Raw genomic sequence first — 134482 nt, forward strand, 5'->3', positions numbered from 1 at the left:
TCACCATGTGGTGCCAGGATAACAACCTCTCCCTCAACGTGATCAAGTCAAAGGAGATGATTGTGGACTACAGGAAAAATAAGAGGACCGAGCACGCCCCCATTCTCAACGACGGGGCTGTATTGGAGCAGGTTGAGAGCTCCCCCTAAGGAGACAGAAAAGATTTGGCATGGGTCCACAGATCCACGAAAGGTTCTACAGCTGCACCATCGAGAGCATCCTGACTGGTTGCATTACTGTCTGCTCGGCCTCCGACCGCAAGGCACTACAGAGGGTAGTGCGTACGGCCCAGTACATTACTGGGGCCAAGCTTACTGCCATCCAGGACCAAAGACTCAAGCCACCCTAGTCATAGACTGTTCTCTCTGCTACAGCATGGCAAGCAGTACCGGAGCACCAAGTCTAGGTCCAAGAGGCTTCTAAACAGCTGTTACCCATAAGCCATAAGACTCCTGAACAGCTAATCAAATGGCTACCCAGACCATTTGCATTGCCCCCCCCCCCCCCCCCCCCCTTCTTTTACGCTGCTGCTACTCTCTGTTTATTATCTATGCATAGTCACTTTAATAACTCTACCTACATGTAAATATTACCTCAATTACCTCGACTAACCAGTGCCCCCGCACATTGACTCGGTACTGGTACCCCCTTTATATAGCCTCGCTATTGTTATTTTACTGCTGCTCTTTAATTATTTGTTACTTTAATTTCTTATTTTTTTTTTAGGTATTCTTTCTTAAAATTGCATTGTTGATTAAGGGCTAGTAAGTAAGCATTTCACTGTAAATTCTACAACTGTTGTATTCGGCGCATGTGACAAATAAAATTTGATTTGATTTGAAAAACCATCAAACGCTATGATGAAACTGGCTCTCATGTGGACCGCCACAGAAAAGGAAGACCCAGAGTTACCTCTGCTGCAGAGAATAAGTTCATTAGAGTTACCAGCCTCAGAAATCGCAGCCCAAATAAATGCTTCACAGAGTTCACGTAACAGACACATCTCAACATCAACTGTTCAGAGGAGACTGCGTGAATCAGGCCTTCATGGTCGAATTGCTGCAATGAAACCGCTACTAAAGGACACCAATAAGAAGAAGAGACTTGCTTGGGCCAAGAAACACGAGCAATGGACATTAGACCAGTGGAAATCTGTCCTTTGGTCTGATGAGTCCAAATGTGTAATTTTTGGTCAAACCACCGTGTCTTTGTGAGAAGCAAAGTATGTGAACGGATGATCTCCGCATGTGTGGTTCCCACCATGAAGCATGGAGGAGGAGGTGTGATGGTGTGGGGGTGCTTTGCTGGTGACACTGTCTGTGATTTATTTAGAAATTCAAGGCACACTTAACCAGCATGGCTACCACAGCATTCTGCATCTAGTTTAGTGGGACTATCATTTGTTTTTCAACAGGACAATGACGCAAAACACACATCCAGGCTGTGTAAGGGCTGTTTGACCAAGAAGGATAGTAATGGAGTGCTGCATCAAATAACCTGGCCTCCACAATCCCCCGACCTCAACCAAATTGAGATGGTTTGGGATGAGTTGGACCTCAGAGTGAAGGAAAAGCAGCCAACAAGTGCTCAGCATATGTGGGAACTCCTTCAAGACTGTTGGAAAAGCATTCCAGTTGAAGCTGGTTGAGAGAATGCCAAGAGTGTGCAAAGCTGCCATCAAGGCAAAGGGTGGCTGCTTTAAAGAATTTGTTTAAATGTTTTTGGCTACTAAATTATTCAATATGTGTAATTTCATAGTTTTGATGTCTTCACTATTATTCTACAATATAGAAAATAGTACAAAAATAAAGAAAAACCCTTGAATGAGTAGGTGTGTCCAAACTTTTGACTGGTACTGTATATCTGAGGTCCTGAGCGCTCTGGAACAGGTTTTCATCAAGGTTCTGTACTCTGTACTTTGCTCCGTTCAGCTTTCCATCGAGCCTGACTAGTCTCCCTGTCCCTGCCGCTGAAAAACAGCATGATGCTGCCACCACCATGCTTCACCGTATGGATGGTGCCAGGTTTCCTCCAGACGTGACACTTGGCATTCAAGCCAAAATGTTCAATCTTGGTTTCATCAGACCAGAGAATCTTGTTTCTCATGGTCTGAGAGTACTTTAGGTGCCTTTTGGCAAACTCCAAGCGGGCTGTCATGTACCTTTTACTGAGGAGTGGCTTCCGTCTGGCCAATCTACCATAAAGGCCTGATTTGTGGAGTGCTGCAGAGATGGTTGTCCTTCTGGAAGGTTCTCCCATCTCCACAGAAGAACTCTGGAGCTCTGTCAGAGTGACCATTGGGTTCTTGGTCACCTCCCTGACCAAGGCCCTTCTCCCCCGATTGCTCAGTTTTGCCGGGCGGCCAGCTCTAGGCAGAGTCTTGGTTGTTCCAAACTTCTTCCATTTAAGAATGATGGAGGCCACTGTGTTCTTGGGGATCTTCAAAGCTACAGACATTGTTTGGTATCCTACCCAAGATCTGCACTCTACGGACAATTCCTTTGACGGCTTGGTTTTTGCTCTGGCATGCACTGTCAACTGTGGGACCTTATATAGACAGGTGTGTGCCTTTCCAAATCATGTCCAATCAATTGAATTTACCACAGGTGGCTTCCAATCAAGTTGTAGAAACATCTCAAGTATAATCAATGGAAACAGGATGCACCTGAGCTCAATTTCGAGTCTCATAGCACAGGGTCTGAATACTTATGTAAATAAGGTATTTCTGTTTGGGGGGGGCGTGGGAATCGAACCCACAACCCTGGCGTTGCAAACGCCATGCTCTACCAACTGAGCTACCTCCTTGTCAACAAGTCAACAACATTATTAAGTCAACAACATTATTTGGGTATGCGTTAACAGAATATTAACTTTTAAAAGTTAGATGTTCACTGACATTTATTTTAATCATTCTGTCCTGTAGAGGCAAACAGCAGACGGCATACTTTTGGGTGTCCTGGGTTGCTTAACTTAACTTAGCTTAACTTTCTGTGGTGCTATGGAACAGAACAGTAGTCTTGAAATTATGATTCTTTATCCGTATTCATAGAATATGTGAAGTATAATCTTATGTATGATAAAACAATTTAAGTTGAATGATTTACATGATCGTTCCATAATGTTCATTCTGTTCTCTATTCAAAAAGGTCCATTGAACTTACATTTTGCTCTTTATTCTTGGACTTGGAATGCAGCTCAGATAATTTTGCGTTGATACCTGAGCCGATGTTAACTGGAAGGGTGTTTCGGCCACTTCTGGAAAGTAGCCCCTATGATATAAAAGGGGAAAAGGAAATTAAGTAAACACTTACAATAAAGGATGAAAGTAAGTAAATGTACCAAGGCCTGTGTTCCTGTGTTTTTTCAAGCATAGCGTAAATGGCATCCAGCTTTGTTTTCTCTAACGCTTACAGTGTGGTCCACTGATAGAATAATTATGAATGACTAATTATTACACCCTGAAACTGTGTGAAATGTGTTAGAATGTGTGTGTAGGACCAGTAAAGTCTATGACATTGAGCTACTATTTAGCAATGTGAGTAAGAGTTAGACCAGACAACAAAGGACAAGGAGAACTGTCTACAGGCAACTGAGAAACCAAAATAACTGAGGAATATAGTGAGGAGAGAAACTGTTAGGCTTGGAAGAGTGTGTGTGTGTGTGTGTGTGTGTGTGTGTGTGTGTGTGTGTGTGTGTGTGTGTATGTGTGTGTGTGTGTGTACTGATAGTCAGGAGAGCAGTTTTAAAGTGGAAAACTACAATCCGCCTACAGAGAGGAGGGATTTTTGTATGACGTGTGAGTATAAAAAATGGACTCTGAAATTGATTTTGGGAGACGCACAGAGACACTGAAATAGTTTGTTAAATAATTCACATAACAGCTTGGTCCCTCGAGACGGATTCCAATACCTGCCTCTGTCATTCCAGGTAACTCTGAAAACCGTCGACGGGCGAATGATACATTCGTAAATAGAAAGTCCTGCCCTTTGACATTAAGGGTTAAGACAGGCCAGAGGACACCTGATTAATGACAGAGACGGTGACGGAATCCAAACCTACATTGAATCTCGGCTGCAAGGATAAGGTCAGTAGTCTTTATTCATTACTTGGTAAAATTGATTTGAGAACTTGCTAAAATATTGACTGAGGGTAACGTCATAATTTAAAGTAGCAAATTGATCAATGCGTAGCCATTTGAAGGTAGCCAATTTAAGGTTGTAGCCGGTAGCCGATTTAAGGTTGTAGCCAATTTAAGGTTGGTGGGTCCGTAACGATTCACGGTAATAGGCCAATTACCAAAAGAAACTACCCGGAGTTGAAATAGAAGGAACTATTAAAAGTACACCTATGTGATGTAACCTGTAAGAGATTATAGAACAGTCAACAAATCTGGGTTAAACAAATATAAAAAATACACCAGAAGGAATTAAAATATCATGTGTGAGAAATAAAATATTAGTAAAGTCAAAAGTCACAAACAACTGTAGATTTTGCCATAACTCTATCCGTTTCATGAAACTGGAGCCTTACAAACTCCGGGTTACCGATAGTGTTAACCAATAATCATGTAAGGTTGTATACGTGTGAGATCTATTTGCTCAAAAGTCACATCAATGAATAATTCCAGGTGGTTGTATAGAAAAGAGGGAGAACCCATTCCTGTTGTATGAGACTGTCAGAAATTATCAAGATTACATTGTGGGGATAAATTCCTCCGTAGAGTAGGAGATAATTCTGGGGGACTAGTCAACCTGTTGTACCTATACAGGAAGGGGTGATTCCAGGTGTGGTGTGAAACTGTTTTGAATAACTTGTTATATAGAAGAGGTGGCTAAGGGATTTTTAAAAGTACCAACCATGGGAGGCAAATCCTCACAAGAGGTCCCAGAATTTACTGGGGACGAGAAATACATGGAAATTAGAGACAAACGAAATGTGTATTATGGACCTAATTGAAAAAAGAAATGGCTTTACTGGGTGACTTGATGTAATTAAACTGGAATCCATGATAAAACAAATGCATGTACATTTTGGTAATGATCTAAAGAAACAGAAAAGAGAGGAACAGGAGGATTCAGAGCTAAGCTCAGGAGGGAGTCAGTATGAGTCAGGAGATGAGAGAGAAGGAGGGGGCCAGTACCCACTGATAGCCTTACCTAATCTATTGGCAGGGGATGAAGGGGCACCAGCAACCTTAGATGTTAGAGGGCAGTGGGTTTCAGGGGATGCCCAGAGGGCACTTTTGCCATGGGCCGATCACGAAGAGTATGTTGGGAAAATAACTGAATTGTGTAATAGCCTCAGAGAACATTACCATCGTCATGCAGACTTCTCTAAAGTACATGAGTGTAAACAAGAGGATAGTGAGACTGTCAGCCAGTACTTAGAGAGGCTTAAAGATGTGTTTAATGCAAACAGGGGCATACCCGAGCCAGACCAGAGACAGGGGAATTATATGCCCTACCATCAGCAATTAAAAACATTACATAACATTTACGTCATTTAGCAGACGCTCTTATCCAGAGCGACTTACATGAGCAATTAGGGTTAAGTGCCTTGCTCAAGGGCACATCGGCAGATTTTTCACCTAGTCGGCTCGGGGATTAGAACCAGCGACCTTTCGATTACTGGCACAACGCTCTTAGCCACTAAGCTACCTGCCGCCCCACAGTGTTCCTCAGTGGAATGAGACCAGAGATAAGCAGGACCATTAAAAATACTTTGATAGGGTGGAGAACGGCACAGCAACACTGATTGAGGTTAAAAATGTATGCAGTTTACCAAGAGCAGATTGGGAGAGAAAAAGAGGAGTAAGAGAGACCTTAAGGGAGTGCCAACTCTCGGGGAGATAGTGAGGCCAGAAACAAAGGGGCAGTGTCCTGGAAATCACAGTCTGTTTTTTTTTTTTCAGTTCTGCTGGGAGTATATTTGATGATGGGGATTTGTGTTGAATGAGAGGCTAGAGACTTCATAAAATAATAATTGGAATAATAATAATATATTAACTTGCTCACCCAAATGTAGACATACGTCATGGGTGAGACATAATTAATATAATATTGTACAAAGCCAATTTAGGGTTTCCATTAAGGAACGTCAATCACTACATTGGATATTAATACTATGGAGATAAATTCAATATATGCTGGTCAACTGCGGCATGTGTTTGGTGTTATTTGTAGCCTACTTAGAAAGGACAGTTACCTATATCTGCTGTATTCTAAACAATGACATATTGGGGGTTTCATAAGAGGTGACTATAATTTTAGTTGATAACAGAGGTAATTAGATTTGAGAAATGTTGAAAAGTAATGTTAGATGGAAAGTCAGCAATAGAGGATAGAGATTGTACAGGGTTTCCTGTGTGAAAAAAGTAATAGAAATTGGGTGATGAGAAATGTTGAATTGCATTGTTTAAGCAAGAATGGCATTAAATTCATGCTTTCTAATTATGTGTATGCAAATATGTTATTCGTTTTTGGTGGTGTGTGGATAGAATTTACTAATGCCAGGATTTAGTAAATGAAGCATAGAGATGTAGTGAGAGCAGTGGAAGGGATACCCCACCCTAAGACGCGGGTACACCAGTTCAGAAGAGATATGGAAGGGCTGACCGCCAGCTTTAAACTGAATACAGGGGAACTAGAGAGGGTAGTCAGACAGATAGTGTTAAAGGACTGGGCGGCAGTGAGAGGAAACTGGGTTCCCGGAGATGGGAATGTGCCGGTTCTAGAGTGGGCAGAAGGAGGGGCTTATGGAGATAAATTGGCACAACTCTGTGATAATCTGAGAGAATATTGTCACAGACATGCCGACTTCTCCAAAGTCCACGAGTGTAAGCAGGGAGACAGTGAGACCATTAGTCAATACCTAGAGAGACTAAGAGATGTGTTCAATGCAAACAGTGGATTTATTAAACAATAGGTTTATATTTTAAAAACATCAATGCAACAGGTTGCGATGATTAAATTAATAGAAAGGGGTTATAGGTTTATATTAGAAGGTGTAGTGAACTTAATGAAACGTGGTATTATATAGTGTCTTCCAGGATTGATGGAAGTCTCCTATAGCATTATGTTAAGGGGATGCCTGGGATAAAATATAATGTCTTACTTACACGGAGTATGTGATTGTATTGGCTAATGAATCAAATATGACATTTACAGGGGCGACAGGAACAATAGAAGGGGAGACAGATTTTCCTATGGTGTTGATCAAATAATTGATAATGGATCATTTGAGATGAGATCACATGGAGCAGATTTAGGGGTTCAATAATCATTGTGAGATTTAAAGAGGATATGATCTGAAGGGTAATCAATTAAACATAATCATTGTATCCTCGAGGAATTTTGAGTGGTTTTATGGATTAGTTATGAGGAATTAGATTGATACAAACGATTATTGATGAGTTAGGACTGGGGATATCTGTATCATGTTTTGTGTGTACTTACCATCTTTAGATTACTGATGGCAATTGAAGGTTAACAAAATGTATAATTTCTCTTCCAGGAGAAAGAGATTCGCTTATCTCATTGGAATGTTGCCCAGGGCTAGGATGAGCTGTTTAGTGGAGTTAGGCAGTATTTAGGTCATAAAAGGGAGCTACCAAATTAAGTGGGGCCTGGCTATTTTTGGTTGTTGTTTTTCAATTAGGTTTTTCAAATAAAAAACAACACACCTAGTATGATGTTTATAAAGGGTTGTTATTTTGATTGGAGGGGGTTTTTAACTGGTCAGAGGTGATAAGTCTTAAAGGAGCACACACAGTGAATTTTATGGAGTTTTTCGGTTTTGACTGAGTTTAGGGTATATATGATTTCTTATGAGAATAAATGTCATGAGGACTTAATGAACACTTGGGATAAGTAACATTTATGAAATATTAAGGATGATGGTAATGTTTAGTATACTATGGGATGGAACAGTTCGTTGAATGATTTCAATGGCCTCTGAACTCTGTTTTGACTTTCTGGTGTGAATGGATCATCCACACTGGTAAATTCTAAAGGCATGAGAGGAGGACTTTAAAATAGTTTATTTTACCAAGTTGAGGGTAATTTATAGTACTGTGAAAAGTGTGAAGAACTTTATAATTTGGTGATAATATATATGATTCGAACCATAAAATAACAGAAGAGAGAGAGAGCTTTCCCTGAATGAGGGATACCTGTTGCTAGTAAATTGTACTAATCTTGGATTACTTTTACGGGATAGAAGTAAGTTGAGGTATTATCAAATGTTGTCAGCAGGGTTAAAACACTTCTCTGGTCCCAGTCAGCTGTCAAAAGAGGAAGTTTCTATATATAAAGATCTACTTATAGAGAGCTACAGTAGGGCCCCAATTAAGGAAGTTCACAGATGGGGGAAGCAAGGCACAGTAAATAAGGAAGGAATATGGGTCAAAGACAGCTTACCAATTCTCCCGAAATTACTGTTTAGATATGCTGCAATATTGACACACGGGCAGGGCCATGTGTCAATGGGAGGGATGGATGGTAGAGCAGATTAGACAACACTTTGTTGCATATGGGATTACTAATTATATATATTTTTTAAATAATAATTTTGTTCAAGATGTGTTATCTGTGCTCAAAATAATCACCAGGGCAGACAAAGGGCACCTCAGGGTGAGTATCCTCCGGCTAAGTACCCCTTCCAGCAATTGGAAATTGATTTTATAGCGTTATCACGGAGTGAAGGGAAGAAATGTAGAGTAACCCCAGATAAAGATGGGTTATCCCCCTTTGAGAAAGTGTTTGGAAGACCTTACAGAATGCCACAGTTGGCAGGACCAGAACAGGCAGACATAGAACTAGAGAATACACTAGCAGAACACATGAGAAAATTGTTTGTTAACCATACCCGTATGTCTAAGAATTTGTATCCTACAGGAGAATTAAAGGAGAAGGTGATTCATAGTATATAACCTGGAGACTGGGTGTGGATCCAATCGTTGAGGAAAAAGGATTGAAAGCAGTCATGCTGGGAGGGACCATACCAAGTCCTATTGGTAACTGCCTTCGCTTTAAGAATAGCTGAGAGAGCCACTTGGGTCCATGTTACCCACTGCAAAAAGGTAGGCCCACATACCAACACTGTTGAACACACAGAGTTAAAGAGAAGAACTGAATCCACTAAGGTTCGGGGGTAAACTCTGTTTACGAAGAAACCCTACCCCGACCTTTCATCACTGTGGGGTGTTTGTAGAGGTGTGGGTATGGGGAAGTACCAGGCAGGTGGGTCAGGGACAGGATTGGGATGTCGGTTTTGGGGATTTTGGGGGACTCTGAGCTGCATCATCATGTTAACCATATTATGGATTAATCCAGGTCAACCTAAACAGGGAAATGATGCACTGATTCGATCTCATAGAAATACTGAAACCAAGAAAGACTATTGGTGGAATGATTATTTTAATAGTTAAAGTCAGTTTAGGACAAGATGGGGGATTCAAGATACCATTCGACTTCTCCCATGAAGAGATAGGAGGTTTTGGGGGCTTTGGTAAGAAGGGGGCATGTCAAGAAAGTTAGGTCCTAGAAGGTATGGTAAATACATTTGCACTGGGGAACGCTCATGTCCTTGGGCAAGGGTGTTTAAACATACCTGGGGAACATACTATGAGAATGGAGTGGACGCAGTACACCGATGGGGAATTAAACAAACCCATGATAAATGTAAAACGGAACTGGTGATAACGGTAAAGTCAATTATGCAAGATGACATAGCAAGGAACTATTGGGTGCCTGTGTTGATGAGTTCGGGGCAGATATATGTTTGAGGTTCATTTTTCAGGAAATAAATGAATCTTCCACCCCCGAGACAGAACAGCAGGTAGATCTAATGTTATCACCAGAGGTACCAAAAAACGAGTCTAATACCCCTTGGAAGGCCCTCAGAAGGAATCCTAAATAGCACTAAACCACCAAGGGTAGAATATTTCCTCTTGCAGGAAATGAAACAAGGAGAAGTAGAAGGAATTTCAAATGAGAACTTCTGGGTAAGGTGGATGAACTACACAGCTAGACGCGTTGGGTCAAACTAATTGTTATGCCTGTTCAACAGGTAGGCCAACCCTTTTAACTGCACCTATGCCTCAGACCATGTTCTCTTGTGTGATAGATTTGGGATCAAACCAAACCCCACCTAATTGTTCTGATATTAAAATAACCACTCTTAAAAAGGATAATAATAAGGCACCCCAATTCACCATGAACCCCGGAGATTATCAATGTTATAGACACCAAAGTAATGCGAATCACAGATCAAATTGGAGAAGGGTTTACAACAACGTTTTTCTGGTGGGTTACAATTGATAAAAATGTTGACTGGATTAATTACATCTACAAAGGTTTGTTAATTAGACAAGGGATGCAGTGAAGAGAATCTCAGGCCAACTATCCGCCACCTCACTCATGACCTGCAGAATAGTTTGGTTCTCGAAATGATTTTAGCAGAGAAGGGCGGATTTGCAAGATGGTGGGAGGTCATTGTTGTATGTTTATCCCCAACAATACAGCCCCAGATGGTACAGTAACTAGAGCACTGGCAGGTCTCACTGCATTAAGTAAAGAATGGGCTGAAAACTGGGGGGTGAATACATCAATGACTGGTTGGTTTGATAACATGTTTGGTAAATGGAAAACTATTGTTGTAACTATTCTGGGTGCAGCTATAGCTTCTATGGGTATACTTGTTCTTTGTGGATGTTGTCTTATTCCCTGTGTCCGAGGGTTGGTGAGCAAGGCGTTGGAGCATGCAGTATCATAGCAGATGGTGAGATACGGCCCAATCCCGGACTCCGACCAACCGAATGAAGAATATGACCCACCAGGCTTGGTGGAGGACGACGACGATTCAGATAGTTTGAGACTGGATGTTTTCCTAGAACTATAAATCTCTAGTTTAAAAGTTATTGTAATGATCTTTTGTGTATTAAAGTATTGTTTTAAGTATGATGTACTAGTTAACCGATGTTGCAGGATGTGATGAAGCAAATGTTCTTCACTATAGGCTTAGACTGTTGTTTCCAGATAGTGGGTAAACAGGTTAGGTACCATTGCTAAAGTGTAACGTTACGCTTTTAATCATGGGGTAACCCTGATGAACCTGTATTGAATGAGACCATTTTTTATGTTTTTATATGCAAATCAACTTATATGCTTCAATGTGTGTGATTCATTTCTATAACAACATATATTTTGTGAGTATGTATGTAATATTTAGTCAATGATAGAATAATTATTAATGACTAATTATTACACCCTGAAACTGTGTGAAATGTGTTAGAATGTGTGAGTGTAGGACCAGTAAAGACTATGACATTGAGCTACTATTTAGCAATGTGAGTAAGGGTTAGACCAGACAACAAAGGACAAGGAGAACTGTCTACAGGCAACTGAGAAACCAAGATAACTGAGGAATTTAGGGAGGAGAGAAACTGTTAGGCTTGGAAGAGAGAGTGTGTGTGTGTGTACTGATAGTCAGGAGAGCAGTTTTAAAGTGGAAAACTACAGCCCGCCTACAGAGAGGAGGGATTTTTGTATGACGTGTGAGTATAAAAGATGGACTCTGAAATTGTGATGGCAGAATTCTCAATGAATAAACATCTTTGACTATGCAGACCGGGACTCTGACCGTTTCTTGATTTTAGGAGATGCACAGTGTGGACACTGAAATAGTTTGTTAAATAATTCACATAACATCCACTACCCTTTGACATCCCCCAGAGGTTGCTCACCAGCAAGACCTCCACGGGATAGACTGCCGTGATCAATGTTCATACAAAGGATGAGGCAAAGTTGGCATTTACAGCAGGATGCAGGACTGGAGAGGGCGGAGGTGGGTTGTTCAGGGCCAGATGCAGCACTGGAGAGGGCGGAGCTGGGTTGTTCAGGGCCAGACACAGCACTGGAGAGGGCGGAGCTGGGTTGTTCAGGGCCAGACACAGGACTGGAGAGGGCGGAGCTGGGTTGTGCTAGTGAAGATGCAGGGCTGGAGAGGGCGGAGCTAGGTAGTGCAGGAGAAGCCATTTTCACCAGTTTCCTCACATCTATGAGGAGCCCAGGCACATCTATTAAACATTGATTAGATTGAAAATAAGTGTAGTAGTGAAATAACATATTTCAGAGGTGTGCTACAGCAGATGTGAAAACCTTATAGTTTCTGTGAATATAAGATGTAACAGCCAACTTGGGTCAGCTCATTTACCGACACAGGCAAACATGCCTCATTTAACACCAGGGACAATTTTGTATCAGTAATAAAACCTAAATGAGTAAATCAACCTTACCTTTGGCTGCAAGGGGGCCAGGTTATCTATACTGAACAAAGTTACCTCACATGTAATGCTTGCTATTTCCTCATAGAAGATGATGTCATCCTTCTGAGGAGGATGAGCTGGCCAATCAGCGGTCTACTTGCGTGAATATTTTTTATTCACCATTCTGTTGTTGGGATACACCGCAACCTTTCAACACAGAAAAGCTGCTTTTTAACTTATTTAATTACAATTTTGGGGGGGAACTAAAACTATTTAACTCATAATATCATTAATTATAGGTCATATTTCATATCAATCTGGAAACACTGGACGGTTACTGAAAACATGGAATCCATACATGCAACAATTTCAAAGATTTTACTGAGTTACAGTTCATATAAGGATATCAGTCAATTGAAATAAATTCCTTAGGCCCGAATCTATTTATTTCACTTGACTGGGCAGGGGCGCAGCCATGGTTGGGCCTGGGAGGGCATAGGCCCACCCACTGTGGAGCCAGGCCCAGCCAGTCAGAATGAGTTTTTCCCCACAAAAAGGCTTTATTACATGCAGAAATACACTCCTCAGATGATCCCGCAGGTGAAGAAGCCAGATGTGGAGGTCCTGGGCTGGCGTGATTACATGTGGTCTGCGGTTGTGAGGCTGGTTGGACGTACTGTCAAATTCTCTAAAATGACATTGGAGGTGGCTTATGGTAGAGAAATGAAAATGTAATTATTTGGCAACAGCTCTGGGGGACATTCCTGCAGTCAGCATGCCAATTGCACGCTCCCTCAAAATGTTGTGGCATTGTGTTGTGTGACAACACTGCACATTTTAGAGTGGCCTTTTATTGTCCCCAGCACAAGGGGCACCTGTGTAATGATCATGCTGTTTAATCAGTTTGTTGATATGCCAAAAATATCAGGTGGATGGATTATCTTGGCAAAAGAGAAATGGTCAGTAACAGGGATGTAAACACATTTGTGGAAAACATTTGAGAGAAATAAGCTTTTTGTGTGTTGTACAATTTCTGGGATCTTTTATTTCAGCTCAAGAAACATGGGGCCAACACTTTACATGTTGCATTTATATTTTTGTTCAGTGTTTGTCAGTTGAGTCGTCTGACTCTTCTCCACATTTTTGGGGTGGAACAGATGCCCACTTGCTCTGCTAGGGAGCCTGGGGTAGGACATCGTTGTCACTGGCGAGTTATTTAATCTTGCCTGTTGTGTGGAATCGGTTGTCTGAAACAAATACAAGGTAAAATAAGACATTTACCAGAGTTAGGGTCATTGGTTAGGCTTAAGAGAACCTCTTTCCCAGTCTAGCCTGGCATAACTTTACTGGTCCAATGCTCCAACCCGCTAGGACAACAGTTGCAAAAAATCTACAGACCAACACCCATGCAATGGAACTTCTATTTTTGTGCCTGACCAAATACAATGTGGGTATGGGTGTTGGTTCACATCATGCTATTACCTAACCTGTTACCATTTTAATGTTCTATACTTATTAACTTGAAAAAGTGAAATCTTCAACCTGACATTTTGCAGAGTGAACTTTTTTATCCTGATGTTCCTGTGTGGACTTTTTTCTCCTGTCTCATTACTTTAGCCAACTATATTCTCATAAAAGCGACGATAAGTGAAGTCAGTGTGCACCAAGCTTTCTGGGTCAACGGAAATTTCCCTTGGGTGCTGACGTAGGGATCTTTTTTTACTTCCTCCACTAATGGTTAGAGTTAGGATTTGGGGAGGGGAGGCTGATCTCAACGGCATTTACCGTCGTGCTCTCATTGAAAACAATTACATCCGATTTGCCATCTACCGTCTACCTCGGACCATCTAAATGCATCATTAGCTATAGGGCTGGGGGAAAAGTGTAACACCAATCAGGCCCTGGAGCACTGGAGTTGCCCATCCCTGGTTTAGGGGAAGCTTTGCCCTGGAAACGGGTGTCACTGTTGTTCCACTCTGTGAACGACATAAAGACTACAAGAACAGTGTCATACATTATAACTTATAATGGCATGTCGGGTTTAAATAAAAATAATGCTTATCTGAAGCAGAAGATTTCTACTTACTGCTGACAAAAATGACGTTGCCAATATAATGGGGCCACCCTCCCACTTCTTAGAAAAATTAGCTGGCTAGCTAGCTAACATTAAATTGTGCAACATTGCTGGACCAGTCTTCATATCTTATCTTTCCACTTCATGTGAATTTCATGTGAAATCGTGGGAATACATTTTTATTGTTAACTTACTGTCACGCCCTGGCTCTGGGGACTCTTTAATGTTGAGCCAGGGTGTGTAGTGTCTATGTTGTATTTTCTATGTTGTTGATCTAGTTTGTGTATTTCTATGTTGGCCAGGGTGGTTCCCAATCAGAGGTAGCTGTAGCTTGTTGTCTCTGATTGGGGACCATACTTAGGCAGCCTCTTTAGCACTGTTTATGGTGGGATCTTGTTCCGGTAGGTTTGTGTTCAACCCAGGACTTCACGTATCGTTTGTTTTGTTGTTTTTGTTCGTGTGTGTACTAGAAATAAAGAATGTACGCATATTACGCTGCGCCTTGGTCCGCTGTTTACAACGATCGTGACACTTACCTATCTTCATCTCCTTGTACTTTCAACTTAATAATATAATAATAGCCATTTAGCAGACGCTTTTTTCCAAAGCGACTTATAGTCATGTGTGCATACATTTTTACGTATGGGTGGTCCCGGGGATCGAACCCACTACCCTGGCGTTACAAGCGCCATGCTCTACCAATTCAGCTACAGAGGACCTTTTCGTCATGGTGACTCTTTGACTGACTTTAGAAATTACAATTATTTGACCTAGCTAGCTATGTCTCTCTCCTACTTTTTGCTTTTCTTTGTGGTGACTCGTTGACTGCAGAATTTCAAATTTTTCTAGCTACATCAATACGGCACCCTTACATTTCTACATAAAGGAACCCGCGCAAAATATAGGCAAATATAGGCGAAGTTGGTTACAATCTAAAGCTAAGGGAGTGATTGTCGTTACGAATTAGACTATGCCGAAAAGAAAGTATTCCACTACCACAGAAGAACAACTGAGAGATGGAGTTCACAAAAATACTTGGACAAGATTGAAATTACGGTGACTGTTAAAGTTTGCTAACAACCTAATTTAGCTAGCTCATAACGTTTCCACGGCGCTAGCGCCAAAGTTCATATAGCTAGCTAGCTACCGTTAAGAAGTTATTCATTATCTTGTCATTTGGAGGTAATGTTAGTTTAAGTCAAGTTAATTCACTAGCGAGCTGGCTTGAGGATTTAGCTAGCTAGTAGATCATCTTAGCTAGCTACTGTCACCCAGTTAGCCCAGAACACTGAAAAGATCACAGATTGTGGCGTTCTCTGGGACGGACATGCTCACAATCCTAATCTGCCAAATGTATTTTTTTCATAGACAAACTTCCAGAACCTTGACAGACCTCGGATGTTGTAGAGAAAGAAACACAGACTTCACTGTGCCACAAAATGTGAGTACTCATCTTTTGATAGGACTGACACAGTTGTTAGTGCTTTGCAAAGTTGATATGATGTTCATAAATATATTTATATCGTTTTTATTATGTGTATTTTACACGTTGTCATTTACAGGACTTGCAAGAGATGCAAAATGAATCAGAGGAGCAGAGACAAGCAGCTGTCTTCCCAGTGGCTGAGGTGAGTGGGACCTACAGTATACAGAGCATTCGGATAGTATTCAGACCCCTTGACTTTTTCCACATTTCGTTACGTTACAGCCTTATTCTAAAATTGATTAAATAGTTTTTTCCCCCTCATCAATCTACACACAATACCCCTAATGACAAAGCAAAAACAGGTTTGTAGAAACGGAAATATCACATTTACATAAGTATTCAGACCCTTTACTCAGTACTTTGTTGAAGCACCTTTGGCAGCGATTACAGCCTTGAGTCTTCTTGGGTATGACGCTACAAGCTTGGCACACCTGTATTTGTGGAGTTTGTCCCATTCTTCTCCGCAGATCCTCTCAAGCTCTATCAGGTTGAATGGGGAGCGTCGCTGCACAGCTATTTTCAGGTCTCTCCAGAGATGTTCGATCGGGTTCAAGTCCAGGCTCTGGCTGGGCCACTCAAGGACATTCAGAGACTTGTTCCGAAGCCACTCCTGCATTGTCTTGGCTGTGTGCTTAGGGTAGTTATCCTGTTGGAAGGTATACGTTCGCCCCAGTCTGAAGTCCTGAGTGCTCTGGAGCAGGTTTTCAACAAGAATTGCTCTGTACTTTGCTTCGTTCATCTTTGCCTCGATCCTGACTAGTCTCCCAGTCCCTGCCGCTGAAAAACATCCCCACAGCATGATGAACGTTCAGCATTACAGGCAATGGCTTGTTGAACTACAAATCTGTGTTTATTTATTGAGGGTAACAGACAGCCCTTTTCACATTTAGATTAGGTAATAATTAATTTGAACAACAAATTCCATATGCAAGCTTCATAAGTAAATTATAAATTTCAAGACATTTTGACATACCAAAAGACCAGTAGGCCCATGCCAGTAATTGTTGCTTGATGTCCCATTGCTGGTGATCTTTCAAAGTAAACTGTCATGTATGTACATGTACATATCTGGAGTTTCTGAGTGTGGTGCTATTATTAATTACTACATGTGATCATGTACTTGTACTTGCACTTGACCCATGACATCTGATAAACGTTGTTCTTCTACCCACATCCCTGCCTCAGTGTGCTAATATATTACATGGTGTCAGAAGTTAAACATTTATACAAAGGAAAGCTCAACATTACAAAACATGGAACAAATGAGACCACCAACTACTCTGAACTTAGAGGGAAATCTAGCCGAAAATTGGAGAGTTTGGATACAGAAATTCAACCTTTATATAATCGCCAGTGGCATCTCAGAGAAATCCGAAAAAGTGAAATGTGCAACATTCCTGCACGTAGCCGGAGAGTATGCAATCAAGGTATTCAATACTTTGGATCTTGACGATGATGTTGATGATGAATGTATTAAAATAGCTTTTCCGAACATACTGTGAGCCAACAAAAATCTGACGTACCTGAGGCATATCTTTTTTACGAGAGTGCAAGGACAAACCAAGTCAATTGATGCTTATGTGACTGATCTAAAAAAATTAAGCAAAAGACTGTGAGTTTCAACAACTTACCGAGTCACTGATACGGGATAGAATTGTGTGTGGAATCAAGTGAATCATGACCTAGTGCGAGGCAGATTACTCAGAGAACCAGATCTCCTGCTAGCTAGAGCAATAGACATTTGCCGTGCTAGTGAAGTGAGCCAGAGCCAGCTGAAAATGCTTCATGATGAACTTGAGGTTCACAAGGTGCGTAAGCAAAATAAAACATAGAAATGGCAAAAAGACACAGACAGCGCCCAGCTAGTAAAAGACAGATCTCAGGGAGAATGCTCACGTTGTGGGTACAAACATGAACCAAAAAAGTGTCCAGCATACAGTCAGATATGTAAAGTGTGTCACAGAAAAAAACGTTACGCCAAAATGTGCTCCTCACGTACACGGACAGAAAACCGGAGGATTCACGGCATTGACAGGGAGATGACAGCAGGAAATGAGGACATGTTCATTGGGACAATTGAAGTGAAACAGAGTGAAGTACAGTGTGTAGCTCAGCTAGTGAATGTCAATGAGAAAAATACTGAGAGCGAGCAGTGGACAGAAACACTTAAAATAAACAACCAGAAACGTACTGTTAAGCTGGATACTGTCGTGCAATCACACTTGCCTGTACGTGAGTAAAATAACTACTAAAGGTATATCTTTATGAAGGCACATTTATTGCTAACTTGATTTTTCTTCACATTACAAGTCACATGAGAGAGAGATGCTTTCGTCATGAACCCCGACATTCCCACACACCCTCAATAGCATATGGCCAATCAGGATGCAATATATCAAATAACACCACATCTCCCCTTTTCAGAGAACAAAGGGTAGACTGCCTTTGTCTCAACAGACCTCATAAGGGATTATTCTGCCCTTATGTCGGTAGGTCTGTCCCTGCCTAGTTCTTCTGGAACATTTCAACATAGTCATGAATTGTCACGCCCTGACTCAGAGGACGCTTATATGTTGAGTCAGGGTGTGTATATTCCTTGTTGTGATTTTCTATGTTGTATTTTCTATGTTTAGATCTAGTATGTCTAGATCTATGTTGGCCGGTGTGGTTCCCAATCAGAGGCAGCTGTCGCTCGTTGTCTCTGATTGGAGACCATACTTAGGCAGCCTATTGGCACTAGTGGGTTGTGGGAGCTTGTTCCGTGTTAGGTATGTTGTTTGTGTACCTTGGACGTCATGTTTTGTCGTTGTGTTTATAAGTCAAATAAACATGTATGCATATCATGCTGCGCCTTGGTCTGACCCATTCATGAACGAACGTGACATGAATGTAAAATATTTTCTGTAAACTTTAACCCAAAATGCATCTCTAATTTATTTTAACACAAATCTACCCCACAGGTAAGTTAGAACTGTAACAACTTGACAGCTTTTGTTTTGTCTTTTTTTGTTTTTTTGTTCTTGTTGCTCTGACTTATAAGTCCAGACTTTGAGGTTTAACTATTGCTCGCCCAGACCTTGTTCTGGGTGTAGCAGGTACATCAATGATGACCCTTGGTGTTGGTGGCTCTGGCAATGCGGTGTGTAGGAGTGGTGAAGACACTAGAATCTTCTCCTGCGTAGCGTTGTTGTTCTCAGGTCCATCCATAGGGATGAGGTGATGTCTGTTCCTGCTGACAGACCCGTGGGGAACTTCCACCATGTAGGATTGTGGTGCTGCTAGGGCTGTGGCGGTCACAACATTTCATCAAGCAAATAACTGTCGTTCTCACGGTAATTGACCGTTAATTAACATAAACACATTTAGCATCTCCTGGCCTCCACTCATAGCCTACAAGGTACTTATGCAGACCTTTGGAACATCTACATTTTATAAAGTCTAATAAATCCATGTGTTACGGATACAGGTATCCTGTGTCTTTTTGTGTTTTTCCTCTCCTTCTGCCCTAATCACAGGTGTCATGTATGTTCCTGATTGGTGGTCGTTGGGGTGTCTGCTGATTGCTAAGGTGGACCAATCAGTGAACATTCCTCTGCATTGCACCACCTGTTTCTGGTTTTTCAATCACACATCCCATTGTTTAAAAGCCGGTCAGTTGTGTTTGTTAGTAGAGACTATTTCCGTATGTGAGTATGGATACTGTGGTGTCCTGTGTTTTGTGTACTCATTCATTTGCTGGTTACTCTGTTTTGTAACTTTGTGTGTTTCTGGGAAAAGGGGAGTTTAAGCAAGTTGCCCTTGGGCGTACATTACCCGTAGGAAGAAAACTGTCTAAAAACACTAGTTAGACCTGAGCGGACCACCCACTGTAATTTTTGTATGCTTAGCGGTTCTTGAGGCAGGCAAGATCAGTTTAGGGGTGTTTTACACTATTGTTTCATTTCTTGGGTCCTGCTCAGCCCTTTTTCCCAAACCTTTACCGTGTGTTCAAAAATAAACCTTTTATGTTTGACGGTAGTTTATGGTTGTCGTGTAGTTTTTGTACTCACTGTTCCATGTCACGCTTATAATAATTTGCATGAATTATGTTACGGGTCTCATGTCCATCCACCCTAGACGTTTAAAGCCACGGGGTTCGTAACACCATGTAATATAGCCTACACCTTCACAATAAATCCATTATTTATTTTAGACAGGTCTAAAAGAAAATGTAGTTTATTTCAGAAGAACAGAATAGCATACTCTGAGTTGTCCTGATCTGGCTATGCCAAATGGCTGTGGGCTACACTAGTTCATTTAGCAGACAAGATTTGCTTAGAATTCCGTGGCATTATTTTAGAGTATGAAGAATACAATTGAACAAAGCTGAATAGAATAGAAAGGATATTTTCTCCAAACGATTTGAGGGAGTGTGCACATGCGGCTATTCTGTGTTGAGCGGTTCTCAAAGAAATAGGTACTCCTATATGCTTAATTTAGAGTTATTAATGTAACTTTAGTTGTTCTACAAACAATGGGCTATACAGTCTGTTTAGATTTTTAATACATTGTAAGGCTGCATGATGCAACTCTAATGAGTATTTGAAAAAAGTCGCTTGAAAGGCATGAGCTCTGCTTTGTTTTTTTGCGCAGGCTGTACACACTTCATCAGTCTGTCATTCACAATTTCACAAGCAGTTTGTTTGGCCGTAATGCACCCAAAATAAATCCATGCCTTTTGCGGCCAGTGGCCATTGTGCCCTTGGCCCGGAGTGCTGCGTTGTGCCCTTTTCCCTGAGTGCTGCATGCTCCGAAGCACCTCTCACTCACATGGCTCTCCATCACGTGATCGGGTCTTTCTCATAGGCTACAAGTGAAGGCAGACATCGGGGACGCAACTGTGCGCGTCCTTATCCAATTCCGAGATGCATATTGAAGATATTGGAAGAACTGTCCACATTTACTTTTCATCAGCCAACAAGATGAGTAGGCCTAACGAACAGCAAATGCACTAGCCTACACTACCAGTCAAAAGTTTGGGTTTTTCTTTATTAGTGCTATTTTTTACATTGTAAAATACAACAAAATTATGAAATAACACATATGGAATCATGTAGTAACCAAAACAGTGCCTTGATATAATAAATAAATAATAATGACAGCTTTGCACACTCTTGGCATTCTCTCAACCAACTTCATGAGGTAGTCACCTGGAATGCATTTCAATTAACAGGTGTGCCTTCTTAAAAGTTAATTTGTGGAATTTCTTAATGTGTTTGAGTCAATCAGTTGTGTTGTGACAAGGTAGTGGGGGTTTACAGAAGATAGCCTTATTCGGTAAAAGACCAAGTCCATATTGTGGCAAGAACAGCTCAAATAAGCAAAGAGAAACGACAGTCCATTACTTTAAGATATGAAGGTCAGTCAATACGGAACATTTCAAGAACTTTGAACGTTTCTTAAAGTGCAGTCGCAAAAACCATCAAGCGCTATGATGAAACTGGCTCTCATGAGGACCACCACAGGAATGGAAGACGCAGAGTTACCTATGCTGCAGAGGATAAGTTCATTAGAGTTACCAGCCTCAGAAATTGCAGCCCAAATAAATGCTTCATGGAGTTCAAGTCACAGACGCATCTCAACATCAACTGTTCACAGGGGACTGTGTGAATCAGGCCTTCATGGTCGAATTGCTGCAAACAAACCACCCATAAAGGACACCAATAAGAAGAAGAGAACTGCTTTGGCCAAGAAACACGAGCAATGGACATTAGACCATTGGAAATGTGTCCTTTGGTCTGGAGTCCAAATTGAAGATGTTTGGTTCAAACCGCTGTGTCTTTGTGAGATGATCTCCGCATGTGTGGTTCCCACCGTAAAGCATGGAGGTGGGGCTGCTTTGCTAGTGACACTGTCTGTGATTTATTTAGAATTCAAGGCACACTTAACCAGCATGGCTACCACAGCATTCTGGGACAGTTGTGGGATGCGAAAGATCCCAAAATAATACGACCACTAGCATCAAAAACCTTTTTTACGCAATGTGGCTGAAGCAACAGAGCAGAACATTTAGCTGAAAATGTTGATAAACTATTAGGCTATTTCTTCACATTATATGCGCAGCAATGCGCACACGGCAGTAAGCTATAAGCGTGAATGTTCCATTAGCAGGAAAATACCATTATCAGAAGTGACCGCAAATGCGATTATGCATATAAGTTGAAGTCAGAAGTTTACATACACTTAGGTTGGAGTCATTAAAACTCGTTTTTCAACCACTCCACAAATCTCTTGTTAACAAACTATAGTTTTGGCAAGTCGGTTAGGACATCTACTTTGTGCATGACACAAGTAATTTTTCCAACAATTGTTTACAGACAGATTATTTCACTTATAATTCATTGTATCACAATTCCAGCGGGTCAGAAGTTTACGTACACTAAGTTGGCATACACTAAGTTGACTGTGCCTTTAAACAGCTTTGAACATTCCAGAAAATGATGTCATGGCTTTAGAAGCTTCTGATAGACTAATTGACATCATTTGAGTCAATTGGAGGTGTACCTGTGGATTAATTTCAAGGCCTACCTTCAAACTCAGTGCCTCTTTGCTTGACATCATGGGAAAATCAAAAGACCTCCACAAGTCTGGTTCATCCTTGAGAGCAATTTCCAAACGCCTGAAGGTACCACGTTCATCTGTACAAACAATAGTATGCAAGTATAAAACCATGGGACCACGCAGCCGTCATACCGCTCAGGAAGGAGACGCGTTCTGTCTCCTAGAGATGAACGTACTTTGGTGCGAAAAGTGCAAATCAATCCCAGAACAACAGCAAAGGACCTTTTAAAGAGGCTGGAGGAAACAGGTACAAAAGTATCTATATCCACAATAAAACGAGTCCTGTATCGACAACCTGAAAGGCCGCTCAGCAAGGAAGAAGCTACTGCTCCAAAATCTCCATAAAAATCCAGATTACGGTTTACAACTGCACATGGGGACAAAGATCGTACTTTTTGGAGAAATGTCCTCTGGTCTGATGAAACAAAAACAGAACTGTTTGGCCATAATGACCATCGTTATGTTTGGAGGAAAAAGGGGGTCGCTTGCAAGCCGAAAACACCATCCCAACCGTGAAGCATGGGGGTGGCAGCATCATGCTGTGGGGGTGCTTTGCTGCAGGAGGGACTGTTGCACTTCACAAAATAGATGGCATCATGAGGAAGGAAAATTATGTGGATATATTGAAGCAACATCTCAAGACATCAGTCAGGAAGTTAAAGCTTAGTCGCAAATGGGTCTTAGAAATGGACAATGACCCCAAGCATACTTCCAAAGTTGTGGTAAAATGGCTTAAGGACAACAAAGTCAAGGTATTGGAGTGGCCATCAGAAAGCCCTGACCTCAATCCTATAGAAAATGTGTGGGCAGAACTGAAAAGGCGTGTGCAAGCAAGGAGGCCTACAAACCTGACTCAGTTACACCAGCACTGTCAGGAGGAATGGCCAAAATTCACCCAACTTATTGTGGGAAGCTTGTGGAAGGCTACTCAAAATGTTTGACCCAAGTTAAACAATTTAAAGGCAATGCTACCAAATACTAATTGAGTGTATGTAAACTTCTGACCCACTGGGAATGTAATGAAAGAAATAAAAGCTGAAAGAAATAATTCTCTCTACTATTATTCTGACATTTCACATTCTTAAATAAAAAATGGTGATCCTAACTGACCTAAGACAGGGAATTTTTACTAGGATTACATGTCAGGAATTGTGAAAAACTGAGTTTAAATGTATTTGGCTAAGGTGTATGTAAACTTCCGACTTCAACTGTAATGCTTTTATTTTTATGTTGAAAATGATCTTCCCCAAACTTGAAACTCACGCGCTGCTTATGTATGCCAGTTAAGCTCTACACCCCTTGTAAAGCGGATTAATGGGATTTATATGCCCACTTTAGTTGTGATACAAACCTTATCAAAGCATATAGGCCTATGGGCTAGGCCACATGAGGTGTGCAACTGTGATTCGAAAAGTCGCAAAAGAAAGGCAATGTTTCTTGCCTTACGCTGGGCATCATTACAAGTGATAATATATAATTCACAAGTGATAGGCTAATATTGTCACCTATCAGACTATTCTTTATTTAATCTTATCTTTACATATACTAAATCATTTATGTGTGAAATTAGTTTTGATTTAGAATGGACCATTATCATGCACCTGTCTCGAAACAGGGGCAGGGGGAAAAAATACATGTAATCTATTAACTTAAATAGCAAATTGAGGACGCCTTTCCCCTGGTTCATTTTCATGCCAGCCAGGCAGGCTATCCTCCTGTTGTAAAGATAAGTAATTTGCTTAATATTTGGAAAGTTGGACTTCCAGCAATGGCGAAGCTCTAACAAGACGCGTCTGCGTAGTGTCCTCGAACATTTGAAAATGTTTAAGACATTTTGACACGGTTTACCTGTTCGTTAATAGTGAGTTGGAAGCTAAAACATATTTTCTATCGCCGAAACAAAAGATGCCCAATCTTGCAAAGCGTCAGATGAGGCATGGAAAAGTGCCCCCCACTGACAGCCCTTCTTCGGCCTCAGTGGATGCTACCTCGGAAGAAGTACAAGCATGGTTCAGAATGGAGATGGACAAGGGTATAACAATAATCCAAGAGACACTTTCTGAACACCTCATCAAAATTGATGTGCTGGTCGATAAACTCCATGAAGACCAGAAAGTCACAAAGGGACAAGTGACAAAGTTACAAAAAGACCATGTTGACCACCAGCCTGCCATCCTGGACATCCGCGAGGATGTGGATCAAAAGTACAAGAAGTTGGAAGACGCCATCTCTAAACTCAAGGAGAAATTTGATTCTTACAAAAATGTCCAAAAGCGCTCGAATTTGAGATTTCAAGGTTTCCTTGAGGCCGTGGAGGGAAGAGACGCCATCTCCTTTCTACAGGAATGGATTCCCAAAATTCTTGATCTACCCCCTTCCGCGCACCCACTGGATATCGAGAGGGCCCATCGCACACTACGGAGGCTGCTGCCTGGCCAGGTTGCACCCAAGGCATTTGTCATTACATTTCTACGGTACCAGGACACTGTTCGCATCCTCTCTGCTGTCCAAGTAAGGGAGAGCTCAAGTACTCTGTGAAAACGGCTGAAACAAACATGAGGAAAGAACTCCCTGACTTGTTCACGCCTACTACATCATGAGGAACTGTCTTTTGAACTTGGATCCAGTGGATAGTGAACTGTTAGAACATGAGGATACAACGAAATGACTCATAGGATCGACTGGCTGGCACGGCTGGCTGGCTAGCGCGGTAATGACAGGCGCGGTAACGTTGCATCATAGCTACGTTTACAAGGGTGTGACTATAGCTACAGCCACACTATACCAGGTAGTTAAATTTTTTCTGTATACTTTTATTTTACGCATAGAGGTCCAGTCAGGTTTGGTTAAATAGTTATGTGGCTTTAGACTGGGTTTCAAGCCTAATTATGTTGTTTATATTACTTCAGGGAATTTGAGGTACTATTTAGTTTGATGGCTTGTTTATGTTTTCATTCATTCATCATAGCTTGATGTCTTTTTTCCTGTGCTGCTTGGGTGCGTTTGTGGTCATTGCTTTTGTTGCCGCGCGGCACAGGTTTCAGGGCGCCTTGGGGAATGCCGATTGGTTGACATTTGGGTGTGCGGGTAGACGCTGTTGGTGACCATGAACATTTTTTTTTTTTTACATGCTCAAGTGGGGCTAAATAGTCCGGTCATCATTGTTGCCAATGTTTGTCGCTTTGATTGAAAAAAAAATTCAAATGAGAATGGCCAAGAGGGATGGCCATTCTCATTAATAAGCATTGCCCCTTTCAGCTACAATCTCAGATTAAAGACAAAGGGGGTAGGTTTGTGATCATTCAAGGTTTCATTAACACTGAGCCATTACCATTGTGAATGTGTATGGGCCTAACCATGATGATCATACATTTTACCAAGACATCCTTTTGAAGTTAACGTGCCCCTCATCAGAGATAATAATGGCAGGGGATTTTAACTTGGTACTGGACCCTTCCAGTGATACATCTTCCTCTAACAGTATCAACCTCACACAGGCAGCTAAAATGTTAAAAGTAGAAATGAAAGATTTTGGACTTGTAGACATATGGACATTTCGCAACCAAAAGGTTAAAGAATACTAATTTTACTCCCCTGTCCATAACAGTTACTCTAGAATCTACGTATTTCTTATTCCTGCAGGCAAGGGAAGTTTAACTACTAGGTGTAAGTATTTACCAAGATGTATATCAGATCATTCTGCCCTGCTGGCTTCATTTCCAGTCAGTAAAACACAACCACCCTTAAGAGGTAGAGGTTTGGCACATACTTAGTAAATAATCCCACATTTGTAACTTTTCTGAACACTCATATCGACATATTTTTTAGCACCAATAACAACTCTGCCTCCCCCCCTAATTTTATGGGAAGCTCTCCTTGCATATCTGAGGGGGCAAATCATTTTGTTTAGTTCAGGTGCTCGTGAGATGTACAAGGCTCAAATAGATTTGTTGGAGAAAGACATTTGAGATCTGGAAAATGAACATAGTATAACATTTGACGACTCAACTCTACAAAAATTAGACTAAACGCGATTGGATTATAACACCCTGACAACCCACAAGGCAGAAAAAGCACTTTGGAGAACAAAACATAACTACTATGAACATGGGGATAAAGCAGGAAAGTTGCTTGCTTGGCAGATAAGGAGAGAGGAAGCTAGTAGAGTTATTAGCTCTATTAAACTGCTCAGTAACACAGTTGTTCAGGGTCCTGAGGAAATTCATCTAGTCTTTAGGGAGGAGTATGAAACATTGTACAAGTCTGAAGGGGATGCCCCTGACACAATGCATGAGTTTTTGAACGAACTCAATTTACAAGCTTTAACTGATGAGGATAGAGAGTAGTTGGAGAAAGAGATTACATCTGAGGAAATTAGGGAATCCATTTTCAACATTGCTGGGGGAAAATCACCAGGGTTAGACGGATTCCCTATTGAATTCTATAGATCCTTTTTACCCAAACTAATTGAGCCTCTTTGCAATATGTTTAATTATGCCATAGAGACAGAAAAGCTCCCAGTGTCATGAATGTCTGTGGAATGCGGTAGGCCAGAGTCAAGCGCAGGACACAGAATGAAATGAAAATCTACTTTACTGAATAGTAAAGAAACAAGCAAAGCCTCCAACCCAGGGAGGAGCAACCCGCTCACAAACGACACTCGTAACAAGTAACAAACACGCACAACACACAGTGGGAGCGAACAGGTTAAATAGGGAAGGACATAATACCATAATGGGAAACAGGTGTGCAACACTAGACAACAAACAGATGAACATAGAAACATAAAACATAGATCGGCAGCAGCTAGTACCCCGGTGACGACAAACGCCGAAGCCTGTACCCCCCCCCCCCCCCCCCCCCAGCCTCGGGGACGGCCAGGGGGACGCGGTGCGGGGCGAGTCAGATGATTACGATGAAATTCTCTCAACAAGGAGGGATCGAGGATATCCCTCCTAGGAACCCAGCACCGCTCCTCCGGACCGTAACCCTCCCACTCCACGAGATACTGCAGGCCCCCACATCCGACGCCTCAAATCCAGGATGGAACGGACCGAGTACGCCGGTGCCCCCTCGATGTCTAGTGGGGGCGGAGGAACCTCCCGTATCTCAGATTCCTGGAGTGGACCAGCTACTACCCACTAAGACAGTTCACTGTTCGACCGATACCAGGATGACGTGTGAGCCCAATAGATCAAACGATCGCGGACCTCCAGCGGTACGTACATACGACCCTCTGCACACTGGGGAGGAGTGGGTTTGTTTCTTCGAAAAGAAAGCACAGGGGCGGAGCTTGGGTGGCGTGCCCGAGCACTGAGAAAGTACAGCGCCTATCCCAGCCTTGGACGCATCCACCTCAACCGTGAAGGCCAAGGAGGGATCTGGATGAGCCAGCACTGGAGCCGAGGTAAACAGGTCCTTCAGGTGACCAAAAGCCCTGTCCGCCTCAGCTGACCACCGCAGACGCACCGGTCCCCCCTTCAACAACGAGGTAATGGGAGCCGCTACCTGAACAAAGCCCCGGATAAACCTCCGGTAGTAGTTGGCAAACCCCAATAATCGCTGCACCTCCTTCACCGTGGTTGGAGTCGACCAATTACGCACGACCGAAATGCGGTCACTCTCCATCCTCACCCCAGACGCGGACATGTGGTACCCTAGGAAGGAGATGGACTCCTGAAAGAACAGGCATTTCTCTGCCTTAGCATACAGGTCATGCTCCAACAGTCTTCCAAGCACTTTACGCACCAGGGACACATGCTCTACCCTTGTAGTGGAGTATATAATGATGTCATCAATATACACCACTACCCCTTGTCCGTGCAGGTCCCTGAAAATCTCATCCACAAATGATTGGAAAACTGATGGAGCATTCATTAACCCGTATGGCATGACAAGATACTCATGATGCCCAGAGGTGGTACTAAAGGCCGTCTTCCACTCATCTCCCTCCCGGATACGCACTAGGTTGTACGCGCTCCTGAGATCCAATTTTGTGATGAAGTGTGCCCCGTGCAATGATTCCGACATACTAGCTATCAGGGGTAATGGATAGCTGTACTAGATGGTAATCTGATTTAAGCCACGGTAATCAATGCACAGGCGAAACCCACCATCTTTCTTCTTCACAAAAAATTAACTAGAGGAGACAGGTGAAGTGGATGGCCGAATGTATCCCTGTCTCAGAGATTCGGTGACATATGTCTCCATAGCCGCCCTCTCCTCCTGAGACAAAGCATACACGTGAATCCGGGGAAGTGCTGCTCCTACCTGGAGATTTATCGCGCAATCCCCCGGACGATGGGGTGGTAATCTAGTCGCCCTCTTTTTACTGAAGGCGATAGCCAAATCGGCATACTCGGCAGGAATGTGCATAGTGGAAACTTGGTTTGGACTTTCTACCGTAGTTGCCCCCAAGGAAACCCCTACACACCTCCCTGAACACTGACCGGACCATCCCTTGAGAGCCCTCTGTTGCCATGAAATCGTGGGGTCATGAATGGTTAACCAGGGAAGTCCCAACACCACAGGATACGCAGGAGAATCAATCAGATAGAGGCTAATCCTCTCCTCATGACCCCCCTGTGTCCTCATCAGAAGTGGGGTGGTGACCTTCCTGATTATACCTGACCCTAACGGGCGACTATCTGATGCATGCACAGGGAAAGGTTTATCAACAGACACAGTAGGGATCTCTAAACTACGAGCATACTGGCGATCAATAAAATTCCCAGCCGTGCCTGAATCTACTAGAGCCTTATGCTGGGAAAACTCTGGAAAAACAATATCAATACACAGATTAGCAACAGAGGACTCTGGGGGAGTCAGGTGCCTACTCACCTGAGACGGTCAACCAGTGCCCTGCCTGCTGCCTCGACCTCCTGAGGACCCCCCCCCCCCCCCCCCCCCCCCCCCCCCCCCCCCCCGAGCACCGACCAGCAGTGTGTCCTCTGCGGCCACAGTTGGTGCAGGGGACGGTCCCTCTCCCCGTCTCCCTAACCACAGCACTTCCGAGCTCCATGGGGGTAGGCTCGGAGGTGCTGGGGGATGGAATGGACGGCCCCCGATCAGAACGTCCGCTGGCTGCCAACAGGTTATCCAACCTGATGGACATGTCCACCAGTTGGTCCAGGTTGAGATCGGTGTCCCTGCAGGCCAGCTCCCGACGGACGTCCTCCCTTAAGCTGCAACGATAATGGTAGATCAGGGCCCTCTCATTCCATCCCGTGCTGGCTGCTAAAGTTCTAAACTCCAGCGCAAACTCCTGCGCGCTCCTCATCTCCTGTCGTAGGTGGAACCGACGTTCACCCGCTGCTCTCCCCTCTGGTGGATGATCGAAATACCGCCCGGAAGTGGCGTGTGAAATCCTCGTAGCGGACAGTTCTCGAGTCTATTCCTCCCCACTCAACGTTGGCCCATTCATGCACCTTCCCCGATGGACAGGAGATGAAGGCGGACACACTCTCGTATCCCGAGGGCACCGGGTGAATGGTGGCCAGGTAGAGCTCTACCTTGAGGAAAAATCCCTGGCACCTGGCAGGTGTACCGTCATATGACCCCGGGAGCGAGAGCCGAATCCCACTGGACCCAGGTGGCGGAGTGGTGACCAGTGTTATAGGTGGTTGATTGGTTGGAGATGGTGATGGGATACCACCTCTCTCCCATCGTTCCATCGTCTGGAACACTCGTTCCATGGTGACGCCGAGAGTCTGAATCATCATCTCTTGCCGTTGGACTCGTTCATCCATCGTCTCGGTAAATCCGGCTGTTCCTGCTGACTCCATAGTGGTGCGTGTTTCTGTCATGAATGTCTGTGGAATGTGGTAGGCCAGAGTCAAGCGCAGGACACAGAATGAAATGAAAATCTACTTTACTGAATAGTAAAGAAACAAGCAAAGCCTCCAACACAGGGAGGAGCAACCCGCTCACAAACGACACTCGTAACAAGTAACAAACACGCACAACACACAGTGGGAGCGAACAGGTTAAATAGGGAAGGACATAATACCATAATGGGAAACAGGTGAGCAACACCAGACAACAACCAGATGAACATAGAAACATAAAACATAGATCGGCAGCAGCTAGTACTCCGGTGACGACAAACGCTGAAGCCTGCCCGAGCCAGAAGTAAGGGCAGTCTCGGCAGAATCCGTGACAGTACCCCCCCCCCCCCTGATCACAGTTTTGTTCAAACCTGGGAAAGATCCTCTGCTTTGTGGGTCGTATAGACAAATATCTTTATTGAACACTTCATATAAGATTCTTGCAAAACTCATAGCTCTTAGACTAGATAAGGTTCTTCCTGACTTAGTTTACAGTGATGGAAAAAAGTATTTGATCCCCTGCTGATTTTGTACGTTTGCCCACTGACAAAGACATGATCAGTCTATAATTTTAATGGTAGGTTTATTTGAACAGTGAGAGACAGAATAACAACAACAAAATCCAGAAAAACACATGTCAAAATTGTTATAAATTGATTTGCATTTTAATGAGGGAAATAAGTATTTGACCCCTCTGCAAAACATGACTTAGTACTTGGTGGAAAAACCCTTGTTGGCAATCACAGAGGTCAGACGTTTCTTGTAGTTGGCCACCAGGTTTGCACACATCTCAGGAGGTATTTTGTCCCACTCCTCTTTGCAGATCTTCTCCAAGTCATTAAGGTTTCGAGGCTGACGTTTGGCAACTCGAACCATCAGCTCCCTCCACAGATTTTCTATGGGATTAAGGTCTGGAGACTGGCTAGGCCACTCCAGGACCTTAATGTGCTCTTCTTGAGCCACTCCTTTGTTGACTTGGCCGTGTGTTTTGGATCATTGTCATGCTGGAATACCCATCCACGACCCATTTTCAATGCCCTGGCTGAGGGAAGGAGGTTCTCACCCAAGATTTGACGGTACATGGCCCCGTCCATCGTCCCTTTGATGCGGTGAAGTTGTCCTGTCCCCTTAGCAGAAAAACACCCCCAAAGCACAATGTTTCCACCTCCATGTTTGATGGTGGGGATGGTGTTCTTGGTGTCATAGGCAGCATTCCTCCTCCAAACACGGCGAGTTGATTTGATACCAAAGAGCTCAATTTTGGTCTCATCTGACCACAACACTTTCACCCAGTTTTGTGGGCGCTGCAGGATTTCAGTCCTTCACGGCGTAGTGTGTTAGCAATTGTTTTCTTGGTGACTATGGTCACAGCTGCCTTGAGATCATTGACAAGATCCTCCCGTGTAGTTCTGGGCTGATTCCTCACCGTTCTCATGATCATTGCAACTCCACGAGGTGAGATCTTGCATGGAGCCCCAGGCAGAGGGAGACTGACAGTTCTTTTGTGTTTCTTCCATTTGCGAATAATCGCACCAACTGTTGTCACCTTCTCACCAAGCTGCTTGGCTATGGTCTTGTAGCCCATTCCAGCCTTGTGTAGGTCTACAATCTTGTCCCTGACATCCTTGGAGAGCTCTTTGGTCTTGGCCATGGTGGAGAGTTTGGAATCTGATTGATTGATTGCTTCTGTGGACAGGTGTCTTTTATACAAGTAACAAGATGAGATTAGGAGCACTCCCTTTAAGAGTGTGCTCCTAATCTCAGCTCATTACCTGTATAAAAGACACCTGGGAGCCAGAAATCTTTCTGATTGAGAGGGGGTCAAATAGTTATTTCCCTCATTAAAATGCAAATCAATTTATAAAAAATTTTACATTCGTTTTTATTTTATTTTTTGTTGTTGTTATTCTGTCTCTTACTGTTCAAATAAACCTACCATTAAAATTATAGACTGATCATTTCTTTGTCAGTGGGCAAACGTAAAAAATCAGAAGGGGATCAAATACTTTTTTGTTGCATTACAACATGTAATTTAAATGGATTTTTATTTGGATTTCATGTAATGGACATAAATAAAATAGTCAAAATTGGTGAAGTGAAATAAAAAAAATTACTTGTTTCAAAAAATTATCAAAAATAAATAACGGAAAAGTGGTGCGTGCATATGTATTCACCGCCTTTGCTATGAAGCCCCTAAATAGATCTGGTGCAACTAATTACCTTCAGAAGTCACATAGTTAGTTAAATAAAGTCCACCTGTGTGCAATCTAAGTGTCACATGATCTGTCACATGATTTCAGTATACAGTGGGGAGAACAAGTATTTGATACACTGCCGATTTTGCAGGTTTTCCTACTTACAAAGCATGTAGAGGTCTGTAATTTTTATCATAGGTACACTTCAACTGTGAGAGACGGAATCTAAAACAAAAATCCAGAAAATCACATTGCATGATTTTTAAGTAATTAATTTGCATTTTATTGCATGACATAAGTATTTGATACATCAGAAAAGCAGAACTTAATATTTGGTACAGAAACCTTTGTTTGCAATTACAGAGATCATACGTTTCCTGACCAGATTTGCACACACTGCAGCAGGGATTTTGGCCCACTCCTCCATACAGACCTTCTCCAGATCCTTCAGGTTTCGGGGCTGTCGCTGGGCAATACGGACTTTCAGCTCCCTCCAAAGATTTTCTATTGGGTTCAGGTCTGGAGACTGGCTAGGCCACTCCAGGACCTTGAGATGCTTCTTACGGAGCCACTCCTTAATTGCCCTGGCTGTGTGTTTCGGGTCGTTGTCATGCTGGAAGACCCAGCCACGACCCATCTTCAATGCTCTTACTGAGGGAAGGAGGTTGTTGGCCAATATCTCGCGATACATGGCCCCATCCATCCTCCCCTCAATACGGTGCAGTTGTCCTGTCCCCTTTGCAGAAAAGCATCCCCAAAGAATGATGTTTCCACCTCCATGTTTCACGGTTGGGATGGTGTTCTTGGGGTTGTACTCATCCTTCTTCTTCCTCCAAACACGGCGAGTGGAATTTAGACCAAAAAGCTCTATTTTAGTCTCATCAGACCACATGACCTTCTCCCATTCCTCCTCTGGATCATCCAGATGGTCATTGGCAAACTTCAGACGGGCCTGGACATGCGCTGGCTTGAGCAGGGGGACCTTGCGTGCGCTGCAGGATTTTAATCCATGACAGCGTAGTGTGTTACTAATGGTTTTCTTTGAGACTGTGGTCCCAGCTCTCTTCAGGTCATTGACCAGGTCCTGCCGTGTAGTTCTGGGCTGATCCCTCACCTTCCTCATGATCATTGATGCCCCACGAGGTGAGATCTTGCATGGAGCCCCAGACCTAGGGTGATTGACCGTCATCTTGAACTTCTTCCATTTTCTAATAATTGCGCCAACAGTGGTTGCCTTCTCACCAAGCTGCTTGCCTATTGTCCTGTAGCCCATCCCAGCCTTGTGCAGGTCTTCAATTTTATCCCTGATGTCCTTACACAGCTCTCTGGTCTTGGCCATTGTGGAGAGGTTGGAGTCTGTTTGATTGAGTGTGTGGACAGGTGTCTTTTATACAGGTAACGAGTTCAAACAGGTGCAGATAATAAAGGCAATGAGTGGAGAACAGGAGGGCTTCTTAAAGAAAAACGAACAGGTCCGTGAGAGCCGGAATTCTTACTGGTTGGTAGGTGATCAAATACTTATGTCATGCAATAAAATGCAAATAAATTACTTAAAAATCATACAATGTGATTTTCTGGATTTTTGTTTAAGATTCCGTCTCTCACAGTTGAAGTATACCTATGATAAAAATTACAGACCTCTACATGCTTTGTAAGTAGGAAAACCTGCAAAATCGGCAGTGTATCAAATACTTGTTCTCCCCACTGTATATACACATGTTTTGAAAGGCCCCAGAGTCTGCAACACCACTAAGCAAGGGGCACCACCAAGAAAGCGGCACCATGAAGACCAAGGAGCTCTCCAAACAGGTCAGGGACAAAGTTGTGGAGAAGTAAAGATCAGGGTTGGGTTATAAAAAAATATCAGAAACTTGAACATCCCACAGAGCACCATTAAATCCATTATTAAGAAATTGAAAGAATGTGGCACCACAACAAACCTGCCAAGAGAGGGCCGCCCACCAAAACTCACGGACCAGGCAAGGAGGGCATTAATCAGAGAGGCAACAAAGAGACCAAAGATAACCCTGAAGGAGCTGCAAAGCTCTACAGCGAAGATTGGAGTATCTGTCCATAGGACCACTTAAGATGTACAATCCATAGAGCTGGGATTAACAGAAGAGTGGCCAGAAAATAAGCCATTGCTTAAAGTTGCACACGTTTGGTGTTCACCAAAAGCCATGTGGGAGACTCCCCAAACATATGGAAGAAAGTACTCTGGTCAGATGAGACAAAAATTGAGCTTTTTGGCCATCAAGGAAAACGCTATATCTGGTGCAAAAACACCTCTCATCTCCCCGAGAACACCACCATGGCAGCATCATGCTGTGGGGATGTTTTTCATCTGCAGGGACTGGGAAACTGGTCAGAATTGAAGGAATGATGGATGGCGGTAAATACAGGGAAATTCTTGAGGGAAACCTGTTTCAGTCTTCCAGAGATTTGAGACTGGGACGGAGGTTCACCTTCCAGCAAGACAATGACCCTAAACATACTGCTAAAGCAACACTTGAGTGGTTTAAGGGGAAACACTTAAATGTCTTGGAATTGCCTAGTCAAAGCCCAGACCTCAATCCAATTGAGAATCTGTGGTATGACTTAAAGATTGCTGTACACCAGCGGAACCCATACAACTTGAAGGAGCTGGAGCAGTTTTGCCTTGAAGAATGTGCAAAAATACCAGTGGCTAGATGTGCCAAGCTTATAGATAGAGTGGGGAAAAAAGTATTTAGTCAGCCACCAATTGTGCAAGTTCTCCCACTTAAAAAGATGAGAGATGCCTGTAATTTCCATCATAGGTACACGTCAACTATGACAGACAAATTGAGAAAAATAATCCAGAAAATCACATTGTAGGATTTTTAATTTATTTATTTGCAAATTATGGTGGAAAATAAGTATTTGGTCACCTACAAACAAGCAAGATTTCTGGCTCTCACAGACCTGTAACTTCTTCTTTAAGAGGCTCCTCTGTCCTCCACTCGTTACCTGTATTAATGGCACCTGTTTGAACTTGTTATCAGTATAAAAGACACCTGTCCACAACCTCAAACAGTCACACTCCAAACTCCACTATGGCCAAGACCAAAGAGCTGTCAAAGGACACCAGAAACAAAATTGTAGACCTGCACCAGGCTGGGAAGACTGAATCTGCAATAGGTAAGCAGCTTGGTTTGAATAAATCAACTGTGGGAGCAATTATTAGGAAATGGAAGACATACAAGACCACTGATAATCTCCCTCGATCCGGGGCTCCACGCAAGATCTCACCCCGTGGGGTCAAAATGATCTCAAGAACGGTGAGCAAAAATCCCAGAACCACACGGGGGGACCTAGTGAATGACCTGCAGAGAGCTGGGACCAAAGTAACAAAGCCTACCATCAGTAACACACTACGCCGCCAGGGACTCAAATCCCTGTCGTGTTTGGAGGACAACGAATGCTGAGTTGCATCCAAAGAACACCATACCTACTGTGAAGCATGGGGGTGGAAACATCATGCTTTGGGGCTGTTTTTCTGCAAAGGGACCAGGACGACTGATCCGTGTAAAGGAAAGAATGAATGGGGCCATGTATCGTGAGATTTTGAGTGAAAACCTCCTTCCATCAGCAAGGTCATTGAAGATGAAACGTGGCTGGGTCTTTCAGCATGACAATGATCCCAAACACACCGCCCGGGCAACGAAGGAGTGGCTTCGTAAGAAGCATTTCAAGGTCCTGGAGTGGCCTAGCCAGTCTCCAGATCTCAACCCCATAGAAAATCTTTGGAGGGAGTTGAAAGTCTGTGTTGCCCAGCGACAGCCCCAAAACATTACTGCTCTGGAGGAGATCTGCATGGAGGAATGGGCCAAAATACCAGCAACAGTGTGTGAAAACCTTGTGAAGACTTACAGAAAACGTTTGACCTGTGTCATTGCCAACAAAGGGTATATTACAAAGTATTGAGAAACTTTTGTTATTGACCAAATACTTATTTTCCACCATAATTTGCAAATAAATTCATTAAAAATCCTACAATGTGATTTTCTGGAATTTCTTTTCTCATTTTGTCTGTCATAGTTGACGTGTACCTATGATGAAAATTACAGGCCTCTCTCATCTTTTTAAGTGGGAGAACTTGCACAATTGGTGGCTGACTAAATACTTTTTCCCCCCACTGTATGTGGGCAACCGCGGCATTGAAACGAGGCTGCAATGAAAACTAATGGGACTGTATCAACTGTGTTGGCATCAAAATCCGGGGTGTGAACTAAGTTTCGATTCAGCGTTGATTGACATGGTAAATGACCAATAGTATTGGAGAAAAGTTGAAAAAACTGACCCCGCTGACGCTGTACGTTAAAGTGGCACGCATTATTCAGTCATTCTGTGCCGTATAGCCTCTTTCCACCAGGTGTAGCGCTTCTCTCGAAGATTAAAAACAAGAAATGATCAATGGTGAGTGTAATGGGGAGTGTAAAGTTCATTACTTGTGAGTTCATCAATAGTTAATTCAATCAATTGTTAATTTTTCGAGCCATCATGACTCTCAAAAACTGTGACACCCACAGATAAATTTAGCACTGCCCTAGAAACCCTACACAAATTCGACACAAACCTTCAAATAGGTATGTAATGATACATTACATAAACTCTTTATAGTGTTATTTACATTTTAGAGGTGATAAGTTGGACAAATCGGGTGAAAAAAGCCGGTTCACCACCCTAAATATCTCCCCCTTTCACTATGACGCAGTAACTTTCCCTTCCCCACCCGCCATTTTTAAAAATACCCTGCGGAGCTCCATTGATTTCTTCAATCATGCAGACAGTCAGCATGAAAGTCTCATCATTGATTTTGCCGGAAAGGGGAGAAATTGTGCTTTACCATGGTATTAATATTACAGTTGACCTGGAAGTATATCTCACTGGTCATCCCCAAAGCCAACACCTCCTTTGGCCGCCATTCCTTCCAGTTCTCTGCTGCCAATGACTGGAACGAACTGCAAAAATCTCTGAAGCTGGAGACTCTTATCTCCCTCACTAACTTTAAGCGTCAGTTGTCAGAGCAGCTTACCGATCACTGCACCTGTACACAGCCATTCTGAAATTAGCCCACCCAACTACCTCATCCCCATATTGTTATTTATTTTGCTAATTTGCACCCCAGTATCTCTATTTGCACATAATCTTTTGCACATCTATCATTCCAGTGTTAATACGAAATTGTAACTATTTTGCACTATGGCCTTGTTAGGCTAGGTGGGGACTCAGGCGCAGAGACGGACACACGGACAAAGAGGGTGAATTAAGATGTTGTTTATTCAGCGTGTTTTGGCAGAGAGAAGTAGTTCAGGGTGGAGCAGCTTCAGACCGGGGTAGGAGCTGAGTGGGGTGGAGAGCCAGTAGCACTGAGAGCTGGATGACGAGGATATCAGACAACAGATGAGCAGGTTGCGGCGTGGGAGTGGCAGGCAGGCAGGCAGCAGGAACAGACGGGATCTGGTCGAAGGAGAGACAGGTTACAAACGTGGCAGAGACAACTATAATGCTGAGAGGGTAACAACTAAACTGAGATTGCTGTACGGAGCCAAGTTACCACAGGTGGTGTAGGAACGAACTGGCGCTGGAGAGGTGGCCAGCCCGGGTAGATAACTGCTGGTTGATTGGTGACAATGAGCTGCAGCTGGATGTACTGAGCAGGAGAGAGAATGGCCACGCCCCCTGACCTAGATCCTCTGACTGGGCTGCACAGCGGGAGGAGACAGACACAGACAACACACACAGGGAAAAAGGGAAAAGGAAAACAAGCGGGAACAGGAACAACAGTGCCGGACCGTAACAGTACCCCCCCCTCAACGGGCGCCACCCGGCGACCCACCCAGGTTGTCAGGGTGGTCCCTATGGAAGTCAGCCACCAGCTGCGGGTCCAGTATAAACCGCCGGGGAATCCAGGACATCTCCTCGGGACCGTATCCCTCCCAGTCCACCAGGTACTGAAGCCCTCTACCACGCCTCCGGACGTCCAGCAGTCTCCGCACCGTGTAGGCTGGATGGTCGTCAATAATACGCGGTGGCGGAGGGGGATCCACAGGCGGACACAAAGGGCTGGAGGAGACCAGCTTCAGCTGGGACACGTGAAATGTAGGATGGACTCTCATGGCCTGGGGAAGCTTCAACCGAACAGCCGAAGGGTTGATGATGGAGTCGATCTCGAAAGGACCCAAATACCGGGGCGACAGCTTACGGGAGTCAGTGCGCAGAGGGATGTTGCTGGAGGAGAGCCAGACTCGCTGACCAGGCTGGAACTGGGGAGCGACTACCCTGTGCCTGTCCGCCACTCTCTTGTTACGCTCTGCTGTCCGTAGAAGGGCCTCACGGGTGTCCACCCACACCTTGCGGCAGCGACGAAGGTTATCCTGAACTGACGGGACGGCTAACTCCTTTTCCTGAGACGGGAGCAATGGCGGTTGGTACCCCAAAACCGCCTCAAATGGTGAGAGGCCGGTGGCAGATGAGGTGAGGGAATTGTGGGCATATTCGACCCACGGGAGGTGTTTGGCCCAGGTGGACGGGTTCTGGGATGTCACACAGCGTAGAGCAGCCTCCAGGTCCTGATCGGTCCTCTCAGTCTGGCCATTGGACTGGGGATGGAAACCTGATGAGAGACTGACAGAGGCACCCAGAGCAGAACAAAACTCCTTCCATACCCGAGAAATGAACTGTGGGCCTCTATCGGACACTATGTCCACAGGTATTCCATGGGGACGGAATACATGTAGGACAAAGAGGTCGGCTGTCTCACTGGCAGACGGTAATTTTGGTAATGCAACAAAATGGGCAGATTTAGAGAATCTGTCCACGATGGTGAGTATGGTGTCATTACCTTCAGACATAGGAAGTCCAGTGACGAAGTCCAAGGCCACGTGAGACCAAGGACGACTCGGGACTGGGAGAGGCCGCAGCAGGCCCGAAGGAGCCCGGTGGGAAGCCTTATTTTGGGCACAGATGGAACAGGCCGCCACGTATTCCCGGACGTCAGCCTCGACGGATGGCCACCAAAAGTGCCTCTTCAGTAGCGACAGTGTACGGTTCATACCAGGGTGGCAGGAGAAGCGCGAGGTGTGGATCCAGTTGAGCACTTGCGGCCGCACGGCTGCGGGAACATAGAGAAGGTCGGGGGGGCCATCGGCCGGTCCAGGTTCCGACTCTTGTGCCGATCGGACGAGGGACTCGATTTCCCAGTGAACAGCCGCCACCAAACAGGAAGCGGGCAGAACAGGTTCAGGATTGCTGGAGTCTTCATTGTCTGTAAACTGGCGAGAGAGAGCATCAGGCTTGACATTACGTGTGCCAGGACGATATGTTAAAATAAACTTGAACTTGCTGAAGAACAGAGCCCATCTGGCCTGACGGGAGTTTAGCCTCTTGGATGACTGGATGTAAGCCAGGTTCTTGTGGTCTGTCCAGACTATGAAGGGTTGCTCTGCTCCGTCTAGCCAGTGCCTCCACTCCTCCAACGCCAACTTGACAGCAAGCAACTCCCGGTTACCCACGTCGTAGTTCTTCTCAGCAGGGGTCAATCTCCTGGAGAAAAAGGCCACAGGATGGAGCTTCTGGTCCGTGGGGGAACGTTGTGACAGGACAGCCCCCACCCCCGAATCAGAGGCGTCCACTTCCACAATAAACTGCAAACTAGTGTCTGGATGAATAAGAACAGGTGAGGTGGAGAACAGTTCCTTCAGTGTACTCACGGCTGACTCGGCCTCAGGCGTCCACAGGAATGGCACCTTTGGGGAGGTGAGCTTGGTCAGGGGGGCAACCACTCGGCTGAAACCCCTGATGAAGCGGCGGTAGAAGTTGGCGAAGCCCAGGAAGCGTTGTAGCTGCTTCCGAGACGTGGGTGTGGGCCACTCCGCAACCGCTCTGATTTTGTCAGGGTCTGGTGACACTTGTCACCGCTCGATAATAAAACCCAAAAAGGGGACGGACTGCCGGTGGAACTCACATTTTTCTGCTTTCACATACAGTTTATTTTCCATGAGGCGTTGGAGAACCAGACGGACGTGGGAGACGTGTTCATCCTGTGACTTAGAGAATATTAGAATGTCATCCAAATAGACAAACACAAAACGGTGTAGAAAATCCCTCAACACATCGTTAACCATGGCCTGAAACACTGCTGGGGCGTTAGTGAGACCGAATGGCATGACTAGGTATTCAAAGTGTCCGAGAGGGGTATTGAACGCAGTTTTCCATTCGTCTCCCTGCCTGATCCTAACGAGGTGGTAAGCGTTACGCAGGTCGAGTTTGGTAAACACGGTGGCACCATGAAGGGGTTCAAATGCTGAGTTGATGAGAGGCAGGGGGTACGTATTTCTGACTGTGATGTTATTTAGTCCTCTGTAGTCAATGCAGGGGCGTAATGTTGTGTCCTTCTTCTCTACAAAAAAGAACCCAGCACCAACAGCGGAAGATGAGGGACGAATGATGCCAGAGGCTAGGGAGTCGCCTATGTAGGTTTCCATAGCTTCTCTCTCAGTACGGGACAGATTGAAAAGCCGACTGGACGGCAAAGGGGCTCCAGGCAGTAACTCAATAGCGCAATCGTATGGCCTATGAGGTGGTAGTGAAAGTGCTTTGGACTTACTGAATACCTCGGCCAGGTCCAGGTACTCTTCAGGGACTGAAGAGAGGTCTGGGGGTTTGACAGGGGAAGCAGGGGAACCTACAGAGGGCGGAATAGCCGACCCAAGGCAAGCAGAATGGCAGTGAGTGCTCCAACTGTGTATTTTGTGGTTTTGCCAGTCAATATGGGGGTTGTGAAGGCTAAGCCAAGGGAAACCGAGGATAAGAGGGGAGGCCGAGGAGGAGACTACTTTAAACTGGATGGTTTCTTTGTGATTGCCGGACAGCATGAGAGACACGGGGACAGTTTGGTGGGTGATGTTGGCAAACTGATGGCCGTCTATAGCGGTTACTGTTATAGGCTTAGGCAGGGGCTTAACAGGGATCTCAGCCTGAGTGACCAGGTTAACGTCAAGGAAACTATCCTCAGCACCAGAGTCAATGAGAGCAGCTAATGGGAGAGACAGATTCCTGAACTGGACTGTAGCTGGGATAACTAGACGGGGTGCTGTGGGCATTGAGTCAGGTGTAGCACTCGCAAGTACGCCCACTTTTACCTGCGAGCTTTGTCTTTTGGGCGAACCGGACAGTTAACCAGGAAATGAGTGCGGTCCCCACAGTACACGCACTCACCAGCCCGCATGCGCCGTTCCTTTTCGGCAGGGGACAGACGAGCACGGCCCAGCTGCATGGGCTCGTCTAGTTCCGTGGAGGGATCCGCTGAGGTGTGTGGGCGGTGTCCGAGTGGTGGTGTTGCTCGGGTTGCAGAAAGCGAGGGGGCCCCGCCTGCGGTGCGGACCCGACCGCCCCTCTCCTGTCTCCTCTCCCGTAGCCTGTTGTCTATTCGTGTAGCAAGGGAAACGAGAAAATGAAGGTTAGCAGGCTCATCACGAACAGCTAGTTCATCCTTAATCGTGTCACTCAAACCGTTAACAAACGCTCCCTGAAGAGCTTCGTCATTCCACTTGGAATCGGCTGCCAAGGTCCAAAAATCAATGGCGTATTCAGCCACGCTACCCGTGCCCTGTCGTAGCTTCAACAGTCTCTTTGTGGCGGTCCCGGCATGGTCCGGGTGATCAAACACAATTTCCAATTGAGAGGAAAAATCGTCAAACGACAGGCTGGCAATCTGCTGAGTAGAACAAACCGCTTCTGCCCAAATCAAAGCTTTGCCCCTCAGTAACCCCAGAGCGTAATGTACCTTTGAGGATTCCGTGGAGAAAGACAGGGGCTTCTGTTGGAACACCAAGCGGCACTGAAGCAGGAAACCACGGCATTTGTTCAGGTCCCCGGTGAAAGGTTCGGGTGAGGTTGTAGGGGGTTCCCGAAGGGCAGGAGCGAAAGCCGAGCCTGGAGCAACTGTAGGAGGAACAGGCGGAGGAGAAGCAGAGGGAGGAAGAGTAGTGAGTGTTACCAGGTTAGCTACCTGAGAGGTGAGCTGAGATACTTGATCCAACAACCGCTGGTTGTTATCCAATAGAGACCGGATGAGTTGGTCGTGTTGTCCCAATAACATTCCCTGTGAATGGAGGGCGCGTTGTACGCCATCACCCGTTGTTTCATGTGGCATCTCTGCTGAGTCCATGTTTGGCCAGTTCGTTCTGTTAGGCTAGGTGGGGACTCAGGCGCAGAGACGGACACACGGACAAAGAGGGTGAATTAAGATGTTGTTTATTCAGCGTGTTTTGGCAGAGAGAAGTAGTTCAGGGTGGAGCAGCTTCAGACCGGGGTAGGAGCTGAGTGGGGTGGAGAGCCAGTAGCACTGAGAGCTGGATGACGAGGATATCAGACAACAGATGAGCAGGTTGCGGCGTGGGAGTGGCAGGCAGGCAGGCAGCAGGAACAGACGGGATCTGGTCGAAGGAGAGACAGGTTACAAACGTGGCAGAGACAACTATAATGCTGAGAGGGTAACAACTAAACTGAGATTGCTGTACGGAGCCAAGTTACCACAGGTGGTGTAGGAACGAACTGGCGCTGGAGAGGTGGCCAGCCCGGGTAGATAACTGCTGGTTGATTGGTGACAATGAGCTGCAGCTGGATGTACTGAGCAGGAGAGAGAATGGCCACGCCCCCTGACCTAGATCCTCTGACTGGGCTGCACAGCGGGAGGAGACAGACACAGACAACACACACAGGGAAAAAGGGATAAGGAAAACAAGCGGGAACAGGAACAACAGTGCCGGACCGTAACAGGCCTATTTATTGCCTTACCTCCATAACTTACTACATTCGCACACAATGTACATATTGTTGTTTTTATCGCACTGCTTTACTTTATCTTGGCCAGGTCGCTGTTGTAAATGAGAACTTGTTCTCAACTGGCTTACCTGGTTAACTAAAGGTGAAATAAAATAAAATAAATACAAATTACGTTTTGGGGGCGCTAAAATAAGGTCAAATGTACGGAACAGCGCAATGTACAAAAGTGCGTTAGCTATCATTAGCCCCAAGTCGTTTAATTTTTTTATTCTGCTTTATGCTATTTGCCCCATGACTCCTGCGTGCTTTGTTGACTATGAACTTACTCGTTTACCCGACCGTGGGACAGACAATGTTTGTTCCCACACTCGCGACCCTGACTCTCTATTAGTTACACAGACTGGCCTCCCATCCTATTCTAACCACCTCTCACTGGCTTTTTGTATTCATGTTACCTGATGAAATTGCTGTACAATATGATCTTGTTACCATCTGATGCATATTCAAATGTCATAAAAATCTACACTGCAGAGCTCTCCCTGTCCTCTGCCGTGCCCTGATCGTATTACTGCTGATGATATCTGGAAATGTGCATGTACATCCTGGCCCATCCACTGTTGCTATCCCCAATTCTGACTTGTGCTCTGATTTCTGCTTCACTGATTTCTGCTCTTGTAAAAGCCTGGGTTTTCTGCATGTTAACACTAGCAGCTTATTAACTAATTGATCAATTGAAAGTGTGGGTTCACAGCTCCAATCCAGATGTTGGTCATTACTGAGACGTGTAATGACCACGTCTCAGTGGTTATAACCTTTCTGGTTATAACCTTTTTCGGCAAGACAGATCTTCCAAAGGTGGTGGAGTGGCAATTTTTACCAAGGAACTTCAGTGCTCGGTTGTCTCTACCAAGTCTGTCCCGAAACAATTTGATTTGCTGGTTTTAAGCATTAAGCTTTCAAATTTGTTGACTGTTGCTGGGTGTTGTCGTCCACCATCAGCACCGGCCTGAACCCTACCTGCCCTGAGCTCTCTCCTGGCCCCTTACACTAAGTCTGAATTTGTCCTGCTAGGTGACCTAAACTGGGACATGCTTAAACCAACTGACCAAGTCCTAACGCAATGGGACTCCCTAAATCTTTCTCAGATTATTACCAATCCCACAAGGTATGACTCCAAACACCCAGAAAAGGTTACTCTCCTTGATGTTATCCTCACAAATAATCCTGATAGGTATCAGTCTGGTGTTCTGTAATGACCTTAGTGATCACTGTTTTACAGCCTGTATTCGTAATGGCTGCTCAGTTAAACAACCTGTCCTGATTTCTCATAGACGCTTGCTAAAAAACTTTAATGAGCAAGCCTTCTTTCATGACTTGGCCTCTGTAAATTGATATAGAATCAGCTTGATCCCCTCTGTTGCTGTATTGTTAACAAACACACCCCCATAGAGAAAACTCAGGCTATACGGAAGGCTAAAGTTAGTTACTTTAAGGAGCAGTTCTCTCTCTGTGGGTCTAGCCCCAAGAAGTTCTGGAAAACGGTGAAAGACCTGGAGAATAAACCTCCTCCTCACAGCTGCCCATGTCCCTTAATGTTGATGATGTGGTTGTTACTGACAAGGAGCGCATGGCTGAGCTCTTTAATCACCACTTCATTAAGTCAGGATTCCTATTTGACTCAGCCATGCCTCCTTACCCATCCAACATTTCCTCATCTCCCAGCCCTTCTAATGCCACTAGCCCGATGCTCCTCCCTCTTTTCCCCCTGCCCTGCTACAAAGTTTCTCCCTGCAGGCGGTCACGGAGTCCGAGGTGCTAAAGGAGCTCCTTAAACTTGACCCAAAAAAACCATCTGGGTCAGATGGTTTAGATCCTTTCTTCTTTAAGGTTGCAGCCCCTATCATCGCCGAGCCTGTCTCTGACCTTTTTAACCTTCTCTCCTCTCTGGGGAGGTTCCCATTGCTTGGAAGGCAGCCACAGTGTGTCCTTTATTTAAAGAGGGAGATCAAGCTGATCCTAACTGTTATAGGCCAATTTCTATTTTGCCCTGCTTATCAAAAGTGTTGGAAAAACTTGTCAATAATTAACTGACTGGCTTTCTTGATGTCTATAGTATTCTCTCTGGTATGCAATCTGGTTTCCGTTCAGGTTATGGATGTGTCACTGCAACCTTAAAAGGTCCTAAATGATGTAACCATTGCCCTTGATTCTAAGCAATGTTGTGCTGCTATTTTTGTTGACTTTGCCAAAGCTTTTGATACGGTAGACCATTCCATTCTTGTGGGCCAGCTAAGGAGTATTGGTGTCTCTGAGGGGTCTTTGGCCTGGTTTGCTAACTACCTCTTTCAAAGAGTGTAGTCTATAAAGTCAGAACATCTGCTGTCTCAGCCACTGCCTGTCACCAAGGGAGTACCCCAAGGCTCGATCCTAGGTGCCACGCTCTTCGCAATTTACATCAACAACATGGCTCAGGCGGTAGTAAGCCCTCTCATCCATTTATATGCAGATGATACAGTCTTATACTCAGCTGGCCCCTCCCCGGATTTTGTGTTAAACGCTCTACAACAAAGCTTTCTTAGTGTCCAACAAGCTTTCTCAGCTCTTAATTTTGTTCTGAACACCTCCAAAACAAAAGGTCATGTGGTTTGGTAAGAAGAATGCCCCTCTCCCCACCGGTGAGATTACTACCTCTGAGGGTTTAGAGCTTGAGGTTGTCACCTCATACAAGTACAGTGAGGGAAAAAAGTATTTGATCCCCTGCTGATTTTGTACGTTTGCCCACTGACAAAGACATGATCAGTCTATACTTTTAATGGTAGGTTTATTTGAACAGTGAGAGACAGAATAACAACAACAAAATCCAGAAAAACGCATGTCAAAATTGTTATAAATTGATTTGCATTTTAATGAGGGAAATAAGTATTTGACCCCTCTGCAAAACATGACTTAGTACTTGGTGGCAAAACCCTTGTTGGCAATCACAGAGGTCAGAAGTAATTAAGGTTTTGAGGCTGACGTTTGGCAACTCGAACCTTCAGCTCCCTCCACAGATTTTCTATGGGATTAAGGTCTGGAGACTGGATAGGCCACTCCAGGACCTTAATGTGCTTCTTCTTGAGCAACTCCTTTGTTGCCTTGGCCGTGTGTTTTGGGTCATTGTCATGCTGGAATACCCATCCACGACCCATTTTCAATGCCCTGGCTGAGGGAAGGAGGTTCTCACCTAACATTTGACGGTACATGGCCCCGTCCATCGTCCCTTTGATGCGATGAAGTTGTCCTGTCCCCTTAGCAGAAAAACACCCCCAAAGCATAATGTTTCCACCTCCATGTTTGACGGTGGGGATGGTGTTCTTGGTGTCATAGACAGCATTCCTCCTCCTCCAAACACGGCGAGTTTAGTTGATGCCAAAGAGCTCCATTATGGTCTCATCTGACCCCAACACGTTCACCCAGTTCTCCTCTAAATCATTCAGATGTTCATTGGCAAACTTCAGATGGGCATGTATTTGTGCTTTCTTGAGCAGGGGGACCTTGCGGGCGCTGCAGGATTTCAGTCCTTCACGGCGTAGTGTGTTACCAATTGTTTTCTAGGTGACTATGGTCCCAGCTGCCTTGAGATCATTGACAAGATCCTCCCGTGTAGTTCTGGGCTGATTCCTCACCGTTCTCATGATCATTGCAACTCCACGAGGTGAGATCTTGCATGGAGCCCCAGGCTGAGGGAGATTGACAGTTATTTTGTGTTTCTTCCATTTGCGAATAATCGTACCAACTGTTGTCACCTTCTCACCAAGCTGCTTGGCGATAGTCTTGTAGCCCATTCCAGCCTTGTGTAGGTCTACAATCTTGTCCCTGACATCATTGGAGAGCTCTTTGGTCTTGGCCATGGTGGAGAGTTTGGAATCTGATTGATTGATTGCTTCTGTGGACAGATGTCTTTTATACAGGTAACAAACTGAGATTAGGAGCACTCCCTTTAAGAGTGTTCTCCTAATCTCAGCTCGTTACCTGTATAAAAGACACCTGGGAGCCAGAAATCTTTCTGATTGAGAGGGGGTCAAATACTTATTTCCCTCATTAAAATGCAAATCAATGTAGAACATTTGTTATATTTCTTTTTTAATCCCAGCCCCCGTCCCTGCAGGAGGCCTTTTGCCTTTTGGTAGGCCGTCATTATAAATAGGAATTTGTTCTTAACTGACTTGCCTAGTTAAATAAATGTTAAAAAAAAAAAAAATACGTTATTGTTTCGGATGGGAGAATGAGGACACCTTTACACATAGCTGATGCAACCGGTCCCTGATCCATCCAGTCCAATAGGTGGCGGTACTGAACCGTTGAAGTTGGTTGCCAGGATCCAATAAACATCATAGAAGAAGAAGTCCTCATTGGCGTCGCCCTGTGCTGAAAGGTGTGCTTCATGGCGGTGGCAGTTTCTGCGGTAAATAAATCGAATAGCATTGTTTTTCGATTATATTTTACACCAATGGTTAAAAGGGATTACTGACCATATTTTGCACAGCTCATCGTTGATTGCGTACAGTACAAGCTTGTCCTGCACTCATCCTGTTCCCTTATTCAGTCGGCTAACGTTAGCTTGCTAACTAGTTAGCTAGTTTGCTTACTAACCCAGCCTGACACAGCTCGTTATTTAGCATAGCCAGCACTAACACTACAAACCCAACCGCTAGTTAGGAACGTAAACAAGCTATCTAGTGAAATGTGAATTGAGTAACGTTATTTAGCTAGATCGCAAAGAGAGCGGGATTTATGTACCTAGCTAGCTATGAAGCGAACGTTCGCTAGGTACAGACCGACGACTTACATCTTTCGATAATAGTAGTTAATTAGATAGCTACTAGTATTAGCGTCACTCATGAAACTGATTAGGCGCTAACTAGCTAGCTATCCAAGTCTGCTGGATGTAGTTAACTACCTAACTAGTGAGCCAGTTAACGTTAGTCAGGTAGCCAAGCCCCGACGACAGCCTGTCATAGCTAGCTAGTAGTAGCTAGGGACGTCGTTCAGCCTGCTGCACAGACCCTATTGACGCTATAATCTGGAGCGCCTGGTTAAATTGTGTTTAGGAGCCTTTTTAAACTCTCCATGGTTAAAGTAGGAAGAAAGATGTATTGAATTACTTTGACATATGTAATTGTTATATTACGCTAATATCCCTATGGTGGACAGAAAGTGTTACTACATTACAGACTGACGTTTTCACCACACAAGAATGACAGGAAATAAATTTTTACCTCCGATTGGTGATGTTAGTATTACAATTTATAGTCATCACGAACTCAAAATCCATTGCTTTAAACAGATAAATAACTTTGGTTTAGTACCAGTGTTTTTGTCATATGCGCCAGTCTGTCATTTTTAGATCACGGTGGCTAGAAAAAAGATCGGGCGCTCCGCCCATAAGTCTCTGGCCTCACATGGATTTGAGGGTTAAACTATCATTCAAATGAAGGCCAACCCCGTTCGCTATTTAGAAACTGATGTAAGGTGGTGATTGGTTGAAATTATCCTGTGAAAACTGTTTCCTTTTCTGTATTGGCCATCTACCTAAATTATTTTCTCACAGAGATGTAAATTGATAAATGGCTATGACAGATTGTCATCTATTGACACATGTAGTATACCCAAGTTCATTGAGGTTTGTCTGTTAGAACATAGTTTACCAAACTTGGTCCTGGCGGCCCCTCCCCCACGATCGAGATTGGTAAACCCTGTGTTAGAAGAGCGCAAATGGTACATGTCGCTGCGGTTGTTGTTCCATTGATTTCAATACAATATCGATGAGTGATTCATTTGCAAGCACTATTGATTATAGTAGAACAGGGCATAAAATAAAGTTTTTGGTCCACCAGCCACTCTGGCAGGTAGATTTTAAATCTACCAGCCACTCAGATTTTTTTACCAGCCAAAATATATATTTTTCCGGTTCAAATTACACCAACAAAACACAAAGAAATGGATGAGCTTGCGTTGTAATGTTTCTAAAACAATAAATGTATTACTAGTAAGAAGTAATGTGGTATATTGTTTAAGGGCGGGATGTTATGGACTCATCATGTTTGTGCCTGTGAGATTGAGTTTGACTGTGTTCTCTTCGCTAGCAGTTGAAACTCAAACATAGAACAATGACCTTGCTTATGAACGAAACAAGGTAAATAGCCAAGAAACACAAGGACAAAGTCTCACTTCAGTAGACTTTCGTTTGAAGTAAATCAGACCAACTTTTATGCCGGTGCGCAGCGCTTCTAAAAATGAAACTTTCACTCGGCGCTTCACATGCACACATCCCCCAGCCAGGCAGTGTTGCAGCGTGAGGTGGAATAGGCTGTATCGGATTCGTAGTTCTTTGACTTTGTGCGATTTATTTACCAGCTATGAAACAAAATGGCAGAAATACTTAGAAAACAGCTACTGCAGCATTTATTTGACTACAAATGTGGTCATACTTTACTATTTTTATTCACAAATGTGAGTGAAATGGTGCCTTGAACACCCGCCAACGTGGCTGGTGAAATGGACATCTTACCCGCCAATGCCAACATCTACCCGCATTTGGCTGGTGGCAGGTGTTAATTTTAGGCCCTTCAGTAGAACAAGCTAATCAATCTCGCTTGGTAAATAATGGTGTGTGCAGTTTAGAAGGTACTAATTTAGTGTGACACGTTTGTAGGGAGTAACATTTGTGTATTGGTCTTCAAAATATCACAACTTATTTCCGCATATTGATTATTATCTAAAACTGGTGTTTTGACACTTGGCCATGAAATCAAAAAACCATGACAACAGGAAGCAGCAACAGTATCATTTTCAGTGTATGTTTTAGGAATATAAATATAAGTGGTACTTTTAATTTTTCTACAGGATTCTACATTATTTGGTAAAAGCTACCGATTGAACTGCAAAACGTGCTATGATTGATTGATTTCAATGATATTAGTGAAATTGTGACAATATGTTTGTCCTAGCTACTCGTAGGGCAAACCCGTTTAGGTGATATATGGTATATCATCAAAAATCAATCGCAGCAAGTTTTTGGACTCATTCAGGTGTTTTTACCTGATTAAGTGCAATACCATTTGAAATTAATGTTGAAAGTTACATTTATATTCCTAAAACTTATGTTTAAAATTATGCATTTTGATAAATATCCCAACGTCAAATTCCTGGTTTAACGTGTCCAATCAATAACCAATATGCAGAAACCATTTGTGATATGTTGAATACATAAAATGTACTATCTACACATACATATGTAATAATAGTAATCATAGTACTTGTATTTTTTTCAAACAAGCACCTTATTAACTTCACACATACCAAAAACCCTGTTGATTTGACAAGTGGCAATAAATCACTATCAATTAGGGGGGAAATCAGGTTGTATGCGTAAAAAAAGAAATACAAAAAGAAATTTTTTACATCTCTGGTTAGAGGACAACCTGCAGAAGACCGTCAGCTACATTTTGGAGTGATGCATTTTAATTTTGGTGTTGCCAAAACGGAAAGAGAAATTCAACACTAATTTGTCAATCACACATATCGATATAATGTTGAAATCAATAGAACGAGAGGGGGGGAGTCAGGTTGCACATCCTGTTCAAAGTTACACTACTGAAAAACCACAGGGAATCTGGGAATAATATGTATATCATTGATTTAGGACCTGTAGAAGACCGCCAGCTACATTTTGGATTGTTGCATTTTGTTTCAAGGGGGTCACCAACGCGGAAAGGTAAACGCAACACAATTTTCTTAATCACTCATATTGATATCACGTTGGTGCTGCCAAAATGTTTTATTCATGAAGGCTACACTGTCCCGCAAAATCATCCCTTTGTCCTGTATTTGGGTATTTTAAATGTGGTCACCTTAGTTGTATGCGCTGTTTAAATGAACATTATACTAAGACATTACGGAAACTTGGAATAATCAATATATGGTTGGTTAGATGAGGGTTTGTGTAAGGCTGCAATCTATATTTTGGAATGTCGGATGTTGATTTCGGGAAGCTGCCAATAAGGAAATGGGAACAAACCAGTTTTTCAGTTTTTGGACTTAAACGAATCGCGACCTGGCGTAGGATATCAACACTGACAAGGGTTGGCTGTTATTCGAGTGATAGTTTGACTCTCAAATCCGTGTATTGGTGTGCGGTCAGCGACTTTTATAGAGAGACCACCCTGAATTATCTGTGCCATTTTGAGAAAGAAAATGATTACTGCGTTCCCCAGCGTGTATGACAAAATCAACAGTACAAAACAAAAGATATTGATCTGTTTTAAGCGTTTGATCTTGTCATTGTGTTGACTATAAACTTATATACTAACATCACCGATCTGAGGTTAAAAGGATGTGTAATTCCCCCCAATTCGATGTGTTCAAAATGTCAGCATGTGTAATGTAGTAACACATACTGTCCACATCATGGAAAGTAGCGTAATATACAGTGCCTTCAGAAAGTATTCATACCCTTGATTTATTCTACATTTTGTTGTTACAGCCTGAATTTAAAATGGAATACATTTTTTTCTCACTCATCTACGTGCAATACCCCATAATGACAAAGTGAAAACATGTTTTTAGAATTAAATACAGAAATATATAATTTACATAAGTATTAACACCCCTGAGTCAATACTTTCTAGAAGCACCTTTGGCAGCGATTACAGCTGTGAGTCTTTCTGGGTAAGTCTCTAAGCGTTTCCAAACCTGGATTGTGCAACATTTGCCCAATATTCAAGCTCTGTCAAATTGGTTGTTGATCATTGCTAGACAACCATTTTCAGGTCTTGCCATAGATTTTCATGTAGATTTATGTCAAAACTGTAACTCCGCCACTCAGGAACATTAACTGTCTTCTTGGTAAGCAACTCCAGTGTAGATTTGGCCATGTGTTTTAGGTTATTGTCCTGCTGAATTTGAATGTATCTCCCAGTGTCTCGTAGAAAGCAGACTGAACAAGGTTTTTCTTTAGGATTTTGCCTGTGCTTAGCTCCATTCCGTTTCTTATTCATCCTGAAAAACTCCCCAGTCCTTAACGATTACAAGCATACTCAACACATGAGGCCGCCACCACTATGCTTGAAAATATTGATAGTGGTACTCAGGAATGTGTTGTATTGGATTTGCCCCAAACAAAACACTTTGTATTCAGGACAAAAAGTGAATTGCTTTGCAACATTTTTTGTAGTATTACTTTAGTGCCTTGTTGCAAACAGGATGCATGTTTAGGAATATATTTATTATGTACAGGCTTCCTTTTCACTGTCAATTAGGTTAGTACTGTGGAGAAACTACGATGTTGTTGATTCATCCTCAGTTTTCTACCACAGCCATTAAACTCGCTAACTTTTAAAGTCACCATTGGCCTTCCTCTCCGGCAACTGAGTTAGGAAGGACACCTGTATCTTTGTAGTGACTGGATGTATTGATACATCATCCAAAGTGTAATGAATAACTTCACCATGCTCAAAGGGATATTCAATGTCTGCTTTTTTTTTTTTTTTACCCATCTACCAATAGGTGCCCTTTTTTGCAAGGCATTGGAAAACCTCCCTGGTCTTTGTGGTTGAATCTATATTTCTCACTAGTTTCACCATTTAGAGATTTAAAAAAATGCTCTTATGCACAATTTAACCGGGCGCTCTATAAATTGCTCTCATAGTGACTGTGCAGCAGCCCATTCATTCGACTTCCCTATAACTAGTTAACAAAAAAACTCAACGATTAACGCTAGCTAGCTAGAAGAAGGCATTGCCCACTTCAAAGCTAGCTAGCCAACGTTATAGTAAACATAATAGTAATTTCAGTTGCGCTTGTCTGATTGTCCATGGACCTAATCTGTCCCATCAAATCTTAGTTATAGATAATAATTAAGGTCGCTAGCTACCTAGCGTAGTGCCCTTGTTAACTAACTAGGTGTAGATATTCTTAGCTAGCTAGCCAATAATCTTCCCTGTCGGTGTCACAACTTTTACTAGCTAGCCAACTTGTCTAGCTAGCTAACTAACTTAGCTTGAAATTGGACTTTCATTTTTTCCTTATTTAAAACTCTTGTCTTACAAGTACACTACCGTTCAAAAGTTTGGGGTCACTTAGACATTTCCTTGTTTTCGAAAGAAATTAAAACAAAATTGTACATTAAAATAACATCAAATTGATCATAAATACAGTGTAGACATTGTTAATGTTGTAAATGGCTATTGTAGCTGGAAACGGCTGATTTTTAATGGAATATCTACATAGGCGTACAGAGGCCCATTATCAGCAACCATCAGTCCTGTGTTCCAATGGCACATTGTGTTTGCTAATCCAAGTTGATCATTTTAATAGGCTAATTGATCATTACAAAACCCTTTTGCAATTATGTTAGCACAGCTGAAAACTGTTGTGCTGATTGAAGAAGCAATAAAACTGTCCTTCTTGAGACTAGTTGAGTATCTGGAGCATCAGCAATTGTGGGTTCGATTACAGGCTCAAAATGGCCAGAAAAAAATAACTTTCTTCTGAAACTCGTCAGTCTATTTTTCTGAGAAATTCCATGCGAGAAATTGCCAGGAAACTGAAGATCTCGTACAACGCTGTATTCTACTCCCTTCACAGAACAGCACAAACTGGCTTTAACCAGAATAGAAAGAGGAGTGGGAGGCCCTCGTGCACAACTGAGCAAGAGGACAAATACATTAGAGTTTCTAGTTTGAGAAACAGATGCCTCACAGGTCCTCAACTGGCAGCTTCATTAAATATTATCCGCAAAACACCAGTCTCAACGTCAACAGTGAAGAGGCGACTCCGGGATGCTGAAAAAGCCATATCTCAGACTGGCCAATAAAAAGAAAAGATTAAGATGGGCGGTCTGAGATATGGCTTTTTCTTTGCAACTCTGCCTAGAAGGTCAGCATCCCAGAGTCGCTTCTTCACTGTTGATGTTGAGACTGGTGTTTTGCCAGTTGAGGACCTGTGAGGCGTCTGTTCCACAAACTAGACACTCTAATATATTTGTCCTCTTGCTCAGTTGTGCACCGGGGCCTCCCACTCCTCTTTCTATTCTGGTTAGAGCCAGTTTGCGCTGTTCTGTGAAGGGAGTAGTACACAGCTTTGTACGAGATCTTCAGTTTCTTGGCAATTTCTTGGTGGGACTGAGTTTTTGCCTTCCATGGTGACATCCAGGGTCGGAAATTAACTTTTTGTCCACCAGCCACTGTGGCAGGTAGACTAAAAAAATCTTTAAAAAATATTATTTGCTCCATAATTACACCAAAAATCACCATGCATGCTTTCAAATTTTTCTAAAATAAGAAATGTATTACTAGTGCTTACTTTAATTTGTGACCTGCGTCTTTTAACCAGTGTATGTTAAAATAAATAATTTAGATCCAATAATAAAAACAGATAAACAGTTCTACAACATCAAGAACATCAAGAATCGACAAAGTGCCTGCTCTGCCACAAAATGCTGAGTGATACGGCTTATTTATTATTATAGTTCAGGGCTCTACGCTGACATTTTTTACAAGGAGTACATGATGTGCTCCTAAGTAGAAATTTAGGACCACACAAATACAACTAGGAGAACAATGACTAAAAGTTCATGAATAAAAGTTTTTGGGAGTGATTAATGCTCAATCAAGCAAATCAAAAGGTGTGACAAAAATGTTCAGCTGGCCCTTTAATGGATGGGTTGTTATCATGGTAACTTGGGCGCTCATTTGTCTGTGATGAAAAAAATCTCTGCGATGGCTTCCTAGCAGCAGACAATTGCAGCAAACTCAAACTAACATTGAAAAACAACCTAGCATGTGAACAAAACAATATAACTGGCCAAGAAACACGAGGACAAAGTCACACATTAGTAACCTTTCTTGTCAGTTCGACCAATTCGACTAACCCTAACCCTGCGCCACCTTGTGGACGGGCAGCGCTACTATATATATATTTTTTCTCCCCCCTTTTTCTTCTTTATTTGTTGTCATTTAAGGCTAGGCAACACAACCTAATAAGGTATTTTTTGCTGTAAATTGCAGGAAATGGCACTTACAGGTGTTAAAAAATGCTAAACTCTCTGAGCACTTTAAGTCTAAAACGTTGGTGGAGGGGGGGTGTTGCTAAGCTGACATATGGAATTGTTTTAAGGTGGTCATACTATGAATCAATTAGTTATTTGATTTTGAATTTTATTTGATAAAATGTTGATTTAGGCTTTTACTACTAAAACCCATAGAAACGCGTTGAATAACATTCATAAATGGCAAAAAGGACAGTAAAAAAATATATATAATAAGAAACAAGGTTTTGAAGTGTCTGTCCTAAATCTTGGAGAAAAAAACTCAGGAAATATACTACATGACCAAAAGTATGTGGACACCAGCTCGTCGAACATCTCATTCCAATCCAAGTACTGGAATACCTTGAAAATCTAAAATTTTCTCAAGTTGGTACTTGAAAACTACTTGAATTAAAATGAGAGGAGAACAGAAAATGATCAAATATGAAAAATATTAGAAAAATGTATTGGTCTTGTGAATAAATGTTCATGCAGACTACAGAGTTTTATTTCCTCATGTGTTTGGCGCTCTGGTTGCCGGGCGAGCTCGCTCATTCCACCCACAATGCCACTCAGCCAGGCAGGTACAGAACTGTTTGATTAGGCGCCGCCAAATGGATAGCTAAAATGCAGAGCAAATCTAGATTAAATCCTGCCTGGCAGGATATTGATGTTTATGAATGGGTTTTGCCAGACCCAACCAGGGATGTAGTGAAGGGTAAATGCACTTAAATGCCGTTTGCGCACCTTTTTATTTGTGAAATTGCGTTGACTCACCGTTTTATTTTGTTAATGATCGTTTACCCACTTATTATTGCGTTCCCAGCGTTGATCAACGCTCAGAAGGCTTGTTGATCTGAGTTCTAATCGCGCCTACCTCTGCAAATGAGTGGAATCATGAATGAATCATGTATGCTTGTTATGTTCGCCTGTTCCCCCGGATTTGCCGTGTTAGCAGCGCATTCATTCACCAACGGGAAACTTCGCCCACGACATAGGCCTTGAGGTGAAACAAACTACCTCAGCTCAGACCTACAGTGTCAAGTAGCAGAGACGCCGCTGACAGTGGGAATTATTTTAACATCCCGTGTCAACAGACATCCCCCAATCAAACCCTGACTCTCAGAGAATGAGTTGATATTTCAGTCAGATGTATAGCTAGCTAGGTAGCTCAAGGGCTCTGTGTATTAGCCAGGTAGCTAGCTATAACTAGCTGGCTAGAAGGATGATGACCTCAGCAGGAGTAGTTGACTGAAATTAAGCTAGCTATGATCAAAAGATGGCCTACTATAAGTTCTCATAACAAAATACAATTTATTTATAGAGAGTAGTGAGACAGACAGTGGTGAGTCAGGCTGCAATGAAGGAGGCAAAGGAGATACACAGAGAGAGGAAGTATTGAAGCAAGCAGGGAGAGAGGTTAGTAGTACAGTGGTTCCCAAACTGGGGTCCGGGACCCATGTGAGGTCCCCTGAAATGTTAAAAGGGTCCCCTGAGAGAGTCTTTAATCTTATCAAACACATTAATAACTTGTTTCTCTTCAAATGGGTATAGAATACAACAATTTAGTCAACTAAGGGTATTTTACACTGTCAGAATTCACTTCCATGTCATTGTGTTGGGACAGCCAGTGGGCTGAACAATTTTGTGAAATACAGTATAAAGACAATTTAAATATAAAGACAATTTAATATTATGTACACTGAACAAAAATATAAACGCAACATACAACAATTTCAAAGATTTTACTGAGTTACAGTTCATATAACGAAATCAGTCAACATCATCAGTCCTGACTTGCCACTCATGCTTGTAGTAAATAAGTAATGAAACACGTATTATTGAGGAGAACATGTAAGGTAGTGATGAATAGTAAGTCAGTTAGTTTTTTTCATGAAGTTGTGGCGATATACTGCCATCTGTTGGTGGCTAGAAACAATTGCATAATAGGAACTATAACAAATTGATGGTCCTTGAAAATAAATATTAGTGCTTGAAAAGTCCTTGAATTTAACTTGCCACTGTCTTTACGAACCCTGTATGGAGTTGGTCCCCCCCTTTGCTGCTATAACATCCTCCACTCTTCTGGGAAGGCTTTCCACAAGATGTTGGATCATTGCTGCAAGGATTTTCTTTCATTCAGCTACAAGACATTAGTGAGGTCAGGCACTGATGTTGGGCGATTAGGCCTGGCTCGCAGTCGGCGTTCCAATTCATCCCAAAGGTGTTCGATGGGGTTGAGGTCAGGGCTCTGTGCAGGCCAGTCAAGTACTTCCACACCGATCTCGACAAACCATTTCTGTATGGACCTCGCTTTGTGCACGGAGGCATTGTCATGCTGAAACTTCCCTAAACTGTTGCCACAAAGTTCGAAGCACAGAATAATCTAGAATGTCATTGTAGTCTGTAGCGTAAAGATTACCTTCACTGGAACTAAGGGGCCTAGCCCGAACTATGAACAACAGCCCCAGACCATTATATCTCCTCCACCAAACTTTACAGTTGCCACTATGGATTGGGGCAAGTAGCGTTCTCCTGGAATCCGCCAAAACCCAGATTAGTCCGTTGGACTGCCATATGGTGAAGCGTGATTCATCACTCCAGAGAACGTGTTTCCACTGCTCCAAAGTCCAGCCGACGCTTGGCATTGCGTATGGTGATCTTGGACTGCGGCTGCTCGGCCATCAAAACCCATTTCATGAAGCTCCTGACTAATAGTTATTGTGCTAACGCTGCTTCCAGAGGCAATTTGGAACTCGGTAGTGATTGTTGCAACCGAGGACAGACTATTTTTATGCGCTTCAGCACTCGGTGGTCCCGTTCTGTTTGCTTGTGTGGCCTACCACTTCGCGGCTGAGCCACTGTTGCTCCTAGACGTTTCCACTTCACAATAACAGCACTTACAGCTGACCGGGGCAGCTCTAGCATGGTAGAAATTATTAATTATTTGCAACGGATATAAAGAGCTCCGTACGTCATTGTCGTTTAGTTGGAAAAATTCCAGAGAAATGCAAGCGACAGCAGCGAACAGCCTGCTCTGCCCCTATCGAGTCTGCTGCTGTGCTTTTAGCTCAGTGCTCCCATCCTTTTTCGTTTGCTGTACCACCAAGTAAATTTTGGCTCTGCCCTGAGTCCCCCAGGATGTACTACATAATTTGCATTTTACCAGTAGGCCTATGGTCTCATGAGTCTTCTCAAGTACCCCCAGTGGATAGGCCAAGTACCCCCAGGGGTCATAGTACCCCTGGTTGGGAACCATTGTTTTAGTGGACCCAATATTAAGAAGTAACGATTGGTGCTTTGGAAACATGTTGAAGAATGGACTGACTGCTGGGAACATGTCTACAACTTCATCAGCAAGCTGTCAAACTATCCAGGGCTCTATTAACTTTTTTACAAGGACCACGTGTGCGCCTAAGTTGAAAAATGTAGGCGCACACAAAGAAATATAGGAGCACAATGAAAAATATTTGAGGTATTAAAGCTATAATCCCCAAAAATTATTGGCGCACTGGTGCTCCTAAATAAAACTTCCAGGTTGCACAGCTAAATATTTAGGCGCATATGCAAGTAAAATGGTCACAGACTGTGGAGCCCTGCTGTCGTAAATAAGTTACACGCTGTTTCAGTGCAGTGCCCAACCTACTTGGCTAGCTAGCTAACATTACGTCCCTGAAGGTCTGATTTCACTATTACTGAAACAGGATACAAGTGGGAAATATAAAGAGCCAGTCCATTAAAAAAAATGGAATCCCCTTACACTTCAGTGTTGTGATGCAAAATATATAGCGCATAGAATTAAAAAGGTATTGTCGGACATTATTCATTCAAATCAGACAGGTTTTTACATGGACGATACATTGGAGATAATATAAGGCATGTACTCGAAACAATAGAACACTATGAAAAATCTGGGAAACCAGGCCTGGTATTCATAGCAGACTTTGAAAAGGCATTTGATAAAGTACGACTGGGGTTTATATATAAATGCCTGGAGCATTTCAATTTTGGACAATCTCTTATAAAATGGGTTAAAATCATGTATAGTAACCCTAGGTGTAAAATAGTAAATGGCTATTTCTCAGAAAGTTTTAAACTGTCGAGGAGTGAAACAAGGTTGTCCACTATCGGCATATCTATTTATTATTGCCATCAAAATGTTAGCTATTAAAATCAGATCCAACAATAATATCAAGGGATTAGAAATCCAGGGCTTAAAAACAAAGGTGTCACTGTACGCTGATGATTCATGTTTTCTTTTAAATCCACAACTTGAATCCTCCACAGCCTCATAGAGGATCTAGATACATTTTTATAACCTCTCTGGATTACAGCCAAATTATGAAAAATGTACTATATTACGTATTAGATCACTAAAAAATAAAAAATTTACATTACCATGTAGTTTACCAATAAAAAGGTCTGATGGTGATGTGGATATACTCGGAATACATATCCCAAATGAAATAAATGATCTCACTCAAATAAATGTTAATAGAAAGTTAGCAAAAATAGATAAAATCTTGCTACCATGGAAAGGTACATTTGTGGAAAAATCACCCTGATTTAACTCTTTAGTATTATCCCAGTTTACCTATTTGCTTATGGTCTTGCGAACAAGTTTTTTAAATTATATGAGAAAAAAAGATTCCATTTTATTTGTAACGGCAAGCCAGACAAAATAAAACAGACCTATTTATATAATGAATATGAATTCGGAGGACAGAAATGATTCAATATTAAAGCATTAGACCTATTGTCATGCTGGAGGGTCATGTCAGGATGAGCCTGCAGGAAGGGTACCAAATGAGGGAGGAGGATGTCTTCCCTGTAACACACAGCGTTTTGATTGCCTGCAATGACAACAAGCTCAGTCCGATGATGCTGTGACACACCGCCCCAGACCATGACGGACCATCCACCTCCAAGTCGATCCCGCTCCAGAGTACAGGCCTCAGTGTAACGCGCATTCCTTCGACGATAAACGCGAATCCGACCATCACCCCTGGTGAGACAAAACCGCGACGCGTCAGTGAAGAGCGCTTTTTGCCAGTCCTGTCTGGTCCAGCGACTGTGGGTTTGTGCCCATAGGCGACGTTGTTGCCGGTGATGTCTGGTGAGGACCTGCCTTACAACAGGCCTACAAGCCCTCAGTCCAGCCTCTCTTAGCCTATTGCGGACAGTCTGAACACTGATGGAGGGATTGTGCGTTCCTGGTGTAACTCGGGCAGTTGTTGTTGCCAACCTGTACCTGTCCCGCAGGTGTGATGTTCGGATGTACCGATCCTGTGCAGGTGTTGTTACGCGGGGTCTGCCACTGCGAGGATGATCAGCTGTCCGTCCTGTCTCTCTGTAGCGCTGTCTTAGGCGTCTCACAGTACGGACATTGCAATTTATTGCCCTGGCCACATCTGCAGTCCTCATGCCTCCTTGCAGCATGGCAAAGGCACTTTCACGTAGATGAGCAGGGACCCTGGGCATCTTTCTTTTGATATTTTTCAGAGTCAGTAGAAAGGCCTCTTTAGTGTCCTAAGTTTTCATAACTGTGACCTTAATTGCCTACCTTCTGTAAGCTGTTAGTGTCTTAACGACCGTTCCACAGGTGCATGTTCATTAATTGTTTATGGTTCATTGAACAAGCATGTGAAGTTATTTGTAATTTTACAAATTATCTTTTGAAAGACAGGGTCCTGAAAAAGGGATGTTTCTTTTTTTTGCTGAGTTTATATGTATGTATATGTATTTATATCTATCTACACACAATACCACATAATGACAAAGCAAAAACAGGTTTTTAGAAATGTTTGCAAATGTATATATTAAAACCCCCCATAAATATCACATTTACATAAGTATTCAGACCCTTTACTCAGTACTTTGTTGAAGCACCTTTGGCAGCGATTACAGCCTCGAGTCTTCTTGTGTATGACGCTACAAGCAAGCTTGGCACACCTGTATTTGGAGAGTTTCTCCCATTCTTCTCTGAAGATCCTCTTAAGCTCTATCAGGTTGGATAGGGAGCGTCGCTGCACATCTATTTTCAGGTGTCTCCAGAGATGTTCGATTGGGTTCAAGTCCGGGCTCTGTCTGGGTCACTCAAGGACATTCAGAGACTTGTCCTGAAGCCACTCCTGCGTTGTCTTGGCTGTATGCTTAGTCTGAGGTCCTGAAAGCTCTGGAGCAGGTTTTCATCAAGGATCTCTCTGTGCTTTGCTCTGTTCATCTTTCCCTCGATCCTGACTAGTCTCCCAGTCCCTGCCGCTGAAAAACATCCCCCCAGTATGATGCTGCCACCACCATGCTTCACCGTAGGGATGTGCCAGCTTTCCTCCAGACGTGGCGCTTGGCATTCATGCCAAAGAGTTCAATCTTGTTTCTCATGGTCTGAAAGTCTTTTGGTTCCTTTTGGCAAACTCCAAGCAGGCTGTCATGTGCCTTTTACTGAGTAGTGACTTCCTTCTGGTCACTCTACCATAAAGGCCTTCTTAGTGAAGTGCTGCAGAGTTGGTTTTCCTTCTGGAAGGTTCTCCCATCCCCACAGATGAACTCTGGAGCTCTGTCAGAGTGACCATCGAGATCTTGGTCAGCTCCATGACCAAGACCCTCCTCCCCCGATTGCGCAGTTTGGCCGGGCGGACAGATCTAGGAAGAGTCTTGATGGTTCCAAACTTCTTCCATTTAAGAATGGCCATGGTGTTCTTGGGGACCTTGAATGCTGCAGAAATGTTTTGGAACCCTTTCCCAGATATGTGCCTCGACACAATCCTGTCTCGGAGCACTACGGACAATTCATTCGACCTCATGTCTTGGTTTTTGCTCTGACATGCACTGTCAACTGTGGGACCTTGTATAGACAGGTGTGTGCCTTTCCAAATCATGTCCAATCAATTGAATTTGGTGGACTCCAATCAAGTTGTAGAAACATCTCAAGGATGAGCAATGGAAACAGGATGCACCTGAGCTCAATTTTGAGTCTCATAGCAAAGGGTCTGAATACTTATGTAAATAAGGTATTTCTATTTTTTATTTGTAATACATTTGCAAAAATGTCTTAATCTTCCTTGATGTTTCTACAACTTGATTTGAGTGCACCTGTGGTAAATTCAGTTGATTAAACATGATTTGGAAAGGCACACACCTGTCTATGTGTGGTCCCACAGTTGACAGTGCATGTTAAAGCAAAAACCAAGCCATGAGGTCGAAGGAATTGTCCGTAGACAATTCATTAGAAGGTATTGTGTGTAGATTGTTAATAAAAAAAAAAATCAATTTTAGAATAAGGCCGTAACGTAACAAAGTGTGGAAAAATCAAGGGGTCTGAATACTTTCCGAATGCACTGTACTTGCACATATTTTGTGCAGAAGTAGAGAGATGTTGTTTTGTTTTTACACCTTGCTCTGTCTATCAGATTATGCGTCTGTCTCTGCCCCAGTGCCTGTGTTTTATAGCAAGTGAGTCACTGTAGAATTAGGCACACTTACAGTGCCTTTTCCTATTTTGTTGCGTTACAACCTGTAATTTAAATAGATTTTTATACAATACAAAATAGTCAAAATTGGTGAAGTGAAATGAAAAAAATAACTTATTTCAAAGAATTCAAAAAAATTTATAACGGAAAAGTGGTGCGTGCATATGTATTCACCCCCTTTGCTATGAAGCCCCTAAATAGATCTGGTGCAACTATTTACCTTCAGAAGTCACATAATTAGTTTAATAAAGTCCACCTGTGTGCAATCTAAGTGTCACATGATCTCAGTATATATAGACCTGTTCTGAAAGGCCCCAGAGTCTGCAACACCACTAGCAAGGGGGCACAACCAAGCAAGCGGCACCATGAAGACCAAGCAGCTCTCCAAACAGGTCAGGGTTGGGTTATAAAAAATTATCCAACATTTTGAACATCCCACGGAGCACCATTAAATCCATTATTAAAAAATGGAAAGAATATGGCACCACAACAAACCTGCCAAGAGAGGTCCGCCCACCAAAACTCACGGACCAGGCAAGGAGGGCATTAATCAAAGAGGCAACAAAGAGACCAAAGATAACCCTGAAGGAGCTGCAAAGCTCCACAGCGGAGATTGGAGTATCTGTCCATAGGACCACTTTAAGCCGTACACTCCACAGAGCTGGGCTTTACGGAAGAGTGGCCAGATAAAAGCCATTGCTTGAAGAAAAAAATAAGCAAACATGTTTGGTGTTCGCAAAAAGGCATGTGGGAGACTCCCCAAACATATGGATGAAGGTACTCTGGTCACATGAGACTAAAACTGAGATTCTTGGCCATCAAGGAAAACGCTATGGTCTGGTGCAAACCCAACACCTCTCATCACCCCGAGAACACCATCCCCACAGTGAAGCATGGTGATGGCAGCATCATGCTGTGGGGATGTTTTTCATCGGCATGGACTGGGAAACTGGTCAGAATTGAAGGAATGATGGATGGCGCTAGTACAGGGAAATTATTGAGGGAAACCTGTTTCAGTCTTCCAGAGATTTGAGACTGGGACGGAGGTTCACCTTCCAGCAGGACAATAACTGTAAGCATACCGCTAAAGCAACACTCAAGTGGTTTAAGGGGAAACATTTAAGTGTCTTGGAATGGCCTAGTCAAAGCCCAGACCTAAATCCAATTGCGAATAGTGGTATGACTTAAAGATTGCTGTACACCAGCGGAACCCATCCAACTTGAAGGTGCTGGAGCAGTTTTGCCTTGAAGAATTGGCAAAAATCCCAGTGGCTAGATGTGCCATGCTTATAGAGACATACCCCAAGAGACTTGCAGCTGTAATTGCTGCAGAAGGTGGCTCTACAAAGTATTGACTTTGGGGGGGTGAATAGTTATGCACTCTCAAGTTTTCTGTTTGTTTGTCTTATTTGTTGTTTGTTTCACAATAAAAAATATTTTGCATCTTCAAAGTGGTAGGCATGTTGTGTAAATCAAATGATACAATCCCCCTAGAACCCATTTAAATTCCAGGTTGTAAGGCAACAAAATAGGAAAATGCCAAAGGGGGTGAATACTTTCGTAAGCCACTTTATTGGGGAGATGGGACTTAGTCCCACACATAGGCTATTGAAAGAAGTGGCCACGCTTCTTCTTTTGGAAGACATTGTTCTATTTTGTTAACATCATGTTTTATTTAATCCTGTAATTGTAATACTACACTAAATGTCTTAACCAACAACAAGAGCAACATTTTAGTCTGAATTGTCTATAATCTAAATTGTCTATATTCTTGTATATTAAAGGTATATCAAAGATGTTACTTTTCCCTTGTCATTTTACCACCACAGTGTAATGATAAACACGGTTTATTTCAGAGCAAGCTCAAAATAGGCGCATCTTCTCAATTTGACCTGCATATTTGAGAAACGGCTACTTAAAGTAATTTTTTGGTTATACTATTGTCTCTCAAACCTAGGTAATGTAGGCTAAATGGTGCAATAGGCTTAATATTATTTCTGTTACAAAACCAGCACAGTAGGAGATAGTGGATAGAATTAGAACATGTAAGTTAACTGCCTTCATTATTTTGAGCCTTCTACTTGGAGTCTCTGAATATATTTGAGATTGCTCTGAAATTGCAAGGGGTTGGGGGTGGTTAGACATAGTTAGGTCTATGTATTGGAAAGCTTGTTTGTACATGTTAATTCAACCATCTTGGTCTTGTCTTTTTTGAGTCACTGGCAGGGATTTGTAGTGGGTGTTTCCTCCCTCTCACCATAACCATACACTTGTGTGCCTGCAGGGAGGCGAGGCTCTGATGATGGAGAATGGACAGAGCTCCGCCTCAAAGCTCGGCCTGCCGCCTCTCACCCCTGAGCAGCAGGAGGCACTGCAGAAGGTAAGGCCCCCTAGAACGGTGACATTCCTCAGATTTTCACAAAAGTGATAGGCTATCAGTGTAGAAATGTGTAGTCACAGGCTTCAGTATTCTTTTTAATTGGATTGGACAGAAATGGAAAAGAAAGATAGCGAGAGTGTGCTGAAATGACAGTGTGCCCTAGAAAAATGCAGGAAATTAGCTTTAAAATAGGTACAAGTCTGTAGTTTAACATGACAACATCTTTTGGATGGTAGACTATTTCATGATAACAATTATGGAAAAATTAAGTCTAACCTTGACTTTACATTATTTCCCTTACAAATATGTTAAATTACCCATCAATTATACATCTTATTTAGGACACCTCGGGCTATCACTACAAAAAGTCATGCTTAATGCATTTGTGCAGTTTTCAAGTGAATAGGTTAAGTGAATAGTTCAATTGATGGCGATCAGTGTCACACATTGTATGACATTACTTATCACTTCTGTTCAGAGCAAAGTAAAACAAAAAAAATATTTTACTCACTGACTTCTTAACGTCTTAGCCCAGCCTATCAATGTCATAGAGACAAACCAAAGATATCCACATCAGGGTTTCCGTTAGCAAAATCTGGTGCCGGACAACGTGACCGGCAATATTTTAATTTACCGGTCATCCAAATGCATTATGGCGTCCACCCACGATGCTCAAAATCACATTTAGATTATTGTAATTAATCTTATCAGAATAGAAATTAGCCTGTAAAGTTCTAATAAAATATAGTAGAACGATGTTCTTATACCAACATGACAGGTTTTATTGAAAAGCAAAACATTGCCCGTTACGTCTTCATCCCTGCTATGAATCATGAATGAATATCATCTAAAAAAAGAAATCAACTTTTAGCCTAGAAGAGCAAGTCGCCTACACAGTAATAAAACAACTTCAAAATATAATATTTGTATAATATAATTTGCGAACAACCTGTCCTATAGACTATTTGTATGAAATGTGTTATTAATAAATAACAAAACACAGCTGGTTTTCAAATACAACCTAGGCCCCTATAATGTAATTTAGCCTAGGCATGAACATTTTAATTAGGTCAATAAACAACAAAACATGGCTGTCTGAACACCAGCTTTTGTCAAATTGGGCTTTTCATAGTAGGTTAGGAGAATTAGGTTAAGGTTAGGAAAAGAGTTATGGTTAGCAAAAATGCAAAAAATGCAACTTTTGTTGTTAGTTTGACAAAAGCTGGATCAAAGATTATGGACATACTGACAATATACATGTCTCTACGCCCTAACAATGGGAGTCATTGTCCACAAAGCGGCACAGCGGGCTGTCTAGCTCCCGCCTTTCCTTTCTTTGGATTGGTGGATACATCTCATTATTGAAATCCTTTTTTGAATATTCGGTGAGGGTTGTTGACTTCAACCGCCTGTATTCAATGGAGAGAGAGGCTATGCTATGCAATGAATATGCATAGCCATCACGAGACAACTCCGATATGAAGTGTTTTTTCTCTAAGTTGCCGGGATGTCATGTGTCCTACTTATATCAGTACACTCATAACAACTTAAGCATTACGAAACTTATATTAGATCAAATAAACCTCACATAGCAAATAAGCCATTCATTTTTTGTTGTTGACCAAATTCGACACTCATTGACCTCCATGCAAAAACTCCATGTTTGGTGGGCCTCTCGCTTCCTCTCTGGCTGGATCCCTTCTAGCCATGACCGGGCCAGCCTGCCCCACTCCCCATTTCCGTTGTGATTCAGCACCACAGTAGTGGAAAGAGGACACTCAAGGTGGCCACAAAATGAAGAAATTATAGAACTGATGTTGGACAATCAAATTCGATATGTAAATAAACAAAATTTGTTACGGCTGGTTCATTGAGAGAAAGCTTATTTTACAATGCTCCTGTGAAATGAGGCCCGCTTCATTAATTTATGAAAGCACTTGTTTCCAAAGCTCAAGTGATATCTAACTCTTTTTACAGTTCTACTGAATGATGTTAATAAATGTTATGTTTATTGTAATTTGAACTATCGTTGGGTCGTGACTCGTGTCATGTGTGATATAGGTGGCTTATTGAGAACTGTTTCCTACTATAGGCAGTTGGCTGCCTAGTGATTGCAACATTGTAACTCACCGATGTGAATAGTTGGCAACAATGTTTTGTTTCCAAGTGCACCTGAATAACAACTGATATGCACCAATTGCTCATGATACACATAATTACTCTAGTCTATCAATCCATTCCAAATCTTTATACTATACACTACCGGTCAAAAGTTTTAGAACACCTACTCATTCAAGGGTTTTTCTTTATTTGTACTATTTTGTACATTGTAGAATAATAGTGAAGGCATCAAAACTATGAAATAACACATATGGAATCATGTAGTAAACAAAAGTGTTAAACAAATCAAAGTATATTTTATATTTGAGACTCTTGAAATAGCCACTCTTTGCCTTGATGACAGCTTTGCACACTCGTGGCATTCTCTCAACCAGCTTCATGAGGTAGTCACCTGGAATGCATTTCAATTAACAGGTGTGCCTTCTTAAAAGTTAATTTGTGGAATTGCTTTCCTTCTTAATGTGTTTGAGCCAATCAGTTGTGTTGTGACAAGGTGGGGGGGTATAGAGAAGATGGCCCTATTTGGTAAAAGACCAAGTCCATATTATGTTAAGAACAGCTCAAATAAGCAAAGAGAAACGACAGTCCGTCATTATTTTAAGACATGAAGGTCAATATGGAAAATATCAAGAAGTTTGAACGTTTCTTCAAGTGCAGTCGCAAAAACCATCAAGCGGTATGATGAAACTGGCTCTCATGAGGACCACCACAGGAATGGAAGACCCAGAGTTACCTCTGCTGCAGAGGATATGTTAATTAGAGTTACCAGCCTCAGAAATTGCTGCCCAAATAAATGCGTTACAGAGTTCAAGTGACAGACACATCTCAACATCAACTGTAAAGAGGAGACTGTGCGAATCAGGCCTTCATGGTCGAATTGCTGCAAAGAAACCACTACTAAAGGACACCAATAAGAAGAAGAGACTTGTTTGGGCCAAGAAACACGAGCAATGGACATTAGACCGGTGGAAATTCGTCCTTTGGTCTGGAGTCCAAATTTGAGATTTTTGGTTCCAACCGCAGCGTCTTTCTGAGACGCGGTGTGGGTGAACGGATGACATCCACGTGTATTTCCCACCCTAAAGCATGGAGGAGGTGTTATGGTGTGGGGGTGCTTTGCTGGTGACACTGTCTGTGATTTAGTTAGAATTCAAGGCACACTTAACCAGCATGGCTACCACAGCATTCTGCAGCGATACGCCATCCCATCTGGTTTGGGCTTAGTGGGACTATCATTTCTTTTTAAACAGGACTATGACCTAACATACCTCCAGGCTGTGTAAGGGCTACTTTACCAAGAAGGAGAGTGATGGAGTACTGCATCAGATGACCTGGCCTCCACAATCCCCTGACATCAACCAAATTGAGATTGTTTGGGATGAGTCGGACAGCAGAGTGAAGGAAAAGCAGCCAACAAGTGCTCAGCATATGTGGGAACTCCTTCAAGACTGTTGGAAATGCATTCCAGGTGACTACCTCATGAAGCTGGTTGAGAGAATGCCAAGAGTGTGCAAAGCTGTCAAGGCAAAGGGTGGCTATTTGAAGAATCTCAAATATAAAATATATTTTGATTTGTTAAATACTTTTTTGGTTACTAAATGATTTCATATGTTATTTCATTATTCTACAATGTAGAAAATAGTAAAAATAAAGAAACCCTTGAATGACTTTTGACAAGTAGTGTACATGGCGCATATGTTGATCTTGCCTGAGGCAGCAGCAGAACTTCTAGGACGGGGCCTCACAAACACAATTTATTTGCTTTAGTTTGTGGCAGACCTTGGCCTGCTCAAGGTGAACCACTGCTGTTGGGAAGTCAAAACTGTCCAACTCCTTGGAGCAGCTTGCGATGCGCATCAGAGGATTTTATTATAGAAACACACCCAACGCTAATGTCCCAGCAGCTTGAGGATTTATTATAGAAACACACTGACAATAATGTCCAAGCAGCTTGAGGATTTATAAGGCTATGATGTATATTTGCCTTTGAAGTCGGAGCCCATCTACTGGTATTTCCATCAATGAATAAAAAGCATTATTTTGCAATGGATGATTTTTTTCTCCCGGACGATTTGACCGGCAACAATTTTATTTATTGTGTTCGTTTTTTTTGATTGGCCAAAAACCGGCATTTACTGGGTAACAGAACCCCTTATCCCCATGTGCATCAGAGTAGCGTCTTGTGTATTTTACGGTTCATTTTTAGCCTAAAGCGTCGCGGAGATATGCATCGTTATACATCGGTTTATAATAGGATTTGGTTACAATTTAGCTGACCAATGGCAACCTGTGGACCACCCTTGAGCCGGCCCTGCTTTGGTACCACAGGGAATGAAGAGACTGTCAAGAATTACATCCCAAATAGAATGGTTCTGCTACTTACCTTACCCTTTACACTCGTGGGAATTGGCCTGTATGCACAGGGCTAAATTCAGCTGTTTCTTACAGAATAAATATGAAAAGCTTATGAATTACCATGGTAGCAATTGAATGGGAACAGTTTGGAGATTATGGGAAAATTATTAGACCAAGGACACAACAGTTCACCTGACACAAGACTGAATCCAAACATTACACTGTTGATTTTATGTGCATTTTAAGTTTACTGTACTTTTCGCTGCATTTGTTGATAATGAAATCTGAAAATACTCAGTAACATGATACGAATATTCCTGGAAAATGTGGGGTCGGTGCAACATAAGACAAAAAAAATACAAGGGTTTGAGTGAGCGGACTGATGTCTCCAAGTGGGCCACACAAGGGGTCTCCGACCTTTTCTAGCATGAGAGCTACTTTTAAAACATGTACCATGTCACGAGTTATTCATTATTTTCTAGCTTTCAAATAGGCACATTCTTCTCTTCTCCTCTCCCCTGCAATTCTTCCCCGGGTCATTAGTGTACAAGAGAAATAAGTGTACTATGTTTTCTGTCAATATACAGTGTCTTGCAAAAGTATTCAGCCCCCTTGGCGTTTTTCCTATTTTGTTGCATTACAACCTGTAATTTAAATTGATTTTTATTTGGATTTCATCTAATGGACATACATAAAATAGTCCAAATTGGTGAAGTGAAATAAATAAAATAACTTGTTTCAAAAAATTCTAAAAAATAAATAACGGAGAAGTGGTGCGTGCATATGTATTCACCCCCTTTGCTATGAAGCCCCTAAATAAGATCTGGTGCAACCAATTACCTTCAGAAATAACATAATTAGTTAAATAAAGTCCACCTGTGTGCAATCTAAGTGTCACATGATCTGTCACATGATCTCAGTATATATACACCTGTTCTGAAAGGCCCCAGAGTCTGCAACACCACTAAGCAAGGGACACAACCAAGCAAGCGGCACCATGAAGACCAAGCAGCTCTCCAAACAGGTCAGGGACAAAGTGGTGGAGAAGTACAGATCCGGGTTGGGTTATAAGAAAATATCCGAAACTTTGAACATCCCACAGAGCACCATTAAATCCATAATTTAAAAAAATTGAAAGAATATGGCACCACAACAAACCTGCCAAGAGAGGTCCGCCCACCAAAACTTACGGACCAGGCAAGGAGGGCATTAATCAGAGAGGCACAAAGAGACAAAAGATAACCCTGAAGGAGCTGCAAAGCTCCACAGCGGAGATTGGAGTATCTGTCCATAGGACCACTTTAAGCCGTACACTCCACAGAGCTGGGCTTTACGGAAGAGTGGCCAGAAAAAAGCCATTGCTTAAAGAAAAAAATAAGCAAACACATTTGGTGTTCGCCAAAAGGCATGTGGGAGACTCCCCAAACATATGGAAGAAGGTACTCTGGTCAGATGAGACTAAAATTGAGCTTTTTGGCCATCAAGGAAAACGCTATGTCTGGCGTAAACCCAACACCTCTCATCACACCGAGAACACCATCCCCATAGTGAAGCATGGTGGTGGTAGCGTCATGCTGTGGGGATGTTTTTCATCGGCAGGGACTGGGAAACTGGTCAGAATTGAAGGAATGATGGATGGCGTTAAATACAGGGAAATTATTGAGGGAAACCTGTTTCAATCTTCCAGATATTTGAGACTGGGACAGCGGTTTTATCCAGCAGGACAATGACCCTAAGTATACTGCTAAAGCAACACTCGAGTGGTTTAAGGGGAAACATTTAAATGTCTTGGAATGGCCTAGTCAAAGCCCAGACCTCAATCCAATTGAGAATCTGTGGTATGACTTAAAGATTGTTGTACACCAGCGGAACCCATACAATTTGAAGGAGCTGGAGCAGTTTTGCCTTGATGAATGGGCAAAAATCCCAGTGGCTAGATGTGCCAAACTTATAGGGACATACCCCAAGAGACTTGCAGCTGTAATTGCTGCAGAAGGTGGCTCTACAAAGTATTGACTTTGGGTGGGGTGAATAGTAATGCACGCTCAAGTTTTCTGTTTTTTTTGTCTTATTTCTTGTTTGTTTCAAAGTAAAAAAAAAACATTTTGCATCTTCAATCAAATGGTACAACCCCCCCAAAAATCAATTTTAATTCCAGGTTGTAAGGCAATAAAATAGGAAAACTGACAAGGGGGGTGAATACTTTCGCAAGCCACTATACCTGTTAAAATAATGGTTAGTAAAAAACTAAGGGGCCCTATAAAATCTGTGATTTCTTCCCCCAAATTTTATATTTTCCAAAATGTGTTTTCTCAGTTTTATTTTTCCTTGTTTTAGATGTAGTTTTGAGAGAGAAAAAATAAATACAATTGTTCATAGAGAAACAACGAAATTGGATGTTCTGAATCAATGCCAATGGTTCAATCACATCAGAAGACAATTTTTTTGGGGGGGTCTGAAAAAAAACTAACAAATGATTTTTGAGCCAGGTAAGCCTATTTTGCAGTTAACATTTAATTGAGAAGGTTTTGTGGAAAGTATTTCTGTCAATCCACAAGACAGTTATCACATCAACTTGCTACACACAGAGTGATAGACAAACGCGCTCACCACACAGACAGACAGAGCCAATATTGCTGGAAATGAATTGCCAGATATTGTGTTAGGATTGGCTTTTTAAGCCAATAGTAGCTTACAAGGGGTGGGATAATGTCAATGTTGCGTTGATTAGATCGTAGCTGGGAGCTTGCAGTATCTGATATTCATGAGATTTGTTTGACAGTTTAGGATGTAACTCATGGAAAATTGTATACTTTCAGAATTGTTTGGCGAACTACTCATAGGTGGGCTGCTTGCTACTGGTAGCTCGTGATCGAGCTGTTGGAGAAACCCTGGGCCACACACTTCTCCAAAGTGTGGACAATTCCTAATCAATTCCAGTGCACTTTTATGACTCAAAGAAGAGTCTTCAACAAAAGGTGCTTTTTTGAGCTCTGTGCTGTTGAGGAACTAGAGCAAGCACACTTGTAGTTGTTTGGTTTGGAACGCAACTCTGCTTGTCGCGCTGATGTTCAGAACGGCTGCCAGTCAAAACCCATACAGTGCTGTGAAGCGCAGAGCCAGAGCTCTGACATCATTTATAGCATGTTACTGTACAGCCACTACGTTCCAATTTAGCCGTTTATCAGTGCCTAAATCTGCCAATTTCGACCTGTATACGGGTATGAGTGTAAAGGGTTAACACAGGCACAATAATTAGTGTAGCCTATTATTATAAGACTCTAAAGTTGGATGTTTTGGTGCTGCTAGTGCAGTTCAGACTGCTGGTTGAGAAATTAGGTGGTGTTTTTTGTCTTAAAGTAACATTATACTGTGCTATTATATTTGGTTCTGTTATGTAGAATACTATCATTATGTGATCTTGCATACATTGATTCAGCTTTGATATAACTTGATTAAACGAGTGCCATTCTCTATTCATCACTGAAATTCGCCAGAGTAGCCTGTTCTCTGGGAACAAGTAGAGCAGAGACTGCGTATAGTAGAGAATCCCGCACATGCGCTAAGTTGAGGGTTTTTAGATATCGGGAAGAGTGTTCCGAAGCAGTTTCTCCATAACACCCAATGAGAGACAAACCTGGAGAGTTATATTTGTTACACCAATGTGGCAAACAAATTGATATTTGAATGTGATTCGATTGCTAAATGTAATTTTGACAGTATTTACCCTGCACTAACACCATATTCTACTGATCAGATTCTCAACAGGACCCTGATAAGCTGAGTGTGTTGAGCATGGCTGGGAAGATAGTATTGCACCCCAGCAGCTCTCCAGATGGCGAGTTGGCTGCATTTAATGTATACAGTAACAGTACAGTTTCTCTGAGGCATTTTCTCGTTGCGGTATAGACTATAAAGTATTCTGAAACTAAGTGTGCAGGCTTGTATCGGAGGTAACCTCTTCTCTTTCCCTTCATTTGCCTGTAGGCGAAGAAGTATGCCATGGAGCAGAGCATTAAGAGTGTGCTGGTCAAACAGACCCTGGCCCATCAACAACAGCAGCTCACCAACTTACAGGTAAGGAGAACCTCATTTGTGAGGTGACAGCCCTGTCCACCAAGCCTCCTTCCTCATACAGTGCTGAGAAAAGCACAGTCTGCACACAATTTGTTGACACATTTCACATATTTAAATGTTCTACACAACATACTACACACATCATGGGAAAAAATATATAGATTTGAAAAAGAAATACAGCCATACAGAGTTAATTTACTGTTTAAAAACCCCTAGAGTCGATGTCCCCACCCCTGCGGAAATCAAGTTAGCGTTACAAAAAAAGTCCCCATCAAAATCTGTCTGTTTAAGCTAGAGATGACATATTTTTGCATGGGCTGGGTTTCAATCCACTGCATCTGCCAATGACGACCTTCTGCATCTGCGCTGGAAGGTGGCCGAGCTACAGCGGTGTTTATCAGACTTTATTTATGTAACCCTTATTTTACCAGGTAAGTTGACTGAGAACATGTTCTCATTTACAGCAACGACCTGGGGAATAGTTACAGGGGAGAGGAGGGGGGGATGAATGAGCCAATTACAAGCTGAGGATGATTAGGTGGCCATGATGGTATGAGGGCCAGATTCGGGAATTTAGCCAGGACACCGAGGTAAACACCCCTACGATAAGTGCCATGGGATCTTTAGTTACAACAGAGAGTCAGGACACCCGTTTAACGTCCCATCCAAAAGATGGCAATGTCCCCAATCACTGCCCTGGGGCATTGGGATATATTTTTTTAGACCAGAGGAAAGAGTGCCTCCTACTGGCCCTCCAACATCACTTTCAGCAGCATCTGGTCTCCCATCCAGGGACCAACCCTGCTTAGCTTCAGAGGCAATCCAGCAGTGTGATGCAGGGTGGTATGCTGCTGGACCATGAGACGAAAACGTCTGTAGCGCCCGAACGGCTTGGCCTAAAAACTAAATATGACCAGTCTATGGAAAGGTGAGACTCTCAAGAACACGTACATGTTGGAAGCCCACAAGCCTCACATGACTCGTCTGAAGGTAGCATGGTACCAGTGTAAAAAATGAATGGACGTAGTTTAGTACCCCCAAAAATTTGTTAAATATGGGTAAACATTTTTAAAAATTATTTCCTGATCTTTCTTAGCTTGGCACACCTGTATTTGGGGAGTTTCTCCCATTCTTCTCTGCAGATCCTCTCAAGCTCTTTCAGGTTGGATGGGGAGCGTCGCTGCACAGCTATTTTCAGGGTTCTCCAGAAATGTTTGATCGGGTTCAAGTCCGGGCTCTGGCTGGTCCACTCAAGCACATTCAGAGACTTGTCCTGAAGCCACTCTACTCCTGTTTTGGCTGTGTGCTTAGGGTTGTTGTCCTGTTGGAAGCTGAACCTTTGCCCCAGTCTGAGGTCCTGAGAACTCTGGACCAGGTTTTCATCAAGGATCTCTCTGTACTTTGCTCCATTCACCTTTCCCTTGATCCTGACTAGTCTCCCAGTCTCTGCCGCTGAAAAATATCCCCACAGCATGATGCTGCCACCACCATGCTTCACCGTAGGGATTGTGCCAGGTTTCCTCCAGACGTGACGCTTGGCATTCAGGCCAAAGTGTTCAATCTTTGTTTCATCAGACCAGAGATTCTTGTTTCTCATGGTCAGAGTCCTTTAGGCAAACTCCAAGCGGGCTGTCATGTGCCTTTTACTGAGGATTGGCTTTCATCTGGCCACTCTACCATAAAGGCCTGGTTGGTGGTGCAGAGATGGTTGTCCTTCTGGAAAGTTCTCCCATCTCCACAGAAGAACTCTGGAGCTCTGTCAGAGTGACCATCGGGTTCTTGGTCATCTGCCTGACCAAGGCCCTTCTCCCCCGATTGCTCAGTTTTTCGGGCGGCCAGCTCTAGGAAGATTCTTGGTGGTTCCAAACTTCTTCCATTTAAGAATGATGGAGGCCACTGTGTTCTTGGGGACCTTGAATGCTGCAGACATTTTTTGGTACCCTTCCCTCGACACAATCCTGTCTCAGAGCTCTACGGACAATTCCTTAGACCTCATGGCTTGGTTTTTGCTCTGACATGCACTGTCAACTGTGGGACCTGTATATAAACAGGTGTGTGCCAATCAATTGAATTTACCACAGGTGGACTCCAATCAAGTTGTAGAAACATCTCAAGGATGATTATTTTAAACAGGATGCGTTCAATTTCGAGTCTCATAGCAAAGGGTCTGAATCCTTATGTAATTATTTTCAAAAAAACTGTTTTCGCTTTGTCATTATGGGGTAATGTGTGTAGATTGATGAGGAAAAAATTGAATCAATTTTAGAATAAGGCTGTAACGTAACAACATTTTGAAAAAGTCAAGGGGTCTGAATACTTTCCGAATGCACTGTACATCATTGGTGAAAGCAAGCTTTGGTGATTAAATTTCACTTCCTTATTTACATTTACGTCATTTAGCAGACGCTCTAATCCAGAGCGATTTACAGTTAGTGCATACATTTTTTAAATTATTTTTTATACTGGCCCCGTGGGAATCGAACCCAGCTGAACCTGAGCTACCTCCCTGCCGGCCATTCCCTCCCCTACCCTAGACGACGCTGGGCCAATTGTGCGCCGCCCCATTGGTCTCCCGGTTGCGGCCGGCTACGACAGAGCCTGGATTCGAACCAGGATCTCTAGTGGCACAGCTAGCACTGCGATGCATTGCCTTAGACCACTGCGCCACTCGGGAGTACGTTTATTTTACCAAGACAAATGTGATTTCTCATTCTGAATCGTTCATTGGGGTCTTTATCTAACGACATTAACATTATATCCAAAAAGTCGGATTTCGTAACCTAATACATTTGATTTGATTTGACAATTTAAAATGCATAAAGAAGCCACACCAGGAAACCAATACATGTATCAGAATTGTTGAGGATTATATACACAAAAAGTAAGACTTTTTTCCATTGTGGCTGCAGGGCAAAATAAATGACATGGGCACTCTCTGTGCCATACATTCAATCATACACAATGTCCACAAATTTATATATATGGGTCTTTCTATAAATAAAGGGACCAATATGTGACATCAAGGTCAACATTTCTAAATGGTTTGATGTATATTTAAATATGATTTTCTTGCAGCTTCACATGTGTAGGTACAGGAATAAAGATGGGCGCACACCAAGACCATAACTCCACCTAGCAACAACAACATCTACATGTCAGTCAAAATGTGACGTGTGTGTTTTACACGGTATACCCTATTTTAACTTACAGCATGTTCTCTGGCTTTATGACATTATTAGATCTCTTTATCACCACCACCATCAATACTCCAGATGGCAGTCATCCATCTGGTCACTGCCATCTGGTCTTTGGTACATCTGGCCTCTGGTACATCTGGTCGCTGGTACATCTGGTTTATAGTACATTTGGTCTCTGGTACATCTGGTCTCTGGTACATCTGGTCTCTGGTACATCTGGTCTCTGGGACATCTGGTACATCTGGTCTCTGGTACATCTGGTTGCTGGTCTCTGGTACATCTGGTCTCTGGGGCATTTGGTACATCTGGTACATTTGGTCTCTGGTACATCTGGTAAATCTGGTCTCTGGTACATGTGGCCGTTGGTACATCTGGTCTCGTACAACTGGTCTCTGGTACATCTGGCCTCTGGTACATCTGGTTGCTGGTACATCAGGTCTCAGGTACATGTTGTCGCTGGTAAATCTGGTCTTTGGTACATCTGGTCTCTGGTACATCTTCTCTTCGGACATCTGGTCGCTGGTACATCTCGTCGCTGGTACATGTGGTTGCTGGTACATGCTGGCGATCTGGTCTCTGGTACATCTGGTCTCTGGCATCTCTTACATCTCTTACAAAGGTCTGGTATGGAAACAAAGAATCACATGAAGTTATTGAAATAAGTAATTTAATATCAAACATGATTGACATAATGTAAGCAATGTGTTACTTACCACGCAGACTATGAAGGTTCACTTCTCTCCATTGGCTCAACATAAAATCCATTCTCACAGACTACAATCCCATGGAGACAAGAATCCCAGAAGCAACTGAGGTTTCTTGTTGCCACTACCTTGATCGTTTTGATGCAATGCAACATCATGGTGCCAGGCACTTGCTTCAGACTACAGTGACTTGGTGCGGAGGTAATGGGTACAGGTATCTGGGGATGCTTCCGTTGTCAGATTGTCTCTGCTGTAGTTGTAGCTCTCCTTTGCGTTTTTGATCAGGGCTTACATTTCACATTTTAGTCATTTAGCAGACGCTCTTATCCAGAGCGACTTACAGTTAGTGAGTGCATACATTTTCATACTGCTGCCACTGCTGTGGCTGCATGGCTTTTGTTTACTGCACTTTCCCCATCACTGGCATCTTTACCATGTCTGGAGCCAGAATAGTTGTTGTACGGGGAAAGCAAAATCAGACACAGCATAGCTAACATCAAATATAAACTCAGCAAAAAAAGAAACGTCCCTTTTTCAGGACCCTGTCTTTCAAAGATAATTCGTAAAAATCCAAATAACTTCACAGATCTTCATTGTAAAGGGTTTAAACACTGTTTCCCATGCTTGTTCAATGAACCATAAACAATTAATGAACATGCACCTGTGGAACAGTCCTTAAGACACTAACAGCTTACAGACGGTAGGCAATTAAGGTCACAGTTATAAAAACTTAGGACACTAAAGATGCGTTTCTACTGACTCTGAAAAACACCAAAAGAAAGATGCTCAGGGTCCCTGCTCATCTGCGTGAACGTGCCTTAGGCATGCTGCAAGGACTGCAGATGTGGCCAGGGCAATACATTGCAATGTCCATACTGTGAGACGCCTAAGACAGCGCTACAGGGAGACAGGACGGACAGCTGATCGTCCTCGCAGTGGCAGACCACGGTACATCCGAACATCACACCTGCGGGACAGGTACAGGATGGCAACAACAACTGCCCGAGTTACACCAGGAACGCACAATCCCTCCATCAGTGCTCAGACTGTCCGCAATAGGCTGAGAGAGGCTGGACTGAGGGCTTGTTGTAAGGCAGGTCCTCACCAGACATCACCGGCAACAATGTCGCCTATGGGCACAAACCCACCGGTCTGTGGAACTTGTTCAGTTTATCTCTGTTGTTGAATCTTGTTATGTTCATACAAATATTTACACATGTTAAGTTTGCTGAAAATAAACGCAGTTGACAGTGAGTTTAGTTCCTTTTGCTGTGTTCTGTGAGGTTGGCTTTCACTTTTGCAAGTTGGTTGTTCTGCCAGTCCTTGATAAACAAGTGTTCTGAAAAAGCTTGAGCCTCTTGTTTCAGTTCATCAATAAGCATCTTCATAGATCCACGCTTACAGACCAGAGATCACTTTTCTATGGTGTACTATTGTTTCCCATTTGTTACTTTTTGGCAGACAATCTCCCATCTTTTCCACTCTATATCAGTGTCCTATTTTTTACGAGGAGGCATTAAATGGATCTAGTCTATGGACACCACAATCCTTGCACTGCTATTTGATACACTTAGGATGGTGGAAATCATTTCCTGGAGTTTTCTCACACATAGTGACACTGCTGAATGCATACACACCTTTTATGGTTGGTGAATTTTTGCTCACCAGGTGGCCATTCACTGTCTGTAATTCAGTTTGATATTTTCACAGTATTCGCAGTTTTGCGCTTCTCTGTGGTTTAATGGTTCTTGGTCTTTATCTGTAAAACATAGCAGCTCCTATTGAGAGACCAGGGTTGGCTTTGAGAAATTCTTGGTGCAGCCGAGCAATGGAGCGGTCAAGAAAGCTGACTGCCTTCCCAGTCTTCTTGCTCAACAATATAAATATGATGGCCATGCATCGTTTTTGCTAAAAAGTCCTTGCTTTTTCATTAAGCTCATTTACTTGTATGGCTGCCAGCCAAATAACTTTGCACTTCTGTTGTCATCTGGTGAAAATTAAGTTATTTTCTGCACTAATGTATTTTATGTGAAGGAAAACTAGAGTTGCACATCCCTGATCACTCTATTGAAGTAAAAGAACACTGTTGACTTTCAATATAAAACGCGACCCCTGTCAATACACAGCTGAATTCACCTGCTCCCACTTTCTCCAGTTGTGCTATGTACAAACAAGCACTTGACTGGCTCATAATGTGACAGGTGAACTGAGGAACACAATCTGCTTTATCTCCCAACACATTGCACAAGTTGACTGCAGGTATTTACTGAAAGAATAGCTACAAATTATTAAAATGTATTGAAAAACTTCAAATAAATAATTTCAACGATATTGAAGGTATTGAAAAACCATCCCGTGGCTTTTTCCAAATACCTCGGTATACGGTATATACGGTATACCGCCCCAAGCCTATTAGTTACTGGGGGACTGTACCATACACAATTTTCTGGGCCAATACCAGCTTCAGCTAATTGACCTGTTTATCAACTGATAGCCACTGTAGTTGGCTGAGCTGAGAAGGGCCAACATGAGCCTGAGGGCCTTGCCATTTTATTCCGAGCTGTCTGTAGCTTGTTCTTGATACATTTAGGGGAGCTACTGTACCAGGTAGTGCACACACAGTCAAACTGAGGCTGCACTGACTCTGCTGCAAGTGTTTTCAAGGTCCCTTTATATAGAAATGTGGCTTTTCTGGCCAGAAATGTCACTCTATGGTTGACCCATGCTGTCCCCTGTCAGGAACCTGTATAGTTCACAGCCAAAGTATTTAACACAGTTCTTGGCTGTAACTGCTGTGTCACCAACCGTGACTCTTAACGCCTGGTGTTCTACCTAGCCTAAGCATAGAGCCAAATAATATTGACTGTTTTCCCCAAATGAAGAGACCGCTTGTTGTCTGACGGCCAGTTACTGACTCGTTAGTTCTGCACTAAGCTGGCTCTCAACCATACTCTTGTCTTTCTGAGAGACCACTTTTGTGATTTTTGACACCTTCTTTTCTCTGGCCTTGATTTAGTCAGTCTAATTTTGGACATCCTACAAGGGTAAAAACTCAAATAACGTTTGAAAGGATTATGATAGAGACGTGAGGTTAAGACCATTGGTTTTGCTAGAGTATCTGCACAATAAACATATTATTTTTGATTGGACACCCTTATTATTTTTGATTGGACACCCTACTGTAACATTGATTCAATTACTTTTGGTAGTGGCAATTCAGGTCGGATTTTAGGATATTTTTACATCTTTACCCAAACTCTCCACCATGGCCAAGACCAAAGAGCTCTCCAAGGATGTCAGGGACAAGATTGTAGACCTACACAAGGCTGGAATGGGCTACAAGACCATCGCCAAGCAGCTTGGTGAGAAGGTGACAACAATTGGTGCGATTATTCGCAAATGGAAGAAACACAAAATAACTGTCAATCTCCCTCGGCCTGGGGCTCCATGCAAGATCTCACCTCGTGGAGTTGCAATGATCATGAGAACGGTGAGGAATCAGCCCAGAACTACACAGGAGGATCTTGTCAATGATCTCAAGGCAGCTGGGACCATAGTCACCAAGAAAACAATTGGTAACACACTACGCCGTGAAGGACTGAAATCCTGCAGCGCCCGCAAGGTCTCCCTGCTCAAGAAAGCACATATACAGGGCCATCTGAAGTTTGCCAATGAACATCTGAATGATTCAGAGGAGAACTGGGTGAAAGTGTTGTGGTCAGATGAGACCAAAATGGAGCTCTTTGTCATCAACTCAACTCGCCGTGTTTGGAGGAGGAGGAATGCTGCCTATGACCCCAAGAACACCATCCCCACTGTCAAACATGGAGGTGGAAACATTATGCTTTGGGGGTGTTTTTCTGCTAAGGGGACAGGACAACTTCACCGCATCAAAGGGAGGATGGACGGGGCCGAAGGTGAAGGTTTGAGTTGCCAAACGTCAGCCTCGAAACCTTAATGACTTGGAGAAGATCTGCAAAGAGGAGTGGGACAAAATCCCTCCTGAGATGTGTGCAAACCTGGTGGCCAACTACAAGAAACGTCTGACCTCTGTGATTGCCAACAAGGGTTTTGCCACCAAGTACTAAGTCATGTTTTGCAGAGGGGTCAAATACTTATTTCCCTCATTGAAATGTAAATCAATTCATAACATTTTTTACATGCGTTTTTCTGGATTTTTGTTGTTGTTATTCTGTCTCTCACTGTTCAAATAAACCTACCATTAAAATTATAGACTGATCATGTCTTTGTCAGTGGGCAAACGTACAAAATCAGCAGGCGATCAAATACTTTTTTTCCTCACTGTAGCTACTTTCAAAGCCGCGCTGATTGGTCAGAGTTCGGTTGTTCTCTGTAAGAAGTAAAGGCACGCAAGAGAAGGAAGAAAAAAACATTGTCATCCATAACTTGCATTTTCCCGAATTTGCATATGAAGTTCTATTAAAGTATGTAGCTTTTTGTGAGTGATTGCAGCCAGCCTGACTGACCAGATGGTTAGCATTGACATCATGGATAGTTGCATTGTTTTAGGAGGTAAGCAAGCTTACAAAATAGAGAAAGGGTCATTAGTTCTACTCCCTTAAATTATTAAAACAAACAAAAGCCGGTTCTAACTAGTTCTCAGCCTACAGTACCAGTCAAAAGTTTGGACACTCATTCAAGGGTTTTTCTTTATTTTTACTATTTTCTACATTAATTAATATAATAATAGTGAAGACATCAAAGCTATGAAATAACACATATGGAATCATGTAGTAACCAAAAAAGTGTTAAAGATTCTTCAAAGTAGCCACCCTTTGCCTTGATGATAGCTTTGCACACTCTTGGCATATATTTTACGTGTGACAGAGGGCCAGAGATAATTGCAGATCCCTGTGATAATCTGAAGTACCCAAAAGGCCACTAGATATAATTTTATAAAATAAAATAAGAACTTAAACGTTACCAAAATTCTGATATTAAACTTAGAAAGTTTCCAGTAATATACCCTCCCCATGCAACCCTAGGTACGACAGTTGAACTAAACTCATGAGGCATTTATAAGTTATACTCTTCTAGAATCAATAAATTTAAATCAGGGGTGTCAAACGTCCGGCCCGCGGGCCGGATCAGGCCCGCAAACGGGTTTAATCCGGCCCGCGAGATGATTTAAAAAAAATACATAAAAAAATAACCTTTTTTTTTTTTTTTTTGTAAAGTATAAAAATGCGCTGCAATTTTTCAATAAAATAAACTCCTGTTCCAATTGTGTCCACTGGATGGCGCAATAGCAATTGTGTTAAGCAAGCTAACTGTTTATACCGGGGCAGAGCAAGTAGGTCAAGCACGTGCAGCCAATGAGCTACTTTGTTTTGCCCGAGATATTTATTACGGCTTCTGCTTTTAACATTATGTGCTTTGGCACCCTCATTGCCCCAATATGTCTCTGTCAAAAAAGAGAAAAGTGGACGCAGAGTGTTCCAAGAAAAATGGTCATCCTATTTATTCACGGAATTGAATGGGAAAGCTGTATGTTTGGTGTGTTCAGAGCATGTTGCAGTGCTGAAAGAATATAACCTTCGTCGCCACTATGTGAGTCTTCATGCCGACAAATATGACAACTTTCAAGGACAGCGGAGATGAGAGAAGGTGAATGAACTGTTGGCGGGTCTGAAGAAACAGCAGTCTGTGTTTACTCACAGCCGAGACATCAGTGACGCTGCAGTGAAAGCTAGCTACCTCATTGTTAATGAAATCGCAGTGGCTTCAAAACCATTTAGTGAGGGTGAATTTGTAAAAACATGCATGATGAAGGCAGCGGAGATTGTGTGCCCTGAAAAGCGGCAGGCTTTTGCAAATATCAGCCTGACAAGAAACACAGTTGCAGACAGGATTTCCGATCTTTCAGTGGATTTGGACAGCCAGTTGAAGCAAAAAGTAAAGTCATTTATTGCGTTTTTGGTTGCAATTGATGAAAGCACGGACATTACAGATGTTGCACAACTGGCCATTTTCATCCGCGGAGTTGATGACACATTGACCGTCACCGAGGAGTTCGTGGAGTTGGTGCCGATGACAGATACAACGACAGCAGCTGATATTTTTACCGCACTCGTCGGCGCGCTGGACAGGGTCGGAGTGGACTGGTCCCGCGCTGTCAGCCTGGCTACAGATGGTGCGCCCTCAATGATCGGGAAAAAAGCAGGCGTTGTGACAAAGTTCAGAGAGAAAGTGCAATCTGCAAATGGAGGACGTGATTTTTTGACTTTTCACTGTATTTTGCACCAGGAGGCTTTGTGTTGCAAGTCATTAAAGATGGATAACGTCATGAAGGTGGTCATCCAAACTGTTAATTTCATCCGATCCAGAAGCCTGAATCACCGTCAGTTTGACAGCCTTCTCAGAGAGAAAGACCACATCTATGGCCTGCCATACCACACTGAGGTAAGATGGTTAAGCCGAGGTGCTGTGCTGAGGCGTTTCTTTGATTTACGAGAAGAAATTGAACAGTTCATGGAAGAAAAGGGCAAACCAGTGTTAGAATTTCATTCCGCAGAATGGATGCAGGACCTTGCATTTATGGTGGATGTTACAGAGCACCTGAATAACTTGAACGAACAGCTGCAAGGGTGCAACAAAGTTGTCACGCAGTATTATGACAGCATACGTTCTTTCAAGTTGAAGCTGTCATTGTGGGAGACGCAACTTGCCGGTGGTGATGCAGCTCACTTCCCCTGTCTGAAAAATGTGTGCGCGACCCAACATGTGGCAGACATGAAGCGGTTCAAAGATAAAATAACGGGACTGTTACGGGAGTTTGAGCAACGCTTTCAGATGTATGTTTATATGTTTTTATGTTGATGTGCTATTGTTTTTAATTGATTTTATTTTATTTGTATATTTAACCTATTCTTGACTCTGTGGTTCTTGCACTTGTTTGGGGAACAGGATTTCATTATTTTTATCTACATTTCTGCCTGAGAAATGACACCCTGATATAGTTCTGTGATCTGTGAAACAGTTCTGTTAATCACTGAGGCATTGTGTGTTTGTGTGTTCTTTTTCTTTAGAATTTTCAAATAAACTTGACGTGTTTTATGATTAATAGTGATGTTGTGCTTGTACTATTTTGGACACACTGTCCTCAGGCTCCAGCTTTATGTTGTATGTTGATCGTATTAAAACAAAGGAAACAATCTGAAGTTGTTGTTTTTAAGTTATATATATATACCATGATTTTTCCGGTCCGGCCCACTTGGGAATAGATTTTCCTCCATGTGGCCCCTGAGCTAAAATGAGTTTGACACCCCTGATTTAAATCATTCATTTGAATGTCAAAAAATTTATGCAGCAATCGCAGATTGCCCTTTAAAAAAAAAAAGATACACAGTATCTCCGCCAACGAGGGGTGTGAACAGTTTCGGGTAGCGTGGTTTGCGAATTGGGTGTTTGTTAAAGGGGCAGTGCCGTTAAATCAAATCAAATCAAATTTTATTTGCCACATGCGCCGAATACAACAGGTGCAGACATTACAGTGAAACGCTTACTTACAGCCCTTAACCAACAGTGCATTTATTTTAAAAAAATAAAACAACAACAAAAAAAGTGTTGAGAAAAATTAAAAGAGCAAAATAACAGTAGGGAGGCTATATAAACAGGGGGGTACCGGTGCAGAGTCAATGTGCGGGGGCACCGGCTAGTTGAGGTAGTTGAAGTAATATGTACATGTGGGTAGAGTTAAAGTGACTATGCATAAATAATTAACAGAGTAGCAGCAGCGTAAAAGGATGGGGTGGTGGGGCAGTGCAAATAGTCCGGGTAGCCATGATTAGCTGTTCAGGAGTCTTATGGCTTGGGGGTAGAAGCTGTTGAGAAGTCTTTTGGACCTAGACTTGGCACTCCGGTACTGCTTGCCGTGCGGTAACAGAGAGAACAGTCTATGACTAGGGTGGCTGGAGTCTTTGACAATTTTGAGGGCCTTCCTCTGACACCGCCTGGTATAGAGGTCCTGGATGGCAGGAAGCTTGGCCCCAGTGATGTACTGGGCCGTACGCACTACCCTCTGTAGTGCTTTGCGGTCGGAGGCCAAGCAGTTGCCATACCAGGCGGTGATGCAACCAGTCAGGATGCTCTCGATGGTGCAGCTGTAGAATTTTTTGAGGATCTGAGGACCCATGCCAATTATTTTCAGTCTCCTGAGGGGGAATAGGCTTTGTCGTGCCCTCTTCACGACTGTCTTGGTGTGTTTGGACCATGATAGTTTGTTGGTGATGTGGACACCAAGGAACTTGAAGCTCTCAACCTGTTCCACTACAGCCCCGTCGATGAGAATGGGTTCATGCTCAGTCCTCTTTTTTTTTCCTGTAGTCCACAATCATCTCCTTTGTCTTGGTCACATTGAGGGAGAGGTTGTTATCCTGGCACCACACTGCCAGGTCTCTGACCTCCTCCCTATAGGCTGTCTCATCGTTGTCGGTGATCAGGCCTACCACTGTTGTGTCGTCAGCAAACTTAATGATGGTGTTGGAGTCGTGCCTGGCCATGCAGTCATGGGTGAACAGGGAGTACAGGAGGGGACTGAGCACGCACCCCTGAGGGGCCCCCGTGTTGAGGATCAGTGTGGCAGATGTGTTGTTACCTACCCTTACCACCTGGTGGCGACCCGTCAGGAAGTCCAGGATCCAGTTGCAGAGGGAGGTGTTTAGTCCCAGGATCCTTAGCTTAGTGATGAGCTTTGAGGGCACTATGGTGTTGAATGCTGAGCTGTAGTCGATGAATAGCATTCTCACGTAGGTGTTCCTCTTGTCCAGGTGGGAAAGGGCAGTGTGGAGTGCAATAGAGATTGCATCATCTGTGGATCTGTTGGGGCGGTATGCAAATTGGAGTGGGTCTAGGGTTTCTGGGATAATGCTGTTGATGTGAGCCATGACCAGCCTTTCAAAGCACTTCATGGCTACAGACGTCAGTGCTACGGGTCGGTAGTCATTTAGGCAGGTTATCTTAGAGTCCTTGGGCACAGGGACTATGGTGGTCTGCTTGAAACATGTTGGTATTACAGACTCAGTCAGGGACATGTTGAAAATGTCAGTGAAGACACTTGCCAGTTGGTCAGCACATGCTCAGAGTACACGACCTGGTAATCCGTCTGGCCCTGCGGCCTTGTGAATGTTGACCTGCTTAAAAGTCTTACTCACATCGGCTACGGAGAGCGTGATCACATAGTCATCCGGAACAGCTGGTGCTCTCATGCATGCTTCAGTGTTGCTTGCCTCGAAGCGAGCATAGAAGTGGTTTAGCTCGTCTGGAAGTCTTGTGTCACTGGGCAGCTCGCGGCTGTGCTTCCCTTTGTAGTCTGTAATAGTTTTCAAGCCCTGCCACATTATTGATGAAGCCAGTGACTGATGTGGTGTACTCCTCAATGCTATCTGAAGAATCCCGGAACATGTTCCAGTCTGTGCTAGCAAAACAGTCCTGTAGCTTAGCATCTGCGTCATCTGACCACTTTTTTATTAACCGAGTCACTGGTGCTTCCTGCTTTAGTTTTTGCTTATAAGCAGGAATCAGGAGGATAGAGTTATGGTCAGATTTGCCAAATGGAGGGCGAGGGAGAGCTTTGTATGCATCTCTGTGTGTGGAGTAAAGGTGGTCTAGAGTTTTTTTTTCCTCTGGTTGCACATTTAACATGCTGGTAGAAATTAGGTAGAACGGATTTAAGTTTCCCTGCATTAAAGTCCCCGGCCACTAGGAGCGCTGCATCTGGATGAGCGTTTTCCTGTTGATTTATGGCCTTATACAGCTCATTCAGTGCAATCTTAATGCCAGCATTGGTTTGTGGTGGTAAATAGACAGCTATGAAAAATATAGATGAAAACTCTCTTGGTAAATAGTGTGGTCTACAGCTTATCATAAGATACTCTACCTCAGGCGAGCAAAACCTAGAGACTTCCTTAGTATTTGATTTTGTGCACCAGCTGTTGTTTACAAATATACACAGACCGCCACCCCTTGTCTTACCGGAGTAAGACGTGATTTCGTTGTTTTTTTTCATGCTATTTCCACACTGTGAGGTCGAAATAACACTCTGAAATTGTGAAAATGATGGTAATTACCTTTTTGAGTTGTTTGAAAAAAATGCCTGGAATTTCAGCATCTTCAGGTGGGATGGAACTTTTTGCCCACATCATGACGTCACAATATGATCTGATTATAATAGACCAATGACTGTTCATCTGGGTAAGATGGTGGGCTAAAGGTGGCTCAGGAAAAAAAATCATTTGTATTATTCTTTTTGAGGTATTTTCATTAAATAAGCACACACAGTGATTTATTATACATACAGTGATGATTTAAAAATACATTTACAAAGACTGCATGGGGGCTTTAATACACCAATAATTTACTATATCCACCTGGACCTTTGCTACCCAGGAAATTTGCGTGACCGGACCTTCTCAAATAATACTTAAGTGCCCAAGGCCTATATAGTGGATTTTTTTGCTCTTGACTTGCGCATAGACAACTCCAAAATCCACGGAGGTTGTGAAATATAAACACAAGATGAGATGCACATGCCAATTGCACGCTCCCTCAAAACTTGACACATCTGTGGTATTGTGTTGTGTGACAAAACTGCACATTTTAGGGTGGCCTTTTATAGTCCCCACCACAAGGTATACCTGTGTAATGATCATGCTGTTTAATCAGCTTGTTGATATGCCACACCTGTCAGGTGGATGGATTTTTTGGCAAAGGAGAAATGCTCAATAACAGGGATGTAAACAAATTTGTGCCAAAAATTTGAGAGAAATAAGCTTTTTGTGCGTATTGAACGTTTCTGGGATCTTTTATTTCAGCTCATGATACATTGGACCAACACTTTACATGTTGCGTTTATATTTTTGTTCAGTATAGTATAAAACATGATTCAATTACTTTAAATGCTGCTTTTTGGAATGCTGTTTGATTGATGGGCCTTTGTCCTAAGGAGCGTGGCCTTTTTTGACAAGCCTCTTTTCTGAGTTAAATGTATACTTTTTCTCTTAGATGGCATCGTTGACAATGGGCTTTGGAGATCCCCTCTCACCTTTACAATCGGTAAGCTGTTATATTAGTAATTATTATTCAAACCCAATGTTATTTTTATCATAACATGTATATCTTTTTGTTAAACCCAAGTGTCAAAATAGAGAATCTTTGCATGATTGACATAGTGAACCATTTTCTCTCTGTATTTTCTTATTTTTGTATTCAATTACACAATCAATGGAATGTCAATAACTTAAGGAAGCAATTCCACCTATCTCCATTTATTGTGTGTGTTTAGTCAGTATTTGTGTTTGTAATGTACAGTGGAACAGCAAGTCAGTGCTATGTTCAAGCACAGTTTCCTCCTATTGTAGGTAGCGGCTCAGAGACAGCGAGCATTAGCCATCATGTGCCGAGTGTACGTGGGCTCCATTTACTACGAGCTGGGAGAGGACACTGTCCGGCAGGCCTTTGCCCCGTTCGGCCCCATCAAGAGCATCGACATGTCCTGGGACTCTGTTACTATGAAACACAAGGTGAGATTTCACAACTGAACATTAGAACATCCCAGACTTGTTTTCCTCAGCTGAACTCAGCTGTTGAATGAGTGATTCCTTTACTGTATGTTCTTTGTATCTACCCACAATGTTGTAAGGATTTGTATTATTATTGCATTTGTGTATCATTTCAACTATAGCCCGACCAATATCATTGTCTTCCGTCAGGTGGCGCCACTCCTGTGCAACGCTCGTCCCTCAACCGACCTGTCTTGTAGGTTGTGGAATAATAAATGTTATATTTTAAGCATCCGCCACAGAAAATAAAAACATAGTTCCTAATTTCTGGAATTACTGTGCTCTCGCTTGGATCTCTGACACAGGCAGAATTAGCTTAATTATTATACACACATTTTGACAGTGATTTAAAGATTTGCAATTGTGAGAAAACGTAAACAAAGCGGCTCTACCTCCTGCAGAAATGATCTGAAAGCATATCGTTCGCCACTGACTTGATCAGCAGATTGAACTTGTTGCTAGCTAGCTTACTGAAGTACTAGCTAAGCAAGCTTGCTGTGAAAAAGTATTTGCCCCTTTCAAATTTTCCCTACTTTTACATATTTTTTTAAAAACTGAATTATCAGATCTTCAACCAAAACTTAATATTAGATAAAGGGAACCTGTGTGAACAAATAAAACAACAATTACATACTTATTTAATTTATATCATAAACAAAGGTATGCAACACCCAATGCCCCTGTGTGAAAAAGTAATTGCTCCATTACACTTAATAACTGGTTGTGCCACCTTTAGCTGCAATGACTCCAACCAAACGCTTCATGTAGTTGTTGATCAGTCTGTTATGTCTCTGTGGAGGAATTTTGTCCCATTCTTCCATGCTGAACTGCTTCAACTCAGCGACATTTGTGGGTTTTCAAGCATAAACTGCTCGTTTCAAGTCCTACCACAACATCTTAATTGGGATTAGGTCTGGACTTTGACTAGGTCATTCCAAAACTTCAAATGTGTTGCTTTTTAGCCATTTTCATGTAGACTTGATTGTGTGTTTTGGATCATTGTCTTGCTGCATGACCCAGCTGCGCTTCAGCTTCAGCTCACAGACGGATGGCCTGACATTCGCCTGTAGAATTCTCTGATACAGGGCAGAAATCATGGTTCCTTCTATTAAGGCAAGTCATCCAGGTCCTGAGGCAGCAAAGCATCCCCAAACCATCACACTACCACCACCATGCTTGATCTTTGGTATAAGGTACTTACTGTGGAATGCAGTGTTTGGTTTTCGCCAGGCATAATGGGACCCGTGGGGGGTTGAGACCTCTCACTGTTTTGATTAGAAAATCCAATCGTTGTAATTGTAGGGGGCACCGCTCGGGGGCTGTGCATGTGTAGGGCCCTATAAAATCTTTATATTTTTCTCAAATTCTGTTTTGTGTTTTCCCAAATTCCGTTTTCTCTGGTTTTAGTTTTCCTGGTTTGGGATTCCTTACATTTTTTCAATTTTCTGACTCAAAATTACAATTGGATGAGTCCATGACAATGCATAAATCACATCAGAAGACCATAAAATAATAAAAATAATTTGTAATTGCCCTTTAATTGTGGATTTAGCGAGAGGAATGTTTGGCTAACGATGTTTCTGTACTGCACATGTGATGGCATAGTTTGCTAAACAAATGCCCACCCGATTGATACAAATAATCATGAAATCATTCTGCCCGGTAGGCCTACTTTGCAGTTAACATTTAATTGACATCTGGATTCCGTGATTCTGTCCGCGTTCTCCGCATGGCAGATTTAATAGGGCCCTACATGTGGGTTTTTGAGTGAGAAAGACACAGAGGGGAACTAACCAGTAAAAGCACTTCATTATCTACGCATCGTGCTGACTGCTGACAACAACAAAACAGCCTCCCAGACTCTGAAGCCAGGAGGACCAGGCTACCAAACGGATTGTTTTCAGAAATTCGCTCGTAACGTTGGATCAGACTGATCGCTGTAGCCAATCGCTACTTTGTAATGTTGGGTTGAATGCAAGAGCAGCAGCAGCTGTGTCACGTTCGTTGAAGGACGGGTCAGACCAAGGCGCAGCGTGAAATGCATACATGTTTATTAAAAAGATAAACACACAAACAACGTAACGTGAAGTCCTCAGGCTAAACACAAATACAAGCCTCTACACGGAACACAAACAAGATCCCACAACACAGGCAGGAAAACAGGCTGCCTAAGTAGGATCCCCAATCAGAGACAACGAGCGACAGCTGCCTCTGATTGGGAACCACACCCGGCCAAACATAGAAATACAAAACATAGATCTACACATAGAAATACCACAACATAGAACTCAACATGCACACCCTGACCAAACTAACTAGAGTTCTGTAGGTCAGGGCTTGACAAGCTGATGACACTTGTGGCAGAACAGCAACTTCTTCATGCAAATGATTTATATTGGAAGTACAACAGTAGTGCTATGTATATTCTTTAAAATTACTAAACGACATTCTATTTTTTTTACATAATGTATAACCACAAATCTACACCTCATGCTACAACTACACTGTTTTTGTATTGTTGTAAAACGGATTCAACAGAAGCTCAGATTAGAAAATACAATATAATAAGGGAGTGGATGCTGACTGATATTATCAGCTGATATATCGGTAAAAGGCCAATATCCATATATTGGTTGGCCTCTAATTTGAACATATTAAAGGGCAATTCCACCACTTTTCAACCTCATATTCATCCTCTTCAGTACCAAACCAGTGTCTACACGTGAAAACAGCATGTTTCTATAATCTGTGGTTGAAAAGATACGGTCCTAAAAAATTAATCTCTCTGACATCACAGTTCATTTGAACAGAATAGAAATTAGGCTGTAAAGTTGTAATAAAATAAAGTAGAATGAGGTTTTATACCAACAGGTTTTATTGGAAAGCAAAACATTGCCCGTTCCGTCTTCATCCCTGCTATAAATCATAAATGAATATCATAAAAATAGAAACATTTTGCCTAGAACAAGTCGCCTACACAGTAATAAAACACAACTTCAAAATATAATATTTGTATAATATAATTTGCGAACGACATGTCCTATAGACTATTTGTATGAACATTTTAGGCCTCTAATTTAATTTAGCCTAGTAATGAACATTTTAATTAGGCCTAATAAATAACAAAACATGGCTGTCTACGAACATCCAAGGCCGGCCGGCCCCACTCCCCATTTCCGTTGTGATTCAGCACCACAGCAGTGGAAAGAGGTCACTCTAGGTGGCCACAAAATGAAGAAACTATAAAACTGATGTTGGACAATCAAATTTGATATGTAAATAAGCTACATTTGCTGGTTCATTTAGAGAAAGCTTATTTAACAATGAACCTGTGAAACGAGGCCAGCGCCATGCATTTCTGAAAACACTTTCCAAAAGCTCAAATGATATCTCACTCTTTTTACAGTTCTACTGAATGATGTTAATAAATATGTCTTTTGTAATTTGAACTATCGTGGGGTCGTGACTCATGTCATGTGTGATATAAGTGGCTTATTGAGAACTCTGTTTCCTGCTATAGGCAGTTTTCTGCCTAGTGATTGCAACATTGTAACTCTCCAATGTGAATAGTTGGCAACGATGTTTCATTTCCAAGTGCTACCGAATAACCTCAACTGATATGCATCAATTGTGCATGATACACATCATTACTCTAGTCTATCAATCCATTCCAAATCTCTATACTATACATGACAAATGGGCGGCATATGTTGATCTTGCCTAGGGCGGCAGCAAAACTGCTAGGACCGGGCCTGACGAACACAATCATTTTCCTCTAATTTACTTGCGTTTGTGGCCACCTTGGCCTGCTCAAAGTGAGCCGCTGTTGTTGGGAAGTCAAAACTGTCCAACTCCTTGGACCAGCTTGATGCACATCAGCCTCGTTACTTTGTCCTCAAGAAGGATGTGATCTTGAGGCTGTATTTACTGTTTTGGAGAAAGAATTTAGCCGATTTTGCCCAGTCAGGGTACACTTAGCTGAAGTCGCTTATGTGAGGGCCTTGCGTCTTTTGCGTGAGAAACGCACACATCTGACACTAATGTCCAAGCAGCTTGAGGATTTATTAGGCTATGAAGTATATTTGCCTTTGAAGTCGGAGCACATCGACTGGTATTTCCATCAATGAATAAAAAGCATTATTGTGGGCAACACTTTACTTGACACCCAGTGTCATAACACGTTATGACACGGTCATAACATGTCGTAATATGTCATAACAGCTGACATAACTTGTCATAACCTGACATAATATTGTCCTAACACTGTCATGACCCATATATGTACACTTGTTGTGATATATATTGCGTTATTTTATGGCTGGTAATGACACCTACATAAGTGTCAAAACCAATTACAATGATAATTTAACATTGTCATTAAAAAATATATTTAACTAAAACATACAGTTGACACGTAGGCTATGTTGTAATGGAATGTTTTGCCTTGTGTGGTAGGTTTTGTGGGTTTTGACACTCTTATGTAAGTGTCATAACAGCCATAAAATAACGCAATATATGTCACAACAGGTCTAAATATGTCATGACAGTGTTATGATCAAATAACAGGTTATGACAAGTTATGCCAGCTGTTATCACATTTTGACAGTTATGACCGTGTCGTAACGTGTTATGACGCTGGGTGTCAAGTGTTACTATTGTTTTTTTGCAATGGATTATTATAATTTTTTTCGGACAATTTGGCTGGCAAAATTTTTATTTATCTGCTTTTCATTTTTTTTATTGGCCAAAAGCTGGCATTTACCATCTAACGGAAAACCTTGAGGGTCGGTATTTTCTTGAGAGGAATGGCTGTTTTTAAAATGTTTTAACTTTTGATGATGTCATTGGGTAGAACTTTTTAACTTTATAAATTTTTTAGACAAAACTTGAAATGCGCTGTTTTCACATACACGGAGTGTACAAAACATTAGGAACATCTTCCAAATTTTGAGATACACCCCCTTTTGCCCTCAGCAGAGCCTCAATTTGTCGGGGTACTGCTTCCCACAGTTGTGTCAAGTTGGCTGGATGTCCTTTGAGTGATGATACACAAAGGAAACTGTTGAGCATGAAAAACCCAGCAGCGCCTGGCACCTACTACCATACCCCGTTCAAAGGCACTTAAAAATGGTGTCTTTCCCATTCACCCCATTCACCCTCGAATTCACCCTCTGAGTGGCACACATACACAATCCATGTCTCAAGGCTTAAAAATCCTTCTTTAACCTCTCTTCAACTACACTGATTGAAGTGGATTAAAACAAGTGACATCAATAAGGGATCATAGCTTTCACCTGGATTCACCTGGTCAGTCTCTCAATAGCAGGTGTTCATAATGTTTTGTACACTCGGTGTACGTAGACACTGGTATTGTGCTGGAGATAATGAAAAATAGGTTGAAAAGCGGTGGAATTGCCCTTCAAGTTGTTGGTGCAATGTGTTATAGTCATCAATATTTGTGCAACTATCCTGCCCTGCAATATAATGGTAAGCAATCTCTAGTAATTACGAATAAGCTATTAACCATGAGTATTGATGGTAATTGCAGGTACCATACCATCTTAAAATAAAGGAATAAAAAAAAAAAACAGTCAACCCTAACAAATGTAATGTAATCCCCTTTGCAAAGCCTGACTTTTTTGTTGTTCCATTGTCCCTCAGGGTTTTGCGTTTGTGGAGTATGAGGTGCCTGAGGCAGCCCAGCTATCCCTTGAGCAGATGAACTCTGTTATGCTGGGAGGGAGAAACATTAAGGTGAGCTCTGCTGTCCATTTTTAAAGAGTAACTGAGTTTTTTGCTCAATGCCATGATGACACTATTTTAACACAAATCACGCTTTAAGGTGGGACGACCGAGCAACATCGGACAGGCCCAGCCGATCATTGACCAGCTGGCAGAAGAGGCGCGTGCCTTCAATCGAATCTACGTGGCATCTGTGCACCCCGACCTCTCGGACGAGGACATCAAGAGTGTGTTTGAGGCGTTCGGCCGGATCAAGTCATGCACTCTGGCGAGAGACCCCACCACGGGGAAACACAAGAGCTACGGCTTTATTGGTGAGGAAGACTGCGACTTTAAATTGGTTGCAAACTAACCCCCTTGAAATAAATAAAATAATGCAGTTAAATCAACCAAGATATGTTTTATTTTTTATTTTAGTATTGTTTCAGTGCATTTGGAAAGTATTCAGACCCCTTCACTTGTTCCACAGTTTGTTACGTTACAGCCATGTTCCTCATCAATCTACACACAATACCCCATAATTACTAAGCAAAAATAGATTTTTAGAAATATTTGTAAATGTATAAAAAAACAAAAACGGAAATATCACATTTACATAAGTATTCAGACCCTTTACTCAGTACTTTGTTGAAGCACCTTTGGCAGCGATTACAGCCTTGAGTCTTCTTGGGTATGATGCTACAAGCTTGGCACACCTGTATTTGGGGAGTTTCTCCCATTATTCTCTGTAGATCCTCTCAAGTTCTGTCAGGTTGGATGGGGAGCGTTTCTGCACAACTATTTTCAGGTTGCTCCAGAGATGTTCGATCGGGTTCTTGTCCGGGCTCTAACTGGGCCACTCGAGGACATTCAGAGACTTGTCCCGAAGCCACTCCTGCATTGTCTTGGCTGTGTGCTTAGGGTCGTTGTCCTGTTTCGTCCCAGTCTGAGATCCTGAGCACTCTGGAGCAGGTTTTCATCAAGGATCTCTCTGCACTTTGCTCAGTTCATCTTTCCCTCGGTCCTGACTAGTCTCCCAGTCCTTGCCGCTGAAAAACATCCCCACAGCATGATGCTGCCACCACCATGCTTCACCGTAGGGATGGTGCCAGGTTTCCTGCAGATGTGAAGCTTTGCATTCAGGTCAAAGAGTTGAATCTTGTTTCTCATGGTCGGAGAGTCCTTTAGGTGCCTTTTGGCAAACTGATTTGGCCTGATTGATGGAGTGCTGCAGAGATGGTTGTCCTTCTGGAAGTTTCTCCCATCTCCACAGAGGAACTCTGGAGCTCTGTCAGAGTGACCATCGGGTTCTTCGTCACCTCCCTGACCAAGGCCTTTCTCCCCCGATTGCTCAGTTTGTCCGGCGGCCAGCTCTAGGAAGAGTCTTGGTTGTTCCTAACTTCTACCATTTACGAATGATGGAGGTTACTGCGTTTTTGGGGACCTTAAATGCTGCAGACAATTTTTGGTACCCTTCCCCAGATCTGTGCCTCGACACAATCCTGTCTTGGAGCTCTACGGACAATTCCTTCGACCTCATGGCTTGGTTTCTGCTCTGGCATGCACTGTCAACTGTGGGACCTTATATAGACAGGTGTGTGCCTTTCCAAATCATGTCCAATCAATTGACTATACCACAGGTGGACTCCAATGAAGTTGTAGAAACATCTCAAGGATGATCAATGGAAACAGAATGCACCTGAGCTCAATTTCGAGTCTCATAACAAAGGGTCTGAATACTTATGTAAATAAGGTATTTCTGTCTTTTATTTGTAATATTGTAACATTATGGGGTATTGTGCGTAGATTGAGGATTTTTATTTATTTAATCCATTTTAGAATAAGGCAGTAATGTAACAATGTGGAAAAAGTCAAGGGGTCTAAATACTTTCCGAATGCACTGTAAATGGCAGCTAAAAGCTGAATTGCGTATACAACATTCTAGAAAACAAATATAAATCAATAAATGTGATACTGCTTTATTAAGACATTTAAGTTATGAAGGGATCAGGAAGTTGTTGAAATCTTTTGGATGGTTTTAGTGGAGGATGTATTGATGGTCTGGAGGAGGGAGCATCTCGATCACAGCCAAGGGGAATAGCTGGTCAGAGACGGGCAGGTCAGCAGTACACATAGCTGTCCCCAACATTCTCAGCTTCTCCGTGCATTGGGCTTTGTAGATAGGTAGCTACTCCTCCACTAATATTTGTGTAGCACCCACTTGAGTGATGCCACCAATGGCGCATAGGCCCACCACTTATTTGATAAGTGAAAGTAGAAAATCTTCACAATTTCAAGTAATCTCCATTTAGGCAGTCCTCTCACTTCTGGCTTCTTCAGTGTTGTGGCATTCAAATCAAAACAGTCCCATTCAGCTAGCTAGATAAGCTACACCAACTGCCAACAGTTAGCATTAGCGCTGTATTCTACACAATATTAATAGATGTGGTAGTGTGAAATGGTAAAATGTGGGTTTTGGAAGTATTTTGACTTTGAACAGGTGCAAGACCTACAGTAGTGGATTCATTGACACAGTTAATGTTCTGTCTGGGCTGGGATGGCTATGGTGTGACCGACAGTAATACAATGTGTTGTGCATTTTGCAGAGTAGGCTACGGCACTCGTAAGCATTACCACATTTTTTACTACAATTACGCCTTTGAATCACCTTTTCTCCTAGTATCCAGATATCCCTCCCTAAATTTAGGTTTTGTCCCCATGAGGGATTTTAGGCTTTTTATCTTTAAAGAACCCCCTAGTAGTGCAGGTGTCATGACTTTGGGTGATAATCAGGTAATAGCAATTATGTTATAATAATGTTCATGCCAATACGATATTCTGCATCTGTAAAACATGCCTCCCACATAAGGCAATCAGGTATTGAATCTAGGGCTGTGACGGTCATGGAATTCGCCGCATATTTTCTCCTCTTTTCCACTCCTGACTGCATGTGCTGCTGCTGCAGTAAGGGGGGCATTGCCTAGGCAACCAAATACTTGTTTGCTACAACACCTTGCTTGTTTCAGCAAGGCGCAACAAAGTTTCATCACGGTGTAGAGTCCATGTTACAGCAGAAACGGAGTCAACCGCACAAATTCCCAGCCGTCCCGTCTTCAGTCAGCTGTTCGTTCCACCCCGCCATTATTTATTTTTAATGACGTTTCTTTTATTTTCATGACGGTCTTCATCCGTAACCGTCGGTTACACAGTTATACGGTAATTGTTCCACCCCTAATTGAATCTCTTTTGTTTCCCACCCGTTAGAGTATGACAAGGCTCAGTCCTCCCAGGATGCAGTTTCCTCCATGAATCTCTTTGACCTAGGGGGTCAATACTTGCGTGTGGGCAAAGCGGTCACCCCCCCCATGCCCCTGCTCACTCCGACCACACCTGGCGGACTCCCCCCTGCTGCAGCTGTGGCGGCTGCAGCTGCCACAGCCAAAATCACTGCTCAGGTAAATACTGTCTGTGCCCTCATTTTAGTATACACTATTTTCCACTGTTGAGGTCAGTTGAAAATTTAATTTAAATTAAAGCTCTTTGTGATATATTATTTGAATGATGTATTGTTTCCTAAAGCCAGACTCAGTAAGTCCCAAATAATATTAGCTATGTCATCTGTGTATAGGAAATATAAAACTGACGTGGTGACAGTTTTACCTTTTTGGAAACAAACCCAGGCAAGACATCATAACTAGGGCCATGCTTTTTAGGTACTTTTTGAGGCACTTTGCTTTTACTGGTATATTCAGCATTATCCACTAGTGTTGCTGCAGGTAGAAAATCCTAGGAAATGCTATTTAATTGACACAAGCAGTCTCCAAACAATCAATCAATGTCTGGTTGTGCGTGTGTGTGTTCGGTGGGGGGGATTGCCTATATCAGGGGAGGCGTAGCTCTGAATCTTAATTGCACAAAACCTATTATTTGGCAGGGAATACTATTTGTAGATCAATGACTCTGCTCCTCACTTAGCTCAAGCTGATAATCTCTAACGGAATAGTGGAATATTGACAAAGCAATGGACAGAAACGACAGTCTGTATTTATTGCTGTTGTAGGAAAGTGCCATAGTAGTTCCATCGTACGTTTCCAAATGATGAATCCATCCATACTATTTGACTTGGTTTGCTACAGCATGAGGAGTTCGGCAGTGACTCTGGCCCCACGTTGGAGCTCATTAGAATATCCAAGTGTATGCACATCTTATTGGCTGAGCTGGCAAATCAGCGTATAATATTATTATTATTTTTTATTTTTATTTTTACCGGTATGCGCCCAAACCAGGGGCACAGAGAAAAGCTGCTTTTTAATATCCTTAATTATAATTTTTTGGAAGGACATCAATTTCATATTGTAATTAATTTGAGGGCACATTTCATCTAAATCTGAAACACTGGACAGATACTTTAAGGTCGCTTCATTACCCCCTTCCTTTGGGAGAGGGTGTCCCCACGCTTCTTTATACCAAGTCCCTCACCTGTACACCCGTGTCCAGCAACTGTCAAGCCAACGTCTCTTGGCCTAACAGTTAAGGCGTTGGTTTGACAGTCACTGGACCAGGGTTCGTAGCCTAATGTAAATACAAGCAAGTCTGGCAGTGAGCCCAGATCCCGACACCTCACTTTTTTTATGTGCGTCACTCTCATCCACTTCAATATATTATATTTCAAATGTAAGTACACACGAATGCGCGCGTGACTGACGTGCTCCATATAAAATGCACTATTGTGCTGGAAGAAAACAAAAAGCAATGCACTCCTCGGTCTTCCAGGACAGAATGTCCAGAGTAAAAAAAAAATGTGTTTCTCGTTTTCTGTCCTTGTAGTCACTGGCACAGTCCAGGTGGTGTTCCCTCATGTCTGGCTTTGTTCTTCCAGGAGACGGTCGGGTCATCGGTGCTGGGAGCGCTGGCTGGGCCCGCCCTCCTCTCTCAACAGTTGGGTGGCCTGCCCCAAGCCGTCATGGCAGCTCAGGCCCCGGGGATCATCACAGGTAAGCCAAGCACCCCCCCCCCCCCCCCCCCACACACACATGTCTGTATAAAGAAAAGTGTACGCACATCCAACAAGCCTCCATGGTTGCAGGCTACCAACAATTACAATTGGAAAAATATGTATACTGTTTAAAAGCTCCTAAAAGTGTAATGGCAATGTTTCTACTACTAAGGACCTTGGCCATGCCTGCGCAGTTGGGAGGGGTTTGGAGTAGAGTCGTTAATAAAGTATATACAGTCAACACCATATGTATTTGGACAGTGAAGCAAAAAACATTTTTGTCTCTATACTCCAGCATTTTGGATTTGAGATCAAATGTTTGAGGCAACAGTACAGAATGTATTATTTATTTGTGGGTATTTCCATACTGTATCTGTTTTACCGTTTAGAAATGAAAGCACTTTATGTATCTACTAATGCTGAGTGATTAGCCGAAATATCAGTTTATTTATGTTTTTGAAATAACTTATTGACCGACATCAGTTCAATTATTTGAATTCCATTTAGTTCTTTTTTTTCTTTCTGTGAGCTCAACACACCGTTTCTCTAGAGAGAACTATAATCACAGAGTTTCTAAACCCAGAGGACCAACATCGCGATACTTCTGGGAACGCTTTGCGAAGTAGACACGACAGACAGGGTCAAAAATTCTTCCCTGGTTGTTAATTTTCTCGAAATCTATGTCTTAAGTAGTTGAACATGTTATTACGCCAACCTTGTGAAAGTGACAAACTGACACGTTTTCATTTTCGTCAAGAACAACTTTATATCGAAGGAGTGCCTTTGATTTGACGGCCTGTACATCCACAATTTGACAGGAGACGACCATTAAACCTGATGTGTTTCTGCGCATGAGCTTAGCTAGCCAACGTTGCCATGGCATCGCCTACAAGCGTGATCGGGGATTTCTATTGGAGAAGCAGTTTCTGCGGCATCTTCAATCTAATCAAGCATGAACTGTGGGACGTTGTAGAAAGGTGTTGTTTTCAACAGGCCAATCAATATTCATCATAGTTAAGTGCAGAAAACGTGGTAATTGACTACAATGACCAGAATCCAGCATACAGCTGCCTGTTCTCATTGGTTCTTGCCCAGGCTTGCCAGCAGACAGACATGGAGAGGAAGAGCGATAGAGAACAGTTGTTTAGGTATCTCTAACCGAAAATACATCTAATTGATAGATAGTTGTCTGTTTTGCCATGTACAAATGTGTTATTCAATGCATTTCTATAAGCTATAGCAGTAAATGCCACATTCAATGTTTGATCACATTTGATTTTTTATATATGCCTCATTCAAAATCAAGTGGCTAAATGATCCATTTTATGACCATCTTAAAACAATTCCATATGTTAGCTTAGTAGATATTGTGATCTAAGGGCTTAGACCTACAGGGGTTAAAGTAAAGTAATGTGACTAAAGGATAGTTAATTAATAAGTGATAAGCAGTAATGGGCAGTCACTACCATTATAAGGGTTTTATTAATTAAATAATAGTCATCATCATACCAAAAACAAATAATGTAATATACACAACCAAAACATATGTAATGTGAATATGTAACAAATAATGTGAATAAATGATGGTTAGAGCCTAATAAGTGATAGTAATGGACAGTCATACATCAATTGTTTTATTTTGTGTTGTTGCAGCATTCAACCCACATAATGCATTTAAAAATATATATATGCAGTACCAGTCAAAAGTTTAGACAACTACTCATTCAAGGGTTTTTCTTTATTTCTTTTTTTACTATTTTCTACATTGTAGAATAATAGTGAAGACATCAAAACTATGAAATAACACATATGGAATCATGTAGTAACCAATAAAGTGTTAAACAAATCAAAATATATTTTATATTTGAGATTCTTCAAATAGCCACCCTTTGCCTTGATGACAGCTTTGCACACTCTTGGCATTCTCTCAACCAGCTTCATGAGGTAGTCACCTGGAATGCATTTCAATTAACAGGTGTGTCTTAAAAGTTAATTTGTGGAATTTCTTTCCTTAATGCGTTTGAGCCAATCAGTTGTGTTGTGACAAGGTAGGGGGGGTATACAGAAGATAGCCCTATTTCTTCACTATTATTCTACAATGTAAACAATAGTAAAAATAAAGAAAAACCCTTGAATGAGTAGGTGTGTCCAAACTTTTGACTGGTAGTGTATATCAAAACTGAAATTAAAAAACAAGATTTTTTGTTTTTAACCGAACCGACCTTAAAAAAACACTAATCGCTCAGCACTAGTATCAAGTCTCCCTATTACACTCAATGACTACATCAAGCTTGTGACTCTACAAACTTGTTGGATGTATTTGCAGTTTGTTTTGGTTGTGTAAAATGCATAAAAATTGTACACCCAGCAACAGATGAATAAAGTGCATTAATTTCTAAATAGTAATGTATGTATGAAAACACCCTCAAATAAAAGTTGACATTCTGTACTGTCGTCCCATATGATACATTTGATCTCAAATCCAAAATGCTGGAGTATAGAGCCAAATGAAAGGTGAAAATGTGCAGAAATTGCTCCGCCATTTCCTTGTTGCAAAATTTCAGTTTGTGGCAAAACAAGCAGTCATTGTGTAGAGAATCATTGTACTGGCCATGAAGAAGTTTTGTGGGGATTCATTTGGTATTTAGCAAAAGATTAAGGGGATGTGGAAAGAGGAACTCTGACTTCCTGGTAACCTCACCGATTTGAAAGGACATCATGGTAGAGGTAAACGATTAGCAACAGAACCTATTGTGCATCGTGAAAGTGGCTTCCTTTCCTCATCTGTTCTTCATCTGTACAAATCTTAAAGTGATAGTTCACTTCGAAGACCTTATTGTCAATTTACCTATGATGGTGCCATTTTAAGAGACCGACCGATGTGAGATTTTTGTGATAGGAAATACCCAGATTCCAATATATCTGGGAGGCATTTTTCTAATTGTGCAGATGAAGTAATGGAGATGAGGAAAATGTGTTACTAAAGTTTGTTGAGATGCAGCCCAGGTATAGCTTGTTGGAATCTGATCGCTGCTGTAAACAGCCTGATTCTGTTTTACTGCTGTTATCACTCTTGCCTTCCTTCAACAGATGTGTGTTTGGAATATGCCAGAAAATGGCTGCTCCAAATAGAAGCAGTGGCTGGGTTTAAGTCAAAAACCCTGGGGCCAAACATAGTGCTTTGAATAAGCCTGTATGTCCTCTGATTTGGTTAAAGGTGATTCAATCACTGCCAATTTAGTTTTTGATAATGTCCTCATTACAGACATAGGCTCAAACAGTTTCAATGAGGACGAATGCCAGGCTGATACGTGCAGTGAAATAGAATGATGAACGCAGCGATCAGGCTTGTTCCACCAGGTTAGCTTTTGTGGACTGAGGAAATGGGAAGATGGAAGATTGGACTGTAAGAAATTGAGTTTAAGAGCAGGTGCTGGTCATGGCAGCTTTCACACTCAGCCTTTTGGTTGGCCTTGAATCAGAAAGAAAATAAGTGTTACTTTTGCACCACCATTGAACAATGTGCCTCCCATTGGCTGGCAAGGGAACTGTGTGCATTTATTAGCATGCCTTTCACTGCATGGGCTATCCAGAGTGAGACAGTGAGGTGGTGTGTATGAAAAGAGGCCAGATGCCCAGGTAAGTGCAGAATTGGACAGTTGTAGGGTCATTGGGAATGAAATGGACAAATGCAAGTACTGGCAACAGACAAGCTGATGCGTCATATATTTTAAGATTTATGTTAGTTATGTTATGATTTAGCAGCCATTTCCCAAAACAACTCGGTAAACACGCAAGTTTAAGTCAAATAGAGGGGCTGTTCAGTGGGACATATTTGGGACCAAATTACAATGAGAAGTAACATGCAGTAACATGTGTTTTGCCTATATTAACAACTACAGGTTGTTGACATTTTATTTATTAGGGTTTTAACCGTTCTCCCAAAATGATTATCAATTGGCATTCCCTTTGTTTTGAGTTCAGTAAGCAGAGAGAAACACTTCTGTATAGAGCAGGGGTGTCAAACATACGGCCCTCGCGCCAGATATTATAGAAAAATCTAATTTAAGTGGGGGAACAAACTCAATATACTTTAAAATTACTAAAACCAAATCGAAACTGTGTAGAAATAATGGACCTATACAGTTCTTGACATTCTTGACTGTCCAGCTCGCTAGAAGTGTCAGGGAGCATAGAAAATTCCAAAAATGATGGATAGAGGACTATTTTCTTGTCAATTATGTTGGCAAGGAAGTATAACCAATTTTCAGTGCAGCCCTCCGGACCTCGTTGAAGAACGAATGCGGCCCCCGGGGCAAAATTAGTTCGACACCCCTGGTGTAGCGTGACAGGGAGTCCTGAAAATAACACTTAGTGATGCCATCTGTTAACATCCTATAATGTTATATGGCGGAACCAAAACGAGATGAGGAAGGAAACCGGTGCATATAGATATTTTTTTTTGTCTGAAGTGGAATTGCCTCTGTACTTTTTTCAGGCTGCTGTTGTCTCCTGCAGTGTATTAGTTGTACATAGCCTGTCGGAGGACCACTCCACTAATAGATTCTCTTTTATTGTCTCTTCTCTCCTTGTCTCTCTCTTTTTTCTCTCTCCTTTCTTCCCCTCCCTCTCTTGACTCCACAATCGCACCGACAGTGGCCACTTAATCCCTCCCCTTTGCTGCACACTGACCAACCAAGTGTGAAGAGGACTGTTTCTAGCCCCTCCCCTCATAAACATAGCCCCTCATTCCTATTGGCCAGTGAGTCTCAGATCCTGTGTGTTTTGTGGAGTTGACTTTTGGTATGCATCAACATGACCATTAAGAAGCTACAACCAGGGTGGTTAGAGGGTGGGGGTGGGTTCATTTGAATACATTCATTTTTCTATTGTAAGGAGTGTTTAGTTTGCATCCCATGCCCCTCCTCCCCTTCCCCTTAAAGGGGCAATCTGCAGTTGCTACATCCATTTTTGGATTGTGAAATAATTATGTACCCATTGATTCTTGAAGAATATACAGTGCCTTAAGAAAAGAAGGTATTCACACCTCTTGACTTTTGCCACATTTTGTTGTGTTAAAGCCTGAATAAAAAATTGATTAAATTGAGATTTTTGGTCAATGCCCTACACACAATACCCCATACTGTCAAAGTGGAATTATGTTATAATCTTATTATTTTTATTTTTTAAGATTAAAAATGAAAAGCTGAGATGTCAAGAGTCAATAAGTATTCAACCCCTTTGTTATGGCAAGCCTAAATATATTCAGGAGTAAACATTTGCTTACGTCAGGTCTTGCCATAGATTTTCAAGTAGATTATTTTGGAATGAATAATGGGCAAATGTTGCACAATCCAGGTGTGGAAAGCTCTTAGAGACTTACCAAGAAAGACTCACAGCTGTAACCGCTGCCAAAGGTGCTTCTACAAAGTATTGACTCAGGGCTGTGAATACTTATGTAAGTTAGATATTTATGTATTTCATTTTCAATAAATTAGCAAAAAATCTTTGTCATTATGGGGTATTGTGTGTAAATCTATTTAATCAATTTTGAATTCAGGCTGTAACACAACAAAATGTGGAATAAGTCAAGGGGTATGAATACTTTCTGAAGGCGCTGTAACTTATAAATGCCTCATGAGCTTAGTTCAACTGATGTACTCTATCAGGACCCAAAATATATACGCTTGTTTTACTCCAATGTTTGTAATCAAAGTAAATGCAAACAAACAATATAGCCTAAAAACAAGGCTAAAACTATAGTTGTGACATCATGGATGGTCAGTCTTTGCATCCATAGCTGTGCTTATGAATTTGAGAGTGGTTATATTTCTCCAGCCCCCTCCCTCAGCGTTTTACCGAATCAGGGTGGGGAGGATGCTTGTTTATTGTTTCAACTGCTGGTTGCCGCTTTAACACTTACTTGACAAAGATTAATAGGCTAGAAAATCCATATTTACCTGGAATTAGATGGTAGAAGGGGGTTGGAAAGCTTTGCTATAGAGCTTCTTTGCCATCTAACTTTTGCCAACCCCAAACATCACGTGGAAATGTTCCTTATGCAACAGAACCAATGTTGTCAGCCCAGTCTCAGCCTGCTAGTGGACACAACACTCCAATGACCATGATTGCTAGCTCCAGTTCGATAGAACCCTTTTACTTGACAGGGAACTGTCGTGTCACATTAAAACATTGCTAGACAGGAGCCAACCCAGCCAGTTATCTTGGGAAACCCCCCCTGAGGGGATTTTTCCCCCATTGCCACTGGCTTGGGGCTTGGGGAGGCTCCTCTGTTGGCTGTCCAACCTTGGGGGGGTTTGAACTTTTTGTGCTGCCTCCTTCCGTTCTCTTTTGCAGGGGTAACCCCAGTGCGGCCCGCTTTGCCCGTGTTACCTCAGGTGGGCCTGGTCAACCCAGTGCTGGCCTCACCACCGGTGCTGGTCACCTCTCTAGTGGCAGCTCAGGAGGCCAAGAAGAAGGAAGTGGAGGAGGAGGAGGAGGCCTTGCAGGATGGGACGGGCCAGGAGCCGCTGAGTGAGCAGGAGAACATGAGCATCTCCGGGAGCAGCGCCAGACACATGGTCATGCAGAAGTTGCTCCGCAAACAAGAGGTGGGTTGAAATAGTCCTGTTTTCTTTTCTTATTGAAAGCTGGCAGTGCTCCAGACTTACCTTTTCCCCTGGTGGCACTAGCCCATATTTGTGACCGACCGGCTCGATTCGGTCTTATGTTTTTTACATTAGATAAAAGTAGAGACTCTGAGCTAGAAAATGGTATGTCATACACTACAGTTGAGGAACAATGGGAAAGTAATTCTGCTTTGAATGTTGTAACCTCACTTTTGAGAAAATGGCCCTTGAATGTTTTGGTAAACTTACTGGAGAGCTCTTCCTTGTTTACACCCGTTCAGCATCGTTCACACCCTCTTAAGCCTAAGCCCCACCCATCTTTTTAAGGATTCACATGTGAGGCCATGTACTAAACAACCAAAGATTTCAAGACTAAAGGCTGGTTTATACTATGGGTGTGTTCGTAAATTCAATCTGGAGTGCCAGAGTGCGCTCTGGGCGTTCGTAAACTCAGAGCATTGTCAGATTGTCCGTTTTGTAAATTCAGAGCGTTTCACTCTCGGAGTGTTCAGAGCACGCTCTGGCCGAGGAGTAGGGTTGATCCAAGCGTTCTGACCTAACAACAGCAGGCAAGCACCCAAGCTTGCTAGCTACTTCCAGATACAAATGAGAGAACAGCTCACTCTGATCATTTTACTCGCCCTAGCAGAGCTGGTTAGGCTGTTTTTATGCTATCCAGAACTGTGCTGCTGGCAACAATTTAATTACGTTTTTTTTGCAGACGTTTACTGACTCCGGCCATATTCAACGGGTGTTGAGCGTTCATAAATTTGTCAGTTATTCTGCGCTACATTTATCGACAGTTGTCGCAGTGACATCATGGACATTCTATTGAAATGGTTACTTGCATAGTGGAGTCTTTTGTTTAGACATGTACATTAGCTAGCAAACTAAACGATTAACCATAATCCCAACTCATAACGTTACTACCCTGCATTAATCTGCAGGTAGCTAACCAACCAGGTTCAATGTTAGCTAGCTAGCTAACGTTAGGCTATAACTAGCGATGCAAATCGCTCTGAGATACAAGTAATATTACTACACAGATCATACACATAATGTTAGCTAGCGAGCCAGCCAGCTAACGTTAGCTAGATAGCTAACAGTATGCTTTAACTTGAAATGAAAACAACTTTCTGACAAAATTAGAAATGTGTATTATCTGAAAATGTAGCTAGCTAGACTATCTTACCCGTATACATGGATGGACGCTTCTCCCTCTCTGTCACGGATGTCACAGGTGTTTTATAAAATAGCCTTCTGTGTGTTCTCTTTTCGACTCCCTCTGCATATTTGCAATCAAACGGCAGTATTTTCTCCATCTCCTTAGCTATCATACTCTAATTCCACTGGGCATTCCACTGATTTCAAAACTCTGTCCTCCAGAAAGTGGACAGCAACACTTTTGCAGTTCTACTACGTGATATCTTTCAAAAAAGCCACGTAAGAAAGGATTACCTACACATACTGACCAGCTCATGTTATAGACAGAAGCGTGCTACATGGCAGACCAATCCGAATTCAACTCTCGGCATGTCCAGCCCAGCCATTATCTCAGCCAATCATGGCTAGCGGGAAGGGTCCTGTATTTTTCCGTGGCTAAACCAACTACGCTTGTAATTTAACCATTTTATTCATATTTAGAGATTGCATACAAGTTTGTTATCAAGGCACATGAAAGTTCACATGTTCCAGAAGGCATTTCTGCAAAAAAAAGCATTTTGATTAATAGAAATAAGTTTTTGTTCAAATGGCTCTCCTGTGAAGTAGTGACGCGCGACATAAGCCTAATTTCCTGAAACGAGTCTCATTTGGTCACACATTTTTGTTGTTGTTAAATAGATACAAATTGTAATTCTATTATGAAGACATCTTTATGTGCACTAATATCACATTAGCTAATTATACTGAACAAAAATATAAACGCAACATGCAACAATGTCATTGATTTTACTGAGTTACAGTTCATATGAGGAAATCATTCAATTGAAATAAAACGCCATCGATAAAATGCAATTGTGTTCGTTGTCCGTACCAAATGCCTGCCCATACCATAACCCCATCGCCACCATGGGGCACTCTGTTCACAACATTGACATTAGCAAACCGCTCGCCCAAACCGCTTGGAGGTGGCTTATGGTAGAGAAATGAACATTCAATTCTCTGGCAACAGCTCTGATGGACATTCCTGCAGTCAACAGGCCAATTGCACGCTCCCTCAAAACTTTACATATCTGTGGCATTGTGTTGTGTGACAAAACTGCACATTTTAGAGTGGCCTATTATTGTCCCCACCACAAGGTGTAATGATCATGACGTTTAATCATATTCTTGATTTTCCACACCTGTCAGGTGGATGGATTATCTTGGCAAAGGAGAAATGCTCACTAATATTTGTAATTGTATTTATTTAACCTTTATTTAACCAGTCAATTCAAGAGCGTCCTGGCCAAGATAGGCAGCACCAAGTCATTACACAATTACAGACAGACAACATGAAAAACTACAAGTAATCTAGTAAAAACCATAGAAATCACAGGAGTATAACAAAATCATAAAAAAGTAAATTAAAAACATTGACAGGTCAAGGAATCAGCCTCAAAATCCTTCATCAATGATTTAAAAACACCAATCGGGACAAGTTCTTCCAGTTTTAAACTATTTTGTAAGACGTTCCAAGCCGATGGCTCAGAGTACATAAAAGCCCTTTTTACCAAATTAAATTCGGACATTTTGAACATTTAGCAGGATAAAGTCCTGCAAACAAAGAATTAAAAATGGCCAAATAAAAATGTTGTAAACTCAAAATTGCTTTGTAAATAAAAGTATAGGCCAGCCAACCCTGGTATATAAAGTGTAGTGGTGAGTAAGGGTTTTGCAATTTAAAATACATCTCAATGCTCCATGGTAAAGGGTGTCAATTGATGTCAAACATTCATATATAAAATATCACCATAGTCTAGTAAAGGCATACATGTAGCTGATACTAGCCTCCTTCTGGCTTCAAAAGAAAAACAGGCCTTATTCCTAAAATAAAATCCCAACTTCAGCTTCAATTTTTTTGTAAGCTGTTGAATATGCAATTTAAAAAAGGCTGTCATCAATTAAAATTCCAAGTTATTTATGAGGTTACAGCCTCAATCTCATTGCCCTGACATGTAGTAATAGGTGAAAGGTTCAGAGGTCTGTTTCTTGCTTTAGAAAACACCATTAGTTTAGTTTTGTCAGAATTGAGGATAAGCTTCAATTAACACAAGGTATGATGAACAGTATAAAAAGCAGTTTGCAAGTTCTGGAAAGCTTTTGTGAGAGACGAGGCACAACAATAAATAGCAGTATCATCAGCATAAAAGTTGCGCATTTTGCACATTTTTGTCTAAATTATTTATATAAATAGTGAATAAGAGGGGACCAGGTACAGAGCCCTGGGGCACACATCAACATTTACATTTACGTCATTTAGCAGACACTCTTATCCAGAGCAACTTACAGACAGACAATTTAACAGACATGAGCCCATCAAATTGAGTGCACTGAGTTCTATCAGACAGATAGTTAGCAAATCATGCAACTGCATGCTCCGAAAGACCTACGTCTGTATCAAAAGCCTTAGAGAGATCAATAAAAAGTGAGACAAAGTGCTGTTTTTTGTCAAGGGCTTCAGTGATATCATTTAAAACCTTCATGGCTGCTGTAATTGTGCTATGCTTCATCCTGAAGCCCGATTGGTACATTGATAAAATAGTTGGTATAAAAAACGATTTACTACTAACAAGGGTTTCAAGTATTTTCGCCAGGGGTGACAGCTTTGAGATTGTAATTATTTACAATTGTTGGATCTCCCCCTTTTAAGAGTAGTAGGACACATGCTGATTTCCAGATCCTTGGAATTTCAGTACATTCCAGGGTTAGATTGAACAGATATGTAAGTGGTTCAGCTAGGAAATCAGCTGCCAGTTTTAAAAAGCAGGGATCAAGAAGATCAGGACCTGCCTGCAGGCTTTCTCTGATCTAAGGATTTCATGTCTTTATGTACCTCCTGCACTGAGAATGGCAAAAACTACAAGTTTGACCAGCTCTCACCGGTTCGTCCACACAGGGTTGTACAGATACAGAGGATACTGAATCAAATAGCCTACCAGATGATACAAAGTGCTCATTGAAACAATTCAGCATTTCAGTTTTGTTATATACAGCAACAGTCATTCAATACACATGACGGTAATTCATTAACATTACTGTTACCAGACATAGATTTAATAGCCTTCCAAAACTTTCTAGGATCATTCAGGTTATCAGTGGTAACAGACATAAAATATTCAGACTTGGCCTTCCTGAGAAGAGAAGAACACTTGTTTCGTAACTGCCTAAAAAGAAGCAAATCAGCATCAGAACATGATTTCCTTGCCTTAGCCCAGGCTAGATTACGTTGGTAAATAATACAAGACAGCTCAGAAGAAAATCATGGATTATTCCGCCCTTTAACTCTGAACCTGCGGAATGGGGCATGTTTGTTTACTCTTTGGAAAAATATGTAATGAAAGAATTTCCAGGCAGTTTCCGCAGCAGGAATAAGCTCAATCTTGCTCCAGTCAAAATAAAACAAATCATGAAAGAAAGCCTGCTCATTAAAACTCTTAAAATTGTTCTTACGAATAAAGTGTGGGTTTGTCTTAGGAACCTTAGTATTTCTAACAGCAACAACAGCGCAACGGTCACTTTAACCATTACAGAAAACACCAACCGCAGAATATTTGTGGGACATTTGTCAATATCAAATTAATCAGGGTAGATTTCTCTGGACATTTGACATTTGGGCGGGTGGGTGAGTTAATCAACTGGGTAAGATTCATAGAATTACAATACATTTTAAAATCATCAGACACCGGCTTTAACCAACACCAGTTGAGATCACCAATCAAGATAATTTTACTGTCAAGAAATTTAGACATAAGGTGCATCAGAGAAGACAATGCATCACGAGAGCAGAGGGGGGTCTGTAACAGCCAATCACAGTTATAGAGAGACCCTTTGAAACCTCAAGATTCAAAGCAAGAAATTCCAACCGTTTACAAATAGTTTCAGACTTTGCCACACTTACAAGGAATTTAGTCTTTCCATACAGTGGCAAGAAATTGTATGTGAACCCTTTGGAATTACCTGGATTTCTGCATAAATTGGTCATAAAATTTGATCTGATCTTCATCTAAGTCACAACAATAGACACACACAGTGTGCTTAAACTAATAACACACAAATTATTGTATTTTTCTTGTCTATATTGAAAACATCATTTAAACATTCAGTGTAGGTTGGAAAAAATATGTGAACCCCTAGGCTAATGACTTCTCCAAAAGCTAATTGGAGTCAGGAATCAGCTAACCTGGAGTCCAATCAATAAGACAAGATTGGAGATGTTGGTTAGAGCTGCCCTGCCCTATAAAAAACACTCAAAAAATTTGAGTTTGCTATTCACAAGAAGCATTGCCTGATGTGAACCATGCGTTGAACAAAAGAGATCTCAGAAGACCTAAGATTAAGAATAGTTGACTTGCATGAAGCTGAAAAGGGTTACAAATGTATCTCTAAAAGCCTTGATGTTCATCAGTCCACAGTAACACAAATTGTATATAAATGGAGAAAGGTCAGCACTGTTGCTACTCTCCCTAGGAGTGGCCGTCCTGCAAAGATGACTGCAAGAGCACAGTGCAGAATGCTCAATGAGGTTAAGAAGAATCCAGCTAAAGACTTACAGAAATCTGTGGAACGTGCTAACAACTCTGTTGACGAGTCTACGATACGTAAAACACTAAACAAGAATGGTGTTCGTGGGAGGACACCATGGAAGATGCCACTGCTGTCCAGTTCGCAAAAGAGCGCCTGGATGTTCCACAGCGCTACTGGCAGAATATTCTGTGGACAGATGAAACTAAAGTTGAGTTGTTTGGAAGGAACACACAATACTGTGTTGAGAAAAAAAGGCACAGCACACCAACATCAAAACCTCATCTAATCTGAAAAGTATGGTGGAGGGAGCATCATGATTTGGGGCTGCTTTGCTGCCTCACGGCCTGGACAGCTTGCTATCATCAACGGAAAAATGAATTCCCAAGTTTATCAAGACATTTTGCAGGAGAATGTAAGGCTATCTGTCCGCCAATTGAAGCTCAACAGAAGTTGGGTGATGCAACGACCCAAACACAGAAGTAAATCAACAACAGGATGGCTTCAACAAAAGAAAATACGCCTTCTGGAGTGGCCCAGTCAGAGTCATGTCCTCAACCCGATTGAGATGCTGTGGCATGACCTCGAGAGCGGTTCACACCAGACATCCCATGAATATTGCTGAACTGAAACAGTTTTGTAAAGAGGAATGGTCCAAAATTCCTCCTGCCGTTACTACAGAAAACGTTTGGTTGAGGTTATTGCTGCCAAAGCAGGGTCAACCAGTTATTAAATCCAAGGGTTCACATACTTTTCCCACCCTGCACTATGAATGTTTACACCATGTGTTCAATAAAGACATGAAAACGTATACTTGTTTGTGTGTTATTAGTTTAAGCAGACTGTGTGTGTCTATTGTTGTGACTTAGATGATCAGATCAAATGTTATGACCAATTTATGCAGAAATCCAGGTAATTCCAAAGGGTTCACATACTTTTCCTTGCCACTGTATATAGCCACACCCCCACCTTTCTAAACTTGATCAGTGCGATACATATTGTAACCATTTATACAAAAATCCTTATCAAGAACAGACTTGCTGAGCCAGGTTTCAGGATACACAATTGCATCAGTTGATTTAGCCCAAATTCTAACTCCATCAATTTTAGACAACAGGCTGTGTACATTTAAATGAAAAATACCAAGACCAGATCTATATTTAAAATCAGAGGGGGTTTGGAGACATTGCATATCAGGGCCAGGGTTAGGTTGCGCTTTACCTGATTTCAACAAAAGAAGAATAACTAGGCACCTCTGTTTAATAACCTTGCACGGCTTCTCTTTTTTAAGAGAGCTACTGCAAGCAAATTCTACAAGTGAGTTTCCAGACAATACAAAAGTCATTTAAATCCATTAGACTTTGGTAGTAAGTTCGTACTGTTCACATCATGACACAAATGCATTGGCCACTTGGACCGAGTGGAAAAAGAGTGAGTTCCCGCAGACACAATGTTTAATGGAGGGGAGAGCACATTGTCAGATGTACAGTCGTGGTCAAAAGTTTTGAGAATGACACAAATACTAATTTTCACAAAGTCTGCTGCCTCAGTTTTGATGATGGCAATTTGCATATACTCCAGAATGTCATGAAGAGTGATCAGATGAATTGCAATTAATTGCAAAGTCCCTCTTTGCCATGAAAATGAACTTAATCCCCAAAAAAACATTTCCACTGCATTTCAGCCCTGCCACAAAAGGGCCATCTGCCATTATGTCAGTGATTCTCTCGTTAACACAGGTGAGAGTGTTGACGAGGACAAGGCTGGAGATCACTCTGTCATGCTGATTTGAGTTAGAATAACAGAATGGAAGCTTTAAAAGGATGGTGGTGCTTGAAATCATTGTTCTTCCTCTGTTAACCATGGTTACCTGCAAGGAAACATGTGCCGTCATCATTGCTTTGCACAAAGAGGGCTTCACAGGTAAGGATACAGTGGGGGAAAAAAGTATTTAGTCAGCCACCAATTGTGCAAGTTCTCCCACTTAAAAAGATGAGAGAGGCCTGTAATTTTCATCATAGGTACACGTCAACTATGACAGACACATTGAGAAAAAAAAAATCCTGAAAATCACATTGTAGGATTTTTTATGAATTTATTTGCAAATTATGGTGGAAAATAAGTATTTGGTCACCTACAAACAAGCAAGATTTCTGGCTCTCACAGACCTGTAACTTCTTCTTTAAGAGGCTCTTCTGTCCTCCACTCGTTACCTGTATTAATGGCACATGTTTGAACTTGTTATCAGTATAAAAGACACCTGTCCACAACCTCAAACAGTCACACTCCAAACTCCACTATGGCCAAGACCAAAGAGCTGTCAAAGGACACCAGAAACAAAATTGTAGACCTGCACCAGGCTGGGAAGACTGAATCTGCAATAGGTAAGCAGCTTGGTTTGAAGAAATCAACTGTGGGAGCAATTATTAGGAAATGGAAGACATACAAGACCACTGATAATCTCCCTCGATCTCGGGCTCCACGCAAGATGTGTCTCCCGAGTGGCGCAGTGGTCTAAGGCACTGCATCGCAGTGCTAGCTGTGCCACTAGAGATCCTGGTTCGAATCCAGGCTCTGTCGTAGCCGGCCGCGACCAGGAGACCCATGGGGTGGCGCACAATTGGCCCAGCGTCGTCCAGGGTAGGGGAGGGAATGGCCGGCAGGGGATGTAGCTCAGTTGGTAGAGCATGGCGTTTGCAACGCCAGGGTTGTGGGTTCGATAAAATAATGTATGTGCTAACTGTAAGTCGCTCTGGATAAGAGCGTCTGCTAAATGACTAAAATGTAAAATGTAAGATCTCACCCCGTGGGGTCAAAATGATCACAAGAATGTTGAGCAAAAATCCCAGAACCACACGGGGGGACCTAGTGAATGACCTGCAGAGAGCTGGGACCAAAGTAACAAAGCCTACCATCAGTAACACACTACGCCGCCAGGGACTCAAATCCTGCAGTGCCAGACGTGTCCCCCTGCTTAAGCCAGTACATGTCCAGGCCCGTCTAAAGTTTGCTAGAGTGCATTTGGATGATCCAGAAGAGGATTGGAAGAATGTCATATGGTCAGATGAAACCAAATTAGAACTTTTTGGTAAAAACTCAACTCTTCGTGTTTGGAGGACAAAGAATGCTGAGTTGCATCCAAAGAACACCATACCTACTGTGAAGCATGGGGGTGGAAACATCATGCTTTGGGGCTGTTTTTCTGCAAAGGGACCAGGACGACTGATCCGTGTAAAGGAAAGAATGAATGGGGCCATGTATCGTGAGATTTTGAGTGAAAACCTCCTTCCATCAGCAAGGGTATTGAAGATGAAACGTGGCAGGGTCTTTCAGCATGACAATGATCCCAAACACACCGCCCGGGCAACGAAGGAGTGGCTTCGTAAGAAGCATTTCAAGGTCCTGGAGTGGCCTAGCCAGTCTCCAGATCTCAACCCCATAGAAAATCTGCCCCAAAACATCACTGCTCTAGTGGAGATCTGCATGGAGGAATGGGCCAAAATACCAACAACAGTGTGTGAAAACCTTGTGAAGACTTACAGAAAACGTTTTACCTGTGTCGTTGCCAACAAAGGGTATATAACAAAGTATTGAGAAACTTTTGTTATTGACCAAATACTTATTTTCCACCATAATTTGCAAATACATTCATTAAAAATCCTACAATGTGATTTTCTGGATTTTTTTTCCTCATTTTGTCTGTCATAGTTGACGTGTACCTATGATGAAAATTACAGGCCTCTCTCATCTTTTTAAGTGGGAGAACTTGCACAATTGGTGGCTGACTAAATACTTTTTCCCCCCACTGTATTGCTGCTAGTAAGATTGCACCTAAATCAACCATTTATCGGATCATCAAGAACTTCAAGGAGAGAGGTTCAATTGTTGTGAAGAAGGCATCAGGGCACCCAAGAAAGTCCAGCAAGCGCCAGGACCAGTGCAGAGCTTGCTCAGGAATGGCAGCAGGCAGGTGTGAGTGCATCTGCAAGCACAGTGACGCGAAGACTTTTGGAGGATGGCCTGGTGTCAAGAAGGGCAGCAAAGAAGCCACTTCTCTCCAGGAAAAACATCAGGGACAGACTGATATTCTGCAAAAGGTACAGGGATTGGACTGCTGAGGACTGGGGTAAAGTAATTTTCTCTGAATCCCCTTTCCGATTGTTTGGGGCATCCAGAAAACACCTTGTCCGGAGAAGACAAGGTGAGCGCTACCACCAGCCCTGTGTCATGCCAACAGTAAAGCATCCTGAGACCATTCATGTGTGGGGTTGCATCTCAGCCAAGGGAGTGGGCTCACTCACAATTTTGCCTAAGAACACAGCCATGAATAAAGAATGGTACCCACACATCCTCTGAGAGCAACTTCTCCCAACCATCCAAGAACAGTTTGGTGACGAACAATGCCTTTTACAGCATGATGGAGCACCTTGCCATAAGGCAAAACTGATAACTAAGTGGCTCGGGGAACAAAACATCTAAATGGCCAGGAAACTCCCCAGACCTTAATCCCATTGAGAACTTGTGGTCGATCCTCAAGAGGCGGGTGGACAAACAAAAACCCACAAATTCGGACAAACTCCAAGCATTGATTATGCAAGAATGGGCTGCCATCAGTCAGGATGAGGTCCAGAAGTTAATTAACAGCATGCCAGGGCGGATTGCAGAGGTCTTGAAAAAGAAGGGTCAACACTGCAAATATTGACTCTTTCCATAAACGTAATGTAATTGTCAATAAAAGCCTTTGACACTTATGGAATGCTTGTAATTATACTTCAGTATACCATAGTAACATCTGACAAAAATATCTCATAACACTGAAGCAGCAAACTTTGTGAAGACCAATACTTGTGTCATTATCAAAACGTTTGACCACGACTGTACTCACCCAGCGACAATGTTCGTTTTCTCAAGAGTTCAGTACAGTCAGTGCGCAAAGCAATACCACGAATATGGTCATTTTCTCTGGTGACCCGCGATCTATACACCAGCAAAACGAAATAGTTTGCACTACACAACAAGGAAAGTGTAGATTTGCTCCACCATAAATTAATAGGTTAAAAACTACTAGTCACAAACGACTTGACATGCTGCCATCTTGGATTCCATCTTGTATCTGCAGATGTAAACAACTTTTTGGCCAAAAATATAGAGAGAATTTTTTTGTTCGTGTTGGGACCAACACTTTATATGTTACATTTATATATTTGATTAGTATAGTTTAAAGGTGCAATATGCAGAAATGGCTCTATTTCCTGATTGCTAAAATTCTAATAGTTTGCCTAATTTCAGTTTGAGAGAAAACAAGTGTAGAGAATCATTGTACCATCTAAACCGCTGTGAAATATATTTTCAATAACCCCAAATATTGTATTTTCAGCTGTTTGAAGCTGGTATACAAAATCGAAAGTAAAAGACGCCAAAACTAAACTTAAGAATGGGAAGCATAGAAATACCGCACATAGAAGAGATATACTGCTTCTTAAGACTTGATTTATAGAATTACATATCTATAACTCACAACGTTACATATTGCAGCTTTAAGGCTAATTCACCACCTGAGGAACTCAAAATACATTAGCTAGATTGTTAAATCTACAGTGCTTTCGGGAAGTATTCAGACCCCTTGACTTTTTCCACATTTTGTTAGGTTACAGCCTTATTCTAAAATTGATTAAATTGTTTTTTTCCCTCATCAATCTGCACACAATACCCCATAATAACAAAGCAAAAACTGGTTTTTAGAAATCTCAGCAAATTTATTTATGAAATGACGCTACAAGCTTGGCACATCTGTATTTGGGGAGTTCTCCCATTCTTCTCTGCAGATCCTCTCAAGCTCTGTCAGGTTGGATGGGTAGCGTCGCTGCACAGCTAATGGCAGGTCTCTCCAGAGATGTTCAAGTCCAGGCTCTGGCTGGGCCACTCAAGGACGTTCAGAGACTTGTCCTGAAGCCACTTCTGCATTGACTTGGCTGTGTGCTTAGGGTTGTTGTCCTGTTGGAAGGCGAACCTTCGCCCCCAGTCTGAGGTCCTGAGCGCGCTAGAGCAGGTTTTCATCAAGGATCTCTCTACTTTGCTCCGTTCATCTTTCCCTCGATCCTGACTAGTCTCCCAGTCCCTGCCGCTGAAAACCATCCTCACAGCATGATGCTGACACCACCATGCTTCACCGTAGGGATGGTGCCAGGTTTCCTCCAGACATGACGCTCTGGCCAAAGAGTTCAATCTTGGTTTCATCAGATCAATCTTGTTTCTCATGGTCTAAGAGTCTTTAGGTGCCTTTTGGCAAACTCCAAGCGGGCTGTCTTGTGCCTTTTACTGAGGAGTTGCTTCCATCTGGCCACTCTACCATAAAGACCTGATTGGTGGAGTGCTGCAGAGATGGTTGTCCTTCTGGAAGGTTCTCCCATCTCCATAGAGGAACTCTAGAGCACTGTACTCTAGAGCACTGTCAGAGTGACCATCGGGTTCTTGGTCACCTCCCTGACCAAGGCCCTTCTCCCCTGATTGCTCAGTTTGGCTGGGCGGCCAGCTCTAAGAAGAGTCTTGGTTGTTCCAAACTTCTTCCATTTAAGAACGATGGAGGCAACTGCAGAAGTGTTTTGGTACCCTTGCCCAGATCTGTGCCTCGACACAATCCTGTCTCGGAGCTCTACGTACAATTCCTTCGACCCCATGGCTTGGTTTTTGCTGTGACATGCACTGTCAACTGTGGGACCTTATATGGACAGGTGTGTGCCTTTCCAAATCATGTCCAATCAATTGAATTTACCACAGGTGGACTCCAATCAAGTTATAGAAACAGCTCAAGGATGATCAATGGAAAGAGGATGCACCTGAGGTAAACCGTTTCGAGTCTCATAGCAAAGGGTCTGAATACTTATCTAAATAAGGTATTTCAGTTTTTTATTTTGAGTACATTTGCAAAAATTTCTAAAACCCAGTTTTCCCTTTGTCATTATGGTTTATTGTGTGTAGTTTGATGACGAATTTTTTAAAAAAAAATCAATTTTAAAATAAGGCTGTAATGTAAGAAAATGTGGAAAAAGACAAGGGGTCTGAATACTTTCCGAATGCACTGTATGTAAAAATACTTTGTTTACTTGCTGTTTGAGGTGAAGAAAAAATGTAATTGTGGCCTCCCAAGTGGCGCAGCGGTCTAAGGCACTGCAGCCGCAACTGGGAGACCCATAAGGCGACGCACAGTTGGCCCAGCGTTGTCCGGGTTAGGGGAGGGTTTGGCTGACCAGGATGTCCTTGTCCCATCGCGCTCTAGCGACTCCTGTGGTGGGCCAGGTGCATGCACGCTGACACGGTCGCCAGTTGTACGGTGTTTCCTCCGACACATTGGTGCGGCTGGCTTCCGGGTTAAGCGAGCAGTGTGTCAAGAAGCAGTGTGGCTTGGCAGGGTCGTGTTTAGGAGGATGCATGGCTCCCGACAATGAGAACGGTAAAAGACTGTAATAATAACATATTGAATGCCTTAACAGAAATTACCATAACCAAACAAATATTGTAGATTAGAAATTATGGGAATTAACGGCAAATATACTACTGGGAATACTGGTGTGCCATCCCGGCGGCCTCCGCAAATGGATTAGTGAATCAGACAGGTGTCTCGTGTGCCATATAAAATATATATATATATGCGACTGCTCGACAAAAAAAAAAATCTTGGTCGACCAAAAGCCCTATTGGCCAATCGTCAGCCCTACATGAGGATAATAGACTTTAGTATTTGACCAAATCATGGTTTTAGCCGGCCAAAGTTTTGACAAGTAGAATATGCAGCTCGCACCATTGTGTCCAATTAAAACTTAAACTCGCACAGCCAAGTAAAAGTGCTGCAAAATGTGACTAAATGGTCACAGTCTGGAGCTCTGGTTGGGGTTGTAAGTACGCAGTTGAGCCACAAAGGCAATAGTAACACTGCTGCTAAAGTTGCATTCACTAAAACGTTTCCACAACATAATAGTCACAACGTGTGGGCAACTAACTGTACCGTCAGTGTTTTCTCTGATCAAGAAAGTCACTGGTAGCATACATATTTGTGTTTTAATAATACATTGTACAATAATAATACTTTTTCTACTATGTGCCCAGTCGACGGTGATGGTGCTGCGGAACATGGTAGGCCCAGAGGACATCGACGATGACCTGGAGGGTGAGGTGACTGAGGAGTGCGGCAAGTTTGGCGCGGTCAACCGTGTCATCATCTACCAGGAAAAGCAGGGCGAGGAGGATGATGCAGAGGTAATTGTCAAGATCTTTGTGGAGTTCTCCATGGCGGCGGAGATGAACAAGGCCATCCAGGCACTCAATAATCGCTGGTTTGGAGGTCGCAAGGTCATTGCCGAGGTATACGACCAGGAGCGCTTTGACAACAGCGACCTATCTGCATAAGACGTTCTGACCTTTCTGAAAGCTCTCTACTACTACCACCACAACCTCTGGTGTCTCTCTCTCCCTCACACACACATACACACACTTACATACACAAAGCTGCCACGCACCACTGTAGGCGATGCTGGCCTCTTTTTAACCTGTAATTTTTTTTTATCAATGTTGATATTAATATTATTAATACTCCTGTTTGGGGGGACAGACAAAGCAAGGAGACGCTCATGGATTTTTGTTTAATTATTATTGTGGCCTACTGTGAAGGGCTGGGTATTTGTTTTTGTATTGTTTTCAGTTTCATTCTCATCCTTTCCCTGATTTTAGTTTTATTTCGGTTACACCTTTTTTGATTAAGTCAATTCTACAAAGGATCTCTTGTTATATAGCTCTTGGTATCAATTGCCCAAAACAATAAATTCCTCATGAATAAAGTGGTTTGATATTTTGATTATTGATATTAATCCAGAAAGAAACTACAGGGAGCAGGGGCCAATTAGACCAGTTGGGTCAAAAAAAAAGTTGGTCTTAAATGCTAGGTCGGGCGTAGCTGTGTCCGACTTTGTGATCAGAATCTACACCTGTTGCACCAACCCAAAATAAGACTAGTCGTAGCTAAGTCCAGCGTAAGCAATTTGTGTTCATGAGATTTTATACTTTGTAATGATGGTTGCTAGTCAGCGCCCATTACTAAGCTGTTGCCATCCTTGTGGTAGTTCTAAACTTTGATGTCACTTTGTACATCACTTCGCAAAGCTCACCACTATGCATGCACGTTTTCTTAACCAAAATTTGATGGATCCATAAAGAATTACTGTGGGAATAAATATCACTGAATGACGAAAATATTGCAGTAAGAGGCTAATGCAATTGAAGGCATGTATCAAATTGTTGCTTACTGAAATGTACAGTCATCCATTCGTTATAATAAATGTAGCTAAACCAATAGCCGTGTGTGGTCAACAAGATAATAATTTCAGCACCGATTTGATTGGGGAAGCGCGATCGCACTGCTCTGAGACACAACCATGGGGATTTGTCTCGATAAATCAATCAATGTCAGATTTTAGTTTTCACTGCATCTCCATTTGGTTACAATAAGGCTGGGAAATGTTAGCTAAATTGAGGTGAGTGCGGCTCATGATCATTATCTACACTGAACAGAAATATAAACGCAGCATGCAACAATTTCAAAGATTTTACTGAGTTACAGTTCATATAAGGAAATCAGTCAATTTAAATAAATTCATTATGCCCTAATTTATGGATTTCACATCACTGGGAATACAGATCTGCATATGTTAGTAAAAAAAAAAATAGGGCTGGGATCAGAAAACCAGTCATTAATCAGTGTGACCACCATTTGCCTCATGCAGATGCAGCACGACATCTCCTTCACATAGAGTTGATCAGGCTGTTGATTGTGGCCTGTGAAATGTTGTCCCATCCCTCTTCAAAGGCTGTGCGATGTTGCTGGATATTGGCAAGAACTGGAACATGCTGTCGTACACGTTGATCCAGAGCATCCCAAACATTCTCAATGGGTGACATGTCTTGAGTATGCAGGCCATGGAAGAACTGGGACATTTTCAGCTTCCAGGAATTGTGTACAGATCCTTGCGACATGGGGCCGTGTATTATCATGCTGAAACATGAGGTGATGACGGTGGATGAATGACACGACAATGGGCCTCAGGATCTTGTCACGGTGTCTCTGTGCATTCAAATTGCCATCGGTGGAATGCAGTTGTGTTCGTTGTCCGTAGCTTATGCCTGCCCATACCGCCACCATTGGGCGTTGACATCAGCAAAACGCTCGCCCACACGACGCCATACGTCTGCAATCTGCCCGGTACAGTTGAAACTGGGATTCATCCGTGAAGAGCACACTTCTCCAGCGTGCCAGTGGCCATCAAAGGTGAGCATTTGCCCACTGAAGTCGGTTACAATACCAAACTGCAGTCAGGTCAAGACCCTTGGGAGGATGACGAGCACACGGATGAGCTTCCCTGAGACGGTTTCTGACAGTTTATGCAGAAATTCTTTGGTTGTTCAAACCCACAGTTTCATCAGCTGTCCGGGTGGCTGGTCTCAGATGATCCCGCAGGTGAAGAAGCCGGATGTGGAGGTCATAGACTGTTGTGGTGACAAGTGGTCTGCAGTTGTGAGGCTGATTGGACATACTGCTAAATTCTCTAAAACGAAGTTGGAGGCGGCTTATGGTAGAGGAACAGCTCTGGTGGACATTCCTGCAGTCAGCATGCCAATTGCACGCCCCCTCAAAACTTGACATCTGTGGTATTGTGTTGTGTGACAAAACTGCACATTTTAGAGCTGTTTAATCAGCTTCTTGATATGCCACAGATATCAGGTGGATGGATTATCTTGGCAAAGGATAAATGCTCACTAACAGGGATGTAAACAAATTTGTGCACAACATTTGAGAGAAATTATATTTTTGTGTATGGAACATTTCTGCTTACTGTTGGCCACTTTCGACATTCTCTGTTTTTGTTATTTTCATGAGTTTGAGGTGTCATTATTAAAATAGTTAACTGTCATCACCATCAATCATCTGCATTATAGTTAAGACAATTGTTCTGCAACCAGTAAAATGCTACTTGACACAAACACATCGTCACATTTTACTCCGTCACAATGTTTTCCCATGCTGTCAACAGAAAATTACAAATTGATAGACACGTAGATAGATATATAGATCGAGAGATAGATCGATAGATATAGACAGACAGATAGATAGAAATAGATAGCTAACTAGATATAGCTAACGTTGTCACCGCCAGAACACAGAGCCTTCTTGCTAGTGAAGCAGACAGGACAAATAAACCAAAATGCCCAGGGGTTGCTGTGTTCCATTCTGCAGTAACACCAGAAGAATACACCAAACCCAGGTAGCACATTTGGTTCCTTGGAAGCGTACACTTTTGGTTCTGGGAACGAAGCCATAAGTTTCCTGACCAGTAAAACTGACGTTTTGTAAAACGTTCTGAGAACGGATGTGAAAATGTTGTTTATTTTTAGGTTGCAGGGATGTTCTGAGAACGTTTTACTCTGGTTGCTTGAAAGTTTTCCTTGGAGGTTTCATTAAAGGGTAACTCTCCACCCCAATTTCAGTCTTTGCCCAACCTATTAATTTTTTTTTATATATGCATTCAGGTGAGAAGATGTGGGTGGGGGGAACTGCTCATTAAATATTCATTTTGGGGGTGGGTAAACGTAGTTGTAGCTGATCCCAACACTTCCTCACTAAAGCGTACTTACCAGAAGTCCACCGGCACGCCCTGATAATAAAATTGTGCGTCACTAGAATGTACAGCTCTGGACAGTTAGCTCACAGTGATAAGGTGCCAAATTCCTGACATATTTAGCCACTTGTGGTTTAAGTTGAAATCCTATAGCGCACATTTTTTGTTGTAGAAATGGACTCGCATTGTTTTGCAGTATTGTGTTGGGAAGAAAAGTGCAATCATCACCTTGAAAATTAAGATTAGGGGCTCAATACAATCCAACCCGCATTGCAGTATTTACACAGTAGCTCTTTTTCTGATGATCTAATTAACTCACAGATTGGTATTTTATTTAGATTGATGTTTAACCCTTATTTTACGAGATAAATTGACTGAGAACACATTCTCATTTACAGCAACAACCAGGGGAATAGTTACAGGGGAGAGGAGGGGGATGAATGAGCCAATCGGTAGGTCTTGGGTATTGTATAAAAACCTACATCTACTACCAGGGTGACCACTCTCACAGGTATGCTTTCACTTTTCAGAATTGGGTGTGGGCACGGGATGAATATTGTAAATAAAGGATTTGAAGAAAAAAATACATCCCCCACCATGTGGGATTAGAATTCACAACCATTGAACTACGAGACAACTGTTTTAGCAGACTAAGCCACCATGCATTCATAGTGATTGAGAATAAATTCTTGACATGACCACCTTTGTCATCTATTTCTTGTTACATTGGATGTAGCTACGAATATTAACGTACCCTCATAGCCAACAAGGTTTTTTTTCTTTGTAAAACCACATAGATATGTATGAAACGTTGAATTTGGTCTTATGAGGAAATGTCCCTTACTGCCTTTTGAATTTTGTGTATCGTCAGCAGTCTAGTCAAGAAAGCAACCGCCATGTCTTTGTGAGATGCAGAGTAGGTGAAAGGATGATCTCCGCATGTGTGGTTCCCACCGTAAAGCATGGAGGAGGAGGTAGGTGTGATGGTGTGGGGGTTCTTTGCTGCTGACACTGTCTGTGATTTATTTAGAATTCAAGGCACATTAACCAGCATGGCTACCACAGCATTCTGCAACAATACGCCATCCCATCTGGTTTGGGCTTAGTGGGACTATCATTTGTTTTCCAACAGGACAATGACCCAACAGGCTGTGTAAAGGCTATTTGACCAAGAAGGAGAGTGATGGAGTGCTGCATCAGATGACCTGGCCTCCACAATCATCCGTCCTCAACCCAATTGAGATGGTTTGGGATGAATTGGACCGCAGAGTGAAGGAAAAGCGGCCAACAAGTGCTCAGTATATGTGGGAACTCCTTCAAGGCTGTTGGAAAAGCATTCCAGGTGAAGCTGGTTGAGAGAATGCCAAGTGTGTGCAAAGCTATCATCAAGGCAAAGGGTGGCTATTTGAAGAATCTCAAACATTAAAATATATTTTGATTTGTTTAACATTTTTGGTTACTACATGATTCCATATGTGTTATTTCATAGTTTTGATGTCTTCTCTATTATTCTACAATGTAGACATTTAAAAAAAATAAAAACCCTTGAATGAGTAGGTGTGTCCAAACTTTTGACTGGTACTGTATGTCACAACAGGTCTAACTATATGCACAATGAAAGTGTTATGACCATATTATGACAGGTTATGACCGTGTCATAATGTTTTATGACACTGGGTGTCAAGTAAAGTGTTACTGTTAAATGAAATAAGTTTTGTCCTAATCTTCATTGTTCTAATGACATGCTAGAATAATGTAGGACTAGAATAGATGCAGATAGCTTTCACTTCTCTCCACAAAGATTGAATGGTTATAGGTCTAAATAAATAACTGCTATAGCCTACCACCATCACGCATTAGCTCTCCTTTCAAACTACCTGTGAGTTCTATTGGCTGCAGTAGGCTAATTAACATTCAGCAAACGAGCTTGCGTCCCTCTTCGAATAGTCTGTTGGTATAAGAAATGCTAAAAACAATGGCCAGCAAGCTATTCTAGTCTAGTTTTTCCTGCATGGGACTCCAAGAGCTAAGGAGCGTTTTTTAAGGAGAGAGGCCAGCGGAACACAGGTGCGTGTGTATTGCGGAAGAGACAGAGGCAAAAAGTTAGGTTATTATGCATAACCCATCATTCATTAGCTACATATAAGGCTAATACTACATTGAATGTATTACCTGAAAGATGTAGGCTAGGACATCTGTGTGTGTGTATATATATATATATACAGTGAGGGGAAAAAAGTATTTGATCCCCTGCTGATTTTGTACGTTTGCCCACTGACAAAGACATGATCAGTCTATAATTTTAATGGTAGGTTTATTTGAACAGTGAGAGACAGAATAACAACAATAAAATCCAGAAAAATGCATGTCAAGACTGTTAGAAATTGATTTGCATTTTAATGAGGGAAATAAGTATTTGACCCCTCTACAAAACATGACTTAGTACTTGGTGGCAAAACCCTTGTTGGCAATCACAGAGGTCAGACGTTTCTTGTAGTTGGCATCCAGGTTTGCACACATCTCAGGAGGGATTTTGTCCCACTCCTCTTTGCAGATCTTCTCCAAGTCATTAAGGTTTCGAGGCTGACGTTTGGCAACTCGAAACTTCAGCTCCCTTCACAGATTTTCTATGGGATTAAGGTCTGGAGACTGGCTAGGCCACTCCAGGACCTCAATGTGCTTCTTCTTGAGCCACTCCTTTGTTGCCTTGGCCGTGTGTTTTGGGTCATTGTCATGCTGGAATACCCATCCACGACCCATTTTCATTGCCCTGGCTGAGGGAAGGAGGTTCTCACCCAAGATTTAACGGTACATGGCCCCATCCATCGTCCCTTTGATGCGGTGAAGTTGTCCTGTCCCCTTAGCAGAAAAACACCCCCAAAGCATAATGTTTCCACCTCCATGTTTGACGGTGGGGATGGTGTTCTTGGGGTCATAGGCAGCATTCCTCCTCCTCCAAACACGGCGAGTTGAGTTGATGCCAAAGAGCTCGATTTTGGTCTCATCTGACCACAACACTTTCACCCAGTTCTCCTCTGAATCATTCAGATGTTCATTGGCAAACTTCAGATGGGCATGTATATGTGCTTTCTTGAGCAGGGGGACCTTGCGGGCGCTGCAGGATTTCAGTCCTTCACGGCGTAGTGTGTTACCAATTGTTTTCTTGGTGACTATGGTCCCAGCTGCCTTGAGATCATTGACAAGATCCTCCTGTGTAGTTCTGGGCTGATTCCTCACCGTTTTCATGATCATTGCAACTCCACGAGGTGAGATCTTGCATGGAGCCCCATGCCGAGGGAGATTGACAGTTCTTTTGTGTTTCTTCCATTTGCGAATAATCGCACCAACTGTTGTCACCTTCTCACCAAGCTGCTTGGCGATGGTCTTGTAGCCCATTCCAGCCTTGTGTAGGTCTACAATCTTGTCCCTGACATCCTTGGAGAGCTCTTTGGTCTTGGCCATGGTGGAGAGTTTGGAATCTGATTGATTGATTGCTTCTGTGGACAGATGTCTTTTATACAGGTAACAAACTGAGATTAGGAGCACTCCCTTTAAGAGTGTGCTCCTAATCTCAGCTCGTTACCTGTATAAAAGACACCTGGGAGCCAGAAATCTTTCAAATTGAGAGGGGGTCAAATACTTATTTCCCTCATTAAAATGAAAATCAATTTATAACATTTTTGACATGGGTTTTTCTGGATTTTTTTGTTGTTATTCTGTCTCTCACTGTTCAAATAAACCTACCATTAAAATTATAGACTGATCATGTCTTTGTCAATGGGAAAACGTACAAAATCAGCAGGGGATCAAAAACTTTTTTCCTCACTGTATATACAGTGGGGGAAAAAAAAGTATTTAGTCAGCCACCAATTGTGCAAGTTCTCCCACTTAAAAAGATGAGAGAGGCCTGTAATTTTCATCATAGGTACACGTCAACTATGACAGACAAAATGAGAAAAAAAAATCCAGAAAATCACATTGTAGGATTTTTAATGAATTTATTTGCAAATTATGGTGGAAAATAAGTATTTGGTCAATAACAAAAGTTTCTCAATACTTTGTTATATACCCTTTGTTGGCAATGACACAGGTCAAACGTTTTCTGTAAGTCTTCACAAGGTTTTCACACACTGTTGCTGGTATTTTGGCCCATTCCTCCATGCAGATCTCCTCTAGAGCAGTGATGTTTTGGGGCTGTCGCTGGTTAACACAGACTTTCAACTCCCTCCAAAGATTTTCTATGGGGTTGAGATCTGGAGACTGGCTAGGCCACTCCAGGACCTTGAAATGCTTCTTACGAAGCCACTCCTTCGTTGCCCGGGCGGTGTGTTTGGGATCATTGTCATGCTGAAAGACCCAGCCACGTTTCATCTTCAATGCCCTTGCTGATGGAAGGAGGTTTTCACTCAAAATCTCACGATACATGGCCCCATTCATTCTTTCCTTTACACGGATCAATCGTCCTGGTCCCTTTGCAGAAAAACAGCCCCAAAGCATGATGTTTCCACCCCCATGCTTCACAGTAGGTATGGTGTTCTTTGGATGCAACTCAGCATTCTTTGTTCTTTGTCCTCCAAACACGACGAGTTGAGTTTTTACCAAAAAGTTATATTTTGGTTTCATCTGATCATATGACATTCTCCCAATCCGCTTCTGGATCAACACATGCACTCTAGCAAACTTCAGACGGGCCTGGACATGTACTGGCTTAAGCAGGGGGACACGTCTGGCACTGCAGGATTTGAGTCCCTGGCGGCGTAGTGTGTTACTGATGGTAGGCTTTGTTACTTTGGTCCCAGCTCTCTGCAGGTCATTCACTAGGTCCCCCCGTGTGGTTCTGGGATTTTTGCTCACTGTTCTTGTGATCATTTTGACCCCACGGGGTGAGATCTTGCGTGGAGCCCCAGATCGAGGGAGATTATCAGTGGTCTTGTATGTCTTCCATTTCCTAATAATTGCTCCCACAGTTGATTTCTTCAAACCAAGCTGATTACCTATTGCAGATTCAGTCTTCCCAGCCTGGTGCAGGTCTACAATTTTGTTTCTGGTGTCCTTTGACAGCTCTTTGGTCTTGGCCATAGTGGAGTTTGGAGTGTGACTGTTTGAGGTTGTGGACAGGTGTATTTTAAACTGATAACAAGTTCAAACAGGTGCCATTAATACAGGTAACGAGTGGAGGACAGAGGAGCCTCTTAAAGAAGAAGTTACAGGTCTGTGAGAGCCAGAAATCTTGCTTGTTTGTAGGTGACCAAATACTTATTTTCCACCATAATTTGCAAATAAATTCATTAAAAATCCTACAATGTGACTTTCTGGATTTTTTTTCTCAATTTGTCTGTCATAGTTGACGTGTACCTATGATGAAAATTACAGGCCTCATCTTTTTAAGTGGGAGAACTTGCACAATTGGTGGCTGACTAAATGCTTTTTTCCCCCACTGTATATATATATCAATCTTGAACAGGATTATCTCTTTTGGATGCAATTTGAATGGAATTGATGGAGGGAAAGAAAGCCTGCTCGCACATGCTCTGATTTAAAGCAACGATAATTGAGTGATGGGCTGTTTTAAAACTCTGCAATTAAGACAAATGTCCTTACAATAAAAAAAAATTGGTGACCCCGGAAGCCAGATGGAGATGTGTAAATTAGACGAGCATTCGGTCCTTATATTACTATTACTGTAGCATAGTTTATGCTGCAGCAAATGTAGGCCTACCTGTCAAAAGAAAAAAACGTACCGTGGTGAGAAGTCTACATGCATTGTGAACTGCACTCCATACTGAGATGGGCTGTCTGTCCCCACCATGAGCGTTGATGATTGAAGCCATATTTAGACATTGCATATAATTTAACGCTTCCAATTCACGCCATGCTGTTGATATAAATAATTTATTAGAATTTACTGGTTTATCCCGGGAAAAGAGAGTGGTAAATCTTGGTAACCGGGTTCCCGCCAATCAACCCTAGGTGGTACCACCCAGCACATCTGAGATGAAGTAGAGGCACCTTCTACATCACAAAAAGAGCTAGATTTACTACTAATAGACCAAAATATATCACTTTTGCGACGAAATGTCAAAATGAAGACCAGAGTTGACACGTTTCATTATAACTAAGCCTAAAACATCTGATTTTTCTATGATTCTTTTGTTTTTCTTCATCAAAATTACTCTTTAAAAATTATAGGTCATCTTTATGTTTTTAATTAACTTTCAATGAATGTTTCAATAACACTGCTAGCTTATTTTTTGCTAACTTTTTTTGAACTCCAAACCCAGATATGACACATGGTAATTCATTTAATGCAAACACATTTTTCTTTTTATGATTCGGCAGCAATGAGATATGAATCTATAATCTTCTGTTCTCAATCCATGGAATTAGTCCACTGCACCACCAGGATGGAGCTAGCATGCCATGTTTTTTACGCATTCAAAGCTGTTCATTTTAGTCTATTTAAACGGACCCCATTTAAAAGAAAACAAGCAGTCATTAAGATCAGGTGTGGCCAATTAGTGGGTGCAGCCAAAACACCTGAACACACTTAAATAAGATAGAGCAGTGGTATTCAAACTATTTCAGCAGGGACCCTGTTTTTTTCACCAGAATTTCTGGGGATCACATTTATTTTGCAATAATTCCTCGCGACCCCACCCCAAATCTAATGACACAACCTTAAAAGTTAGATTTACATCAACAAATAACCTTCAATTCCTTTAATTTTCTCTATCTCTTATCAAAATGGGGGAAAAAAACTGTGAAAAAATGTACTCAATAAAATTGTATTTTTTTAATGATCTTTCTCAAAGAAAATGGTATATTGTCCCATACAATAATCTGTACTCTTAATATTTTGTTTCTTTTTCTGGCGACCCAATTGCAGTTCCCCCGCGACCCCAACTTTGAGTACCACTGAAATGGAGGATAGAAAGTTTTGTTGATGCTGAGAACGGAATGTATTTTTAAATAACATTCTCTGAACTTTACAAACGTTTTTGTGTGGTTTTTATTGAAGTTTTTCTTAACGTCCTCTGAACAATTTGAGAACATTACTTTAAATAGAACCACGAGGAAACCTGTAGGGAACATTATGCTGAAGTACTGAAATTCCCACAGAAGAACATTGTTTCTTAGCGTTCTTGGAACAATTTGAGAACATGACTTTAAATAGAACTATCATGGAACTTCAAGGACACGTTATGCTGAAGTACTAAAATACCAAGAAAATAACATTTTGAAGTTCCTTAAATGTGCTGAGAATGTTCCAAATCCAAGCAACTATCCTGCACCATTCCCAGAAAGTTGTGGAAGGTTGTATAGCCATAGGACAAATAGCCATAGGACAACCACACTTTCATCAAGCTCTAAGAAACATGGTTCTCAGAACTTCTCATGTGCTAGCTGGGAGGTCTTTGTTTTTAGGTATGTATTGCCTTTCTAAGCAGAGAGGAAGATGGCATGGCTACAGGCCATACAGCATAAGGACAAAGAAGGAAAGCTGTGGACTCTCACAGTGCAAAACACTTAAACAAAATCTAATTAATTTACCAGGGATTAACAAGGAATCTTTATTTTTCTTTTCAAAAAGATAGGGTCAAGATTATTGACACCCCTGTTTTAAATACCTTTCAATACCTCACCTTGCGAGGATAATGGCACTGAGAACACATTGGGAGGGGTCTTAGACCATTCCTCCATACAGAACATTTCCACATCCTTGATATCCTTCATCTGCACTTATGGACGGCCCCATTCAATTCAAACCACATGTTTCAATGGGATTCAAATCCGGAGTCTGAGATGGCCATTGCAAAATGTTGATTTTGTGGTCAATTAACCATTTATTTGTGGATTTTGATGTGTGCTTGGGGTTGTTGTTTTGCTGGAAGACCCACTTGCGGCCAAGTTTCATCCTCCTGGCAGAGGCAACCAGGTTTTTCGCAAAGATGTCCTGGTACTTGATAATTTTCATGATGCTCCAGATCAGCGCCCACGAAGCTGAAGATGTAGGCTGGGCCTACCACAAAATGGCAGCGGCGTACAGAAGATGAAGGCGGCCCGGAAGTAGAGTTTTTAAAAATGTTTTATCCATCTACCAATAGATGCCCTTTGCAAGGAATTGGAAAACCTCCCTGATCTTTGTGGTTGAATCTGTTTGAAATTCACTGCTCAACCGATTGGACCTTACAGATAATTGTATGTGTGGGGTACAGAGATGAGGTAGTCATTCGAAAATCATTTTTAACACTATTATTGCACACAGAGTGAGTCCATGCAACTTATGATGTGAGTTAAGTACATTTTCACCCCTTAACTTATTTAGGCTTCCAATAATAAAGGGGTTGAGTACTTACTGAATCAAGACATTTCAGCTTTTATTTTGTATTTTTATTTCGAAAATCATAATTCCACTTTGACATTATGGGATATTGTGTGTAGGAAACTGACACACATTCTCAATTTAATCAATTTAAAATTCAGGCTGTAACACAACAAAATGTGGAATAGTCAAGGAGTGTGAATACTTTCTGAAGGCACAGTATATTCTATGTAAGGTTATAATTGCAATCTAAATGAGTAGGGCTGTTACGGTGACCGTATTACCACCACACCGTGGTCTGATGGTCATTAGTAGCCTACAAAACGTGCTAGTCGCTAATGGCCTGATACTCAGTGCTCTATTGTCCCCTTAATCACTCTGAAATCGAATGCAATCGAAAATCAAATCAAACACTTCATGAGAGCCCTGGCTTTGAGTGAGCGGAATAGGAACACCTGTTGTGCAGCAAGAGCCAGCTCCTCATAGCTGGTTGATGCGTGAGAAAACAGAGTTTTGATAGCCTTTATTAAAAAGAGGAGGATCCCATCAGCTTTCTGTAGGCTAGGCCTACTATATTTATTTCTCAATTTTCCTAATATTAAGCACATTGCTTCGCTTTACAATCGGAGCCTACCTGGCTAGCATGAAAATGAACCGCGGGAAAAACGTCCTCCATTCGCTATTCAAGTGCATACGGATGACTTCTTTTTTTACCCTGCCCGTTCCGACTGGTGCACGATAGTGGGCCATTCTAAATCAAAGCTAATTAAACAGAGAATAGTCTGATGGGTGATAATATTGTCACTTGTGAATGCTGCCCAGCGTGTGCAGTCTAAGGCAAGAAACAGCACATTCAAATCATAGTCGCGCACCTCATGTAGCCTAGCCCATAGGCCTATATGTTTTGATAAGGTTTGTATCACAACTAAAGTGGCCAAATAACTCCAAACGTAGCCTATAGGTATAGGACCCCTGGAACACGGTTGGAGAGCATATAGCCTACAGAGCCTAGTGAAACGTGTTCTTATAAGCCCAGCCATTGCTCAATCAGGTGTGAAAACAGAGTATTGACTGGCCACTATTTAAAAGAGGTTCCCAGCTTTCTCGTGCTGCTATATTTATTGCTTAATTCTTAAAATTAAGCACATTCATCTGCTTTACAAACGGTGTAGCCTACTTGGCATATTAAAAACTTAACCGCACGTAACCTCCATTCGCTATTCGACTTCAGGCTACAGATTACGTTTTTTTTGTGGGCCATTCTAAATAAAAAAGTACTCAATATTATTAGGCTATATGTTAAGACCAGATTAAATTGAGAATAGTCTGACCGGTGATAATATTATCAAGTGCTTGTCAAATTTTGAATGAGAGACTGATGAAGTCTGTGCAGCCTGCGCAAGAAACAGAGCAGAGCTCATGCCTTTCATGTGACTTTTTTCAAATAATCATTTGTCACATCATGCAGCCTTAGAATAGCCTAATGTTTGTATCACAACTAAAGTTGCATAAATAACTCTAAATGAATAATACCTGTTTCTTTGTTAATCGCGCAACACAATAATGTGTGCACTCCCTCGGAAATCATTGGGTGAAAATATCCTTTCTATTTTATTCAGCTACAGTATGTTACAATTGTATTCTTCATACTATAAAATAATGCCATAGAATTCTAAGCAAATCTTGTCTGTTAAATGAACTAGTGTAGCCCATAGCCATATATGGCATAGCCAGATCAGGGCCTAACATAAGTAGAACTCAGAGTATGCTATTCTGTTCTTCTGAAATAGGCTACATTTTCTTCATATCATGTTTCTTTAGACCTAAAATAAATAATGTATTGTGATGGTGTAGGCTATATTAAATGGATTTATTCGACTTTTGAAAATGTAGATGTTCCAAAGGTCCACATTAGTGGCTTTTGGGCTATGCGTGGAAGCCGGAGATACTAAACGTGTTTATGTTAACCTCTACGGGATCGGTGTCCCTATACCGGGACGGTTGCTGCTCAATATGCGATATGTGACTAACTTTCCGGGACATAGACATGTCTTATATGGACAGAAAGCTTTAATTCTTGATAATCTAATTGCAGTGTTTAATTTACAATAGCTATTACAGCAACAAAAATGACATGCTATTGTTTGAGGATAGTGCACAACAACAAAACACTTTTGTCATGGCAACTGGTTTGATACATTCACCTCTGAAGGTAAATAATG

At 42.2% G+C, this 134482-nt stretch overlaps 1 protein-coding gene across 2 annotated transcripts; it reads left to right on the forward strand.

Moving 5' to 3' along the window:
* The first annotated feature begins 47627 nt into the window (after nucleotides 1-47627).
* Nucleotides 47628-121619, forward strand: puf60a (poly-U binding splicing factor a). Of its 2 annotated transcripts, XM_084139985.1 has the most exons (12): nucleotides 47628-47699; nucleotides 50940-51011; nucleotides 65076-65171; nucleotides 73635-73724; nucleotides 88648-88698; nucleotides 89004-89165; nucleotides 94866-94958; nucleotides 95047-95260; nucleotides 98190-98380; nucleotides 99805-99919; nucleotides 106279-106532; nucleotides 120378-121619. In XM_084139985.1, exons 3-12 carry the CDS (start codon nucleotides 65091-65093, stop codon nucleotides 120675-120677), a joined length of 1551 nt encoding a protein of 516 aa, XP_083996111.1. In that variant the 5' UTR covers nucleotides 47628-47699; nucleotides 50940-51011; nucleotides 65076-65090; the 3' UTR covers nucleotides 120678-121619. The 2 variants fall into 2 exon arrangements, with proteins under 2 accessions (XP_083996111.1, XP_083996110.1); XM_084139984.1 differs by lacking the exon at nucleotides 50940-51011.
* Nucleotides 121620-134482: the final 12863 nt, after the last annotated feature.

This window comes from Coregonus lavaretus (assembly GCF_964263955.1).
Source record: "Coregonus lavaretus genome assembly, chromosome: 23".
Lineage (NCBI taxonomy): Eukaryota > Metazoa > Chordata > Actinopteri > Salmoniformes > Salmonidae > Coregonus > Coregonus lavaretus.

Bases quoted from the DNA above. Each gene is read 5' to 3' on its own strand.
- puf60a (XM_084139984.1), top strand. From the start codon at position 47,679: ATGGCGGTGGCAGTTTCTGCG. The intron at 94,959-95,046 runs GTGAGCTCTGCT...TCACGCTTTAAG, and splicing joins TGGGAGGGAGAAACATTAAG to GTGGGACGACCGAGCAACAT. The intron at 95,261-98,189 runs GTGAGGAAGACT...CCCACCCGTTAG, and splicing joins CAAGAGCTACGGCTTTATTG to AGTATGACAAGGCTCAGTCC.